Source organism: Pseudonaja textilis, chromosome 9 (assembly GCF_049901715.1).
Source record: "Pseudonaja textilis isolate UNSWEBS1 chromosome 9, rPseTex1.2, whole genome shotgun sequence".
Classification (NCBI taxonomy): Eukaryota; Metazoa; Chordata; class Lepidosauria; order Squamata; family Elapidae; genus Pseudonaja; species Pseudonaja textilis.
The window spans coordinates 7,219,052-7,363,230 of NC_141998.1; the positions used below are offsets into that span (position 1 = coordinate 7,219,052).

At 39.7% G+C, this 144,179-nt stretch overlaps 2 protein-coding genes and 2 long non-coding RNA genes across 4 annotated transcripts in view; 2 read left to right on the top strand and 2 right to left on the bottom strand.

Moving 5' to 3' along the window:
• The first annotated feature begins 18,059 nt into the window (after positions 1 to 18,059).
• LOC148125025 (uncharacterized) lies at positions 18,060 to 57,761 on the top strand. Its single transcript, XR_015744655.1, has 4 exons — positions 18,060 to 19,004; positions 19,331 to 19,396; positions 22,294 to 22,414; positions 54,326 to 57,761. It is a non-coding gene; the product is annotated as an uncharacterized LOC148125025 (long non-coding RNA).
• Positions 22,284 to 84,383, bottom strand: LOC148125026 (uncharacterized). The gene is made up of 2 exons (XR_015744656.1): positions 84,258 to 84,383; positions 22,284 to 22,422 (listed from the first exon to the last, which is right to left on the bottom strand). It is a non-coding gene; the product is annotated as an uncharacterized LOC148125026 (long non-coding RNA).
• A 37,444-nt stretch (positions 84,384 to 121,827) lies between these two features.
• NEFM (neurofilament medium chain) lies at positions 121,828 to 131,486 on the top strand. Its single transcript, XM_026714895.2, has 3 exons — positions 121,828 to 122,966; positions 127,031 to 127,155; positions 129,118 to 131,486. The coding sequence occupies exons 1-3, from the start codon at positions 121,893 to 121,895 to the stop codon at positions 130,877 to 130,879; spliced, it is 2,961 nt and encodes a 986-aa protein (XP_026570680.1). The 5' UTR covers positions 121,828 to 121,892; the 3' UTR covers positions 130,880 to 131,486.
• An 8,712-nt stretch (positions 131,487 to 140,198) lies between these two features.
• NEFL (neurofilament light chain) overlaps positions 140,199 to 144,179 on the bottom strand; it is a 6,970-nt gene continuing 2,989 nt past the window's right edge. The window contains exons 2-4 of the mRNA XM_026714967.2: positions 143,281 to 143,405; positions 141,806 to 142,119; positions 140,199 to 140,771 (exon numbers count right to left, since the gene is read on the bottom strand). Of these exons, the coding sequence (XP_026570752.1) occupies positions 140,608 to 140,771; positions 141,806 to 142,119; positions 143,281 to 143,405 (603 nt within the window). The 3' untranslated portion in view covers positions 140,199 to 140,607. The remainder of the gene's footprint in view (positions 140,772 to 141,805; positions 142,120 to 143,280; positions 143,406 to 144,179) is intronic.

A 144,179-nucleotide genomic window follows, 5' to 3' on the forward strand; every position in this document is an offset into this window, starting at 1 on the left:
GATAGAGCTCATGATTGACTCGGTCTTCCATCCTTCTGCAGTTGGTAAAAGAGGACCCAGATTGTCAGGGGCAATATGCTGACACTGTAACTGCTCAGACAGTGCTGTAAAGTTCTACGGGGCAGTATGCAAATCTAAGTGTTAATGCTATTGCTATCTCCTTTTTCATTTTCAGGCATATAAGGCTGCATCTGTACCTAGTGAAACCCCTTCCTTCCTTCCCTTCCCTTCCCTTCCCTTCCCTTCCCTTTCCTTTCTTTTCTTTTCTTTTCTTTTCTTTTCTTTCTCTCTCTCTCTAGAGGTGGACCTCTCACCTCACAATCAGGAGGCTGTGAGTTCGATCCTAGGTAGAGGATATTTGGAATAGATTCTCCTGCTCAAGCAGGGGGTTAGAGTAGATGACCTCCAAGGTCCTTTCCAATTCTGTTATTGTAAAAACAGAAGTTCCTGTGCTATCAATCCTAATGATAGAGGAAAAAATTGGATAGGTAAGACATACCATGACATTGTTGTCCTGGAAATAAAAGGAGCTTTGGAATAAACTATTCTGATTTCCTCATATAATTTTCAGACACCTGGAGCCAAGATTAAGAATGATGGCAAGTAAGCAATTTCACATTTAAGCTCCAGGCTGGACATCAAAGCCCAGAAACTTTCATCTTCATTAGCCACGATCAAATGTGACATGTCTTTTATCAACCTACATCCTCTAATATTCACTTTATAAAAAAAGAAAGTCCATCATGCCAAACCACATAATGGGATTGGCAAGGAAAGAAAGTTAATTTATTTGATCAAAGAGACAATGGGGAGGTGAGAGGTAGGAGATGTTGCTTTCTTTCCTGCCTCTTGTTGTTAGCATCTTTTCAAGAAAGATATGTTGTATGACATACAAGCTCGGAGGTGACAATGAGCGTGAAACAGTGCTAGGAAAATGAAACTAACAAGACATATCTCTAATGAAAGTTACACTTCTAGAAGCCAAGCTAATAAAATTAACACCTTAGATCAGGGCTGTCAAACTCGCAGCCTCTGGATCAGATGCATCATGTGCTGGCCATGCCCCCACCCAGTTTAGCCAAAGGGAAAATTGTGCCTATACATCACATGACATCGCCATGACAATGGGAGTTTGACACCCCTGCCTTAGATCCTCCTAAAGACATGGATCTTTGCAGTCCTTGGTGCTCACTAGTTTTGGTTATTTGCTTGCAGATGTTTCATTCCCTGACTGGGAAACATCACTGCAAGCAAACAACCAAGCTCAGAAAACACCAATACAGATACAGATATTCTGTCCTATGGGAAATATAGATTGATTGGCAGCTTCTCAATATCTCAAACTAATAAACTGAAATTGCACCCAGAAGCAGAGAATAAGACTTGGCCCATAAATGGCAGTCCCCTGCACATAATTTGGGCTTTGATATCTCCATTAGGAAGGGAGATATCAAATCCCACATAAGGATGGGACATCCTTTCCTATGGACTGGAAAGTCATGGCTGTGTCATATTGGGCTAAGCTAAAGCAATAAGCTGAGTTCTGGCAACAGGATAGCTGTGCAGTTTTCCTTAAAAAGTTATGTTTTTTTTAAACAAATTCCTACATCAAAACTCACATTTTCATAATATTTATGATGCCATTTTCTAGTGGGAAAATATGCCTTTGTATAATAAACTAAGATGCAAAAAACTGTAAACTACACTAAGATTTCCAAAGAAAGGCAACCTTTATTAGGCTACCTCAAAAACCCGATTGAAACAGAATAACCTGATTTCTCTAGAGCCACGATGGCGAACCTATGGCATGCATACTGGAAGTGGCATGCAGGGCAATCTCTCCGGGCATGCCAGCTATTGCCCATTGCTCTTCCTGGTCTTTGCGTGTACGGGAGTGCTGGAAACTGGAAGAGCAGCTCCCCGGCGTGCATGTGCACAGGCATGCACATTAGAAAGACCAGGTGGCTGGTATGCATGCATGCACTGGGCATGCTCTTCTAGTTTCTGGTGCATGTTTGGCATTTGGTGTCTTTTTGGTGTGCACGTGTTCCCATTTTGGTACTTGGTGCCCAGAAACTTAACTATCACTGCTCTAGAGTGTTTTGAAGCTGACACCTGATCAATCTCTCCACCGCTTTCCTAAAGAGAAGTATGGAAAAAGGAGTCAGACAAGAAGAGATGCCTCCAATCTAATAAAAGAGGCCAGAATTTAGTTTGTTATTCACCTGTTTCCAACAGTGAACAAATCAAACTCCCCCTCTCAAGGTCATTCAGCTTGTAATCATCCATGTCAAAATTGCTTTGCATGGATTCATAGAATGCTCTATTCCTTAATCTTAAACATCCATCCATGACTTTCCATATGGGCAGACAAGGGTATCGGACAAGGGTGCATTTTGGCATCTTCATGATTTAATTTGCTCATTAATCTCTTTTAGCCAAATTGAAATGTCCATCCATTCATCCCCCATAATTATAGTAGATATGTTTGAATCCTCCTCCATGTCATTGTGAGAAGATGTAATATTTCCCACACAGGAAGAGATCAGTTTGAGGAAAGCACTTAATACAATATTCTTACTGAGTACTTCCATGAAGAAAGGCTTGAAAACATTTTTTTAAACTAAGTTTTACCAAACATTCTCAGACTCAGCATCTGATAGTACAAACTTGGTCCTTGAAATATTTAGCTATTGCTCTACATGCCCCTGGCAAACACAAACACATATTCTGCATAACCCAGCTGTGTTATGCTCAAGACTCAAAACCATGTTTCAGCTCTCTAGACTTTCTATTCCACAAAAAAGACTTAATATATATTCATTATGTTACTCTTTATGTGGGAGGGCTTGGCCAAGGTTCACACAAAACTTCTTTTTTGGAGCCCAATTGGACCCATATAGGTCACTTTCTGTGAGGAAGTCTTCAGTTCCAATTTCTGAAGACTGATTTCCAGGCTCCCCAATGCATACCCAGCATAGTCTTACACTATTAAGTTGGTCCTTCCAAAGCAGAAACTTCTGCCTAGTTTTGCATTCTTTCTTATTGGCGCAAACTGTTATTATTTCCAGTTGGGCTGACTCTTTAGCTCTTCTTGGACTCAGACAAGAAACTAAAATCTTCAGGTCTCTGCTTGGCAGCGACTCTTTGAATGGCCTATGAACTTGTGCTTACCACCCTAAATAGGACGCTCTGGATTTGGAGCTCATTTGCTCCTACCTAAAATGTCTTTCTGAACAGTTTCTCATCCAATCCTACCAGCAAGATATCTTAATCAAATACCCGTAACTATATTTTGGAAGGTTTTTTCTTTGGTTATCACTGAAGGAAGATGCTAGGGCTTTCATAATTAGTTGTTAATATGAATAGAACAAGCTTTCTTGGGGAACTCAATATATGGAAATAGAGTCAGCAAAATGTCCGAACTTTTTTTACATCACTGTGTCCTAGAAAAGTTAAGTGCAAATATTAATCAGTGAATACTGACTGGGGAGCAAAATACATAGAAAGCTCTGGAACCAACTCATGTCTAAATATGATTAGGTTTTATTTGTACACATTTATCCAGAGGAAAACAATTTTGTATACCACCCTGAGACATGTATGTGCCTCTCCATAACTTTCACTCAAAACAGGAAAGTGAGGGACTGATGAGATTTAGAGTGGCCATTTATACTCATATCCTTTCTTCATTTTTATGTCTGATGTAACCTGGCTAAAGAATTGATATGAAGATCCACCTGAATTTGTATGAATTTAGGGGTATATATCTATTATTAAAAAGGGAATAAAGTTTTTTTAAAATCTGGGTGAATGAAGGCAAATATACATATCCCAGGATAATGTTGCAGGATCCAATCTGAGTCAGTCACCAGGACTAAAGGTTTATTCTTCCAAGCTTTCAGGCTCATACTGGAGCCCATCATCAGGGAACCTCTCTCTCTCCAGAATATGTGCACTGGACGGTTCTACACATTGTATTTATATGGTTCCTAGTTGGGTGTGTAGCTTTTGCGTAGTTGTTAATTAGGGTGGAGCCTAATAATGTTGCTGAATTACAGTTCCAGAGATCTTAGCCAAAAGGATAATGATAAATAATGTTGGAAGCTGCAATTTGGCAATATCTGGAGTGACACACATCCTTGAAGTAGAGTTAATTCTATAGTAGATGACCAGATTGAGCCTGAGGGAGGGGTCAAACATTTCATAAGTCACAAGTCTTTGTGCATCTGCAAGAGATATAAGTCCAGCCATCTTGAATGCCTCCCAAGCATTTATCTCGACTGCCAGTTGGTCAGATTCTTGTAGAGAGCTTAAGCTTGCATTAAATCTTTACACCCATTTGAACTGCCTGAATCTCTTGATTTCCTTTGCACTTAACAAATTCCCTGAAATTGCTAAAGATCCCTGATAATTTATTGAGAATTGTTTGAAAATATCTGGAGCTCTATCGTGCATAGATAAGTTGTAGCCTAAAAACACAATGGACTGACTTTTACAGAAATTAAAATCTGAAGTAACTGGAGTCTGATGGAAGACTATTTAAATTTTGGCAGCAGAAGGATTTCCATCAAGTAGAACTGTAAGAAGGTGGGATAATTTATGTGCTTGTTTGCTCCTGTAGGGAAGTTATTCATACATAGTGTGAAACTGGGCTGTTCTACCTTGAGACATGGATACTGCCAAGGCCAGATCTAGTGCCAAAGTCTGGACAAGCTGTCTGTACTGTGTTTGCAACATCAAACTAATGCTAATTTATTGGAACTACCAGCCATCACTGTTAGCAAGCTATTCTCTGAGGTACCAGAGTCTATAAATTGTTTCAGTTATCTTCTTTAGGATTGGAAGGGGCTCTCTCTCCTATTGAAAGTCAGTTCAGTTAAATTTAGTTTAGTTTAGTTTATTACAAGCATGATTCAGATCAAAATCAGTTCAGAATTAAAACATACAATTCCCATTAGTTGGCCATGAGAATAAACAGTAATATACTGAACTATAAAAGCTATGTATGGCTGACTAATTAAAAATGAAAGGATAAAACTAAAAGAAGTAAGCAGATTTTTTGCCCAAAATTTAAAAACTGTATTTAATTACATTTATTGAGACAGAGTCAGATTGCTCAGACAGCATTTTTTTTCTTCTTCTGTTCAATCGTGTTCAATTTTCAGAGTGCATAGACAATTCCCTAAAGTTTTCTGCACAAGATTTTTTTTTCAGGAATTGGGTTTGCCATTGCCTCTTTCCTAGGGCTGAGAAACAGTGGCTGGACCAAGTGTCAATGGAGATTCTCGATCATCCAGGTCATGATTGTCCCAAAGATGCTTTTTCCAAATGGCAATTGGATGTTCTTGCATTCTTTTCTTTGAAAATGTTTCTCTTCTTATCCAAGAATCTTTTTCAGTTCAGAAAGTCCAGTTGCCTTTTGGAAAGGCACCTTTGGAATGACTGTATCAAGGTCATACAGCTGGCTTTGTGCCCAAGATAGGACTAGAACTCACAATCACCTAGTTTCTAGCCTGATATTTTAACTACCACACCAAAATGGCTCTCCAACATCAATAAGTACAGTAAATAAAATGAACCTGACCAAGCAGGATGCTTGTTTCCAGCATGAAACAGCATGATGGGAACAATACAATTCAATACACACCAACATCTCAATTCCTCCTGGCCACAAAGGCAATGAATGCCAGGGCTTTCATTTGGCAAAAATGCCATGTAACCTACCATCACTGTATCTCTCAATAATGGAGGAAAGAAACATACCCTTTGGGAATTATTTCCCCATTTCTTACTCCTCAGACATTTATTTGCCCCTTATTCTTCCTTGCTAAAATGTGAGTAACGTTTTTGCCTCCTTTTTATTAAAATTCAATGCAGCTGTCAGTAGGAACACTAGCCCTGTCAAGGAACACTGTCTACACTGTCCTTCAGGACAATTCTTGGCCAACCTATAAAAGAGATACATTACAAATGCTCACAATGCCCTTAGACAGCACAGGTTTGTTTTCCACTGTAGGATGAAAAATGTCGATAAAGTAGGATGTTGTCATGGGAAATGAGAGATATTGAAGTTTCTCTCTTTGATCTGGGTCACTTACTCTCTAGAGCAGAACAAAAATACTTCCTTTAGACCCTTCTAGGATTGTCTGAAGCTGATTTGACAAAATCCTTTTTCCTAAGGACTCAAGTGAAGGACTGGATTTCACTAATAAGATTCACTGCCAAAGTCATTCGTTTGAGGAACACATGAAACCGAAATAGAACACTTGAGCCCATTGATATGTTTATTTCATTTCTAGACAGCTGCCCTTCAGGTTGGAAAATATAGCTTCTCCTTTTTTTTTTTCCTGCTTTATGCTTTTCCCCCAAAGTGTCCTCAGGTTATTTTGAGAATCAGTGACTGACCTATGGCAAAATTGGTTGGAAGGCATGGATGATTTTGGGACCATTGCCTTTCTTCTAGAGGTAATTTTTTGAAAAGAAGAAGAAAAATCTCATTTGTCACAGTTATGTAAATTTTCTTAAATTCTTGTTGAAAGTAAGCCAAACAGTTCTAATTATAGGATGAAAAATAAATCATATCCATGTTCAACTCAATGTATCCTACTTCCAAGTAAGCATATACATAAGGGTAAATACTTCATCATGAACAAGACTTTCAAAAATTAAGTTTTTCTGAACTAAACTATGGCTTTAGTACAAAACCAAGAGAAAGCAAAAGAGTCAGAAAAAAAATAAGAAAATGAATATGTTGCTCCTATAGGATATCCATTGCTTCTCTACAATTTCCCCCGCTCATCCTTAGAACAATTATGTACTAATCCTTTAATATATTTGCTGGGGAAAATGTTTGATTAAATAATATGGGAGTTGCTGCTGGGAAAATATGCAGAACTAGTACACTAAAATTCACTAAAAAAAAACCTCACAGCATTAAAAATTAAGGGATTCAGCTGCTGGATAACTTGCAGTCACGCAGAGCAATTTTAGCAGCACTTTTGGTACAAGAAATGTCATCACAACAGTCAACATTTTCTGTTAGAAATTGTAATTGCTTTGTCAACTCTAAGTCCTATGACAAGTAACCAACTGACACGACAAAATGGCAACATCTCCCGGAACAGCAACCTCAGGAAGAGAAAAAGAAATGGCTACTTCTCTTCTAATTTCTTCATTCATTCCTGATTATTTGCAAGGAAGATAGATAATTGGTCAGGGCTTCTTCCTGAACAGTCCTGCATTTCTATAATACTTAATTCTTGCAACAAGATTCAGAAAAGATAGTATATATAATAGCAGTATTATTTCTGCACAAGTGCAGCCAAACATTTGCACAATCTCTAATCTCTTCCCAGAGGAAACTCCAGTCTAGTACTTAAGGTAGATTGTGTAAAATACTAGTAAATTGCATAGATAATTGTGGATAAATCCAAGCAATCAGTCCATGTAAACTAACAATCTGCTAACAAACAGGACAGTATCCAAACTTTTAAAAAATACTGTAAAAACAGCTGAAAAACAAGTGTTGCAGTGAATTAAACCAAACATTCTGAAATAAAATTGCAATCACACAAGCACTTACCAAAGATGAATTATTGCTTGATGCACTTTTGATGAGAAGGTCAGATACTCATGCCATGGTGGCACAGTGGTTAGAATGCAGTACTGCAGGCTACTTCTGCTGCTTGTTGGCTGCCAGCAGTTCAGCAGTTTGAGTCTCACCAACTCAAGGTTCACTCACCCTTCCATCCTTCCAAGATCAGTAAAATGTGGACCCAGATTTTTGGGGGCAATATGCTGACTCTGTAAACCGATTAAAGAGGGCTGTAACGCACTGTAAAGCAGTATATAAGTCTAAATGCTATTGCTACCCTCACAATGAATAATTTCACAGAGTCAGTGCAAATAGAAATTCTGATCCCAATTGTGATTGTAAGTGGAGGAATACGTACATTTACACAGATCTTTAGGCCACCTGAGTTTTCATTAGGCTAGCTCTATTAGGCAGCTTTCATTAATTTTGGAATATATGTGCCTTAAGAAGGATACAAATTTTGTAGTTTTTTAATAGGAAAATATAGTCAAGATAATGGATGTCAACATTTTGAAGGCTTATTATTCCCTTTACAAGTAGTGACTCAAGGTACACTGGTACTTTCTAGAACTCCAACCAGCAGGGTGAGAATCTATAGTAGCTGGAAATTCTTGTCCAACACATTAGATGGGAGAAGATTAGTCTACTAATGCTCATTGTACAATCCTATGTATGTTTACTCAAAAATCTACCTTACTGATTTCAAGAGGGTCCATTCCAAATTATACAAGTACTGGATGAAAAGTCCGGGGTTCTTCTGAACAGTACTTTTGTTTTTTTTTCTTTCTGAGGACCATCCAAATCTTATGAAAGAATTTTACATTTTGCTTTTTTGTCAGATCATTTTCAACCCTATTCCCAGCATGCAAAAAAGTTTTGCTTTGTACCACTACTAAGTCCAAATTGCAATGTCACTCACTCTAATATTGACTAGGGATGCATGAAAAATTGGCCATGTTCCTGTCACTGGCCACGAAATCGCAGAAGTAAGCTAGGCTGTACATTGGCAGCTTTTAAAAAATCCTCTTCTTCTAAGCTTACTTTGTATAAGGGGGATTCTGCTCCTCATTTTAAACTGTCAATGAGCATATAGGCAAAGGAAATGACCTATTTTTTCATACACCTAATATACTTGTTAACCACAGCTTAATGGTAGGGGAGCGGGTGTTTGATGATTCCTATGATTTTAAAAAGAATTCAGGGTAAATAATTTTGTTAAATTGTTTAATGGTGATGTTATTAAACCTGGAATGATGTTATTGATTCTAACAAAGATGCATAATGCAAAGCTTTAAAGTAGAGGTGGTATTCAGCAGGTTCTGACCAGTTCTGGAGAACCGGTAGCAGAAATGTTGAGTACTTCAGAGAACCAGAAAATACCACCTCTGACTGGAGATTTTACAGTATCCTTCTCCTGCCACGCCCACCACCCCATGTCCACAGCACTGGTAGTGAAAAAATTTGAATCTCACCACTGCTTTGTAGATGTTTTGAAAATAAATAGAACTCCAGTGTTGCTCACCACTGGCTGTACTGGCTGAGGTTGCATAGAATGGTAGTCAGCAACCATCTGGAAAGGCCCAATTATACTCACAGATTTTCATTATGGTAAAGAATTGGCAGTGGTTTGTCTTGCCAAAGCAATGGAGTCCATTTAAATGTGTCCCCACCTCCCCACCCCCAATTACAAGAGAATGGATTCCTCCCAATCAGGAACCTTTGGGCCTGCCACAAAATTCAAGAGATTTTGTCCCAGGTTCAGTCTCTGCCAAATAGGGCAAGAACATTCATTGCCTTAATCTCTGGCAACATGCATAGAATCAGTGCATAGAATATTGGGTGAAAAAGTTTGATGCCATGTTGGCCATTTTTCTCTGTTTCTAAATTCATTAGAATTTCAAGACTTCTGTTAGTTATAGCTAATTTAAGTTCCATTAGTTGCCATATATTCAGCATGACTAAGTTGGATCCAACCCAATAGCAGTTTAGAATTTGGCAGATAAAAGCTTCTTTGAACAATGTTGTAACTGTCATTGAAAACACCTGATTGATGCGCAGTCCACCAGGTGTTTAAATTGGATTTGGTAATTTAGCCACTTTAAGAGTTCTACCTAAGGACCTGAAATAAATGGATATTATTGTTCAACCCCAAGTTAAACAGCAACACCAGCCTATTCTTATAATTATATACACAACAATGTGAAATCACAGCTAGCAGCTCTTTTACCTAGTGTTGTTGACTACTTTGGATATTTTATTCAAAGGGAATTTTTGTTTTAAGTGATATTTATTGGCATATCTAAGTAGATAAGATTTGCTAGAAAGTGGTATTTTAAAATGATATTGTTATATCCTAACAAATGACAAGTTCATATCACTTACATGAGGCTCTGCTTTTACTACCAACATAGGTGCAGCAGCTAGTAAATGCAACCTCTAGAAAGAATATTAAACTAGAAATAGGTGATTGGAATACCAAAGTTTTTTTTTTAAGAGTAGAGTTTGAAATGGTAGGATTATTTTGTTAAGATATTTAAATTTAGTAGTTAGAGCAGTGGGGTTGTGTGGTGAGCCAGAACACACAGATGTGTGTTTGGTTAGCACCATAGTGCTGGCTTCTGCATGAGGTAATCTGCACTGTGATTGGTTGCTGGGGAGGGGGAGGAGGAGTTTCCATTTTTCCCGCCTTTTTCTTCTGTGTGCCTTGTGAGCTCCGTAATTTACCTCATGATGTTCCGGCTATGTTGATTTACCTGATGATGCCCCTGTTTGCCTAACTATCTAGTTTGCTGCATATATAGTTGTGAAATACATTTATTTATATAAAACTACAAGTTTCTGTCATCATCTCTATTTGGACACCGGCTTTGCAATTCCCTTTTGATTGTGCAAATGCAACACAGCCAGGATTAGGTTAAAAGACCTTCTCCTCATACAATGTAAATGAAGATTTGGACCTGTGCAGTCCTCGACTTATAGCCATTCATTTAGTGACCATTCGAAGTTACACAGCCACTGAAAAAAGTGACTTAAGACCGTTTTTTTAATATTTACAACTGTTGCAGCATCTTTATAGTCACCTGATCAAAATTCAATTGGTTGGCAACTGATTCATAGTTATGACAATTATAGTGTCCCAGGGTTGTGTGATCCCCTTTTACAACTTTCTGACAAGCAAAATCAATGGGGAAGCCAGATTCACTTCTCAGCCATGTTACTAAATTTACAAGGGGACTGATTCATTTACCAACTGTAGCAAGGAAGGTCATAAAATTGGGCTAAATTCACTTAACAAGTGCCTCATTTAGCAACAGAAATTTGGGTCTCAACTTCAGTCGTAGGTCGAGGACTGTATATTAGACAACATCCATTTTCAATAACAGAAATGGAAGATGGATAAATGTCTCCTAATCAAATGGTAAAAGGGAAAGCAAAAAAAAAAAATTCCAAAAATATCATTGGAGAAAAATTCTGAGTGCTTCCAAAACCAACTATTACAGTAACCAGGGTCAGAGTGAAGATGAAAACCTTGAACGATTTATGCTTCCTGAATCCACATTTTTGATTTCCAAGCAAGAAAGGAGAAAGAAAATATCTTTACATTAACAGAGGAAAACCACTGCAACAATATAAAATACATTTTTAAAGGCGTGGTTGTGACTATTCAAAAATAATAATGGAAGGGACATTATAGAGTCAAATAAGTTTGAAGGAAGATGGAAACACTGTACTGAGACACTTTAGAAATGGAATTATAGCGTGATAGAAACCTGCTTAGGAAATTACATTAAAATGAAAGGTGAGAGGTAATCAGTTATCAAATATAAAAACACCAGACACAAATGAAGGCTTGAAGAGGCAATTAAAGTGTTAACAGTTCTTTGTCAGGAATTATGACCCAAGCTACTGTTTGTGGAAAAAATATTGAAGAAAGGGGCTAGATGAAAAAAATATCTGCAAATTATCAAGCTAATTCCTTAGTCAAGCAAAATTTTGCTTAGACTCTACAAAGAAACATAGAGGCATACATTAGCAGAGGAATGCCAAATTAAATCACAGTTTGCAGAAAAGACAACAGAAGAGGAAATCTGATGCATAATGAATAGAACAAGAGAATAAAAGGAGAATTTGGCTATACCAACATTTTTGGCTGCATCATGTCAACTTGTTAAAATAGTAAGGCAAATATTCTGCTAAGGATCTTTTATGGAAGAACAAGGAAGAATTGAGTTTAGGGAAGAAGGGTGTTTATGAATAGGACCTGGAGCAAGAGAAGGATTTTACTGAATTACTAACTAGGGCATACAAAACCTTTGCTAGACTAATACTTGAAAACAGCTCAGCTGTCTGGAATCCACACTGTATATCAGACATTAATACAATTGAGCATGTCCAGAAATATTTCACAAGAAGAGTACTACACTCCTCGGTTCGCAAAACCACCAGGCTTGAGATTCTAGGCTTAAACAACCTTGAACTACACTGGCTAAGATTGGACTTAAGCATAGTACATAAAATCATATGTTACAATGTCTTAAAAGTTAATGAATATTTCAGCTTTAACCATAACACAAGAACACACAACAGATATAAACTAAATGTAAACCACTTCAAACTTGATTGCAGAAAGTATGATTTCAGCAACAGAGTGGTTAATGCCTGGAACACACTACCTGACTCTGTTGTTACATCCCCAAACCCCCACTCCTATTGACCTCACCCCATTCCTAAGAGGTATGTAAGGGGCGTGCATAAGCGCACTGTTATGTCCTGAGGACTCTAGGAGTTCTCACTCAGGTCCATTCACTTTGCGGGGGCGTTCTCCCCTTTACCCATTGGTTGGTTCTCCCCAGCAGCCAGCTATAAAAGCAGGCTGCGGGGCCCAACCAGTTGCTGATCGCTGCGAGCCAGTTCCAGGCGTGGCAAGCACGGTCAGCCCTTTATTGTTATAATAAAGTATTGTTGCACTCATGCTCTGGTTCAGCCTCTCTTTTCCCAAACTTAACACTGGCGACGAGGATGGGATGGCTACCAGAAGCACCATGCAACCGCTGAGTCACTAACCCGCCGATCCGCAGCCAGAGAGAGCGATCGGCGGCGATAAAGAGCAACGCTGATCCGCAGCCAGAGAGAGCGGTCAGCAAGCAAAAAGAGCAAACAAAAGAGCAAACGCTGGTCCGCTGACAGAGAAAGCGGCCAGCAAGCAATCGGCGAACACTGATCCGCAGCCAGAGAGAGCGGTCAGAGCGAAAAGTTAGAAGCGTCTGTAGCCGCTTGTTAGCCCAGCTACAGGAAAGTGAAGCGCTGCGAGCCGCAGCCGCTCATTGTTTAGGGCGCGAAATTCAAACGGCTGTCATTTGAATTTCAAACCTAAAAGGCACAGCACGGTGTCGTAGTCAAGTCACTGATGCCCACACAGGCGCGAATTTAAACGCCACCAACGGCTGACGGCCAAACGTGGCTAACCCAGAGAGAGAGAGAGGATTGCGAAAAGCCTCTCCAGAGCTGAAATCACTTGCCTGCCACAGGCACTAGAACATTTTTCTGCTGCCCCAGAGATTTTGTCCACAGGTTGTTCCACCGGTCCATCACCATGAACTCCAATCCAGTCTTCCCAGCGTTCAAACTGGATGAGGAGAAGTGGGAATCATACAAGAACCGTTTTAACCATTATATCGATGCAATTGGGCTTGCTGATGCTGGTGAACATCGGAAAAATCGTATTTCCTGATCTACTGTGGAGCCATCGTCTTTGATACTGCCACAGCCCTCGTGGGCTCCACGTGAGTTGAAAAACGTTCCTTGGTCAGAGCTACTTGAAATCCTCACTAACCACTATTCTCCCAGGCCCTCACAGATTGCCAGGAGATTCACCTTCCGTATGAGGAAGCAAGCGGACAAGGAAACCATTAATCAGTATATGGCCGCTCTCAGAACAGCAGCATTGCATTGTGGGTTTGGAACCTACCTGGAGGACATGCTCCTCGATCAACTAGTCTGCGGGGTCAAGGACCTACACCTTCAAAGGCGCCTCCTCGCGAAAAAAGACCTCAATCTCGCACAAGCAGTCGAGGAGGCCTTAGCAGCAGAATTGGCAGCGCACTCAGCCACCGAAATCCATGGCCCGACTGCCAAGCTGACATCAATTCCAGTCCACTCCGAGGAGGTGGTAGCAGAGGAATCCTGAGTGATGAAAAGATGTCCACCGCCTCCAACGACAGACGGCCGCAGGTAGGAGCCAAACAAGAAAACATCGGTCCACCCAAGCACATCACCCTGTGCCTAACCTGTGGTGGATCTCATCTGAGGGCCACCTGCAAGTTTAAAGGAGCCACCTGCAATAACTGCCATAAAGGGGCACATCGCGAGAGTCTGCCAAGCCCCTCAAAGCTCAACACAAAGGCACCCCCCGTCTCACACTCGGGGCCGCAGAGGCTAGTATTGAACTGTCGCACACATCACCGTGCCAAGCACACTTGCCACACTGTTAGTAAAATCTCTCTCCGTTTACTTAGAAGGTAAACCGTGCCGCATGGAGGTTGACACTGGGTCAGCGCTCTCAATTATCTCGTGGAACACCCTCAAGAGGCTCCAGCCCAGCCTATCAACTAGCCAGCTCCAGAAGTGCCAGTTTAGCCTGAAGGACTACCAGGGGAGGACCATTCCTGTAATCGGCAGAGGCAAGTTCCTTGTCAGTTTTAAAGCTTTTAAGGTCACCTACCTCTAGTGGTAGTTAACGGCAATCTCCCTACCTTATTGGGGCTCGATTGGTTTCCCCATCTCAGCCTAGGGCTAACAGGAGTCCATGCTGTCTCAACCTCAGACACTGACTCCTTATTCGCTGATTACTCAGATGTATTCAGCGATGAGCTGGGGTGTTATAACGGTACCCCAATATCGTTCTCAGTCGACCCCAGGCAGTCCCAATCAGGCTAAAACCGCGTAGGGTCCCATTCGCTATTCGGCCAAAACTAGATGCTGAATTGGATAAACTATTAAAACAAGGGGTCATTGAGCCAACAGATTTCGCCAAATGGGAGACGCCCATTATCACACCCCTCAAAAAGACGGTAGCCTGAGAATTTGCTCGGACTACAAGACCACAATCAATAAGTTTCTACAAGTTAGCGCTTACCCAGTGCCCGTCATTCAGCATTTATTACACACTTTTGAACCTGGCAGCATTTTTGCCAAATTGGACATGTCTCAAGCGTATCAACAGTTCCCTGTTGACAACCAAACAGCGGAACTCCAGACCATTGTCACTCACAGGGGTGCTTTCAGATGCAAGCGTCTCCAATTTGGCGTAAGTGTTGCCCCAGGTATTTTTCAATCCCTCATGGAGCGGATTTTACAGGGCCTCCCTGGAGTAGTACCCTACTTCGACGACATCTTGGTCTCGGCCAGGGACAGACCCCAACTCTTCCAGAGAGTTTGAGCAGTGTTAGAGAGGTTCAGACAGCATGGCCTCAAATTGAAAAAGAAAAATGCACCATTGCCACTAGACAGGTGGACTTTCTGGGTTATAAAATTGACGCCTCAGGCATTCACCCCCTGGAGTCCAAGGTTAAGGCAATTCACGAGGCACCCACTCCAACCTCCAAAACTGAACTACAGGCCTTCTTGGGGCTATTGAACTTTTACGCGTCTTTCTTGCCCCATAAAGCATCAGTAGCTGAACCCCTACACAGATTACTGGATAAAAAGTCACCTTGGCACTGGGGGCACAAAGAAGACCATGCTTTTCACGCCGTGAAATCACTACTCACGTCAGAGGCGGTACTTATTCAATTCGACCCCAACCTTCCTTTAGTACTGGCAGCAGACGCATCCCCCTTTGGAATCGGGGCAGTATTAAGCCACAGGCTTCCCAATGGCGCTGAGGCTCCCATTGCCTTTTTCTCCAGAACGCTCTCCGCAACAGAGCGTAATTACAGCCAGATCGATAAGGAAGCTCTAGCAGCTGTTGCAGCAGTGAAAAAATTCACGAATTTCTTTTTGGCCATTTTTTCGAGCTGGTCACAGACCACAAGCCCCTCCTGGGCCTGCTAGCTGGGGACAAACAGACCCCTCAAGTCCTTTCTCCTAGGATGACGAGATGGACCCTCTTCCTAGCAGCCTACTCCTACAGACTCATACACCGGCCAGGTAAAACATTGTCCCACGCTGACGCTCTCAGCCGCTGTCCCTTGCCGGCCCGGCTGAAGACCCCGCTCCTGTCCACGCTATTTTCGAGGTAACACAATTGGACCTCCCCATCACTGCCCTTGACATTGCTGCTAAAACCAAGGCAGACCAAACGCCGCCCAGGTGCTCGACTGGGTGAGGAGGGGTGGCCGGGTGGCAATGTTGAAAACAAATTCTCACCTTTCAAGACCCGCATGCAGGAACTGTCCAGTTTGCAGGGCTGTCTACTGTGGGGCACTCGAGTGGTCATCCCGACCTTACTACGTGCCCGAGTCCTGGAGGCGTTGCACGAGGGACACCCTGGCATCGTGAGAATGAAGGCATTAGCACGCAGCTACGTATGGTGGCCAGGCCTTGACGAGGACGTTGTCAGATGGGTAAGTTCCTGCAACATTTGCCAGGAATCCCGTCCTGCTCCTCCTATTGCCACCCCTACTAAATGGGAGAGCGCCAGCGCTCCGTGGTCCAGAATTCACATCGACCTGGCCGGCCCCTTGCACGGGAAGATGTTCCTAGTGGTCGTGGACGCCTATTCTAAATGGATTGACGTTGCACAGCTATCCACGACCACCACACAAGCAATCACCAACGTATTAACATGCCTGTTTGTTACACACTGGCTACCCGACTCCATTGTCTCCGACAATGGCCCACAGTTCGCATCAACCGAGTTCAGCTGTTTCGCTGCCAACCTGGGTATCCACCACATTTTCACAGCCCCATTTCATCCTGCCAGTAACGGATTGGCTGAAAGGGCCGTCAGGACCACTAAAGAAGCCCTGGCTAGGTTCAGTAAGGATGACTGGCACCACAAACTCTTGCGTTTCCTGATGAGCCAGCATTCAACTCCATGTTCAGTCACCAACAAGTCCCCAGCTGAGCTCCTGATGGGCAGGCGTCTGAGGACTGTATTGGACAGACTTCACCCACAATACTGCCCTGACTCTCCCCTCGCTTCCACATCGGGGTTAGACATTTTATCTTACAGGAGCCAGTATTTGCGAGGAACTTCGCTGGTGACCCCCTGTGGATCCCGGGTGAGATCGTGGCCATCACCGGACCAAGGTCGTATCGGGTCAGACTGGAGGACGGCCGGGTCTGGAGAAGGCACCTGGACCAGCTGCGTAGGTGCCTCAGCACCCACACTAGCAGGGACCCAGAATCACAAAGCGACGGGAGGTCTCAGCATCAACCCCACATCCACATCCTTCCCGGCGACCAGTACACACCAACAGTCAGTCCAGAAAACCTGAGCACGGACAGCGGCGCCCAGATGGTGGACCAGCCCGATCCAGTCTACGGGAGCACGTCCCCAGTGACCAACCCTACGAGTCCCGGGCCTGCCCGAACCGAGGGGCACGTCGGTGACACTCACCCGGCTCTGCCTTCCCAGACAGACTCTGAGCGGACAGTCAGCGTTCCAGAGCTGCGCCATTCCGGCGCCAACATAAACCTCCTGCCTACCTCAAAGACTATGCGTGTTCGCATCTGGGGGAAGGGGTGTTATGTCCTGAGGACTCTAGGAGTTCTCACTCAGGTCCATTCACTTTGCGGGCGTTCTCCCCTTTACCCATTGGTTGGTTCTCCCAGCAGCCAGCTATAAAAGCAGGCTGCGGGGTCCAACCAGTTGCTGATCGCTGCGAGCCAGTTCCAGGCGTGGCAAGCACGGTCAGCCCTTTATTGTTATAATAAAGTATTGTTGCACTCATGCTCTGGTTCAGCCTCTCTTTTCCCAAATTTAACACGCACAATCATGCCTACCATCCAATGGTGGGTTTCAAAGTGGTTTACCACTGGTTCAGTGGGTGTGGCTTGGTGGGCACGCTTTGTGCCTGCGCACATACTTTGCATGCATGCACAGGCCGAATGTGTGCTTTGTGCATGCACAGAGGCTTTCCTGCTCACCTGCACTCCTGCACTCTCCTGTGTCTTCAATGTGGGGCAATCTGCTGTGCCGCACAAAATGGCTGTGCTTCAAAACCAGGAAATAAAGGCTCCCAGTATGGCAGTCCATGTGGGTGGATGGGCCCAACAGCAGATCATCAAAGAGAACCAGTTTGGTCTCAGACGATCTTTGGAGCTACCGGCTCGGCAGAACTGGACTGAACTGGTAGCATCCCACCTCTGCTACTGTCCCTGTCCTGTTGTTCCCAATTATTGATACCTATTTCCTGTATTTATACTTATGTTTACTCTTACCTCTATTATCTTATAAGCTATTGACAAATCAAATGAAATAAAATAAAATAAAATAAAATAAAAAGAAACCTATTGCCCTCATATTTATTTAACCAGTATGTTTTTTTTTCCCCATCTATCTAATCTAGAATGACAATTTGGATAAAAAGACAACCGAACCAAAAATAATGCTGCAGGTTATACCACTTTGCAAGATGAAAGTAAAGAAGATGGCCTCAAAGTGAAATAGAAATGTGGTAATGTTAATTTGAAGCAGCCTGCTTAGTAAATTCTCATTAAGGTAATGGGAAGGAACAGAAGGTGGCAGATAGCTTTGTTTTCTTGTTTTCAAGAATAAAGTAATGAACAGCATGCTAGAAAATAAAGATAATGTTAATCCTTCAGAGAAAGCTGATAGCAGATTTACATAAGCCTATACAGGACATTTATGCAACAACAAACTATAGCAGTGATTTTTTGTGTATGGCTATGAAAGCTTGACATAAGCATGAGAGAATATCTCTTCAAAATATGAAATTGGAGATGTTTGCTGAGAGTTATTGCAAGAAGCACTGATCAGTGAATTTTGAAAAAATGTATGATTGCTTTTTTTTTTTTTTTTTGCATAAGGGGTTGAAGCAAAAAGTTCATGCATTTGGGGCAAGCAACATGAGCAGAAAACATATGAGAAAAATTGTTGATCCTGGGAAAGGTTGGTATAAGTTGAAAAAGAGAAAACATCGAAAAATAACAGAATGTTATTGGTTGGATGGTCTTCTATTCCAAATCCCTGCTCAAGCAGCAAATGGTTGTCCGATCTCCTCTTCGAAACCTCCAGTGTTCGAGCGCCCACAACTTCTGGAGCAGGTTGTTCCACTGATTAATTGTTCTAACTGTCAGAAATTTCTCCTTTGTTCTAGGTTGGTTCTGTCCTTTATTGGTTTCCATCTATTGCTTCTTGTTCTGCTTTTAGATGCTATGGAGAATAGGTTGACCCCCTCTTTGTGGCAGCCCCTTAGATAGAAGATGGATGAGATCAGGGGTACTACTGAAATTTTTCCAGTTTTTCTCCTTAAAAATTCAGTTTGTCTTTGCTTCTCAATGTCAGTTCATCTCTTCCTATATTTTTTTTGTCCTGATCCAAGAGATAATTTTGCTACTGTCATGGAAGAATCAGAAAGATTAAGTACCGTCTCATGAAGCAACACCAGTGTTTTCGAAACCATGTACAAGCAGAATTAATTGTGAACATGCTGATAACAGCGTCTCCAAAGACATGTTATTAGAGCTCCTTGATTCACTTACCATCTTTGTGTTTTGAAGGGCATTAACTATTTTACAACATGTTTTATCTTTGCATTAATTTAGAGTGCAGTTCATTATCAACAACTGAACTGATAGGAAATGGATGGAAAAATTGGGAGATATTGTGAGGTAAGCTATTAAAAGTCAAGGTTCCCCTTGCACATACATGCTAGTTGTTTCCAGTTCTTGGGGGGGCAGTGCTTATCTCTGTTACAAAGCGCTGTCTGAAAACATCTCCTCGTAACCGGCATGACTAAATGCCAAAGGCACACGGAACACTGTTACCTTCCCACCAAAGTGATCCCTATTTTTCTACTTGCATTTTTACATGCTTTTGAACTGCTAGGTTGGCAGAAGCTGGAATAAGTAACAGGAGCTCACACTGTTATACAGTGCTAGGGATTCGAACCACCGAACTGCCAACCTTTCAGATCGACAAGCTCAGCATCTTAGCCATTGAGCCACTGTGTCCCTTGTGTTATTACAAGGGACTTAAATAATTTATTAATTAAGCTTAATTAATGAAGCTGTTCTATACTGTCTACTACTTTAGGCCCAGCCTCCAAATTCAAATCCAACTGAGAATGAAGATACTTAGCCTTAATGTAAAATGATTGTAAGAACCCAAGGGAACAAATGTAATCTTAGCATATTTATTATAATTAAGGGCAGATATTGCTTATCTATAGGAGACTTATTTAATGGAACAGGATACATCACTATTAATAAAAAAAATGAGTAGGACAGGTCTATCTCACAAATATTTCAACAAAAACTAAAGGTGTGGCTGTCTTGGTTTGAAAAGAATTTCCAATTGTCCTTTAATAAAGACATGATTTAAACTTTGTAATATGCTTCCGATTATCACCCTAGCTATGCTGGCTGGGGAATTCTGGGAGTTAAAGTCCAGACATCTTAAAAGGGCCAAAGCTGATAAATACTGCTTTAAAGTTACTGTACTTTATAGAGAGCTTTCCAGCACAAACAAAAATGGACATTATTGAAGAATTGAGCCTTTTGATGGGTGAAAACTATATTTCACTCAAAGGTAATAGTGAAACAATAAACCAACTGTTTGGACTATGACTTATATCACCTTCTCCTGCCTAGTGTCCTATAGATGTATTCAAACAGCAACATTCTATGTTGTTAAATAAGTGATTATTTTACAACAATTAATAAGAATGACCTAGATAGGTCTGTGATACTCATTCAGATTAAATGCTAATGCAAAAATGCTGTTTTAGCAGAATATTGCCTTAACTTTATTCTAGCAGTTTTTCAGATGGTATCAAGATCTTCAGATAACACCATTGTTTAAACCTATGAAAGTGTTTACTTTAAATCAGACTTCTAGTTTATGTTTTCCAGTCTACAATATTATTAAATTCTAAAATACTCTCCTGGTTTTAAATTAGCTGGTTTTCTTCCAGAATACAAATTATCCCTCTCATATTTTTTAACCTTGTACACAGCAGCAAAGAGGCATTACTTGTCAATGCTATTTTCCCTCTCAAAGTATTCACATATTCATCCTATCTATGCCAATAGAGATTTTAATGGATTATTAAAATAGTACCCAAAGTCCCAAGATTCATTTTATGCCTATACAAGTCATCATCATATTGAGGTTCTTCCTGCTTTTACCAATTTTCAAGTATTTTGTTAGATCACCTAACCACCTTTTTTCACTCACAAAAAACATAGTTATCATGATTATACAGTATATTTCCAAAAATTAATCTTTTTCCATACTTTTTAATACAGTTGACTGATGCAATTAAAAAGATAGTAATTGCATTGCACAATGTACTTAGACATTTGTAAAATCACATAGGTGTGTGTGTGTGAGAGAGAGAGTGTGTGTTGCATTTGCAAGCTACATGAACTCAGTCTATTTGGTATTTTATGATTCACTGTATTATGTAACCCCAGAAAATGTATTCACTTAATAACTACATAAAGCTTGTTGGATAAACACTCTCTTTGATTGCTAACTATTGGTCATGGAATACTGTTGCATGACATTGAATCACTGGAAAATCTTGTCCAGAAATAGAATTCCACTTAGTGTGCTTCTGTTTTCTATTATTCCCCACAAGACCAGTCCTGCAAGGTACTGTTTGTAGGACCGGGAGAAAGTGACTCTCCCACGGAATGTGTTTTTGAAGCCTAAAAATGCAATTGAACCTGGATCTCCCCATAGCCAGTCCACAGCATCAACAATTACACTGTCCCTGTTTTGTAGACAGGTAGTATCTTAATCACTGAGGGTTATCAACTGCAAACATCTTTCTTTCAAATAATAAATGGAATAGGTTTCTAACCAGACAAGAAGAGAATCGCAGTAGACTTATTTTTAAGCCTGGTTTCAATGAAAAGAAAAATCCATGACTAGAATCTACACTCCATAAAAGTTGCTGCTTTCACTTTCAAAAAAAGGCAACACTTCAGTAGTTTTTATTGTGAAGTGTACTTGTTTGACCTTACAACAAGCTCTGTGATTTTGCATAACTCTAATGCAACCAGCAGGGACTTGGAAAAACACAGAAGTTGCATAACTACTGACATAACTAAAATCTGGACATGGAGATAGTGATCCAGTTTATAAGTATTGAGGTGAAGGCTTCAGGACCACGGAGAGCACTAAGTCAGTTGTTGCTTGGACAGTTTACATTAGATATTAATAATAATCTTTTTAGGCTAAGTAAATGGCATGTTAAAACAGAGACTTTTATTAAAATTAAAGCAATTATAATTATTTCCTTAGTATTTTTTTTTGTCTGTCCCCTTCCTATCTTGCTACTTTGAGGTTAGCTTTGGAAGTTCTAGCAAGGTTTGGAGGCACAGACTTGTGAGTCTGGAGCTTGTGCTCCTTTTAATAGCCACTCCTTTTAATAGCCACTGCCTAGAAACTCTGTTATCTTAATTTCTGTCACAAATATTTGTCCTTTTCATGTGGATTCTGGCTTCTCTAAGCACACTGGAGAATACTCCATAAGGTCTTTTTTTTCCCCCGAGTCAAGGAATCTGAGGTCCACTTCTTAAAGTCAGAAGGCTGTGGCATCTTTGGGGAATGGATAACTGATCTGAATGTGAGATGCTTCAATCTCTCCAGCCTGGACCAAGACATAGACATCTGCTAAAGTGAATCTCTGAAATTTTATGATGACTTATTCAAACTACATACATGTTTAGAAAGCATTCCATTTGGTGCAATGTAAAATTAGTATCTGTGATTTGTCATTTAAGTCAACTTCCTAGTATGGGCAAAAGAAAAGCCAGAATTTATAATTCATCTTAGAGATTTCATTTATATTTAGAATGATAGATATCACTCATTCCTCCTAAGTCAGACATGAGCATCGTTTTAAAAATGTTTTAAAATGTATCCTAAATTTGCAGCTTGTACTAATAGCACATTCCAGATAGAGATGACTATCTCATGAAACTGCAGGTACTTTTGAAGTGACCCTGAAATACTCTTTTTTCACACATTGCAAAATAAGTAAATAAACGTTCCAACTTCATTATTTTGGGGAGAGAAAATTGTGGAGTGAATGCATGATTACTTTTTCTTTAATGAGTCTGCTCTTGATTATAAGGAATGAAAAGTGTCTTGGCTTCACAGATTGTGTGTGTGTGTGTGTGTGTGCGCGCGCGCGCACGCGCACATGCACAAGCATGCCTCTTTGTCAGTCAAAAACACTTTTAGGAAGAGAGAAAGTGCCACGAGGCTTTAAGATACCAAAAGCATCTGTCTCCAGTCTAATCCTTCTGGATATGTTAATTGAAGATTTGGGGAAATTTGCTATCAAGTTAGAGAATGCTGAGCTATGGATGAGATGGGCAACCTCCACCCATCCTCATCTTTCATTTTTTATCAAAGTAATAGTGAGGGATGCTGGAAGTCATGAACCACCAACATCTGCAATATCATAAGTTGTCCTCTGCCAAGGTCAAAGCTAATTAATACATTGAAATTCAGCTGGATTAGGGTCAGAGCAGGCATTATGATAAGAAATTGCAAAATGGATCTGCTTCAATGCACCTGCTGTAGAAATGGAATTATCTTTAAAAAACCAACAGTCCAGATTCTCCATTCTTACCTTTTAAAAAATAAACGTTATTGCAGTCATCATGCAGCACGAGAGAACTGACATTCAGATATTCAAAATATCCAAAATTAAATTGACAATGCCAGGACAGTTAAGAAACTATTTTATTCAAAACAGTATTAAATAAACTATGCTAGAAGGCTTGTTCAGCATACAAATATACAAGAAGAAATTTAAAATAACAAACTGTATAATATAAATGTAGAACAACAAATACTATACAAATGCCTATACATAGAACACATGTATATACATATAAATATATACATATTTATATATCTATATGTATCTATGTAATTACATGCAAACCTCCCCCCCCCCCAAAATCAGTTCAGTTATGAATATAAGAATGATCTGCAACCGTGTTGCATTGTCAGGCTGATTCACTCTTGTAGCACTTTCTGGAATGAACATTTGATATTTTGTAACTACAAAATCATTCCAGAAGTGTCAGAAAGGATAGTACTCTTTGTAACTTTCACTGTGAAAATAAAATAAAAACCAAGTGTAAAACCCAGAATACCTTTACAGAAATAAGGAACCATCTCCCATGTCCAAAAATGGACTGGAATATTATCTCTGGATATGTTGCTGTAAAGATATTTCATGATAAAGTTGATCATTAATCTGTTAGAGAAGAAATAACCTGCAAGGTTAATATAAAACAGGCTGTGTAGAGTTGTAATTGCAGGAATGTCATTATCTTGATGGCAAACCTCAGGTAATGCAGGTTCCAAAGCAAATACAACTCAGGCAAACAAGGTCACTAATGTAAAGGAGGATTAGAGAGAGGAAGTAAACATGTGTTAGACTTTAATTAGAGATAATTAATTGTGTTAATTACTATGCTAAAAAGTAACGAAAGTTGAGCAACAACCAAAGTTAACCAATGTTGGAGGATTACTAAAAATGTGTATAAATGCAACACTAGACTCCAATAAAGTTCATCATGATTCATTTGATCATGATCAAACACCTCAACTGCCTCATCATTACAACAAGTGGTGCCTGAACAGGGACCCTCTTACTTTGTCCCGCAAAGATTTGGTGCACCTTCAACCTTTTGTGGTTTCTTCAACCTTTTGGTTTCTGTAAGTATGGGGTCTTCGCTTTCTGAGGAACAAAGGAAGCATGTAGATGAATTAGGCTATTTGTTGAAGAAAAATAATACTCAGGTACCACAGAAAAATCTCATAAGGCTGGTCCAGGAGATTGCAGCTCAGTGCTTATGGTATCCAAAAGAGGGGTCTTTAAAATTAACTGATTGGGAACGTATAGGGGAAACATTGCATACTGAACCTAGAGCAAAAATAGAAGTTTTGCAGGTGTGGCATTTATGTAGACATGCAATTGAAAAATTTGGTCACAATGAACTTTCTCTTTTAACACCTCCACCTTCATGTTATATTAATGTTATCATTTATCCTCCTTCTTCACCTGAATATATGTCTTCAATTCTTTTAGCTCTTGCAGATACAGGGCAAAAGCCTCCTGACTCTATTGTTCAGTCTTCTTTTCAGAAAATGGTTGAGAACTGTAAAAAAGATGCCTCTGTCTCAGGAACAGAACTTGCAGAATTACTGTCTGATTGTCCAGTACAATATTATCCTGGTCAGGGGCCACAGCTTGGACTGCAAGTAGCAGAATGGGAGGGTCTGCCTTATCAGATCTTAAGAGAGTTAAAAAAGGAAGTTACAGACTATGGGATTAGTGGTAATTTTACAAGAGGACTTGTAGAAGGAATAAAAAATGATTATACAATGATTCCTGAAGATTGGAAGCAAATATTACTGCACTCCTCCAGCAGTCTCTCTCACTCCCCCCCAGCCACAGCTGGTAGTGCTGGGATTGATTTAATCACTCAAGAGGAAATTGAGTTTAAATTTCCCTTGGAAGTTAAAATAGTTCCATCTTAATTTAAATTTAAATTTCAGTCTTTGAAGGGAGCACAATCCCCAGGAGATCTAGTTGTATTAACTGATCTTCAAAGAACATGCCTTCAAAAAATATTGAATAAGTTTAAACATCGATATGTGGACAGGATAACATCCTTAACAATAGGACTTTGTTTAGCTATTCTTCCCACTGCACCCTTACCCACAGGATGTCTTTATTCTAATGCCTCTCCACAAGCAGTCAACATTCATGAATGGATTAATTTGTCAGCTACTCCACCTAGAAATATTTATCCTTATCAAATCAACATTAGAGGATTTGATTATTAAAGGTCGTAAACGAGTCTTACATCTTACAGGACAGGATTTCATTAGCATAGCTTTCACTCGTACAAAAGTTGAACATGAGCATTTGATGATGATTTCAGAATCATATCAGATAGCCTTTTCTCAATATGTGGGAAGCTTGTTGTATTCTTTACCCAAGGATCCTAGAATAGTGGTTACTACTACTTTAAATCTGGCCTTTTCTTCCATTTTTGTGCGAAATCCTATTTCTAAAGCTCTTAAAGTTTTTACTGATGGCTCACCTACAAAGGGTATGGTCATCTGACAGATTCAACAACAATCGTATTCTAAATTCACTGCCATGCAGACTTCAGCTCAATGTGCTGAGCTGGCTGCTGTGATTTTAGCTTACAATTATTCAATTACTAACCTATTAACTTGATTGTTGATACTCAATAGATGTATTTAGTTATGCAATCTCTTCTTTTTTCTTATTGTGCTCTCTCTTTGGATAAGAATTTGTTATCCTTGTTTTTATCTTTAAAGAATAGTTTGGAAACTCGCTTGTATTTTTTTTATGTAGAACATATTCAGAGTCATACTCCCTTTACTAATGCCTTGACTGAAGGAAATCAGAAAGTAGATGAATCCTTAAAGGATGTTGCGTCTTTGCTTGTTGATCCTGTTGATAGCCATTCTTATTTTCATCAAAATGCCAAATTGTTTGCAAAGCAATTTATAATTTCAGTATCTCAAGCCTGGGATATTGTCTGTGCTTGTCCAGCTTGTCAGCAACTGGCAGTTCCCTTTCCAGTGGGTGTCAATCCACGAGGAACTCAAGCTAATCAAATTTGGCAAATGGATGTAACTCAATTTTCAACCTTTAAGCCATACTGTTATCTTCACATGTCTATTGACACTCATTCACATTTCCTTTGGGTTACTGTTTCAAAACATGAATGTACTTCAGATGTTATTTCTCATTGCCTATCCTCTTTTGCTGTAATAGGTTGGCCTTCTCAGTTGAAAACTGATAATGGCCCAGCTTATATTAGTAAGGAATTTCAAACCTTTTGTCAGAAATGGAATATTACTTTAGTGCATGGAATTCCTTACAACTCTCAGGGTCAAGCTATAGTTGAGCGAGCTCATTGTACTTTTAAGGCATTGCTTCAAAAACAATTACAAACTGAGTCTGGCCCTTACCATCTGCGAAAGATTCAAAATCCCATTGCTGTAGCATTATATACTTGGAATTATTTAACCTTTTTAGATTCTCTTGCAGACTCACCTGTTAATTTACATTTTTGAACTACTGAATCTTTAGCAAGGCCTTTGATAAAGTATCTCCAAGCTTCAGATCCAACCTGGAAAGGCCCTACACTGCTGATCACCTGGGGTTGTGGTTATGCTGCCATGGAAGATCCTTCTACTGGACAAGCAGTGTGGGTTCCAGTGCGCTGTGTTCGTCCATATCATGGCATGGCATCAGGACCTTCACAACCTGATTCTGGATTTCAATCTTCATCTGAACACAGAAGTCCAGCTTCCAAGGTTGAAGTGCCCGCAACCCATCACTTGGGGACAGGTTAAATCTACTACATATCAAGCTCAACAACAACTGCAACAGGCCTCATTACCTCAGACTCCTGAAAATCTTGTTGCTGCTGTTTTTGCTATTATTACTGCTAATTCTGTTACAATTTTACTTTGTATTTTCTTGTTTATGATTAATGATGTTTCTACTCAAAATGACACTTCTGTGGTTCATCTTAACCCTAATTTGTGGGTTCGTCAAGCCCAATATATGTTTATGACCCATGGCACAAATATTACTTTATACTATGAGCTCCCAATGGCATTTGGTCAAATTTCTTTTACCCCTAACTTGATCATGTCTTCTACATTTATTGTCTCACAACTACAATCTATTTCACACTCCTGGCTATTTTCTAAACCCCCTATGCAATTCAATTCTGTTCGTTGGCATTACTTGAAAGTTAGTCAATTTACAAGGGGTCTGTGTTTCTGTTGTTACGCTAAACACACTTGGCTTCATAATTGGTCTGATTATGATACTGCTCAGCACATATTAAAAAAACTAGGGAATTATAGTTATTGTTCTAATTAGTATTGGTTGTCAGATACCTTTAATTCTTCTTTGCATGGACTTAATATAGCTCCTGATATGTATCATGACAATTTTCCTATTTTTAATGCCTCTGATCACTCTAATACAGGATCGATATGCACTGGTTGTCAGCTTAAGGATCCTGATATGTGATTCTTTTTTGATAAATATGCTACTAATGTTCATCCTCAGAAATTTTCATTCTTTGAATAAAACTATTGAGGATGAGCTTGCCAATTTGCAATCATACATTCAAAATAATATCCATGCTCAGTACTCACCTTTTGAGTGGCTAACCAATTGGCTCCCTGATTGGTCTTGGCTCAGACAGTTTTTCTTTTATGCTATAATTATTATTATTGTACTAATTATAACCTGTTGTTTTGTTCAATGTATTCCAAATTTGTTTGCATTGTTTCTTTGTACTTCCCCTCTCTTACTCCTCTACAATTGTGATACATTCATAAATCTTTGAATCCTCCATTTAAAATAAAAAATGAGGATATGTAGAGTTGTAATTGCAGGAATGTCATTATCTTGATGGCAAACCTCAGGTAATGAAGGTTCCAAAGCAAATACAACTCAGGCAAACAAGGTCACTAATGTAAAGGAGGATTAGAGAGAGGAAGTAAACATGTGTTAGACTTTAACTAGAGATAATTAATTGTGTTAATTACTTTGCTAAACAGTAACTAAAGTTGAGCAACAACCAAAGTTAACCAATGTTGGAGAATTACTAAAAATGTGTATAAATGCAAGACTAGACTCCAATAAAGTTCATCATGATTCATTTGATCATGATCAAACACCTCAACTGCCTCGTCATTGCAACAAGGCTGGTTTAACAGCTGTCTACACATTCTTTTTTTGACTGCAGCCTGATGACCCTTCATTTTTCACCTATCTTCTCTCCTGGCAATTGGGAATACACTGGGCAGAATGAATACAAAAGCAAATGGAAACTGTTACCCAAGGGGTCATTGTAGTTCAGTTATGGTGATCACTACAGAAGTCCAAAGGAGTTTGTCTTAGAGCTATCCCAGGACATTTTTAGAACATTTGCATTGGCTCTTCCAAAGGTGAGGTAAGAGTCTGAAAGAATAATTATTTGCAAGCACCTGTCATCTCCATTTCCCATTATTAATTGCTCTTTTGAATACCAGCCAGGTGTGCATGCCAAGACTGCTTGTCTGCAGCTTTGTGTAAACTATTCTGCAGTGGAGCCCATTTCATCAGCATTTTTTAAGGAATTCAAGCAAATGGTTTGCTAAGCTGCTCAAATTGTGGTCACAGCAACTGGGGCTTTCAGGAAAGAGATCCATTCCCTTGCTTAAAACACACATGCACCAAGAGTCCCACTTTGGCCCTCAAGGTTAGAGAATCAAACATTTAATTTTTTAAAAATGAAACCTTTCTTAAAAGATATTCAATCTATGTAACTGGCTAAGACACTGTGTTGTGATGGAAAATAGAGCAAATTAAAGAAAGAACGCTTGAACCCAGAAAATTTGTCTTCCAATGGATGTAGTTCTACCCCACATTGACAGTGGCTGCTAAATTAACCCACAATGAGAACGCATTGAGCCATTGCCTAAATAAGAGTTTTTCAAACACTTTAAGATATAGTAGGTGGACTTCAGCTCCTAACCAGCATGTTGAGATGGGCAGCCATACCAGTTTAATTAATTAATTTATACTATTATCAGGCTCCCAAGATGGTTAAATTAGCATCTTTGATTTGAGAAAAAACAGTATGTATATTTATGGATAACTGCAAACCCTTATGAACTTTTGGCATGAAACAAAAATATGTGCACTCAGGTTTTGTGGTTTTGATAATTAGAAAAAAAGTATTAGAATGAAATTGTTTTGTAATCATAGTGTAAGAATTAATACCATAATCATATTTGTATATTTGCTGATGAACAAATCAGAAAATTCTTTGGGATCTTTTTTTGCAGTGCTTTTTTTACACTCTTCCCTTTTGCTTCCCTTCTTTCATCACTTGTTTTACTCTTTATTAATTTTAGTTTTTATGTTTTTTTCTTTATAACTTTAATAAAATTTATACAACCCTCCTCTATCCCCCCCCCCCAAAAGTAGTTGGCCACTTTTACAGGCACCATAGACTTTTTTTCACTTGCTATCCAGTTCCAGCTTCCTTTAGCTGCAATGCAGGCAGACGTGCTTGCAAATTTGAGGCCACTCCTCTGTTGAGCAGCAAGGAAGTACAGTATACAGATGTTTTAAAAAAAGAAAAGGAAGGCCTTTGGAAGTTACTGTGAAAACTTTAAAGGAAGCAGAAGATTAAGAGTTGGGGATTCTCTGCAGGGTCCCTCCCTTGTTATATTTTTTCATAGATGCAGGTGTAAATCTACAGAAATTTAGGCTTCATTTACAAAGCAGTTTTGTTTCTGCCAAAGGCATTCTGGCAGTCAATCCTCAAACATCATAAATGGAAAGCTGCTTCTTCGTATCCAAACAAGGAGATTTACAATGACAATTGCAATAGCAGCTCATGCATTAGTCTAGAGCAGGGTTTGCTTTGTCAGGTATTGTAGAATTAAATATAATGGATTGTATTTGCATAACCCTAAACCATAACCATGGTCTAAAGGCCACTCCATCGGAGGTCATGGGAAAACGTCAGGCTAAAACCACATAAACATTATGAAGTAGTATCAAGAGCAAACATAGTGTTGTATATAAAAATGTGCGAGAAACTAGTTCATCCAAAACACCATTTAGACAACTTAGGTTTGGCTCCATTAGTGATTTAACCATGTCTATTATATCTATTTGGTTAGCTTATTGTTCAACATATTATTAACACCCAGAAACATATTAGTTCAGTAAATGTAGTCATTACAGATGATCCATGTAAAAAAGTCATGTTTTGTCTGCTGATACTAAAGGTTGCTATAGCCTTGTCAGTCAGAGAGACTTATCATTACAAGTGATTTAAGTTTTGATTTCAGGTCATGAGAGATTCAGTCTTGTGAGCTGCCTGAAAAGAGCCATTCAATGGACAACACAATTGATGTGGCATTTTATCAATTAATATGATCCCACCATAAGAGGACCATACAAAGATGGGAAATAGCTTCTCCTTGTATTTTCAGACAGTTCCATCTACAGTATAAGGTTTATTTTATTGATTAATTAATTAATTTTAATGTTTATGTCTTTCATCTCTCCTATAAAGTGACAATGGGCAGCCATAGTGGGAACTGAACATAAGTGGCTATAAAAAGAAGGATTTGAACTCATAGAATCCTAGGGCTGGAAGGGATCTTGGAGGTTTTCTAATCGAAACTCTATCAATATTTCCCCATGTCCCTCTACAGAGTGTTTGTCCAACTTGACAAATTTATGATCTGTGAACTTCAATTCCCAGAGATTCCCCAGCCAGAAATTCTGGGAGTTGAAATCCATACATCTTAAAGTTGCCAAGTTGGAAAGACACTAGTCTATACATTGGGGTTCCAATCTTGAAAGGCTGCAGGAAGGGCATTCATAGAAGGCAAAGTGCAAATTTACATTTCTGCACATATTTGTTTTTTGATAAAATACATCAAGGGTACTGAAAATGTAGACATTAGTTCAGCTCTTTCTTTAATAAAAGGCAGCAGTTGGTCTTTTGGTTTAAAAGTGCAATATGGAAGGAAGGGGGCTTTTGACGATCATTTTTCAAAGTGCTACTGGGCTGTGTAGAACCCATTATTGCTTGCCGATCCCTTTGTCAGGTTTCCAAGTAATGAAATCCATGTTAAAAGAAAAATAACAAAGTTCATCTTAAAAAATATTTCTTTTATTTAGGAAAACATCAAATTGGGAAAGTCCATGGTAATTCCAGATCTGACCCAACCCGGAATTACCCCACAATATTAGAAGTTAGAAACAACCCCAAAAGTCACATTCTCCAATAGAAGTAATACGTTGCTTGATGTCATAAATCTCCACCTCCAGGCCCCCAAACCCAGAAAGCTCATTTTCCACGGGAAAGAAGATCACCTAGCCATAATACTCTCTTTATCTCCACTCCTCCGACCCTAGGAATGTGTCAAGCCTGCAACTTTTCCCCCCATGACTACCATAGGGAAAATAAGAAAAAGAATATATACTAAGACAAACTAAAATGGCTTCACTTTCGGGCTTGACACCCTTTTTTAGTGAGATTGCTCCCTTCCATTGCAAATTGCACATCTTACAAATATGTTCTGGATACTGTGATGAATTCTTAAACCTTCTTGCCTTACTGTCTGCCCCAATCTATGTTTTTAAAACAGACCAGATACCCATATACGCAACGCAATTGTTATGTCCCTGGAACTTGCCAAAGTCCCCACCCAGGTCCGTTCATGCTGCGGGGGCATTTGCTGTCCCTCATTGGCTGGCCTCCCTCGCCAGCCGGCTATAAAAGCCAGCTGCAGGGTCCGGCCAGTTGCTGATCGCTGGGAGCCTGCTCCAGGCAGAGCTAACACGTTCAGTCCTTTATTGCTACAATAAAGTCTAGTTGCATCCATGCCCTGGTCTAGCCTCTCATTGCTCAACTACAACACTGGCGACGAGGATGGGATGGCTACCAGAGGCAATTTGCAACAGCTGAAATCACTAAAACCGCTGAACCGCAGCCGCACCGCCGGAGAGCTCGGTCAGCAAGAGCGAAAGTAATAGCGTCTGTAGCCGCTTGTTAGCAAGCTACAGAGGAAAGTGAAGCGCTGCGAGCCGCAGCCGCTCAGCACAAAAAGAGCGCGAAATTCAAATGGCTGTCGTTTGAATTTCTTGCCGGAATACAGTGCGGTGCTGTTATTCCGAGCTACTGACACTTACGCTGGCGCGAAATTCAAAGCGCTATCAGAGGCGGCAAGCCATCACCACCTACGCTCTCCAGGAGCGCGAATTTCAAAACGCTGCCAACAGCCGTTGCAGCTTAGCCCAATTGTAGCCCAGAGAGAGAGCAGAGAGGTCTGTGGAGCCTCTCCAGAGCTGTAGTCACTAGCCTGACAAGAGCACAAGGGCCATTTGTTGTCCCAGAGAGATTTCTCAACAGCATATCACGCAGGAGTCCTCATCATGAAATCCAACCCAGCCTTCCCACCGTTCAAGCCGGAAGAAGAAAAATGGGAGTCATACAAGAATCGTTTAACCACTACATCGACGCTATCGGTCTAGCTGATGCTGGGGAGCACAGAAAAAGTCATTCTTCCTCAGTTATTGCGGAGCCATCGTTTTTGATACCGCCACAGCACTCGTCGCTCCACGTGAGTTAAAGAATGTTCCCTGGCCAGAATTGCTAGAGATTCTCACCAACCATTACTCCCCAGACCCTCGCAAATCGCGAGGCGTTTCACCTTCTGGATGAGGAAGCAAGCGGAAAAGGAAACCGCAATCAATATATGGCCGCCTTGAGGACTGCAGCCCTCCACTGCGGGTTCGGGAACTATCTTGATGACATGCTCCTCGATCAGCTCGTCTGCGGGGTCAAAGACCTTCACCTCCAGAGGCGACTACTCGCCAGGAAGGACCTCAACCTATCCCAGGCCGTCGAGGAAGCCTTGGCTGCAGAGCTGGCAACCCAGTCCGCCACTGAAATCCAAGGCCCCGTTCCCAAACAAAGCTGCGCCACCATTCATTCAGAAGAGGTAGTCAACGAGGACGACCCTAACGATCAAACAGACATCCACCGCCTCACCCATGCCAAACAACCACAGGCAGGAGCCAGGCTAGAAACCAACAGCGCACCCAAACACATCATCCTGTGCCTATCCTGTGGCGGACCTCACTCGAGAGCTACGTGCAAATTCAAGGGTGCCATCTGTAACCATTGCCACAAAAAAGGCCACATCACTAGAGTCTGCCAGGCCGCGCACAACTCAGCACAAAAGGTTCCTTCTTTTTCCCATTCTGGGTCCCAAAGGCAAGTACTAAATTGTCACACTTGCTACTCTATTAGTAAAATAACACTCTCCATTTTGTTAGAAGGTAAGCCTTGTCGTATGGAGGTTGACACGGGGGTCAGCGCTCTCAATCATCTCTTGGAGCACCCTCAAGAGAATCCAGCCCAGGCTCTCCAGAAACCAGCTCCAGAAGTGCCAGATCTCCTTGAGGGATTATCAGGGAAAAGACATTCCAGTACTCGGCAAAGGCAAGTTCCTTGTTAATTTTAAAGCTTTCAAAGGCCACCTGCCTCTAGTGGTAGTTAACGGCAACCTCCCCAGTCTTCTGGGGCTTGATTGGTTCCCCTACCTCGGCCTAGGGTTAACAGGAGTCCATGCTGTCTCAGCTTCTGACACTGACTCCTTATTCAATGACTACTCAGACGTATTCAGCAATGAGTTAGGGTGTTATAATGGTACCCCCCATATCATTTGCAGTTGACCCCCAAGCGGTTCCAGTCCGGCTGAAACCGCGCAGAGTCCCATTCGCCATTCGGCCTAAACTAGACGCAGAACTTGATAAATTGTTAAAGCAAGGGGTCATTGAACTGACAGACTTCGCCAAATGGGAGACGCCAATTGTCACACCCCTTAAAAAGGATGGCAGCCTGAGAATTTGTTCAGATTACAAAACAACAATCAACCGCTTTCTACAAGTTAGCGCGTACCCAGTACCGGTCATTCAACATTTATTACATACCTTTGAGCCTGGCAACATTTTTGCCAAATTGGACATGTCACAAGCGTATCAACAGTTCCCTGTTGACAACCAAACAGCCGAACTGAAGACCATTGTGACCCACAGGGTGCATTCCGGTGCAAAGCGTCTCCAGTTTGGCGTAAGTGTTGCCCGGGCATCTTCCAATCCCTCATGGAGCGTATACTACAAGGCCTCCCTGGCGTAGTACCCTACTTCGACGACATATTGGTCTCGGCCAGGGACAGACCCCAACTCTTCCAGAGAGTCAGAGCAGTGTTAGACAGGTTCAGACAGCATGGCCTCAAATTAAAAAAGGAAAAATGTGCCATTGCCACTAGACAGGTGGACTTTCTGGGCTATAAAATTGACGCCTCAGGCATTCACCCCCTAGAGTCCAAGGTCAAGGCAATTCATGAGGCACCCACGCCAACCACTAAAGCCGAGCTCCAAGCCTTTTTGGGATTATTGAACTTTTATGCATCATTTCTGCCTCACAAGGCATCAGTAGCAGAGCCCTTACACAGGCTCTTAGATAAAAAAAGCACCTTGGCACTGGGGACACAAGGAAGACACCGCTTTTCGCGCAGTCAAATCACTGCTCACATCAGACGCGGTCCTTATTCAATTTGACCCACACCTCCCACTGGTACTAGCCGCGGATGCATCCCCTTTTGGGATTGGCGCCGTATTAAGCCATAGACTACCCAACGGCTCCGAGGCACCAATTGCCTTCTTTTCCAGAACGCTCTCAGCAACAGAGCGTAACTATAGTCAGATCGACAAGGAGGCTTTAGCCGCTGTGGCCGCGGTTAAGAAATTTCATGAATTCCTGTTTGGCCACAACTTTGAGCTAATCACGGACCACAAGCCTCTCCTGGGTCTTCTTTCCGGAGACAAGCAGACTCCCCAAGTGTTGTCTCCCAGAATGACAGGTGGACCTTGTTCCTGGCGGCTTATTCATACAAGCTCATCCACCGCCCAGGAAAAACGCTAAGCCACGCAGAGCGCCTCAGCCGCTGCCCCTGCCAGCTCCAGCAGAAGACCCAGCCCGGTCCATGCCATCTTCGATGTCACCGAGCTCGACCTTCCTGTCACTGCCCTCGACATCGCCACCAAATCCAGGACGGACAAAACCATCGCCCAGGTACTGGACTGGGTGAGGAGGGGGTGGCCGGGTTCTAACCTCTCAGCCGAATTCACACCTTTTAAGACCCGCCAACAGGAGCTGTCTAGCATACAGGGCTGCCTGTTGTGGGGCACCCGGGTTGTTATTCCGGCCTCACTTCGCACACCAGTCTTAGAGCACTACACGAGGGCCACCTGGGCATCGTCCGGATGAAGGCGTTGGCACGGAGCTACGTCTGGTGGCCTGGTTTGGACGACGACATCGTCAAGTGGGTAAGCTCATGCCAGCCCTGCCAGGAATCCAGACCATCCCCTCTAGTCACCACCCCCACAAAGTGGGAGAGCGCCAACGCGCCTTGGTCAAGGCTACACATTGACTTAGCGGGTCCAATACACGGCAAAACCTTCCTGGTGGTCGTCGATTCATACTCTAAATGGATCGATGTGGCCCAACTATCCACGACCACCATGCTTGCAGTTACCAAGGCTCTAACTCGCCTATTCGTAACACACGGGCTACCAGATACCATAGTTTCGGATAACGGCCCCCAGTTTGCCTCAACAGAATTTAGCTGTTTTGCCACAAATCTTGGCATCCGTCATATCTTCACGGCTCCCTTCCATCCTGCCAGCAACGGACTGGCGGAGAGAGCCGTTAGATCCACAAAAGAAGCGTTAGCCAGATTCAGCAAAGAAGATTGGCATCACAGACTCTCCCGTTTCTTGCTAAGCCAACACTCGACCCCTTGCATGGTCACCAACAAATCCCCTGCTGAACTGCTGATGGGTAGACGCCTAAGAACTGTGTTGGATAGGCTCCACCCTCATTATTGCCCTGACACCCCTCTCGCTTCAATGATGGGGGTCAGAGATTTTGTCTTGCAGGAACATGTATTTGCAAGGAACTATGCCGGAGACCCACTGTGGATTCCAGGAGTGATAGTAGCCATCACCGGCCCCCGGTCGTACCGAGTACAGCTGGAAGACGGCCGCATCTGGAGAAGACACCTGGACCAGCTAAGGAAGCGACAGGGTACCTTCGCCAATGTCGGATCGTGGGCTCAGGTCGACCCCCAGGTGCCACACCAAGCTCCCACCGAAGACCACGCCAGAGTCGCTCCACCACCACCGCCCGGACCAGGAGAGCAGGCAGTAGACCGGGAATGCCCAACGGGTCCGCCACCAGAACCAGTAGACGGGGCCACAACATCACCAAACACAAGCACAACGCCGGTGCCTGTGCAACCCTCAGGGCGAGGCTGCACCCCATCACCAACCCCACCGGTTGCCTTGAACTCTGAGACACTTGGTAACTCACTGGAGTTACGGCGCTCGGGGCACCAGCACAGACCGCCCGCTTATTTAAGTGACTATGCGTGTTCGCATCTGGGGGGAAGGGGTGTTATGTCCCTGGAACTTGCCAAAGTCCCCACCCAGGTCCGTTCATGCTGCGGGGGCGTTTGCTGTCCCTCATTGGCTGGCCTCCCTCGCCAGCCGGCTATAAAAGCCAGCTGCAGGGTCCGGCCAGTTGCTGATCACTGGGAGCCTGCTCCAGGCAGAGCTAACATGTTCAGTCCTTTATTGCTACAATAAAGTCTAGTTGCATCCATGCCCTGGTCTAGCCTCTCATTGCTCAACTACAACAGCAATGTTCTTTATTGCTGAGTTGAGGGAGATGCTTTTAGCTCTACAGTCAAAAGGAGGAAATGGATAAGGATGTAAGGAAATCTTCTGAAGGCTGCACAGTACTCAAACCATGGTTTTGGAAGGTTCTGTCATATTTGCTTTTATTTGTTTCACCAGATGTTAATTCTCACAACAAAAGTTGCATTTGTCAGGTCCATGTATCTGCCATTCTTCAATGGAAGAAGAAGGGAGGGGGAAGTAGGTACAAGTAATCCTTTTTTATGTAACCTGAATATATTAAATCTTATATTGAATCTGTATAACTTGCACATGATATACAGCTAGAAGACTGGAGCCAGATGTCTAGAAACTTGTCACCTCTTGGAGAGATAGCAAGAGGAGAAGGGACCATAAAAATTCCAGCTCTGGGAAACTCATCTAAGATAAGTTCCCAGAGAAGGGGAGGGGGGAAATTAACATGTTAGTTCTTTGTTTGACTAAATCCACATATAAACAAGGGGAGAGGTTCTAACTCCCTTTATCTATTACTGTATGCATGGAAGCCTCTTAGATTCTGCTTTGACTAGTGCTGGGATCACTTCCTTTCAATAAAGAATTCCTTTTGAAATACCTAGCTTTCAGAAGTTCATTCTTTTCGATTGAAGGGGAAAAGTCCAGTGCTTTCAGCATCCCTCTGTATCATGGACATCTAGAGCTACTATACCCTTCCATGGTGGCATGTCTAAAAAAGGTCTCTAGGTTAAAATTCTGTAGAGATTCTCAGTCCTCCAGGTCATGGATGTCCCAAAGGTGCTTTTTCAGGATGCAACTGGACTGTCTTGTTTTTTTCTTTTGAAGACATTTCACTTCTCATCCAAGAAGCATAGTGGGGAATGGAAGGATTTATATTCCTTGCAGAGACCTGGTCATTTGCATCCTTTTAGAGGGTCGTTGAAGCACTTGGAGGTTTATCTGTGTCCTCAGGGTCACCTGAGTAATGCTCCTGGTTCTTGGATGAGAAGTGAAATGTCTTCAAAGGAAAAAACAAGAAAGTCCAGTTGCCTCCTGAAAAAGCACCTTCGGTTCTCTAGGTTAATTTTTTTTTTTTTTGCAAGATGCAATTTGGGTTGGTCACTGAGACCAGAGGTTTAGTCTTCCGAGCTTTCAGACTTGTGCTGGAGCCAAGCCTCAGGGAACTCCTCTCTATCAGAATGTGCTTGCGCTGGAGTCCATCTCCAGAGAACATCTGGTATATTCTGGTAAAGAGGCGTTCCCTGGAGATGGACTCCAGCATGAGTCCAAAAGCTCATGTTATGTCCTGAGGACTCAAGGAGTTCTCACTCAGGTCCACTCACTTTGTGTGGGCGTTATTCCCCCATTCCCATTGGTTGGTTCTCCCCAGCAGCCAGCTATAAAAGCAGGCTGCGGGGTCCAACTGGCTGCTGATTGCTGCGAGCCAGTTCCAGGCTTGGCAAGCACGGTCAGCCCTTTATTTGTAAAATAAAGTACTGTTGCACTCATGCTCTGGTTCAGCCTCTCATTGCTCAAACTTAACACTGGCGACGAGGATGGGATGGCTACCAGAAGCACCTTGCAACCGCTGAGTCACTAGCCACCGATCTACAGCCCAGAGAGAGCGATCGGCTGGCGACAAGGAAACGCTGATCCGCAGCCAGAGAGAGCGGTCAGCTAGCGAAACGAGCGATCAAAAAGAGCAAACGCAGATCCGCAGCCAGAGAAAGCGGTCTGAGTCAAATAGTTAGAAGCGTCTGTAGCCGCTTGTTAGCCCTTCACGGGAAAGTGAAGCACTGCGAGCCGCAGCCGCTCTGCATTTGGCGCGAAATTCAAACGGGTGTCATTTGAATTTCGAGCCAGTAGGAATCACAGCACAGCGCTGTAGAGAGTCACTAACGCCCACTTTTTTGGCGCGAATCAAGACACCTCCAACGGCTAGCAGCCAACGTGGTAACCCAGAGAGAGAGAAAGAGAGGGTAGCAAAAAACCTCTCCAGAGCTGATATCACTAGTAACTCACGAGCGTTCGTAGTCCCAGAGAGATTTTTTTCCGCAGGTAGCCCAGCCGTTCCAGCACCATGAGTTCCAATCCAGTATTCCCGGCGTTTAAACCAGACGAAGAGAAGTGGGAATCGTATAAGAACCGTTTCAATCATTACATCGATGCGGTCGGCCTGTCGGATGCGGGAGAGCATCGGAAAAATCCTATTTCCTAATCTACTGCGGAGCCACCGCTTACGATACCGCTGCAGCACTCGTGGCGCCGAGAGAATTGAAAAACGTTCTGTGGTCCGAGTTGCTTGAGATCCTCACAAACCACTATGCTCCCAGGCCTTCACAAATCACCAGGAGGTTCACGTTCCGAATGAGGAAGCAATCAAGTAAGGAGACCATTAACCAATATATGGCCGCCCTCAGAACAGCAGCCCTGCACTGCGGGTTTGGAACATACCTGGAGGACATGCTCCTCGATCAATTAGTTTGTGGGGTCAAGGATCTCAACCTACAGAGGCGACTGCTAGCTAAAAAGACCTCAACCTCGCAAGAGCGGTAGAGGAGGCCCTAGCAGCCGAGCTAGCAACGAACTCAGCCACCGAAATTCAGGGCCCAAGCGCCAAGCTAGCAGCGTTCCCAGTCCATTCCGAAGAGGTGGAAGCGGAGGAAGGCCACAACGATGAGAACGATGTCCATCGCCTCACCAATGACAGACGGTCGCAGGTAGGGGCCAAACAAGAATACACCGGTCCACCCAAGCACATCACCCTGTGCCTAGCCTGTGGGGGATCACATCAAAGGGCCACCTGCAAGTTTAAAGGAGCTGTTTGCAACAACTGCCATAAGAGGGGCACATTGCGAGAGTCTGCCAAGCCCCCAAAGCGTTGCACAAAGACCCCGTCCTCGCACTCGGGACCACAGAGGCAAGTATTAAACTGTCGCACGCACCGCCTTGCCAGGCGTACTTGCCACTCTGTTAGTAAAATTTCTCTCTCCGTTTCCCTAGAAGGTAAACCGTGCCACATGGAGGTTGACACAGGGTCAGCGCTCTCAATAATCTCGTGGAACACCCTCAAGAGACTCCACCCCAGCCTATCTACTACCCGGCTTCAGAGATGCCAGTTCGGTCTGAAGGACTACCAGGGAAGGCCATTCCCGTGATCGGCAGAGGCAAGTTCTTTGTCAGTTTTAGAGCTTTTAAAGGCCACCTACCTCTAGTGGTAGTTAACGGCAATCTACCCACCTTATTGGGGCTCGATTGGTTTCCCCACCTCGGCCTAGGGTTAACAGGAGTCCATGCTGTCTCAACCTCAGACACTGACTCCTTATTCGCTGACTACACAGATGTGTTCAGCGAGGAGCTGGGGTGTTATAATGGAACCCCATCTCGTTCACCGTTGACCCCAGGCAGTCCCAATCAGATTAAAACCACGTAGAGTTCCATTTGCTATTCGACCAAAACTAGACGCTGAATTGGATAAACTACTAAAACAAGGGGTCATTGAGCCAACAGATTTCGCCAAGTGGGAGACGCCCATTGTCACACCCCTCAAAAAGATGGTAGCCTGAGAATTTGCTCGGACTACAAGACAACAATCAATAAATATTTACAAGTTAGCGCCTACCCGTGCCCGTCATTCAGCACTTATTGCACACATTCGAACCGGGCAGTATTTTTGCTAAATTGGACATGTCTCAAGCATATCAACAGTTCCCTGTTGATAACCAAACAGCGGAACTTCAGACCATCGTCACTCACAGAGGTGCCTTCCGATGCAAGCGTCTCCAATTTGGCATAAGTGTTGCCCGGGTATTTTTCAATCCCTCATGGAGCGGATTTTACAGGGCCTCCTGGTGTAGTACCCTACTTGACGACATCTTGGTCTCGGCCAGGGACAGACCCCAACTCTTCCAGAGAGTGCGAGCAGTGTTAGAGAGGTCCAGACAGCATGGCCTCAAGTTAAAAAAAGAAAAATGCGCCATTGCCACTAGACAGGTGGACTTTCTGGGTTATAAAATTGACGCCTCTGGCATTCACCCCCTGGAGTCCAAGGTCAGGGCGATCCACAAGCTCCCACACCGACCTCCAAAACGGAGCTACAAGCTTTCTTGGGGCTCCTAAACTTTTATGCATCCTTTTTGCCCCATAAAGCCTCAGTAGCCGAACCCCTACACAGATTACTAGACAAAAAGTCACCGTGGCACTGGGGGCACAAAAGAAGACCAGGCGTTTAACGCCGTCAAATCACTACTTACGTCAGAGGCAGTGCTCATCCAATTCGACCCCAACCTTCCTTTAGTACTGGCAGCAGACGCATCCCCTTTGGAATTAGGGGCGTCCTTAGTCACCGACTCGCCAATGGCGCCGAGGCCCCCATCGCCTTTTTCTCCAGGGCGCTCTCGGCCACGGAGCGAAATTACAGCCAAATAGACAAGGAAGCCCTAGCAGCTGTTGCAGCCGTGAAAAAGTTTCACGAATTCCTTTTGGCCACTTCTTCGAACTGGTCACCGACCATAAGCCCCTCCTGGGCCTACTGGCGGCGACAAACAGACACCTCAAGTCCTCTCCCTCGGATGACAAGGTGGACACTTTTCCTAGCGACCTACTCATACAAACTTATCCACCGCCCGGGCAAAACTCTATCCCACGCTGACGCGCTCAGTCGCTGCCCCTTACCCGCTCCGGCTGAAGACCCAGCTCCTGTCAATGCCATTTTTGAAATCACCCAGTTGGACCTGCCCATCACCGCCCTTGACATCGCCGCCAAAACCAAGGCAGACCAAACGCTCGCCCAGGTGCTCGACTGGGTGAGGAGGGGTGGCCGGGAGGCAATGTTGATAACAAATTCGCACCCTTTAAGACTCGCATGCAGGAGCTGTCCAGTTTGCAGGGTTGTCTACTGTGGGGCACTCGAGTGGTCATTCCGACCTCGCTGTGCACTCGAGTCCTGGAAGCGTTGCACGAGGGACACCCCGGCATTGTGAGAATGAAGGCGTTGGCACGCAGCTACGTGTGGTGGCCGGGTCTAGATGAGGACATTGTCAATTGGGTAAGTTCCTGCAGCATTTGCCAGGAATCCCGTCCTGCTCCCCCATCGCCACCCCTACCAGATGGGAGAGCACCAGCGCCCTTGGTCTAGAATCCATATCGATCTGGCCGGCCCCGTGCATGGAAAGATGTTCCTAGTGGTCGTGGACGCTTATTCCAAATGGATAGACGTGGCGCAGCTATCCACGACCACCACACTAGCAATCACCAACGTGTTAACGCGCCTGTTCGTTACACATGGACTACCCGACTCCTTGGTCTCCGATAATGGCCCACAGTTCGCATCAGTAGAATTCAGCCGTTTTGCAGCCAACCTAGGCATTCGCCACATTTTCACAGCCCCATTTCACCCTGCGAGTAATGGGTTGGCTGAAAGGGCCGTCAGGACCACCAAAGAGGCCCTCGCTAGGTTTGGCAGAGATGACTGGCACCACAAACTCTCACGGTTCCTGATGAGCCAGCACTCAACCTCCTGTGCAGTCACCAATAAGTCCCCAGCGGAACTTCTGATGGGCCGGCGCCTGAGGACTGTATTAGATAGACTGCACCCACAATACTGCCCTGACTCTCCCTCGCTTCCACTTCGGGGTTAGACATTTTATGTTACAGGAGCCGATATTCGCAAGGAATTTCGCTGGGGACCCACTTTGGATTCCGGGCGAGGTCATCGCCGTCACCGGGCCGAGATCGTATAGAGTCAGGCTGGAGGATGGTCGCGTCTGGAGGAGACACATAGACCAACTCAGAAGGCGCCTCAGCAACCTCGCAAACAAGAATCCAGAGTCTCCAGTCGAGGGGAACCGTATCATCCGCCACCCAGCCACACCGCACCCAGTGACCAGTCTGCGCCAGCGGTCGTTCCGGTCAGCCCAAACTCGGACAACAGCACCCAGAGAGTTGACCAACCGGATCCAACCCACGAGAGCTTGACCCCAGAAACCAACCCGGTGGTTTCCGAGGATGCCCAGTCCAGAGAGAGTGTTGGCGACACTATGCCAGCTCAACCGTCACAGACTGATACCGAACAGTCAGACAATGTTCCCGAGTTGCGCCGCTCCGGGCGCCAACACAAACCCCCATCTACCTCAAGGACTATGCGTGTTCGCATCTGGGGGAAGGGGTGTTATGTCCTGAGGACTCAAGGAGTTCTCACTCAGGTCCACTCACTTTGTGTGGGCGTTATTCCCCCATTCCCATTGGTTGGTTCTCCCCAGCAGCCAGCTATAAAAGCAGGCTGCGGGGTCCAACTGGCTGCTGATTGCTGCGAGCCAGTTCCAGGCTTGGCAAGCACGGTCAGCCCTTTATTTGTAAAATAAAGTACTGTTGCACTCATGCTCTGGTTCAGCCTCTCATTGCTCAAACTTAACAGCTCAGAAGACTAAACCTCTGGTCCTGGTGACAGACCCAGATTGGATCCTGCAACATTATCCTGGGACATGTATATTTGCCTTCATTCATAAACTTTTTTGGTTGCTTTTGTTTTTTACTTATTCATTTATGCAGAGATGGGACATTCCATTATATGAATTTCTGTCCCTGGAATTGGAAATGGTCCAACCCAGGGACAGGCTTAAATCCATAGGAACTTGGAGCATGGAACATCCTTCCAGAAAACTGCATTCTGTAGTTCTAATTGCATCGAGAAAAGGAAAATGGGATTCTCTTCTCTATAGGAAGTGGCTCTGCAAGATATCTGCAGCATGTTTTTATGTGGGCATGTGCTGCAGACTGATGTCAGATCTGCTCATTCCTGACTAAGAATCCCAGAAGACTTTTTAAAACAATACGGCAGATACTGCAGAAAGCAGGGTGGGGCTTTAGATATTTTGGAGAAAAAATCAGACTGAAAGACTGAGGTATTTAAAGAGGCAAACATTCTTTTTAAAATCTCCTCTTCCCCATCATCAGTGAAAGACCTCAATATTTTCAAAGAGATATTTTTTTAAACAACAGCCTATTATGAAGAAGAAACAAAACAGTTTCATTAGAGCAAGAGCATTTCACCTTTTTTCCCTTATTTGCTTGGTAGATCCAAACAAAAATCCTACTTAAAAAGAAAGAGTTCCAAGAGATTATATTGCCAGCAATGTAAATATCTTATTCACATGATCAATGCAATGATAAAATTAACCAGAAGGGCTCATGAATCTCTCCTAAATTATAATCATGTTTTCAAATCCTCAGGGCTTTTTTTTCCTAATTAGGTTTAATATCCAAGCTAGAGTAAAGCTTATGATTTCTTGGAATATGTCCACACTACGGAAATTCACCTTCCAATCTCCCTCATTTAGTATACCTGTAATATTTTGCATCTTCTGAAGGCATACAAGGAAGTTGAAACTGGGTGTTGCAACAGAAATATAGTGGAGTAATGTCAGGGATGAAAGACCAGGGCCACACGTGAAGGCAGGGGTAGGATTCTACCGGTTTGGGCGAACCTGTAGTTCCACTGATCATTTGGCCCTGTGCACCCACCCCTGCCCTTTTCCTGTGCTTTATTTCCTTGTTTTTGAGCACAGCTGATTCACGTGGAAAGTGGTTTGCTGCACATCAGCTGTTTTACTCACGGGGCTGCAGCAGAAGGTAAGTATTATAGCTAAAAATGGTCTTTTTTAATGCTGTTGTTACACCGGTTGAATTGCACCACTACATGAAGGTCCAATTAAACTGGTTTACTGCTAAACAGCTTATACACAAGTATCTTCTTACCTAATGGTTAGCAGTGCTTGGAATTAATTGGGTCCTTAGAATTTGGAGGGTGGGGAGTTCTGAGCTTAGTATACTTATGGCTATGTAAGTATTCCTCATCCCTTTTTTAACCCTGCCTGAAGATTCTGCCATTCCTTCTCCTAGGCATGATCTGGAATTGCTCTTAGAGCTGCAAGCAGCCAGTAGGCTATGGATTGCCCACCCTGTTTTGTTTTGTTTTGTTTTTAATTATAGCAACTGAGAAGAGAGAAAGGAGTGGTTTATCAGCTGAAAGACTATTTTGGAGGGCAGCAAGTCAGTGATAGGCAAAGTTATGTTCTCAGCATTTATGTATGATGCAACCTCTCCAGTTTCATTCCAAATGGTCATTTCAGCCATTTTTGCCAATTCCTTTTGGAAAACATCCAGGAAGTTAAAGCCCAATGGCTTAGCCTAGCTTGTACCAAAATGATTCATCTGATATATTGGAACAGCTTAAATTGCCTACATTCAGAAGAAAAGGTGTTATGATGATCCATTGTTGGCCTGGCAGACACTAAAATAATTAGTCCTGATTTGAATACTATTTAAAAGGTCAGCATGGCTTGGAATCCCCCTGGAAGCAAAACTACAGAGAGAAAAGGAAGATCTTTAGAAGGAAGGGAAGAAAGAGTTAAAAATCCTGAAGGAGGAGAGATGTCCAAATGCTCTATCACCATAACATTGATTCTCAAAGGCTCAGTGACTCAGCACTATAAAATGTGCCATTTCATTTAATCTCTACTTGTTCTGATACAGATTCAGAATATGTATTCTTTACTTTTGAGTTCAGGGCCCAAAGGGTTCCACTGCAGGCATTACATCATATCTGGATTTCAGAGCAAATTATTCACTGGCTGCATAAGCCACAGCAAAAAGCTGGTAGAAGACAGAAAGTGTCACCTAGAATGATGTCCACAATTAGATCCTGCTTTCATTTTGCTTTTGCCAGCATCTATTGTATCTTGGGATATTTTTGCATGACATCTACGAAAAAGAAAGCCCATTTTGCAGGTCAAGTGTCAATACCCAAGGATAATCCATAGTAAAGAAAAAAGGGGGGAAAAGTGCAAATGAAGATTCTGCAAGAAAAAGAGCTGACTTTTGCAATCTATGAATTTTATGTAAAACAAACAAGAATCCACATCTGAATCCAAAAATGAAAATCTCTAATAGGAAAATTGCACCCCAGTTAATAAAGGGGAATTATGAATATAAAAATGCAGAGGCATTGAAAGAAGCAATAAAATAGAGGCATGGGAGTATATCAGTCAAACTTGCCAAAGAAGATCCTAAACTATATTTGATCACAAACTGAACATGGTTTGTGAGTCCAGTGTGATTAAAAAATAACACAATTGGCTTGTATCCAAGAAGAATTGCATCCAAGCTCATTGGGATATGTTGTGTCCAGTCCTTGGTCTAGGTTTCAGGAAGACAAAAATGGTTAACAATAAAACAAAAAGTCTTATGAGAAATTGTTGAAGGAATTGGATAAAGCCTGAAGAGAAGACAGAAATGGTGGTATGAAGTTACAGTTTATTTAATGTGCTTTGGTGCTGATAATGAGATGGGTGGTATCTAAATTTGATAAATGTTTGTCACACAAAAGTCTGCAAAGACTGGCTCCCATAGATTTCAATTCCATTTGGGTAGATTTCAGCAACACATTTGGGGAACTTCATGTTAAGAAGATCTCAGAATTTCAGTCCTGTTAGAATTCTTAGTTTATGAGATAATTCAATGTAGGCTTTGGAAGTAAGTGGAAAGAAAGATGTTTTGAGGAATGGTTATTACTGGGTGATTTACCTCAGGACACAACGTGACTGGCCATGATCCAGGATCATTGCACATATTGTTTGTTGTTATTCAAAGCACTATTTCTTCATTCATCCCATAGGATGACAGTTAAATTCAAAACAGTTAAACAAAGAGGACAACAGAGTCCAAGTGATGTTATTCATCACCAAAAGCCATAACCAACTGGGCCAGGCAACAAGGAATACAAAATAATAATAATCACATAAAAAATAAAAAAAAAATAAAAATAAATGAAGAAGCAATCTTTTTCTGTGACCAGCTAATTTTTCCCAATCCAAATAAAATCCAACTTAAAAATCTCTTCATCACTCAGAATCATTTCTAGTCTGTTCCCAATTCAACATTTCTTACTCTACTACTATAGTTCAAACAACCTTACAAAGTGTGGCATATCCTTGTTTAGGGTTCTAAATAAGGATTTAAGAAGTATGAATTTCCATTCAGTTTTAGAAAATTTGGTTTTTCAAAAGAACTCATCCTTGTGCCATCCATCTCCTTGGTCCTAAGTTTGAGGGGGGTGGGGGTTGTAGTTCTTAAAATTTTAATTGTTTTTTATTTATCTTTTTATGTTTTGTAAGTCTCCCAGAGTCACCTTATTGGGAAATAGGCACCATATAAGGCAAATAAATAAATAAATAAATAAATAAATAAATAAATAAATAGCCAACTTGCTTCAAAAATTAGTCTTGAGCTACTTAGACTCTTAACACTGCAAAACTTTGCAGGGTATCATATTCAGAAAGTTTTATCCAAAATTCATATTCAAAATTCAATCTTCTTTTCAGGGCTATAATTAAAACATTACATCATGTTAAAGCAAGGATGCCACCAAATTCAGTCAGTCCATCAATTTCTTTAAAGTCCCTTCATCTCCCAAGACTCTAGTTGAAATGTTTCCCTCCTTTTGTTTCGCACTTATTCTTCTTCCCACTTTTCTTTTTTGCCAATCATTTTGTGAATAATAAAACAAAACAAAGATGAAAATGAAATTCCCAACACAAAACAATTGGGAATAAACTGGCTGGTCTCCACATTAGCTTCAATCTGCCCAATCTGTAATTAAGGGTCTCTTTACAAAATTTTGTACAAAGCTCTTAGTGAAATATTTGAATGATTTAAAATTAGTCTCAATAGTCTCATCATTATCTTACGTTATTGTTTTATGTTCACAGGTCTATACGGAAATGTTCCTGTTTGATTTTTTTCCCCTAACAAACCCCTACTCATCCACTAATAGAAACCAACACAAGGAAAATCCATTGTACAGTGATTTATTTTGATTTTGACAAATGAAGCTTTCCCCTACTTTCAAAATCACTCCTGTAATTTTGAACAGAAGACTAAAGATGTACAAGTCATGATTTTGTGATCCTTGGGCACCTATAACATATGCCGTAAAATATACCTAACTTTCAGAAATGAAAAATTGCAATCCTGCCTACATACATGATTTTCAACTAATTAACTAATTAGTTCATTTATTTAATTTTATGTATATCCCACCACAATCCCAAAAGACTTATGGTGGTTCACTGGATTTACAATAATAGCCAAACATAGTGGTTAGTTGAAAATTATAAACATATAAAATTGAATAAAACATGATCAGCAGCCATTGATTTATAAAATTCCATCCAAGATAGCACCATGCCCCAAATGCCATCTGGAGGAATCCATTTTCAGCTACTTCCAAAAATCTATTAAAGTAAAAATTAGCCTAATTCCACTGGGAGGCCATTCCAAAATTTCAGCATCTTGACGCCTCAGCCTCTCTGAAGTGAGGAACCACAGGATGCAAGATGAAATGATCAGCATGAGAATGTAGTCATCCTGAAGCTCCCTTGATCCCATAACATAAAAGTGCCTTGGAGATCAAGAGCAGCAGTTTCAATTTCCCCCAAAAACCTAATGCTAACTAGAGCACTAGTGCAATGCTCTTCCCTCAGCAACTTCCACCTAACACTGGAAGTCACTGCACATTGGACCATCTGAAGTTTTTGAGTGATCTTTACAAGCAGCTCCATTTAGAATAGTCTCAGATGGAAGTAAAAGGGGCATAAGCCACAATATCACTCTGAGGTAGACCCCACATGATGTGCCAGCTGAACTTGAGCAAGATCCCATTTACCATACTCTCCACCTGCGGTTCCTGCAAGAACTGTGAATTCAGTGGGATCTCCAAGTCACCTCTTCTCCAGCCCTGATCTCAAAGCTTTTTGTGAGAGCTGAAACCCCTGCTAAGTGGATTGCTGCCCTGGTTCAACCAAATTTTGATAATATACACCAAGTGTGCCTATTTGTCCATCCCCAAATCATGAATGGATATGGTTTTGTTACAGACAGATCTGGCCAGGTTTATCTGCCCAAGGGTAATTGCAGTCACTGATACAATTTAACTTTGCTTCCTGTGACTCTGTACCAGACAACAGATACCAGAGAAACAGCTGGCAGAGCAGAACTTCCGTTTATAGGTTTGTGGTATGGTGGAGCTCCAGAATGCCAGTTTAAAAGAGCTGCCTCTTCTCCTTCTGTGGGCAAAAGCCCTACCAGAGCTTTTAAGACTAATATTCATGGATGTCCATGGTCCTGCCATTTACCAGGAACATATTGAGCAGACTCTCTCACAATCTATCAGGTTTCCAAGATACGATTCAGTCCATTTTACATTATTATCACCCTCCTGATCGTGGCTGTCCCTCTCTTAAAAATTGAAAGTGTGGTTCCTGCCTGCTGAACATCTCATGCTTTCAGCTTATATCAGCAAACATTCATAAATCTTTACTTTTAGCTGTTTGGTGAAGGGTGGACAGATATGTACATATTGGAGACCTTGTGTTCAAGCTCTGTTTAAAAATCAATAGAACTCAAAGAGGTGGAAAATTATCAATAGACAGCTACAAGCCTATGAAAAAGAAATGAGAGTGCTTGGAAGCTCTTGGGAAGAAAGGTCAACTACCAATATATGGTAAATTATACACAAGTCAATATAGTAAGGAAACATGCTTGTTATTGATTATGCTGCATTATTTCCATGTGATATAATATAAACAGATAGACCCGACTGCAGTTCCTGGAATGCCCATGGGAACATCACAAATCTCCTTTTCTTTTCTACTCATAACCACACTATGCTACACAATAGGCCTGTAGCCAAGCTACATTTCATTTATTTCAGCAAGAGATGGGAAGTCCCGGAGTCATAGGCATTATTTCAGTGGCCTCAAACATTATTTCCAATTATGAGGAATGCTGGGAGATTGAGGGCAGCATTATTAGGAGAGACAATACCCCCACCTCTAGTTCAGGAAGTAAGGAACTGAAGAAAAATAAAACATGTCAAACATCTAAGAGCCCATTGGAAAATTACTCTCCTAGGAATTTTCTTTTCATTAACACTTCCTGGAATGACTACCCAATTATGCAATATTTGATATAAATAGATGAAGACAGACAGGCATGTAGATATAGATGATATAGAGTAACAGAGTAGATGTATCTCTAGACATTTTTGAGGAAAGGACAGATTAGTCAGACCATCCTATTATTATTTCCTCTGAGAATAAACTCTTCATGTATTTATACTTTTAGATTATAGTTCTCTTAAATATTGTGATAGACTTTTTGAATTTGATGTCCCATTTAAAAAGTCTTCCCAGTTTAGCAATGGCTGCAGAATCCTTCTGAGTCCAAATCACTTTTATCTAACCAAAAAGCCTATCCACCAATATGGAAGAATTAATCATCTCAATTTCAAATTTCAAATGACTTTCAAAAAACTTCAAATGTCTTTCAAGCAAGTCATTTCTATAGCTCCTGGCTAGTCGACCCACAAGATATGGACATTTTTTTCAAAGGTTTCCAAGTCTTGTGGATCCAAAAGCTTTTAGCATTTCAGTGCTATGGTGTGCATCTCTGTTTAGGTAGACAGTCTCTCAAAGTCTAAAATTAATAGCCCTTATTGGCAGAATCACTCAGGAAGCTGCTGCATTTCTAACAAGACAAGTCTGATTTATCTCATCTGCAGTAATTAAGGCTGCTTTTTCTTACTCCTTCTGCCATTGCAGGAGAGATTTAAAAGTAGCACAATGGCACTACCATTAAAAAGAGGTGGGAAAAACATTGCTAGCTAAGGCATTTGATATTGCATTTCTATATTCATGCAGCCCCGGACTATCAATGAGCTTTCAGCAACCATAACCAGACAGGTAGACTTACCAAATCTGTAGCTTGAGGCTGAAGCTGGTTTGCATGTTTGAAGAACATGCTAGAGCAGGTAACACCCAATACTGCATTTGCCCTATTTATCTTGCAAAGCAGCACCTGGTCTCCTGGGATATCCAGAGTCAAATCTATCCCCAGTACACTCTTTTTTTTTTCTTTCCAGGTTATTAAGCTTTTAAGTTTGGCTGAAGGGATCTATTTTACTCTGCTGTAAAATAAAGAAAAAAGGAAAGGAAAAGGATCTCCAATAATAAGAAGATTGCTGATTGTTCTTATATAGTTTTAGCTTTATTCCCCAGATAGAAGAAATACTTTCACTGGTGAAGTTTCGTATTTTAACTGAAACTTTCCTGATTCACCCACTAGGAAGTCAAGGTGCAAAACTCAAGTTCTAGAAGTGGACTTCAAAAACCTGGCTCCTTGATCCTAGAACAGCATTTTAAGAACTTTATTAGCTCAGGTGAGAAGTGAATTTTCCTCCCCCAGGCTTTGCAAGGTCCCAGAACAGAGGATCAAACAATCCCATAATAGTAGATAGGATCCTAGTAAGAACAAAATTTGAATTTAGATTTAGCTGTAACCAGATGGAAATAAAATTAGTATTATCTTCCAGGCCTCCTAAATTGAATTTATTTGCTTTACTGTTTTTCCTTATGGCATCCTTGAACCTCGTGGCGCAGTTGTTAGAGTGCTATACTGCAGGCCACTTCAGCTGACTATCAGCTGCCTGCAATTTGGCAGTTTGAATCTCACCAGGCTCAAGGTTGACTCAGCCTTCCATCCTTCCGAGGTGGGTAAAATGAGGACCCAGATTGTTGGGGGCAAAAGGCTGACTCTGTAAAACCACTAAGAGAGAGCTGTAAAGCACTGTAAAATGATATGTAAGTCTTATTGGTATAAGAAGAATAGATATTTGTATGAATATTTAACTGATCCTCCTAGTGACCCAGTAAGGTGGTAATTTACTAGGTTTTGTTTCCAAGCATACACACATACATAGATATTGTTAAGATATTTAATTTAATAGCTGGAGCAGTGAAGGATTGGACAATGAGTAACAACACACAACTAATTGGTTGAAGAGACCTAGCCAGTTCATGAGACAATCTGAGCTGTGATTGTTTGCTGTGGGTGAAAAGGGGGTGTTTCCATTTTTGCTTGTTTTTTTCTTCTGTGTGCCCTGTGAGCTCGTAATTTACCTCATGATGTTCCTGCTATGTTGATTTACTTGATGATGCACCAATTCACCTGACTATCTAATTTGCTACATATATAGTTGTAGAATACATTTATTTATATAAAACTACAATTTTTGTCAGCATTTCTGACTCCATTCGGATACCGACTGTGCAATTCCCTGACACATTTATTTCCTGCCTTATTACTTTTACAAATAATTCACCAGCCATCAAACACTACTTGCTTCTGATTCAAACTGTTGAATATGGACTCCAAAGCTTTTTTTTTGGCCAAATTCTAGTTTTTGTTTAATTGTTTGGGAAATAATTAATTACCCAAGGAGTATCCATATTTATCCTTTTTATTTATTTATTTTCACATTTTTCTAAAATGAGATACTAGTGATAGCAATCTTGATGAAAGCACTCTAAATTTTGTTTCTTTTCTAATTATTTCCATAAATTGGTTGGTAACTGCTTTTCTGGTACAAGAAATGTTTCCATCAATGTTTTATAGAACTGGGGGTGAGTTTCTTTTCAATCTTTAGCAAAGGGTGCTTCAAATGGAAGTTTAAGAACTATATATTCCCTACATATATAAAATCCTTCCCATGGGAAAATGTTTTTGTTTGAATTTAAAAAGAAACCTAATAAAATAAGACTTTTAAAAGGAACAAAAGATTACAGTTAAAGGAATAAGATTAAAATTACACATAAACTCATCTTGCAAATACAGAAGGAAGCAAAATATTTTAACATTGGACTTACTGAAGAACATTTGTGAACAATAGACCCAGAAGTGCCTGCCCCTATATATAGATTATGTTCAAAAACGTTATAAAAGACAAACAAGTCACATTCTTATTTTTTTTCCTTTCATATGTTTGCTTCTATTTTTTTTTATTTTCTGTATGTTCTATTATTCTTTTTATTCTTTTGTATTGTATTAGTTTTATCTTTTTAAATTGAAATTATTTATTGTCTTTGAATCTTAACTCCTGACAACTTCCTAGACATGTCCCTGAAGTATTCTTGGCAAGATTTCATAAGTGATTTGCCATTGCCTCCCTCCTAGGGTGGATAGCGAGTGACTAGCCCAAGATCACCCAGCTGGCTTTTTGCCTAAACCAGAACTAGAACTCATAGTCTTCCAGTTTCCAGCCTGGCGCCTTAACCATTATACTAAACTGACTCTCAAAAATTATTAGGATAGAAATAATGAAGAAATATATATATATCTCCATTCTTTTTCAATTAAAACATTTTTGCCAGTGCATTCAGTGGACTGAAATAGAGTTAAAGCAAACATGTAATCAGTTTAAATCATGTCTCCCCTACCCAAATCCTCTTTCAGCCACATGAATGTGAGATTGGAACATTTTAGATCTTTGGAATCCATGATGAATCTGATTCAGTCAAAATCATTTCCATATTGATGGGAGAATTTACAAGTTCCTAATGAAGGATACATGGTGTCTTTTAGATGTCTGAGAACTCCAACTGCACCATCAATTTTCAGTTTGTTCTCTTCATCCGAAAGATGGGTGAAATGGCTTTCCAAACCTACACTATTTTAAGAACGCCATTTTATGTCCATTTTAATCAGCCCTTAGGGCCTCTTAAATAATTTGGCATGTAACCATATTTGAGTATATTAATTACTTGGGGCTAGTAGCTCAGCAGGAAAAAGTTTGGATAGATCAAATCAATAATTAATTTAACACTATTTTAGACACTTTGTGTAGTCCCTAGTCACTTCTGCAGTTGCTTTAATATATGATAGGTTGCAATTATGCTTAGTGGTTTTATGTCTGGAGAAAATCAGAGGAGGAATCAAGTATCTTTGCATCTAATTCTGACTAAACGAACACTTAAATATAGAGATTTTTCCCCCTGTAATTGCATTGTAAGAGTTTTTAAAAAGGATAGATTTAAGATATAATAACTTCTACTCTGGCACTGTCAATGTTTATTTCAGGAACTTTTCTTATTTTTCTAATCATGTATGGCCCATGACCGCAATAGCCAAAAGAGAGCAGAATGCCCTTAATATCCAAACCAAACTTGCGTGCAAGCTTTCCATTCTCATACTTGCTTGGATTTGTTCCAGCAGTGAATGCTGGAGGACATCAATTATACATGCTTCTTCTATTATAAATGGAGGTAGAGAAGACAGAAATTGTGAATTCCTTTTCTCTCTTTATCTTAGTTTTCTCTTTCCTTTCTTTAAGGAGGCTTCAGTACCATCCATGGGAATCTCACCAATAAAAGGAATTGGAACCACCTGCTCTCTTGAAGCTTCTTGTCTCTCAACAGACATGTTCTGTAGCTGTAGAAGTTTAACTGAACGATTGCAAAACTGGCGGGAAATGCACAATACACCAGATAGCAAAGTCCCATTCAGAACAGAAACTGGATTTACTCAGATCACATGAAGATCCAACCATTTCTGAGAATTCTGTAATGGGTAAAGAATGGGGCCACTCTTTCTGTGTACTGTGGTACATATGGGTTATTTAACAGAAAGCACAGTTGCCTGCTGGGAACAAACCAGATAATTTGATTAGCTTAGTCCTGCATGATTAACAGGTAGGGAACCTCATATATGATTATCTTAGTTTCAGGGTATGAATATATTTGTAGGTACTCTTGATTAATATCTCCCCATCCAGAGCATTGAGGACAAAATATCTAAGTGTGTGGGTGTAAGTTGCCTGCTGTGTGATATGACAAATACTGTGAAAGGCAGGTCATGAGCTCTTTATAGCAGAGATGTGAGGTGTTGATTCTGTCCCTTTCATATGAAGATCCACAATTCCCTGGTTGATCCCATTCTAAGCTTTAATCTGGGTCTATTAGATGGGGAAAACCCACACAAACTATGTCAGATGTACTTTGAGTCAAGAGCAGGGGATTCTAGCAATACAAGTGAAGATACCGTCTTATCCCTTTATATTTATGGCAACACTTTAACCAGCAAAGCCTTAAACAGTCCCTAATAGTAACATATGTAATCCTTAATTGAACAGGTACATTTGCAGTTGAATGTAGAACCTACACCATAGATCTCAAGAATTTTCACCAAGCTATTTCTAAGGAAGGGTCATGCTCATACATGCAACACTGTGTGTTGTAAAATACAGGGAAAACTATTTGTCTGAAACGGCATAGGGTTTCCAGCTTGAGCAGATCTCCAAGGTTATTTCCAACTCTGTTATTCTGCTCAAAGCTTAGTGCTAACTGATACACAAGCTGAAAAGGAAATTATATCTCTGCTGATGAAATAATATCACGTATGGTAGGATCAATGTTTGCTTAGTTCTGAGGGCTGCTTTTAGGATAAAACTCTGCTGGAGACTTAACGCACCTATTTTCTTCTGTTTCCCCTTGAAACCAGCACTGCCATCCTTAGGAGCTGCAAGAGCTGTTCGTGGACCACAGTTGTCCACTTTGCTCCAGAAGGATGGCTGAGAGAAGCAAACCGCATAGTAATTGTATTCATCTTACAATCAGTGTAGCCTCTCACAAACACTAAGCTGTCAGATGAAAAGGAGCTGTTCCTTTAAGTCACTGTTTAAATAAAATATCCTGTTCTTTTCAGCCAGCCCTGCGGTATGTCCAAGAACAAAGCCACAGGAACCCTAATGGAAGGAGAAAGATTGCAAGATATGGAACTTGTTGGCCTATTCTACGTTTTTGTTCTTAATAAAATACCTTTGAGTATGCAAGTTGAAAGAAATTGATCCATCAGAATGGAGCTAATTTTATTATAGAGATGACATCTGAAAGCTGTTTGCCAGAAGGATGGCTGTTTAATTTAAAGAGATTCATTTGTCCAGGAAAAGGTCATCCTTTTGATGCTATAATGGAGTTTCCAATACAGATAGTCCTCGACTTGCGATCACAATTGAATCCAAAATGCATGTTGCTAAGCAAGATGTTTGTTACATGTGTTTTGCTCCATTTTAGAACTTTTCTTGCCACAGTGGTTAAGTGAATCACTGTGGTTGTTAAATTGGTAGCTAGGTTGTTAAGTGACTCTGGTTTTCTCCCTTGACTTTACTTGTCAGAAGGTCACAAAAGAGATCACATGACCCCAGGATCAGTGGTGGGATTCAAAAAAGTTTACTACCGGTTCTGTGGGCGTGGCTTGGTGGACATGGATTGGTGGGCGTGGCAGGGGAAGGATACTGCAAAATCCCCATTCCCTCCCAACCCCACTAACCTGCTTTCCAGCTCCCTTCTCCTGTGCAGGGCAACCAAAGAAGACCCAGCCGATCAGCTGGGACTCAATGGGTGGCAGAGAATAGATGGGGGTGGGACCAGTCAGAGGTGGTATTGCCGGTTCTCCGAACAACTCAAAATTTCCACTACCGGTTCTCCAGAACTGGTCAGAACCTGCTGAATACCACCTCTGGCCAGGATACTTCCACTGTCATAAATATGAGTCAGTTGCTCAGCATTTTAAGATTGATCATATGACCATGGACATGCTGCAACATTCGTAAATGTGAAAAACAGTCATAAATCACTTTTTTCAGTGCCATTGTAACTTTGAACGATTAATAAATGCACTGTTATAAGTCAAAGACTACCTGTGTTATAAATTATTTTTTTAAAAAAAAATATCTCTCCATATTTCCTTTTTAAATGTTAGGCCATTTTCCTCTTTATGGAAAAAAGTTGTTTCTGGAATACCTGTAGTGACTTCAAATTTGTGCTCTTCCAAAATGGCGTTCCCCAATTTGCAACAGTAAGTAGGGGAAAGCAGTTACCATACATTTGGAGACTTGAAGGAATAATTATTGACTGATAATTTAGACTTAGAGACCACCCATCTCACTCGCAGAGCAACTCCATGATATTTAGTGATGGTTTTCCCTTTTTCCCTTATTCTTCCTCAAAATGAGGCATGCGTAACAATATGAAAGAGTAGAAAGGGAACTTGGAGAGCTTTTAGTCCAACCACCTGTTCAGCCAGGAAATGCTGTACTATTTCAGACAAATGGTTGTTCAATTTCTTTTTAAAAACATCCAGTACTGAAGCATCTGCAACTTCTAAAGGCAAGCCATTCCACTGATTAATTGTTCTAACTGTCAAGAAATTTCTCCTTAGTTCTAGGTTTTGGAGCTGATAAGGTTGTTGAGTGTCTAGGAAGGATTCCTGCATATATCACAATCCCCTTTTACAGATTCTTTGTGTCACTGCCATTTGTCAGCCACTTTGGTTGAAGAGGAATGGGAGGGGGAGCAAAAATTGTTATTAGCAAAAGAGGCACATCCCGGCTCATCATTTATTTAAGGGCAAATTTTTATCCTGCCAGATTGGCAGAAGAAAATATAATGAATGGCTCTCTATTGCTCCCTGGAAAAAAGTAAGCTATTATGCAATGCAAATTGACAATTGTGCAAATTTTGCAAACCTACAGTCTTTAGTAAAAATCTAAGATTCAACCATTCTGGAGACTTAGCAACAAGAATTATTTCAATGGAATGATTAGGCAATCTTTTGGCAGTAGCAGTTTCAAAGAAAATAACATTTAAGCCACTAACAGTGTCCTGACTCAGGCAAAGAAGTCAGGCTTACTACTCCGGTAAATCCTATGAAAGCGTAATTGCAGCTAACTAGTTCCTGAATTTTATGGAACTTTCAAGCTATTAATAAAATTGAATCCTCTTAGATGCATTACCTTAGGAAAAAAGACTGAAATATAACAAGGGTTCATTTTATTGGAGGGAGGAGGAGGAGGAGGAGGAGGAGGAGGAGGAGGAAGAGGAGGAGGAGGAGGAGGAGGATAGTAATTGTCAAGAACCATACACTTGATGTATGACCACAATTGGGAACAGAATTTCCATTGAAAAGGCAGTTATATGAATCACACACAATTTCATGATCTTTTTCCATGGATGTTGATGAATCACTGCAATTAAATGAATCACATTAAGTGAATCCAGTTTTCCCCACTGACTTTACTTGTTGGGAGCCAGCAAGGAAAAATTCCAAATGGCAATTATGTTACCCCAGAACTGCAACCATTATAAACACATGCGGGTTGCCGAACATCCAAATTTTTATCACATGACCATTAGGATGCTGCAATAGTCATAAGTGCAAGGACTGGTCATAGATCACTTTTTTCAGTATCATTGTAACTTCAAGCACTCACTAAACAAATTGTTGTAAGTCAAGGACTACCTGTATTATGCGCATACAGAACAGTTAAATGCATTGGTTGAAAAGCTTTTGAATGTTGCAGGATACAATCCCTGAATCCTGAGAAGCATTCAATAATATTCAAGAAATATTCTCTCTTCAGAGAGAGATGAGACAACGTAGAAATAGGAATGGGGCAAAGTAACTTCTCTTGATCCCTCAACCCTCAAATAAAATGTTTGCCTGGTATGAGTTTTGGAACCAAGACAATGATAACAACAAGTTTCCTAAGAACAGTTCAAAAAGATTGTACTTCACATTGCATACAAAAATGTAAAGAAGAACAACTCTTTAATTTCTTTAACCAACTCTTTAATAGCTTGGGGTTTAATTAACAGTGTTGAAAAGCTTTGTTTCAAATATTTAACTGAAGGCAAAAATACACTCATTAAAATCTAACGGCTAAATTGATTTAGTGCACCCTTTCACTAAATAGGCACCCATGGACCCATTGCCCATACACACAAACAAACCACATATAGCACCTGTATACACTTTATCAAGTCTAGTTGCCTGAAATAAAATCAACTCCATTTGACTCCAATCATCTCAATATATCAAACCTTTTTAAGTTTCACTTCTGATAAGTCACCCAACTTTCTCTGGCATTTGTCTATAATTTGATTCCCTTTCAATGATTTGTTCAAATATGGAACAACTGCTTTGTACCAGAAGAATTTATAAATCCCTCCAGTTAGCATATCTTGCTCAATCTCAGGTCTTTGGATGAAAAAGGCCTTTTTCCCTTCTTTCTTGCCCTATGATTTTCTTTCTCTCAGTTCATCATCATTTTAGACCAGTGTTTCCATCATTTTAGATCAGTGTTTCCTTACCTGGTATACCCAAAATGTGCTGAGATCACTGATACCAGCCTTTTCCACTCCCCATACATTTGGAGGATACTCGGTTGAGCAAGAAGGATCTCTGCAATTTAGTTTGTACTCTCTTGGCACAATTACAATGTCTCTTTGTATCAGGAATATGGGATGAACTAGGAGCTGGGAGCCAGAAGCCAGGAAGCTAATGGCAAGGAATTTGATGAAGAACTATAAAAGATAGATGAAACCCCAAGGAAAGCATCTGAGCTGAAGACAAGGCAGGAGCCAGATCCTGGAAGCAACCAGATCAGAAGCTAAGAGCAAAGAATACTCCAAGGAATATACTAGAATGCATCAGAAAGAGCAAGATTCTGCTGCTTAAGAAAGAAGTTGACCCAATTTAGAGCTGTTTGTGACTCTCACTCATCTGGAAGGAACACGTGGTTAGCATGGACAGCTAGAGTTATTCCCAAATGCAGAAATTGCTCGATTCCTAGCTTGTCTGCATTGCTCGGAACAGAGAGAATATGTGCATATATCGTAACTGTCAATTTTCAGCTCGACCATTCCTGGCACAACAAAAAAGAGCTTCATAACATTGATGGACTATGGCAAGCAGCAGCAGCAGCATATTGAAGCATAAGAGATACATAGAGATAGGCAAACATGTCCATCAGGGACTCCCAGAGGAATGGAAAAACTTCATAATTAGTGGTAATCAATGGTTATAGATGGCAACAGGACTAGAATGTCATCTTTTGTCCTTGATTGATTTACAGAAAACTGCCAGAGGAAGAGCAAGCAGCTCTTTCCAGGGTTCTGATATCTATTATTTATTTGTTTGTTTATTTATTTATTTATTTGATTTGTCAATCACTTACAAAATGATAGGTATAAGAATAAACATGAGTTTATTCATGTTTACAGGAAATAGGTCAGGGGTGGAATTCTACTGGTTTGGACTGGTTCTATAGAACCGCTTGTTATGATTCTGCACAGTTTTGAGAACTGGCAAATTGTGCCCCTGGCTGGCCCCGCCCCTTTCCATCCGCCCCTCCCCACCTAGTCAGTTCTTATCGTGCATGGGCAACATCGCACGCATGCCTGACATTGCTGACTGCATTCTCCCCTGCCCGGTATTTCTTTTTTTTTCCCCTTCCCGACGATCAGCTGTTCTGACATCAGCTGTGCCAGGATCCCCCTTGTTGTCTTACTGCTTTGCCCAGGAGGCTTCCCTGAGGCCCAGGAGGCAAAAAGGGACATGGGGGGAGAGCGAGGGGGTTGCTGTGCCCCATACTCCTTTTTTTTTTTTTTTGCTTCAGGGAAGCCTTCTGGGAGCAAAAACGCCCCCCAGGATGCTTCCCTGAGGCCCCAAAAGGCCCAAAAATGGAGTGTGGGGAGGTGCTGTATGGCCCCTCTAGGCTCCTTTTCTTGCCTTTCTGGGCCCCAGGGAAGCCTTCTGGGAGCAAAAACACCTCCCTCAGGAGGCTTCCTTGAGGCCCAGGAGGCAAAAAAACTGGGGGGGGGGCTGCAAAAAAAGAAAGCCACGCCCACCCAGCCATATCCACAGAACCAGTTGTTAAAAAATTTGAATCTCACCTCTGAAATAGGTACAGATAAATGGGAACAATAGGACAGGGATGGTAAGCACGATTGTGCACTTATGCACGCCCCTTACAGACCTCTTAGGAATGGGGTGAGGTCAATAGTGGATAGTTTAAGGGTAAAGAAGTGGGGTTTCGAGGATGTAACAGTCAAGTCAGGTAGTGCATGCCAGAAATTGACCACTCTGTTGCTGAAGTCGTACTTTCTGCAATCAAGTTTGGAGCGGTTTACATTGAGTTTGTATTTGTTGTGTGCTCTTGTATTGTTGCGGTTGAAGCTGAAGTAGCCATTGACTGAGAGGACATTGTAGCAGATAATTTTGTGTAATACACTTAAGTCCAACCATAGGCAGAGTAGTTCTAGATTGTCCAAGCCCAAAATTTCTAGCCTGGTGATATAGGGTATTCTGCTGCAAGCAGAGGCGTGTATCAATATCCAAGTCCTTGGTGCTCTCTGAGCTTGATTGTTTTCTTGCAGATATTTCATTATCAAACTAAATAATAATGGGAAGGTAACAGCATTCCATGCATCTTTGGCATATAGCCATGCTGGCCACATGACCACAGAAATTGTCTCTGGACAATGCTGGCTCCCTCAGCCAAGAAACGGAAAAGAGCCCCACACTGTAGATCTGTGATGGCAAACCTATGGGACACACCGTAGATCTGTGATGGTGAACCAAGTGGCACACAGAGCCATCTCTCTGTGCATGCCATCGCCCATTGCTCTTCCAGGTTCCAGCATGCATGCTGGTCTTTGCATGTGCGGGAGCACTGAAAACCAGAAGAGCAGCTCTCCAGCACATATACTCATGCTGGCCAGCTGGTCTCTGCATGCGCATGTGTGTTAGAAACTGGAAGACTAGGTGGCTGGCATGCATTTGCAGGATGGGAGCTGCTTGGGGCATGTGTTTTGGCACTTGGTGTACATGTGCTCCTGTATCGGCTCTCGGTGCCAAAAAGGTTAACCACCACTGCCCTAGAGTCACACATGACTAATAGGAAAATCTTTACCTTTTAACAGTGCATTGATGGTAATGAAATGTCATGTCTTTGGTGGAGTCTGACTCTGAGGAAGAGGAGGAACAGCCAACAGGGAGTGGGAGTGTGGCTCCAGAGGTGGTGGAGGTGGCTGGGGAAGGGCAGAGGCCGGCTGAGCATTCAGAGGAGGATCCAGGCTCATCCCCTATCCATCCTAGGTCACGCAGGGAGGAGAGGATCAGGGAAAAGTGAGGTCTACTCAAGAGGAGATTACCATGATCCTCCTCGTGGCTCGCAGGTGGGAGCTATGTATATAAGTTTGCAACTGTGCAGTTAGAATTGCTGAAGTCAATTAGTGTTCACCTTGAAAGAGGTGGCGTTCTTCCCATGGACTTTTCTCGGTTATTTTCCTGGAGTTTTCCTGGAATTTATAATTAGTTATCTCGGCTTTCTTCAGAACTCTCATCAATGCGGTTTGTTTTGATTTTTTGTTTGCCTCATTATTTACTTTTGCAACTTTAAACTGTGCCTAATAAAACAGTGAAGTTAAGTTGAAGGCTTTATAGGATTTTAATATATGTTTTGGGTTTGGGGTTATTTTGAGAGACTACGGGTCATCACATGAAACATCTGCAAGAAAACAACCAAGCTCAGGGGGCATCAAGGACCCCTCAGTTTAACCCTTGGCTACAAATATTCTTTTAGCAATCTGAGCATCGCATTTAGCCTGTAGGTCTTAGATAACTTACTCTGTCTTGTATGTGCTGGGCAGGAGATACACAGAATTTGTATCAAAGGTCTGGTATTTTTGGTGGCATCCAAAGTTTCCTTTCCATGCTTCATTGTCCTTTTGATGCTGCCTTTAAGGGGAAATGAAATCCCATACATGATAAGGTCAATTTCTAGACCCAGGTATTAAGGGCTGCACTTTATCATTCTAAGAATAAACAAATTTACAGCCATAATTAGAATGACAACACCTATTTGCAATGCAAAAGTTACTGGAGAGTTGCAGCCCTAGCAAAGTTTGCTTTTCTTAATCATTTATGCAGGTTTGCAGCTGATTAATGGTGATGGTGCTTTTTTTTTTAATTTATTCAACCAGCAAACACAAAGCTCTGGGGACATTCTATGGTGCTAGCCTTATAAACATCTAACAATGAATGGATTCCTCTCTAAATTTTGTTTTCTATATTTGGAGACTACTTTTTTTTTTCTTGACTAGAAATGGAGAACTTGACCAGAGATTTAAAAGACAGCAAATTTGCTGATGTCAGCATGAAATGGCCCAGTTTACATTGATCTTTCTTTGGTTAAAAAAAAATCTATATACCCACAGATTTATGAGAGATGTTTCTGAAACTGACGTTTCTGAAATCTACATTAAAAAAATGCAAACTTATACATTAAAAAGCACTTACTTTAGGGAAAATGGACATAACAATTATGAAATCTGTATTAATGTGTTATTTAAGAGATTTACATTAAAACTGTATATATTAAGGGAAGTTATTTTCAGTAAGCCACTGAAGCTTGCAAATGAGAATGGGTGTGCATTCTTTTTTCATAGATCTTCAAGAAATCTATTAAAAATGTCAACAGGTAAGGACTTTGCTGTGCATTTACAGAAAATAAACCCACAAGATTTAGGTTTATTCACATAAACTAAATCAATCTATTCCTGTGCAAGCATTTGTGACTGGACAGATAATTCATTAGCTGGATGTAATAGTGATGGTTTATGTGACAAGCACATCTAACATTGAATAGATGGATAGCTGCTAAGTGATGCTTGGTCCAGTGTGAGTGGAAAGCATTGCAGTCACTAGCAACTTCTATGTTTTCTTTCTATTTTACACCAACTCTCATTTAAACCTTAGGCCAATAATAAGGAACTTATTCTGTTTATTTTATTTAACCATGTGGAAAAGCTGTATTGAATGATTGCTTCATCCTTGTCAACTTCATCTTCACCCTCTTTAAAAAGAAACAATAGGTGGAAATCGATCAAGGAGAGATTCAACCTAGAACCTTGTCTGACAGTGAGAACAATCAACCAGTGTAGAACAGCTTGCATTCAGAGGTTGTGGGCTCCCTATCATTGGAAACTTTTAAGAAGAGACTGGGCAGAGGTTTGTCAGAAATGGTATAAGGTGTCCAACTTGAGCAGGAGGTTGGACTAGATGACCTTCAAGATCCCTTCCAACTCTGTTATTCTGTTATTTATTTTCCTGGAAAATTCTTCTTCTTTAACAGGTTGCATATATGTGTATATGAGAGCCACTTTGGTGTAGTGGTTAAGGAATCAAGTGGTTAAGGTTAAGGAATCAAGTTAGAATCCAGGAGACCATGAGTTCTAGTTCTGCTTTAGTCATGAAGGCTCATGGATGATTTTGGCCAATCACTTTCTTTCAATCCTGGAAAGGTGGTAATGACAAACCACTTCTAATATCTTACCAATAAAACTGCAGGGATTTGTTCAAATAGTCACCCAGAATTGACACTGACTCAAAGGTGCACATACACACAAGCACAACCCCCCCTCCCACACACACATAATATAAATGGAAGGAAAAACATTTCAGGTTAAAACAAAAAAAACAGAAACAGAAAAAGCTGATTTATCCATCGTTGGTCATAAGCCTAAATGGCTTAGCAAGAGCAAACCTCTTTTGTAACTAGAAATTACCAAAGTTTAGTCTATGGAATTTCAGGCAGAATATGAAGATTATTGTGTCAAAACTGTAGTTATGAACAGCCAATCAGTGCCAATGTTTTTACTATGACAGTTTTTCCTATGTTTCTTGTACCAGGTTGCAACGTGCAAAATATTTTTTGCTTGATTCCAGGCTGACATTTAACTCTTGGCTCACCATTTCACTTCCTGAGCAGACCTGTGGTGGCCTTATGTTCAAGGCAGCAGGTGTCTAACCCTTTTAATGCAAATTGATTGCATTTTCTTTTTGTATGCTGAGCCACTTCAGTGCTGAGCATTGAATATGCCTTTTCCATGGGAGCAGCCTTGGGAGAGCTGTAAAAATATAATCTATAATATATTTTGTTCAACTGCCAAAACTGTGTGACGCTAAAGAGCAAACGTCAGCATTTTGTGGAATATTTTATAAAATAGCTCTGCTTGATTATTCCTGAAATGGATTGATCTGAAATACAGTATTACTCTACTTTACCTCAAGAATAATTCTAAATCAGTTTGGAATTTTGGCCTGTGGGTTATCTCATTTTTTTTCATTCTAAGTCTTATTACTTTTTAGTACTCATAAAGCAACAATGGAGATAATTGTTCCTCCTCACATTTATATAGATATGGCCACCCCGATGAGTCCCAATTCCCATATGTGTATAACTATATGTTTCTATAATCCTTTTATGATAATTTAATCAATAGCACTTTACTAAATGTTTTGTGGTCACATCTCCTAAAAATGAAATAGCTCTCCTAAGAATATTTTTAGGGTAAATAAATCAAACATTCTCCTAAGAATATTTTAAAAGAATCATATCCATTTTCAAGATAGTAATAATTAGGCTCTCCTTTACCTGCTCCAAACCAAATTGATGGAGATCATACAAGATCCCAAGGAAGATTCCAGAAAGTTCCTTGCTCACGTTTGTCTCTGGATTTTAGAATGTTGTATTATCTAATCCTGTCAGGTGCTGAGGAAATCAAGAAATTAGGGCAATTTAAGTGAATATATAATATAGATTTATTGCAAAGTTAAACTCACTACAAGAATTTGAACTACTAACAGACAAAGCAAATTGGTGGTAGATAAGAGTCCATGGAATTCAAGGTCAGCTGGACTTTGATCTCTTCTGGGCATGAAAGGACTTTAGACTGATGATGTACTTGTCTCACCCACTGGGCTTAGCTTGGTCATCTCCTCTATCTTAACATTAAACTTGATGCATCCTGTGTAACTAGATCATCATTATTTTGCTTATATTTTTATAGATGTGCATGTGTGTTTATGTGCAATACTACTATTTTGAAGAGCTACTTCCCCTAAAACAAGTCTATGCAATGTTATGTTTGGTTATATCAAGATATGTGGGTATGCCGTTTAATAGAGCCCAGGTGCATATAGAAAAACAAAGAGTGGGCCGGATCCTTTTCTTCATTATCATCTTTGTTTGATGGTATAATATGAGCACATCTGTAAAACACTATACCCCAGAAAAAGATGTTGTAATAATATATTCAATTTTTAAGCAGCATACTGTAGTGGGTTTTTTTTAATATTTTTATTGGATTTTTCTTATTACATATCTCAATCACACATTAAACAATACTGTGACATTTTTATACAACTACATTTCATGTCCAATACAATCTATACATTCTAAATGTATACAATCTATGCATTTTATACAACTACATTTCATGTCCAATACAATCTATACATCTATACATGTTTCTATACTTTCTATGTCTATTGTATACATTTCCTTTTCTTGTTTCTATTATCTATCCAATCATACCATTTCTCCCATATTGCATAATATTCAGAATCTTCTTTACCTTTTAGTTCTATAGTCAATTTATCCATTTCCACGCACTCAAAAAAATTTTTTTTAATCACTAGACCTTTGGGTGGTATACAATCTTTCTTACTGTAGTCTTTTATTAATGAATGAAAGTAGTGCAGTGGTTAAAAAAAGACCAAGAAGATCTAGAGAGCCAGTTTTGAATTGTGATTAAGGCACCAGACTAAAAATTGAGAGACTGTGAGTTCCATTCCTGTCTTAGGAACAAAGCCAACTGGGTGGCCGTGAGCCAGTCGTTCTCTTTCAACCCTGAGGAGGAGAGAAAGCAAATCAATTCCAAAATCTTACCAACTACAGGGACCTATCCAGGCAACTCAGACTAACTTGGAGGAGAAGGAGAAGGAGAACTTTGGGGACCTTGGTGCTCCCTGAGCTTAGTTATTTTCTTGCAGACATTTCATGACCAGACTAGGGAACAGCATCAGGACTGGGAAGGAGTGGAGAATGTGTAGATGAGAAGGAAAAGGACTAATTGGAAAGACTAGAAGGAAAAGGAGAAATTAGAAAGAGAAGGAGAAGGCAGAGAAGGAGATGATCATCTAAATTCCAGGCCACTTTTACTGGAAGGCTTATGACTTACTTCTGCAGCAGTTATTCAGCAAGACTGTGCCTACAACTTGTGGTTTTACTGTCAGCTCTTCCATTAACTCTGCTTGTCAGAAATGCTGACTGTGAAACATGCAGATGGTGATGTCATAACTGATGGGATGTTTTGACGGTTGTAATTGTGAAGACTAGTTGTGAAGTTATCTTTTCAGCACTGTTGTGACTTTGAACGGTGACTAAACAGCAGTTGATAAGTGAGAACTACCTATAATGGGAACTTTTTCTTTGCGGTGTTCAATGCAGTGTCACACCACAGTTGCATTTAGGGATTCATCCTTTCTGAAATATATAAGAAGCAAAAATAAAGTTTATAATATTCCCTTCATATTCTATTTGAGCTAGATATTGGAATATATCTTTCAAATAAAAATAATGTCCTTATATTTGATTGGGTCACTTGACAGTGAGTTCGGCAGCATATAAATTTAATAAATAAACTTTTAGTTTCTATTATTTCCCTTTTATATCCCTGAATATACCCAGGGCATCAGAATCAATGCTTTAAATAAAATAAAATTAAAATGTTGGAAAAGTAAGAAAAATAAGCTATTGGTCCAACAACTGACAAATTGTTGGTCCAATAATTAATAGAAATTGTAGACTATTTCTCACTTTGGGCATCTGGTCACCCCAGTAAGTCAGATAGGATAGGCATGTTCCAGGTCCTTTTCCTCATGAACTATAATATGGTAGAATTTTAGGGATGTACTTTCTCTGTAGCGAGCCCAGCTATTTGCAATAATCTCCCATTTGAAGATCTGGCTCTTACCTCAAGCATTGGGCTTCAATGAGATTGAGTCATATGTCTGGTCTGGCACCTATTTGTCTATTTTTGTTTTTATTGATTGTTAGGAACTGCCTACAATCACTGTGTGAGCTAGTCAGTGGCCCCCAATTTTAAATAAAAATAAAATATACAAATTGGTATCTTTTGAAAGGACCTTGTGGATACTTTATAGCATTAAACAACTGCAAGATTATTCTCCTTCTGCTTTTTAATCAACCATTTTTTATCATGACAGCTACATTTTTTTTAAAGTTAAAAAAAACATTATCCTTTCTCTTTTGTAATTCCCAATACTTGGAAAATTAGTTTCCAGTGCAATTAATGATTGCACAGATTAAATCTTCCCCTTTATTATCATTTTAGCCTACTATCATTCTGTACTGTTTACTCAGGCTGATAAAACCAGAAAATTGCTCATTGCCCTTACTGATCATTTTGCATTTGCTTTCTCAGCAGGAATATCTTATTGGCCTTCATTAAATTCAGTGCTAGGACATTGGCATTATAATCCATGAAATTTAGACATTTGCTAGACTGTTCTTAGTCTTATTTCTCCACCCTTAATTCTTCTATAATCGGAATATGGCCAGGTCATTTTGCTGTCAGAATTTAAGGACAGAAGGAACTGGATTGGAATGTGTATTTTCAGCATTATCGAGAATTCAACTCAATATATAGCTGGGAACAGAGGTGGTGTTCACTAGGTTCTGACCAGTTCTGGAGAACTGGTAGTGGAGATTTTGAGGAGTTTGGAGAACTGGTGGTAACCTTCCCCTAGGAGTGGGGAGGGAATGGAGATTTTACAGTATCCTTCCCCTGCCATGCCCATCAAGCCATGCCCAAAGAAACGGTAGTAAAAAAATTTGAATCCCACCACTGGCTGGGAAGTATGGAAATCATTAAATAGCAATAGTACTTAGACTTATGCCATTTCATGGTGCTTTATAGGTCTCTCTAAGTGGTTTTCAGCATCTTGCCCCCCTAAACAATCTGGATCCTCATTTTACTGACTTTGGGAGGATAAAACACTGAGTCAACCATGAGACTGGTGAGATTCGAACTGTTAAATTGCAGACAGCTGGTGGTCAGCAGAAGTAGCCTGAAGTACCGCATTCTAATCACTGCGCCACCACAGCTCTTGCTATGATATGATATGATATGATATGATATGATATGATATGATATGATATGATATATGATATGAACAACTTAGAAGATTGCTGCAGTGGTGGTAGAATGACCCAAGTTCTACTGGTATAGATTTGCTCTAACATGATACATTTGCATCAGACTTGATGAGCAAAGTTAAAACAATCAAGCAAATAACATCTCCCATAACAATGCAAACAAGTTACCTTTGCTTATCTGCTAGCACAATATATACATATAGGGGAGAGAAATTAATGAATATAATTTTAAATAAACTTTTCTTTTCCCCTGACACATATATTCTAATATTCCCCTGAAGTATTTTTAGTGTAGTTATTACACAGTTAGGAAAGGACTGGAAAGAATCAATTTCAAATCTCTATTCAGCAATTAAACCCACTGGACTATTTGTACAAGCATAACCTATTTTATAAGATTATTATGATTACCAAATGAGTTGGGCAAAAAAAATGGCATAGCAACAAATAAGCTGGATCAAATGAACTGAATGCATATTTGTTTTCCTTCGAGTCAGATAGAGAATGCTCTGAACAGCAGTGAATTCTATTTATAGTCAGATGCTTAGTGTTTTGCTGTTGTTCCTGTTCTCACCTTGTTCTTTAAGTCCAATCTTTTATTTCACTTCAATTTTAACTTTTAGTATCTAGGTCCAGGGCTGCTGCAGAAATGTCTGACTCAGGGTTGACTAATCACCACTAATTAATTCCATTGTAAAAAAACAAGTGAACGTGTTTCCTTCTGCCTGTGTAAGGAACTGGAGCTGATGTCTCTATTTTCAAAATATTTCTTCATTCCAGGAAGTGAACTGAACCAGAGGTAGTACTCAGCAGGTTCTGACCAGTTCTGGAGAATCTGTAGTGGACATTTTGAGTAGTCTGGAAAACTGGCAAATACTGCCTCTGACTGGCCACGCCCCCATCTATTTTTTGCCTCCCAAGTCCCTGCTGTTTGGCTGGGTCTTCTTTTTTTTTTTTTAGGTTTTAAATAAAGTTTATTTAAGTTTCATATATTCAAAACATTTAAAAAGAAACAAACAAACATATAAACAAATATATATATATATACATATATACATTTTGCAGCAGGTATTGAGCATTGGTTACATTTTTCTTTTCTTTTTTCTTTTACCCCATAACATTGACGTGATCTACCTTGTTACAATACCTTCCTCGTTCTTTTAATGTTTTAATTTCACAAAATGCTTCATGATTAAACGCACGACCTTCATAGTTTCATAACTTATTCAGTTGTCAAATGTTGCTTTTTCTTTAACCATTCGTACCAACAGTTCCAGACTTTGTAGTATTCACTATCTTTTTTAGTAATTTGGCTGGGTCTTCTTTTATTGCCCTGCACGGGAGAATGTAGATTTTGCAATATCTTTCCTCTGGAGTGGGGTAGGAATGGAGATTTTACAGTATCCTTCCCCTGCCATGCCCACCAGGCCACACCCACAAAACTGGTAGTAAAAAAAATTGAATCCCACCACATTAGTTTTAGGCAAACCATCTGACCCAAATTTAATATATGTGGTTGCAAAGATGAGTAGAAAGTAATATAAATTAAGATGTTGGTTATTATTGTTGTTGTTTTTGTTGTATGGTATTGTTACATTAGTCAGGAGACCACAATGCTATTGCAGAGTAGTAGTTTGGCTGCCAAGTTACCAGCTCTGTTGTAGGAAATGTTTGTGTGTTCCCAAGGTGCACCACAAGAGGGTGAGCTGGTTTCACACCAGAAAGAAAAACAAGCAGCTCTTCCTGAAGCGTCATCCTATGCCCCCTCACAAATGGACCCTGAAGCCAGGAAGGTTCAGAGGTTCAGGAATCTGACTGCCTTATGGAGCACCAGCTCATCTCCACACTGAAGTGATACCTATTTATCTACTCACACAGACTGTTAGATAAACACAAGCTGAGGTGAATGACTGAAGCTCACCCTGCCATACAGTAGTAGGGCTCAAACCGCTGAAGCAGAGACCATCTCCAGCTTCATTAAGCCCCTGAGCCACCACACTTCTAAGATGTTGGTTTAGAGTTTGGTTTACTTGTGGAATCAAATTGTATTCTGAGTTGCATAAACTGAGAGGAAAGCAATCATCCTCCAGATTGTGCATCTTTCCCCAAAGTTTGCAATTCACGCTTCAAAAATAAAATACAAAAATATACATCTTAAGGAATTAGCATGAGAAAGCAACTTCCATTTTCATGTACTGTTTGGATTGATATCCCATATAAGTCATTAGCATATGTTTACAAAACAGAACATCCTCTCAGAATTAGGATCATAAAAATGAAAATATAATGGGCTTCTGGTTTTGCAAGGCTTCGGCAGTGGCAGGAATTTGCGACTCTCCGCGATTCCTTCAGCGCTCGCTGCTGAGGTGCCTCTGATCCAGAAGGATATGGAGGATATGGTTGCCCCGTAGAGGCAACCGAAGAGAGAGGGGATCCGGATTGGGGATTGGGAGTATCGCAAACCCCCTCCTCAGCCAGCAAAACCCCTTTTTCCAAAGGCGGTGGAGCGGCAGTCAGCAATGGCCGCCACAAAGAAGCCTGCAGCCGGGTAAGATTCATGCAGGAGGAAGTAGGAGAAAGCAAAAGTTTTGGCTGAACCGGGACAACAAGAAACTTCTAAACACCCTGGAAACTAAATCGTTTGAAGGATACATTGTCTCCCAAAGAAGATTGTAAAAGCGGCGGAAGAAAACTGGAAAGGGAAAGTTATTTTCTTTCACTCTCTCTTCCCACAGAAATAGCAGATGGAAATCTGGAAAACCTACTTGGGCATAGAAGGTAATCTAACTTGAAATTTAAACCCAAGGGGATAAAGGATTTCTGGACACTGGAATTAAAAATCTAAAATTCTTTGTATTTGCTATAAGTGGAAGGGAAGAGGTAAAGACTTATTTTAAGATTGTACTGAAGGAGACTGCTTTGAGTTTATAAGATCAGAGATAAAAGATATTACGACTTCTAGAAGACTACTTTGGAACTGTGTATTTGAATTCTACCCTAGGAAGAGAAAATATAGAAAGAAGAAAGTGCTAAATGAAACTGTTTGCTCTGATTTGGTTTGCTTTGTGACTTTGGGATTTTTGTGAACTATTTCTTGAAAGATTAAAAACATTTGGGTTGTTTTTAAAAAAAATGGCATTATCTTTTGTAGAATTGCAAATGGAATTTCAAAAATTGAAAGAAGAGGAACAAGAAGGCAAGGGCTCTTCTGGATCTATTTTCCACTTTTTAGAAATGGCGATTTCTACCTATCAAGAAATACAACAATGACAGGAAGGCTGGGATAAAGAAGAAGAAGCCATCTTTAATGGACAAATACTCTTAGTGGAGGAAGAAAAGCGAAAGGGGGGCAAGGAAATGGTGAACTCAGGATTTAAAAAAGCAACCAAGAAAAGGAAAAATAAGATGAAAAATCGATATGATGTCAGAAAGCAACAGAAAAGAGAAATACATCAGAGAGGGAAGACTAAGAGAGTGAAATTTGAGAGATGGGGGGGGGTCAAAAAGCTAGAATTGATAAGAAAGGAATGGGAAAAGGAAAGAGAAGTCATAAAGGTTTTAAACAAGATGTTAAAAAACAGGTTTTTTCAGAGATAAGGGGTAAGATATAATTTTATAAAAATGATTCTGCAAAAGTACATAAGATTGTGTTGTAGATATTAGTATTTGAAACTGAGTTAGAAAACTAAAATATTACATGAGTTAATAATGCATTAAAAGGAAGCTATGAAAATGTTTAAGATTTAATAATAGACTTTAATTTTCTATGAAACATTGTTCCTATTATATTACAAACTCAACATTCCTTTTTTGGTTTTATTACTACTTATTAAATTTAATATTATTTGCTTGTTTTATTATTTTGAAATGTAGTACTTAGAATGTACGAAGCAGAATCAGTATGGAAAATATGTATTATTTTAAGTGTTAAATTTAGGGGAAAGATTAAAAGTTGTCATACTTCAACCAGTGTTTACAGGAGAAATATTGTATTAGAAAGAAGGGATAAATAGATGATTGAAAGAGAATGGACAAAAGATGCAAGTATAATTATTCAAATTGAGATGAAATAAATAAAATAGAATTAAAAGAGTGAATAGGAGAGAGAAAATATATAGAAAATATAGAATGTTAAATAAGATATGAAATAGTATGTTAAGTGAGCACAAATTTGATTTATGTCTGTACAAAAAGATCTAACCCGGGGTAAGCCGCTTTCCAAAAAGAAGTTTTATGTATTTATGTTTTGTGTAATGTTTGTCTATGTTTGAAAGGATGTTGGAAGAGAACTAATGAAACTATATACAATGAATATATATAATTTAAGGCAAAAGAAATACAATTAAATAGAAGGAAAGGGAGCAATAAAGAGAAGTTGGGAAAAGATATGAAGTTGAACAGACAAGATAAATATACATATTAAATTGTGTTTGTAAATGTGATAATTTGGAATTATCTTGTTTTTAAATAAGATGTTTTATTTGTTTCTTAGAAAAGATATTTTATGTTACTACATCCTATGTTTTGTTTGTGTATTGTTTTTAAAAAATTAATAAAATTTGTTCAAAAAAATATGAAAATATAATGAATGCAGTTCTTCTATTGGATTTGCCATTTTGAATGGCAGAATAGAAACGGTCACAGGTTTCATCTCTGGTATCTGCAGCAAAAGTTCCCACTTGACCCCACACAAAACACTGACAAGAAGAAAAGTGAATGCTATGCTAGATGCAGCTTGCTTACGTTCCTAAAGAATTCACGCAGGCCAAATGGAAGATGATTTGTAGATTCCTTGACAAGTGATCAATTGACAGTTCACCATGTTTATAAGGTTTTGCACAAGTTAAGCTCCCTGTTTGACCTTTGAAAGGTTGTTTTCTAATATTCTATTCCATTCCATTCCATTCCATTGATGTGGTCTGCTTGGTATCTTCTTGGTGTTATAAAATCACTTCTTCTTTTCCTTAACTGGCTTCTGGCCTTCTAGAAATTAACCATTTGCTTGGTATCCAGCACTCAGCTTCTTCATTCGATAAAATCAGCATTTTCAACAGGCTAGGTGCAAATGCAAACTGCCTCACTTACAGCTTAAATCACTCAGAAAAATCATCCTGCCTCAAACTAACTCAAACAATCTGAGTTCTTATTTCCACCAAGGAAATGTCTCAGCCTCCTTTATCTTTATTATCAGCACTCAGATGGTTCAATATTTCAACTTTATGCTTGTACTTTCTTTTCCCGCAGAGTCAATTTCCCCTATGCCTGCCTTTAAATGCTGACAAGTTATTGTGGTTTTTTTTCCTGAAGCAGGAATGAAAATATCAGTCAATTATTAAATTCTTTTAAAAAATGAGAACAAAGGATTCCTTGACAGGGGGTAAATATTATAGTAATGCAGCAAGCCTTCTGCATGCTGATAAATTATATGGTTGTCAGTGCTCTGATCTCATTTCTGTTCTGCAATGAAATGAGGGATAGACACAAAGAAGAGTTGTAGCTTAATGGCAAAGATAACAAAGATGAAAAGGAGATAAAAGGGAATGGAATGGAGTGGAGTGGAATGGAATGGAATGGAATGGAATAGAATAGAATAGAATAGAATAGAATAGAATAGAATAGAATAGAATAGAATAGAATGGCATCTTTATTAATTTAGTCATTTGACCATATCAAAAATATAAAACTAATACAAATATACTGTCAGGCACAAAAGTTCAGGGCCATCAATCAATCAATTTGTAGCTCAGAAAGTTTTATTGCTAATACCTATACACCAGAATATGATCAATGAACAGCATTAAATTGGTGCTCGATAAGGGCCAATGGAATTCAAAGGAGCTAGACTTGGATCTCTTGTGGCAATGCAAGAACTCTCTACTGCTAATGCATTTAACTTCACCCCCAACTCTGCTTGCTCTTCCTCTACATATACAAGTAGATTTTTTTTAAAAAAATGTTTGTAATAAATTGTCACCCCTAAACCCCCATCTGTCCTCTTCTAAATGACCTTTCTTCTAAAGAGTGCAGTCTTTTTAATGATATGCAGGTTCATTTCCGTTATTATTTTTTTAGTTTTTAAATAAGAATCTCAGGAAGCAGCTTTTTCTGCAGAGTACAGTTTGCATTCAAAAAGGGTGTGTCCAATCTTTTAAACAGTTGTGCTCCACAAATGCACAATCTTTCTTCAAATGGATCTCCCATGAAATCTACAGCATCCTACTAGGGAGGCTATTTGGTTGAAATATGCTCTAGAAAAAGCTCTTGTGATATGTTGAGGCATATAAGTTGTTTCTAACTAGGAGAAAGTAAATACTTGAATTTGATCACTTTTGAACTTTAGTTTTGTTAAGTTTGGGAAAAGAGAGGCTGAACCAGAGCATGAGTGCAACAAATACTTTATTATAACAATAAAGGGCTGACCGTGCTTGCCACGCCTGGAAACTGGCTCGCAGCAATCAGCAACTGGTTGGACCCCGCAGCCTGCTTTTATAGCTGGCTGCTGGGGAGAACCAACCAATGAGTGAAGGGAAGAACGCCCACGCAAAGTGAGTGGACCTGAGTGAGAACTCCTAGAGTTCTCAGGACATAACAAGTTTGAACTTTAGTTCAAAAGTAGTACAAGATTATTTTCTTTTTCAATTAATGCAACACCAGTTTGTTTTCTAGCTTTCCAGAAATATTCTTACCTTGCGTCTACAGTATCTTCAGTTTGAGTATGCTTTCTAATTTTATTTCTTTTTTTATCTAGTCAAGAAGAGTTTTCTACTCCCCCGCCCCCAAATCTTAAAAGAATTCTAAAACAAATTCTCTTTCATTTACTTGAACAAGACCTAATAAAGGGGGGAAAAAGCAGACTTTCTCTACAATATATGGCAGTTTTTTAAATTGTCAAATTTAAATTTCCATTTGAACTGTACCAGCTGATGTCATTGTAATGTTGTTCTTTATTTAAATTCTGCATTATGGGTTATGACTTGCAATCAAAATAATAAGCATATTAATCATACTTCATAATAATAATTTTGTTTAATCAAAGGTTTCCCATCTACTCATCATTACCCCACTGAAGTTGGAAGTCCACGAGTTTTCTTTTCATGTGTTTGGCCAAGATTGGGTATAGAAGTTTTTCTTCAAACCCTACTCTAGAAATAGGATTTGCCGAGTTTTGCAGATGTTACATGCAAATTGTATAATAACTCCATTAATTCTGACTAGCAAAGTCTCCCCCCTTTTTATAGCCAGTTTGGTATAGTGATTAAAGGCAGCAGGCTAGGAACAAGGAGGGTAAGTTCCCATCCTTCCTTTGGCACAAAGCTAGCTAGATGACCTTAAGCCAGTCCTGCTGTCTCAGCCTTAGAAAGAAGAAGGCAAGGACAAATCACTTTGGAAATCTTGCCAAGAAAGCTGCAGGAACTTGTCCAGGTTCTTGCGATGTGTCAATACTGACTTGAAGGGACACACACACACACACACAGGAGGGGTGCAGACAAACAGACAGACACAGAGACACAGATACTTGATCCTGGCTTTTTTTTCTGCAGCTGAGAAGATCCTGAGTTGAATCCAGATTTCCCAGATCCATTAAGACAACAGAAGCTTAAAGTTAGGCACAACAAATATATCACATTGATTTTATCTATTAAAAAACATCTTAGCCTGGATCCAATGTATTTATTAACTTTAAATGACTTTATAAATAAAGGAGACCCTCTTGCAAGGAAATAAAATGTAAAAATATACGACAGTGGTTAAGATCTGCTTTCCCTAGTATAGATCAATTTTATCGTCTCCAGAGAGCTTGACCAAGGCTACTTGGCTTAAATTATTCTTTTACACACCCATTAACTTTTCTTCAGTGTGTAATGACCTCAGACTACTTATAGATGTCAGGAATAAAATAACATGGATTTATTCTTCTCAAGGATTTTGTTCAGTCTGCTTTTTCTTAAAAGAAAAACAAATTGAATTTATATTCTCTGCATTAATACCTAGACAGTAGACACAATAGCTCTTTCACACTTACTTTTATGATGTAATTGTCATTTAAGAAAAATATATACCAAATATATACCATTTTTCAAATAAAATGCATATTGGAGCAAGGAAAACTGAGAAAAACATATTAAAACACCAGTATTTATGCTTTAAAATAATATAATTTGCAGTATAATATGAAAGCATATTATAGCATATTAAGTATAATCATGAAAGCATGGCTGGGGAACTGTTAGTTTGACATGATTCAGAAATAGATTAATCTCAATATGGGACTATACGGCTATAACTAAATTACTATAATGTATGCCAAAGGGATTTTTTTCTGCAAAAAAAAAAAAAATACAGACAGATTGTGTATTGTATCTCAGCAACCTATTCAGGTTTAGATGGGTCTCCAATTAAACTGCTAATTTCATGGAAAAAACACTGCCATCTGCTACCTGTCAATAAATAATTTAATTGGAATAAAAGCCTCACATCTGTTAACTCTGAAGCATAATTTCACTGTAGTTGCTACTGAAATAGAACCAATATAATTGATTAATGTAGCATTTCTTGTAAATAGATTTGATATATTTAATTGTATATTCAAAAGATTTACTGAAATTATTTCAGACATCAGATGAAGAAGAGGAATGCTGAAAGATTTTGGTTTAGTTAACGCTTCAAAAATGTTGAGGCACACAAAATGGAAACAGCAGAGTCCCTGAGTTCAGTATGATGCTAAATTTAATCCTGTTGCAGTTCTATTAAAGTGGTTGCAAAAATTTGTAGTTCCGCTGGTAAATTTGAAAAAATAGCCAGTTCCTGGCTGTTAAATTCTCTTCTGGGCTGTTTTCTAACAACTGAGGAGGGGGGAGAAATGGGGATTGTATGTATGTGTCTAATACTCATGTTTCGATGTGCATTTTCACTCATCCATATATTTACTGCAAGTGTGATTTTTCCCAGCATCTTGTGCAGATTCTACCTATTACTTCATGTCCGGTCCTCAGGTTAACCCCGTTTTTTTCTGTAACAACCCTGCAAATACTGCAAGACCGTTATTATGCCCCCCCTCCCAATCTTTCTCTTCAATAGGCTAGACATACTTAGTTCCCTCAATTGTTCATCATACAATTTAGCCTTCAGACCCGTTATCATCTTGATTGTCCTTATCTGCACACTTTTTAGAATTTCAGTATCCTTTTTTATATCATGGTGATCAGAGCTGTACCTTTACAATAAAACAATTTGCATTTACAATACAATTTACAACACAACAATTCCTTCTTGTATTGTCTAAAAACATACCAAGCTAATTCACATATTATGCTAAGTCATCATATGAGAAGCAATGGAATAAATCTGCTGTTTAATCCAAGCCATTATTATTGGTCAGATCAGGATTAAACATATTATATGTTTATATTATATTACGGTTTAACTAAATAAGCAAAGCCAGACACAGATTACTAGCTTCACAATAGTTCTTCAGTGACTTCTATTCTTATGCATTGCAAAATGTTATTTTTAGATATTAGATGGATGATGTATGTAATTAGATCTCCTGTATTTTTTTTCCTGAGCGATCACAAAGAACTATTGGGTACTAAGTAAGATTTCCCTAATGGAGCAAGTAATGGCTTTGTGGAAAGAATGTATGTCTTTTAAGAAAGATTAATGTGTTCTTCCAATTTAATAATTCCTTAGGCATACATTGAGGTATACAGTTGGACTACATGAGTTCAATATTTTGTTCCTATTAAAGCTTAACTAAAGAAGAAAACCTCCAAGACGTTTTTAAATCTTGTTATAAAAAAAGAAGCAAAATAAATTTAGTCTTTAAGAGAGAGGGGGGAGGAGGAAGTGGATCCATTTGATAGACAACATTTTTTTTTTCTAAATGTTGCAACTATCTATTATTTCATCATGAGAGCTCTCATGTTTCTGTCACCAATAGACATGATACTGCAATTTTTTTTAAAAAAATGGAATACTAAGCATACACGTACACACACACACAGAGAGAGAGAGAGAGAGAGAGTGCTGAATACTGGTAGAAAGCATCTAGAAATCACTCTTGCCTCCTTAAATTGGGGCATAAATTTCAGATACCTCTGTTATAACAGAGGACAGTTTTTCCTTATGGAGATGCTATATAATTTTAAATTCCATCAGGTGGGGGAGGGGTAACAACAGTAGGCATAAAAATACAATGAAAATGTCTTTGCTCAAATATTCTTGCTCAGTCACTTCTCAGCCACCAATTCTTTAGAAGTTAACTATCTCTCTCTCTAGGAATGGAGATTATTTTCTCATTCTCTCATACCAGATAGACCTGAAAAAACTTTTCTTGTCACATCTAAGACTGTCCTTCTCTCTCCTTATTCTCTTTTATTTGTGGGGACTGCATGCAAATAAATGAATTCATAAATATAAAACAGACTTTATTTTATTTTCAAAGACATATGGGAATGTATTTTTGTGGTCCTTCACAAGCTATAGACAGACATTTTATTTTCACATCACTTTTTTTTTCTTGGTTTACTCCCAATATTTCTTTGGTGAAACTTAAAAAAAAAAAGACAGGGAACGAGCTGAGAGAGTGATGTATGGTGGAAATCTTTTTTTTTTTAAGTAATGTTTTTATTTTATTTTTAATACAAACCATACATCTTCCATTAAACAGTGTATTGTCTAGGTACAAATATTTTGTGCAATAATAATTAAAATGTACAGCCTTATTCATTACATTAGTATTAATTTTATACTCTTAACTTAATACTGATTTACATAATATATCATAATCCTCATCTTAATGTATTTATTTGTATTAATATTTTCAATATTTCACTAATCTTTTTGTTTCTAACTTTCATATTTATTTTCTAGCCATTGATAATATAGTTCCCATATCATATAATATTCTGTTTCTTCCTTCTCTTTAATTGCAAGTGTTAACCTATTCATTTCTGCACATTCTAATATTTTCCTGATGACGCTTTCATTAGTAGGAATCACTTCACTTTTGCAGTTTTGTGCAAATACAATTCTAGGTACAGTTAATACATGAATAGTTAAATATGCATTCTCTTTACTATAAGTTTCAGGTAAAATCCCCAACAAAATTTTTCAGGTTTTAAATCAATATGTTGTTGTTTTCCAGCCACGTATGTATTTTTGTCCAATATTTTTTGCTTCTACACATGTCCACCACATGTGATATTATGATTCAGGTACCTGGTGGCATTTCCAACATTTAGCTGATTTATCTTTAAACATCCTTGCCAACCTTGCCAGCACAAAATGCCATCTATAAAACATCTTATACAAGTTTTTTTATATGCAGCTGACATTGTTAATTGATAGTTTCTATCCCAGTATAATGGAAATCTTGAACATAACACAGTCAACAATAATGTTGGCTTGCAAGATCATTGCTTAATTAGAGAGGAAAGAGAAAGATCCTAGTTTATATAGAATAGTGTGCTTTGGTTGCACCTGGAGCATATTGGGCAACCTGTGTTCTGTTGGCTGACAATGGTGCCTTTGACATAGATCCAGCTAAGGCTGTAAATCTAGACTGCACATTCTCTATTTTACTGCAAAAAGACTCTTCTACATCAAACATCCATTGGTCAAAGCCATGAAGAGTGGTAGAAGTCAATATCTATGGGATCATCTGGTGATAACCATGACATATGGAAGGTTGCAATTCGAAAGGTAAGAGGAGTAAGTGATAAAGAGCATGAATTCATGCTACATTTTACGATAATTTTCTGATCCTGTGCTCTCAAAATTAAGAAAATGTTTAGATCTTTTAACTTCACAAGCTAGATTTGCAATCACAAACCTACATGCAAGGATATTTTTTCCAAAGGAGACATCCAACTTTTTGGCTGGTGGGACCAGAGGTGGTATTCAGCAGGTTCTGACCAGTTCTGGAAAACCAGTAGCAGAAATTTTGAGTAGTTCGGAGAATCAGCAAATACCATCTCTGATTAGAAATTTTACAGTATCCTTCCCCTGCCCTGCCCACCAAGCCACGCCCACAGAACCGGTATTAAAAAAATTTAAATCCCATCATTAGACATATTTGAATGTTTGAAACCATGTTGGCATTCTTACAAAATAGCAACTTTGGGCTTGCTGGTCCATATTCAAAAATGGCCACGTGGGCTTGGCTGCTCATAAACATCTGTTTGCCAAAAAGTAAACTAGTGAGGCTTATTTAAAATACTACTTCACTAATTCTGACATCAAGGGACCATTTCACACACTCAACCAAATAAAAAGAAAACCTTAACACTCAGCACATTATATTTCAATATGCACAAAAGATACCATTTATAACAGCTTGCTTGCATGAGGCCTGCATGTGCTGACTTTTACAATCTTCCTTGATTGAAGTGCTATAGAATTTTCCACTATTTAGTCCTAGACCAGCCACCATGAACTCATTTAGAACTGTGAGCTGCTAAAATTCCATAAAATGTTGATATAATAAAAATAAGACATCTTTATATATTCATTGTGTTCTAAAAATCTACATATTTCATTACCAAGTTTTATTGTCTAACCATTGATAGAATAGATTCCAAATCTTATAAAATTGTTTATCTTCTTGTTCTCTGATTTCAAATGTCAATCTACTCATTTCAGCACATTCCAATATTTTCTTAATAACTTCCTCCTGCATTGATATTTTCTCATTTTTCCAGTTTTTAGCAAATACAATCCTAGCTGCTATTAATACATTTACAATAATATTTCAATTCCTCACTGTATATTTCAGGTAAAATTTCCAATAAAAATATCTCTGGTTTCAAGTCTATGTGTTTTTTTGTCATTTTTCAGACGATGTGTGGATTTTAGTCCAATATCTTTTAGCATCCACGCATGTCCACTACATATGGTAATATGAGCCAGGTATCTAATGATATTTCCAACATTTTTCAGATTTGTTCTTGAACATTCTTGCTATTCTTGTTGGGGGGAAATGCCACCTGTAAAACATCTTATATAAATTTTCTTTATATGCTGTTGACATTGTCATTTTATAATTTTGAGACCACAATTTTTGCCATTTCTCTAGCTCAATCCCATATCTGAAATTCTTCCCCCAAGCAATCATTGTTTCTTTGACTTGTTCTTCTTCTAGTTTAATTTCTAATAAATACAATGTTTTAATCACCTTTTCATTAGTACCTGTCAAAATCTTATCTAAATCAGTCAATTTATCATAGAAACCTTCTGTTTTAGAATCTTTATCATACCTAGAATCTATTTGCACATATGAAAACCAATTCATCTTTATATCTTGTTCCTCTTGTTTTTGCATAGATTTAAGTTCACTCTTTTCATTCAATATTTCACCATATCTAACTGTTTGTTCCTTTTTGTGTATTATAGGATACGAAAATGCTTCAATAGTCGACAGCCAGACTGGAATTTTCAAATAACATTGTCTTTTAATCTTCTCCCAATTTAACCACTCCCATATATAATGTCTTCTAAAATACCCCTGTGTTTTAGTTCCTTTATACCATAAAAAAGCATGCCACCCCAACAACAGATCATGTCCTTCTAATGTCAACAATCTAGCATTTCTTAATGTTACCCATTCCTTAACCCACATCAAATTTGTAGCTTGGTAGTACAACTCCCAATTGGGCAAACCAAATCCTCCTTTTATTCTAGCATCTTGCAAAAGTTTTAGTTTCATTCTCGCTTTCTTACCTTGCCATATATATTTCAACACAATTTTATTTAAATCTTCAAAATAATCTTTTCCAAGCCTAATTGGAATTGTTTGGAACAAATATAAAATTCTGGGTAATATATTCATCTTGATTGTTGATATTCTCCCTATTAATGACAGTTGTAAATTTTCCCATTTCGCCAAATCTAGTGCTATCTGCTACTTGAGTTTAATATAGTTATTCTCTTTTAGTGTGCTAAATGTTTCCCCAAGTACTTGATCTTATTTGTGACCTGGATTTTCAAAACATCCTCCAATTCTTCCTTTTGTCTTGATAACATATTCTTTGTCAAAATCTTTGTTTTGTCTTTATTTATTTTCAAACCAGCCACCTTCCCATATACCTCTATCTTTTCTATCAATTTTAATGCTGTTTCTAGTGGGTCTTCTAAAATGAAAACCAGATCATCTGTGAATGCTTGAAATTTAAATTATTATATCAACAAAATGATTATAGGATAGATTTGAGAAGATAATATGAACTGTTATAAAACAAATTAAGTAAAATATGGATTATCTTGTAAAACATGAATAAATAATAGTATAGTCAAATGATTAACAATGATATTAATGTATTTGGGAATATTTGATTGACAATACGAGTACATATACAATGTAATTGTAAGTGAAGACTATGAAATGAAAGCACAAAACAATTTGTAAACCAACCAACACACTGTATGTACATATAGGGAAGATGGTTTGATGTTTTTATGTTGTGTTTGTCTATGTTTGTCTTTAAAACAATAAAAAAAAATAAAATTCCATAAAATGTTTTACACTTAGACCATTATATGAATCTATGCAACCATTCACTTATTTTCTGCTTTGCACTTCATATTTATATTTAACCCAGATTATTAAAGAAATACCCAGTTATAATTTTTTGATATCTCTACAGATTGGCATGAATGGGGCAGACTGACCGAGTTTTAACAAAATATGCCCTGGCAATGGCCTTTTTTTTAATCCTGAAAAACAATAACACCATGTTCTTACAACAGTGCAAGGCTTTTATTAAAGACCAGATTTCTCTTAACTATCCTAATGTTTCATATGATTAAACAAAAACATGCTGAAGTAAGGTTGAGCAAAGTTTCCCTTCAGAGATCTATGTCATAATGATGAGTTGTTTTATTTATTTACTTACTTATTTATTTATTTATTTATTTATTTATTTATTTATTTATTTATTTATTTTGCATAGCGCTCAGGTCACTGCAATGAACAGAAATCAAATGCATTTTATTAAAATATATTCATCCAAATAGACAAGTAAATCCGTGGAAGATGGGCTCTTAACCCTGAATGTTGCCGATAGAAACCCTGAACGTTGCTAGGGAGCTAGGTTGGAGAAAAGTATTATTATTATTATTTATTTAATTTGCATCCTGCCCTTATTATTTTTACCAATAACTGGGTATTGTAAACGTATTCAACACACCTTCCTCCTCCTTCTTTCCCAACAACAACAATCCTGGGGGAGGGGGAGGGGTTGGGCTGAAAGAAAATCACTGGCCCAAAGTTACCCAGCTGGCTTTCATGGCTAAGGTAGCACTTGAACTCATGGTCTTCTGCTTTCTAGCCTGGTGCCTTAACCATGAGACCAAATTGGTTACATTTACTTTTTATCTAGTTCTTTCATTTGTGGATCTCAACTAAAGCTGATTATCAACTAAAGCTGCAATTACTGGAGAGGAGAGTGCCATTGTATGCTGTCACATGATAATGTTGTCATCGCCCTCCAATCACCTGAAATCCCTTGAGACATTTTGGAGATCTCATGTGGAGAGATTGGTAGAGTAAGAGTTCTTATGAGTTTACCCAAGTCTTGCATGAGTTTAGGTCAGTTTTTAGTACTGTTAGCAATCATGCTAAATTGCTGCATCTTACAAGCTTTAATATTGTGGGATCCTGGCTTTTTAAAAAATGTTCTTCAATATTATTTGAAATGTAATATACTTAGGAAGAGTTGCTAAAGCCATTTGGGGTATCTGGTTGTTCTGGTATCTACAAATGCTATGCTGCTAAAATCTTGAAGCAAAGCAAAAAAAAACAACCGTGCTTCATGGATGTGAAAGTGACAGCAGATTTCCATATTGGTCTGATGTCAACATTCAGAACTTGCTTGCTTAAAGTGTCTTTAAAAGCTTTCATAGAAGGAATTCTGGAACGGTTTTAGTGCAGAGAAATGTCAACTTCTGAGCCAGTTGCCAACTAGAGATACAAATGGATGCAGCATTCTTTTTTCCTGGCATCAGCTCTCTCTGAAAGATGCTAAAACAGGTTGCACTTAAACCACTGATGCATTGCAGATAAAATGTAGATTAGCCCTTCTTGGCAAGCAGTTTGTCAAGATGCAGTGCAGTATTTTCAACAATTGGGAATATTAAGTTATTCCTAGTTTGATATTAATAATAATACCCCAGACTTAGCAATTGTTGGTAAGAAAAAAAATCTTCCTAGATAGTGGACATTGCAGTGCCTGAAGACATCAGAACACAAGAGAAAGAACTGGGGCAAATCACAAAATACAAAGTATTCTGTACATAGTAGAATAACTATAGTAAAGTAAAGCAACAAGTAATAGGTGCCTTGGGTGTTATCAGCAACTTGAACAACATCGGCATTGATAAAATCACCATCAGGAAATTTCAAAAAGCACTTTTAATATCACACACATCAACATCTGCCTAACCCAGATTTTTGGGAAAGACTCACTAGACAGACAAAATGCCAAATCTAGTCTAAACATCTGGCTGACTGTGTGATCAACCATAATAATAAATAGTTGATGTCCACTCCATCCCTGTGAAATTTGCCTTTTATATACAGTAAATTTGCTTCCCAGAAATCATCCACGCCCATTCATAGTATTACATCCCTCCAGAAGAAATTCCCCCCACCCCAAAAAAACATTGTCTACTCCACATCCATCCTAATGACATCATCAGACGAACTTCTGCAGCTCTCCAAGTAGTTACAAGGTTGAGCAGTAACCTCCCATGTCCACCTCTATCCTGGGCTATTATGCAGTATGGTTGGTAATGGCTTTCTGAATTACTTTTGGTTTAGTCAACAAAAAAAATTTACAATATTGACTTTGCACAATGTATGAACATGATATATAAGTTTAAAATAAGAGCCATCCGGTGCAGTGTTTAGAATGCAGAATTGCAGACCGACTCTGCTCACTGCCAGGAGTTCAATCCGGACTGGTTTAAAGTTGACTCAGCCTTCCATTCTTCTGAGGTTGGTAAAATGAGGATGTATACCAGCGGTGGGATTTATTTTTTTTTACTACCGATTCTGTGGGTGAGGCTCGGTGGGGGTGGCAGGGGAAGGATACTGTAAAATCTCTAGTCAGAGGTGATATTTGCCGGATCTCTGAACTACTCAAAATTTCTGCTACTGGTTCTCCAGAACTGGTCAGAACCTGCTGAATACCCCCTCTGATCTATACACTCGTAACTGATATAGTTCAAGCGATTTAGAAATGTGATCTGTCAATCTTCATGGCTTTTATCCAATTCAAGATCAACTCATGAGACAACGTGCTTTAAGAGGTTATTCTGAAATTCATTATGTTAACATCTCCAGATCTTCCACACATTAATTGAATAGATCTTGCAAACATCCATCAAAAGCTTTTGAGTGAACTTAGCAAATAAATGGATGGGTGTTTTTGCTGTAGAAACAACAGTGAAAATACTTAGGAGATTAAAGCTTTTTTCATATGAGGGAAAACTACAATCTTTGGGGAAGGGTGGAACATGAAATATACTTGTATAATTCTATAATGAGTGGAATATTTTTTATCTTCCTTTCTTAATCTACATTTAAATACATTGGAAACAGATCCAGTCAAGGAAGAAGCAGTCTATCACTTAATGATTATATTGGATTTGCTGGATTTAGAAGTGACAGTAGTCATCAATATATCTTGAAAAGAACAAAATAGAGTAAGATGACAGGTGGTCTATCAGTCAAACTTTGGCTAGTGGGGTATCTCTCATCTTCTAGTTCTGTGGGACCGTTGGTACTCTCTGAGCTTGGGTCTTTTCTTGCAGACATTTCATGAACCAACTAGGTAACATCATCAGTACTAGTAGGGAGTGGGGTTTGTTCTCCTTTTGGATTCTAGCTTTCCCTGTCAGTTTTGGAGTGAGTTGTCTTCGTGGTTTCTTGATTGGGCTATTATTTACTATTAGCTGATTTGGCAATTCTTTGCTTCTTGATTAATGTTAGTCTGATGCTAATCCTGATGTAAATCTCTGCCCAGCTGGATGTTGATTGTTGGTGATAGGGCATTCAGGCCTTGTTGTTTCCTTTTGGACTTTTTGATTGTCTCTTTTGAATGGTATATAGATGCAGTTTATGTGGGCAGAGAGTTGGATCAGAAGACCTCCAAAGTCCCTTCCAGCCCTATGATTCTATGCAGGGGTGGACTCCAAATATTTTAACAACCAGTTATCTGCCCAGTTGCTGGGTAGGTGTGGCCATGGTGGGTGTGGCCTAGTCACCCTCCTGCACCACCATGGTGGGGGGGACATTCTGGGAGGGCAAAAATGGCCTCCCCAGGCTTCAGAGGCTTTCCTCAAACCTCTGGGAGGGTGAAAATGGCCTCCCTGGGCTCCGGAGGCCCTCCAGAGGCCAGAAACTTGCCCATTTCTGGCCTTCTGAAACTTCTGTAAGGCCCATTTTCTGCCCTCCCTGAACCTCCATGCGGGCCCTGCATTTACCTGGCATCCAAAATGGGCCAGTGGAGACTCCTGGGAGGGGAGGGGTGAGGAGGGGTGGGAGAGGCCAGCCGGGGTGGATTTGCATGTTCGCCAAACTGGGCAGAACCTTAGCTAGAGGATTGCCTGAATCCGCGTGAACCCTTAATTCTGTGCCTATGTACCTTTTGATAGCTGATTTGTCTGAGTGCCAGGCTTCTATTAATTTTCTAGCATTTGGGGGCTTGGCTTCGTCTTGGAAACTTATAGTTTCCCAGTTGAAACTATGGTGAAGGCTACCCATGTGTTGTGACATTAAGGATGTTTCATCATATCTTCTGCCTGCTAGTTGGCATTCATGGATGCAATCTACTAGTCTTCTGCCTGTTTGTCCTACATAGTGGCTGTTGCAGGCCTTACACTCTATTTTGTAGATGACTCCTGCTTTTTATTTTGGGACTGCTGGGTCTTTTGATTTAATTAGGATGTTTTGGAGGGCTTGACTTGGTCTTCTGGTTCCAAACATGAATTGTCATGGAGAAGTACTATCAAAATGAACCACCAGCATTCTGGATAATTCTCTGTGAGGGAAGAACTGTCTGTGATAAATTAAGAGATGCCTCAATGAATTTCTGCTAAAATATTAAATATTTCTCAACTGCTGTAGAATTTTTAAACCATTCTGAAAGAGTTCTTTTCCATTTGTAGCCTGAAGCTGGATTGAGTGATATTTGTTAGTGAGACCAGAAATAAATGTGATTTGTCATGAGAGAAAAAATGGAACATACATATCTATTAAACAATTCTGAATTAAACAGCAATAAAAAAAAGAAATTTTATTTTCATGGATCATAGATGGATTCCCCTTCATCATGCAACTCTGAATGAGTAACAGTCACTACATCAATTAAAAATATAGCTATGCATGATGTCCAAAACATATATATTTAGCTTCATGATGCATTTCTAAATTCTTTTTTACATCATATTATCAGGTGGAGGAAATAAAAATGTTAAAATGTCTCCCATAACTGTATTCTACATACCATAAAACATGCTCAAGATTTTTTTCTGGATAAATATTATATGTCTAATCTTCTTAAAGCCAAGCATAACTTACTTAATTTCCCACCTGAGAGTAATTCTAAAGAATTGAACTTGGAGGAACAGTTGGCTTCCTTGAAAATGTTCAAGGTTTAGGGCTGCTAAGGTTATTTCTGCAGCTTTCCTGTTCTCATTTGTTCATTTTACAAGCAAAGGTTTCATTCACCTGGGAGCAGATTATTCATTCAGAAAAGGTCCAGCAATAGAATGCAGCAGTGTTCACTGCTTTATGCTGCAAAAAAAAAAAATTGCTTTAGTTAAATTTTATTTTCAACATTGGACAGCTTTCAATGTGGGCTTATTGCGATTTACCAAAGTAATTTTTTGAGGACAATGCAGGGATTCTTATAACACATTAAAATAAACTCAGCTAAAATTGATGATTTGGGCTTGCTTATTGAAAGAGTTCTCCATATATCTTTAATTTCAAAGTCCTATACCACAATTGAAAGAGAATGATCATCAATAAGTCATTATTTGAATCAATTGAAGGCAGTTGAAATTAGACATGACCACCATTTACACACTGTGCTATCTTTGATGTGCCTAATCATGTTTTGTTGAATAAGCTACAATTGTTGGATTCTTATATTGCCCTCGTTCACTAATATAACCACCATCATAATTAAAAGGAAGCAATTAAAAACAACTTTTCATATAGGTTACAAAATCCAGCAAGCAAAAACAAATAATCACCCTATGTAAGCTCATCCAGAATTTTCTTATACCTGTGGAAGAGTCAGTCTTTGGTGCCTTACAAAAGGCTGGCATAGCTGGGGCCATCTGATTCCTGATTCACACAGATCAATTTCATTAACAGGGTCTCACATCTGGTTTTCGGTGCATAGCACTCAAGCCACAAAATTTTCCCTGATGATAATGGCCACCCTCTATTCTACCTTTGCCATCGACTCTGCTTTTAGAATTCCAAATAACAGGGGCCACAACAGATTCTCATTGCAAACCAAATGAGGTTCAGCTCATCCATCGTATTAAGACATACTACAATTAATCTGAATGTATGTTACTGGGTTGTGGGTTTTAAGTTAACTGTGGATTTTAAGTCATGGTGAAACAAGATATAGTTCACCATATGTAGCCTCCACGAAGACGGGGGAAGAAAGAGAGGGAGGAGATAAGGTAGAAGAAGGGAGATCATCAAATGTCAACATCTCACAAACCTCAAGCCTTCTCAGTTATTTTTCTAATTGCTTGTTTCATTTAAAAAAGGTATAATAGGGCTACCTACCACTTCAAATTTATGTTGAATCATCTTGGCCCATTTATAGGCTGTTCCTTTCTTTATAATGTTCTTTGCATAATGGACTTTATTCAAATCAGCCCACAATTAATGTCAACTTATCAAAATAATCACTTGTGGAGGTGGGAAAAGCATTTCACCATGCTTATCAAAGAAACCAAATTAGACTTCAGTAAAAACATGGGATTCCTTCGTTATGAAGGACTACAGGAGTTCATGTGGAGCATCAAATAAGAACGAATAGCTCCTGAGATGAATTACAGGTTACTGAAATATAGTTTGGTGTAATGGTTAAGGTGTTGGCCTAAAAACCAGGAGATTGTGAGTTCTAGTCCAGACTCCAGCCTTAGACACAAAAGCTACTTGGCTGACTTTGAGGCAGTCATTCTCTCTCAACCCCATTCACTTCACAGAGTTCTTGTGGTTTGGAAAATAGGAAGAGGAAGGTGTGTTGGATATGTTCACTGCATTGAGTTACTTATAAATTAATAAAGGTGAAAGAAAACTCAAATAAATAAGTAGGTAAATAAATAACCACAACTGGCTCACTCCTTGCAGTACACTAAGACATAAATTCTCATTTACTAGCCACTGTGTCTACTGTCCTGAAACATATGACATTAAAATATGCTGGTTTGCCAAGGTATATGGCTTTTGTCCAGTTCAGGAGATGTGTTTATTTGGGGGGGGGTTGTCCCACTAGATTGATGTTTCATAGCCATAGGTGATGGCTTTACTTCTAATTGTTTGTGGTGCCATGGTGTATATGTTGGATTAGGAATGAACTATCCACCCTCTGCTAAGTGACTTTGGATTGGTCTCTCTCTCTTTTGGCCCAGCTTATCTCATAATGTGGTTGTTATGGATCAAATGTAGAAGAAGAGGAACAGCTATGCATGAATGTTGTGCTGAGATTTTGAATGAAATGCATGATCTAATAAAGAAAGAAATATCCCCAGTGAGAACAATTAATCAGTGGAATGGCTTACTTCTGGAAGATGTACATGCTCTATCACTGGAGGTTTTCAAGAAGGTATTGGACAGTCATTTATCCAGAATGCTATAGGGTCTCCTGCTTGCACAGGAGATTGAAATAGAAGACCTCCAAGGTGCCTATTATTCTATGTTGTAGTGACTTAACACATTTTAGAGCATCGCGCCTTATGGCCATATCAGCACAATGGTACTTGAATGATTCTAGGTTATTTTAAAAGCTTCTCTAAGTCTCTAAGAGTATTAGGGAAATAACCTTTGTCGGTTCTGTTCCCTTGTTGTGGGATTCCATACCATACAAGGCATATACAAAAAAAGGTCAAAGAACATGAGGCAGCTCTAAAAGAAGATGGAGAGACAGCATCAAAGACACATTACAACAGCATCAAATAACAATGATTGAGACTGCCAGAAGAGCTAGAGCCAGAACTTTGTATGTCCCATACCACCCAAAGAGGAAGAGGAAGAGGAAGAGGAAGAGGAGGAAGAAGAAGAAGAAGAAGAAGAAGAAGAAGAAGAAGAAGAAGAAGAAGAAGAAGAAGAAGAAGAAGAAGAAGAGGAGGAGGAGGAGGAGGAGGAGGAGGAGGAGGAGGAGGAGGAGGAGGAGGAGGAGGAGGAGGAGGAGGAGGAGGAGGAGGAAGAAGAAGAAGAAGAAGAAGAAGAAGAAGAAGAAGAAGAAGAAGAAGAAGAAGAAGAAGAAGAAGAAGAAGAAGAAGAAGAAGAAGAAGAAGAAGAAGATTCCTTTAGTCCAACTTACAAACAGAAGAAGAGTAGGGGGAAATGATATCAAGAAACTCAGGACAAAAATGTAAGCACCAGGACTATGAATTGTACCACTCACTTTAATGGGAGAAGAAAAAGATAATTAGATTTCAGCATAAGAGCAAAAGGTTTTGTGCAATTTAGAACACAGAGTGGTCCTGATTTAATAATGTGTGTCAAGTAAGTTGCAGGATCCTGACCTTTCCTGGCATTGCTTGGATCAAAATGCTTTTTTCCTCACTTCAGCATGTCATTAGGCAGGCTTTTCAGGAAACAGGGTTTATTTTTAGCCCCTGCAAAGTCTTTTTTTTTTTTTAAAGAAAGGGGAGGGCAGAAAGAGAGAAAGAAGGAGAATCAGTTTTAGCAATGTTAGTATTTGAAAATAAATGAAAAATGATATGTCCTCTGTGCTGAACCAAAGGAATATAAGAGCTGAAAATCAGCTAAAGTTTTTCAAACCTAAAATTAGGACCTGGATTTCTAAATCAGAGTTGCTCAGTTGAGGTCCAAGCCATAAGCAACTCATCCAAAGGCAAGCCTTGGGTACAGCCTCATGATTCTGAAGTTTTCAAAAAAAAATGTCCAGTTATAATATTTAAGGGATCAGGGTGAGAAATCATTAACCATTTGAGAAACGATTGTATGAATTCTAATTGACTTAATTTAATTTGGAATCAAATTAAAACAAATGGAATGTATGACCTGTCTCTATCTGTCTTTTTTAAAATCTGGATCTTACCATACTACTCAAGGTCAAAGGAAGGTGGTCAGCCTAAATGCAGACCCATTTTAGATGATAAAAGATTGAAGGAGTGATCGAAGGAGCTTGTCTAGACATGTTGTCTATATAAGAGAGATGAGATGACACTTTGCATTCTATACTCTGCTGTGTACTTTTTCAGTCCTTTGCTTGGTATGTCACCTTCAGCATCTGTTCTTAATATCTCCGAACTAAGATTGTACATTTCAGACCATCCATGTCAGAGAGAGACTATTGGGGGAGGAGTGGTCAAGCAGGAGATCAGCCTGGAATCAATACATAGACACAAGAGGACAACCAACTAAATATGAGCCAAAAAAGCCAATGCAATCCTAAGTTGCATTAATGGAGGGATACAATCAAGATCAAGTGAAGTACTAATACCAGTCTATTAAGCCTTAGCAAGACCACACCTCGAGTACTGGGTCCAGTTTTAGCCCCCACACTATAAAAAAAGATGTTGAGACTCTATAAAGAATGCAGAGAAGAGCAACCAAGATGATTAGGGGATTGGAGGCTAAAACATACAATGAATGGTTGTAGGAACTGGACAACAAGAAGAGATTCAACCTGGGAATAAGGAGAAACTGTGAGAGCAATCAACCAATGGAACAGAAGTTGCCTTCAGAAGTTGTGAGAGCTTCATCACTGGAAACTTTCAAGAAGATACTGGACTGCCATCTGTCAGAAATGGTGTAGGATCTCCTGTTTGGGTGGGGGTTGGACTAGATGACCTACAAGATCCCTTCCAACTCTGTTAAACTGTTAAAGGTCCAATCCCCCTCTTGAATACTGTTGAACCTTCTCTAGTCTTTCCCAGGCCCAAAATGCCAGTCTGGGAAGATTCTTGTATAATAGGCAATAGAATAATAATGTAGCTAGTTTAAAACATCCTCAAGTATAGGTCTGGTTGGCTCTGACAATCCCCTTCCAATAATGTTAAGTTCCTTTGTACGTTATGCATATATTTTGTGTGCAAAATATTACATAGATAACCTATATAATTGCATTTGTGATAATTTGCTGCTGCAGGATTTTTTTTCTTGTAATATTTTGCTGCAAGGTTTTCATTTAAAAGTAAAATAAAATGTTCTGGGAGGAAATGTCGCTGCTTAAAGCAAAAATCTGTAGCCAAGAATACAAAAGAGCCTTGAACATCTGCAAGTTACCCATAATATAGCTGTTTCCAGGTCCAGCCAGCCAGAATGATCAGCACTTGAGCAATGGATTTCTCTGCCACTCTGCCTACCCTCATTTCATTTTGTGAACATTGCCAGCAAATCTTATTTGGCAGGATGGAAATGAAAGGTGTACAGGCAAGGCATCAACTACTCCCACTGGGAAAGAACTTTGCATTGTCATAAATGGCTCAAGAGAAGTCTACAGCAGTCCTCAGGAAATGTAATTTCTTAGGCTCCTTACACCTAGCATACTATATAGTAATGTATGGCCCTCCTCCTCCTCCTCCTCCTTCTTCCTAGTGTTTTCCCACAAGTGAATACATTAGAGAGTGTATCATTCAGTGTCACTCTGCACAGTCAGCTGTGTCTCCAGGGCGCAGGCCCATGGCTTGCATATCTTTGTTGATGGTGCCTTGCCATCTCTGTTTTAGGTGCCCATGTGGTCACCAGCCATTGACTTCTAGTTGGTAGGCAGTGTCGACAACAGTGGAAGGTGCTGCTCTCAGGACATATCCATACCAGCAGAGTCGGCCTTCTCTCATCTTCTCTAGAATTGATGCCAGGCCAAAATGTTGTCGAATGGCGTCCTTTGTGATGTGGTCAAGAAAAGAGATGCCTGGTACAGAGCATTCACGTTTCCATGGCATGGAGATAGTTTCTAGTCCCTGTTGTTGCTGCCCAGCATTCAGGGCCATACACTGCAATAGGGCAGATGGTTGTCTTGTAAATCTTAGATTTAAGATGGGTAAACACATGACACCCTGAGGAAAGGAAAGGGGAAAGAGGACACCCCCTGTTTTCCTCTCATTGTTTGTCACTGCTGAATTAACTCTGACTAAGAGGTAAACCAGAAAGGCACTTTAGTGCAATGTAGCAGTGATATTCTACCAGTTCTGCCCGGTTCTGCCGAGCTGGTAGCAGCGATGAGCAGCAGAGACCAAACTGCTTCTCTCCAGCTCTCTGCTATTGGGCCCACCCGCTCACCTGGGCTCCCATACTCACCTTTATGCCCTGAATTTGAAGCGCAGCTACTTTGCGCGACGCAGAAGAGTGCCGCGCGGCAGCTGCTGAAGTGACCGGGATCGTGCAGGCTTGCAGGAGGTGAGTTAGAATGGCTCTGCACCTGCACAAATGCATCAGCACCAGCTCACACACACGAAGTGTGTGCATGTGTGCAAAGCGTGCCCACCAAACCACACCCACCAACCTGGTGGTAATACTATCTGAATCCCACTAGTGGTGCAATGGTTCAACTGCCAGAGCAGATATGAAGAGAGCAGGTGGCCTAGTTCTCCCTTAAATATTGTATTTCCCAGGGACAAAGTGCCAGTATAAGAAACTGGCAGTTAAGTATGGAAGCCCATCAGAGAACTTCAGGCTAAATGAGACTATCTCAACCCAACCCTCCTCTTAGAGTTGTTGTCATGGGTATGAGTTGCTGTTCATCATAGTGGGAAGAAAAAACAGATATGCTAACTTGAGTTGTACAAATAAAAATGGGAATATAAGTCAAATAAATAAGTAAACAGGAGCAAAGAAAGCATTCTACTAGAGAGAAATTCCCTGAAGAGGGGCTCCGGTACAAGTCTGGAAGCTCAGAAGACTAAACCTCTGGTCCCAGTGACCAACCCAGATTGGATCCTGCAACATTATCCTGTGATTCAAGCCTTCATTCAAGCAAGGAAAAGCTTTAGTAGAACTTCAATGGCCAAGGGAGAGAAAGGCTGTGCCTCAGAGATTTCTATGGTTGAGCCCTCTTAAACTTGGCTCTGAACTGTAAATTGAAATGAACAGAAGGGAGAAAATTATTTTTTAAAAAAAGATGGGGACTAATCTGCATATCATGAATCGGGTTGAATTAAAATTAAATATATAGTTTTGGTGACATCCATTGTTGTGTTGTTGGTAGACCATGTAGACCATGGTAGACCTCAGCCTGGAAAAAGCAATGGATTTCTGCTATATAATTTCACTTGGGTCCATCAATTGATTATTGTTATTATTTTGCTCCCATTGCCATTCTCCAAATAGAACTTCTCCAAACCAGTTGCAAGCTCAGAAATCTTCATTTCTAAAAAAGAGAGAACTTAAAAGAACCTGCTTACAAAAAGGTTTCCGAGAATTGCACAACCTTATTAAGGAACAACTCTTCTGAAATGACACTTCCAACATTGATCTTTATTTCATTTCATGCCCTCTGAAAAAGTATCTGTTTTCACCTCAGAGGCAAATCTCAGAAAAAGTGAGACAGATTCTTTATTTGTGGTGGGGAGCGTGTTTCTATCCTTGAGCACCTAATGTATTTTTAAAGAAGGAGACACAAAACGGCTGGAAGGAGGCAGGCTGTTAAAATTTCATGGATGTGCAAAAGAAACAAGGAAAAAAAACCCCAAATCAGCAAATCTGAGGATCCTCACATATTGTTTCCCTGTTTGACTCGGTGCTTCTGGAACCTGCAATAGGAGGGAATAACTAAGATAAAGAGATTGGCGTGGAGACTCCGGCAACAGAAATTGATATTGACCTTTCTGCTAACAGCGCAATCAACTTTCTTTTGTAAGCAAACCAAGAACATCATCAGAAAGCATTATGGGTTACCGGAGCTGAAATAAGACAGAATGCCAAATATATCTGCTTCAAATGCAGCTTGTCTAGACCTAAGCTGCTTGCCATGCTTTCACGTGCAATTTGATAAGGAAATCATGAAAGCTACTCGCATTCAGAATTACAGAATAACAGAATAGAATCGGGACTCCAAATCCAATCCTCTGCTCAAGTAGGAGATCCCAAACCATTCTGGTTTATCCAATCTCTTCTTAAAAACCTCCAGATACTGAGAAGCCACAACTTCAGAGGCAAATCATTCCACTTATTAATTGTTCTCACAGTCAGGAAGTTTCTCCTTAATTTTAGACTTAATTTTAGACTCTCTGATAAGCTTCCATCCAATACTTCTTGTCCTGCCCTCAGGTGCTTTGGAGAATAAGTTGATCCCCTCTTCTCTGTGAAAGCCCTTCCAATATTGGAAAACTGCTCCACATCACTCCTAGTCATTCTCTTCCTTAGACTAGATATGTCCAGTATAACTGCAACCATTCATTGTATGCTTTAATCTCCAATTGCCCAATCATATTTGTTGCTCTTCTCTGCACTCCTTCTAGAATCTCAACAACAGTCTTTTTTGTATTGTGATGACAAGAACTAGATGCAGTATGTCAAGTGTGGTCTTAGCAGTGCAGCATAAAACGTTAACACTTCATATGAAGTACAAGTTTACATACAAATTCTATACTTTGGGTGGACCCTCTATGGTGCTGACTGCCTACACCAATTTTCCATGGAGAATTGGTGATATCCACTCTCTCCATTGCCTCACCTTATTTCCCGAAAGTGTCAAAAGGTTATTATTTAAAAATATGGGAATCTGACACTCTTCAAAGCAGCCTGCTATATCTTTGCCTCCAAGAATGGGACTGGGCCCTCTAGACCCCACAGGGAGGCTTAACAATAAAAGTGGCATGTGGTTTCAGCCTTGTCCTTTGCTTGATGGTTTATTGAATTACAGCCCTCCAAATTTCCATTCCTGCTAGCTGGAAGTTTGGCTTCTCTAAAAAATGAAATGCAAAACCTAGGAATAATTTTCTAGTTTTGGGCTCACTGCTTCTAAAACAGTCTGATGTTGCCTAAAGACATGCCTCAGAGAAATCAGCTTACACTGAACCTCTTACATTTTTAATTCTGTAACATTTACTGGTGAAAAGAACAACATAAACATTGAAATTGTCTCTACGGCAACATCAGACCAACACAGAAGGCAAAAGCCTAGCTCATAAATCCTTAGGAAAGGAATTAGCTTTTTTTTCTCTAGCTGAAAATTTTCTCTTTGTGAGGTTCACAGATCCATCAGCAAGGAACTGTGATGAGGTCTGCCAAGTTACTGAGAACAAATAATGAAATGATTTGCACATCCCTCTCCAACCCAATCAATCAATTAAAGCTCATGTGGAAAGTGAATTATTTTCTTATTTAACCAAACTAGTTTTTAATGGCAAGCAATAACATTTTGTCTGTTTTAAGAACCTCTTCAGTGACACATTGAAAAGAAAAGGAAATCGGTGTAGTTATTAGCTCTTCTTTAGTATATTAGAAATTTATTTTCAAGCACTTTGTCCTTTTTCTCAATTATATAAATAGTAATGTAGTCTTTCTGTTATGTAAACAATTGGGAGTGGGGGGGGAGGAGGAAGAGGAGGAGGAGGAAGAGGAAGAGGAAGAGGAGAAGCCTTCATTGTAGGTAAAGTCTCCAAAAGGCATACTGTGCTAAATTTTCCCTTTAAAATTGCCTTTAGCTCAAACATTTTATTCTGAGGTGAGAGTATTGCATGAAAGGGAATAATCAAATAACTGGAATGTAGTCCCATTGTGCCATTGAATAATAACAGTGGCGCAGTGGTTAGAGTGCTGTACTGCAGGCAACTTCTGCTGGCTGCTTGCAATTTGGCAGTTCGAATCACACCAAGCTCAAGGTTGACTCAGCTTTCCATTCTTCTGAGGTAGATAAATGAGGACCCAGATTGTAAAAACTGCTTAGAGAGGATTGTAAAGCACTGTAAAGTGGTATACCGTATAAGTGTAAGTGCTATTGCTATTTTGATGCCTGAACCCTGGGCTTTCCAGAGGTATTTGCTTAATCATGATGGAAAGCAGGGTTCTGGATATTGAACTCAATGGAAACTGCTTGTCTAATTACTGCTGTCAGGCACAAAGATTGATTAGTTAGGTTGAAACAAATAACATTTATTTAAGCTGACGTACATGAATCTGATCAACTAAAGTTTAACACTCAGTTGGCACCAGATAAGGGTCAATGGAATACAGGAGGAGTTGGACTTGGAGCACTTGTGGAAATGCAATGACTCTAAGCTGATGATGTGTTTAATTCCACCCTCCAACTCCACCTGATATTCTCCTACAACAATGTGGTAATTATTTCCAAATTCTTCCTAGCTGACTTCTTATTGTTTCCTACCTATATCCAACATCTTACAAGATTAACAAGCAACATTTGTTAATCTTGTAAGTAACAGTAAACTCTGAAATGAAAATAACACCTTTGGTAAAATATTCATCTTAATTACAGAGTCTGATTTACTAAAGTTGTTTTTATTTCAGAGTTTACCGGTGCTTGCAACATTGGTCAATCATGAGAAGAAAGCCAGGATCAGATCTGATTAATATTGAGTTGTAAGATCTACAGAAAAGTGTAGGGTTTTAAGACAGACAGAGAAATAAATATCCCAGAATACAGGTACAAGTAAATCAGTTCTGTACGATTGCCGAGAAAATTTATGGACATTTGCATAAAATCTCCAGATGAGATTTTATTTAATTGCTACAAAGTTATATCAATTACTTTTTTTTCTTTTTTTATGTTGCACTTTGCATAATAGTATAGTCAATTATCCATGCACATATTACCACTGCTTATTTCCACAGTTAGGCATTTGATTGCATGTATATGTTATATACCTCCAATAAAAGCAGAATTTAACAAGGATGGATGCTCAGGGCCTCGGGCCCTGAATTGATGCAAGGACAATGAATACAAACTTGCTATAGCAGATCAAAGGAATTAACAAAATGACTGGATTCCCCAAGCAGTTTCCAGCTTCCTGGAATTCTGAAATTACAACAATTAGCTTAGTTTTTTTAAGTCTCAGGTGTTGTATCACAGGTAGGTTTTCAGAAAGAAACACTCTCAAATGGATTGAAGAAACAGATCTTTATATGAGCAGCCTTTTTTTAAATTTCTTTCTCAGAAATTCACACTCTCTCCTCTTCTCCAGCTCTTGATGGAGAGGAAATCAACCTTCCATCTGTTGGAGCTGCAGTGATCTATACCCAATCAATACTCAGGCTCCCTTAGCATTAAAGCATGCCCCCTCCCCTTCCTTCCCCTCTCATCATTTTGGAGAGAATGGCTAGCCCTTGTCAAGGAGAGCCACTCTGGCTAATTGGACTCGTGCTCTAAATGCATCTGAGGCCCAGCGAAGTCAGATTTAATGGAAGGGCAAAGGCTAATGCATGACTAGATGAGATTCACTCCATCTTTGAAAAGTGGATCGGGGGCTGGGTGGGTGGGGAGATGCTTTCTCCCCCTCCCTTTTTTTAAAAAAATCCCTTAATGAGGAGGAAATTGCCTCCAGAAAGCAAATGACGTTGCATGAAATGCAAGACACTTCTGCTTTCAAGGTTCTCACTTGATGTCTCTCAACACCTGTCTTTGTCCTTTCAGCATCGTCCTTGATGAGGCTCCCAGAGAGATGTTCTGATGCTGACTCAGCTTCCCAGCACCCTGACTTTGCCCTGTTCTGCTCTATATCCTATTCCAGCAGACGAAAACTAAGCTAGTCTGCCAAGGGAACTGGCTCACTAATTGAGACGCTCTGTGATAATAAAAAGAGGAAGGAGTCAAACCAAAGTAAGAAGGATGACCTTCTCTAACTTATATGGACTGGTGTACCAGAGGGAAGATATGGAATGGATAAATAAATGACTGTCTTTACCTACATCAAGAGTGAAGAAGGAAACTCCCAATTCCTGATTTATTAATGCAGGAAGAAAGGAAAAGAGTAATGTGCCTATTCAGCAAGAAAAAAAAATAGAAAAGGCCAAAGTACTTAAAATGGAAAGTGCTTAGAAACTATCTATCTCCATGCTAATGAAAAGAAAATGAAATTTTCGGCACTAGCCAATTCAGATTCTTCCAGCGGTAAAGGACACCATTGGCAAATTGATAAATTTTGCATAGTTGCATGTGGCCTTTGATATTTTCAGCATACTTTATATTATAATCAGTGCTGTTGAGCATGATTGATTCTAAGTTGGCTGATCTTGGAGAGAAATTGGATATTGAAGACTCACTGAGAGAATCTCAGGACTGTATCTTACTCAGGCATTTTTCTGCTTCAGCAGATTTTCACCTTCTCATCCTTTCAAATTCTCTGAATACACGACTGCTGTCTGCTATTCAGGAAAAGATGACAAATTGCGAATTCTTGGGTTCATTTTTTATGAATGGGGATAGTACTGAAATTAAACTATAGATGTCCTGCTGCTTGGTGCTGCTAATGTTTAATTTTTGGTTCCCCTTTGAAAGGACCTTGAGAATCCTACACAATAGTCAAAAAGTAACAATAGTGGTAATAATATATTATTTTCATAATGGCCATAAAGCTAATTCATATGCCTGGCAAAGCGGTTAGATGAGGAGACCCTAACTCCTGATAGCTTCACATTGCAATGAATAAGAACATACATTCAACTTTGCAGCTACCACAATTGTTGGCCAAGCAAGGACAAAAATAGCCAGAGAAATTACTGAAGCCTGGAAAATGGACCACTTCCTAGTCAGTAGGAGTACTGATTTACCACCAGCTTACTAGGTACTTAGTTGTTGAGGGAGCAGTGGCACAAGGAAACAACAATTAATGACAACCATCAACATCCCAATTAACAACTAAAAAGCCACACACAATCAGGCACCAAATAAATACAACATGTAAAACTGCCCAGTGCACATATTATCACTTCCCTGAGAAGTTTCCTGAGGATGGGCTCCTGTGAAAGCCCCAAAGCTTGGAAGAATAAACCTATAGTCCTGATTTCTGACTCAGGTTGGATCCTGCAACATTATCCTGGAACATGTATATTTACCTTCATTTGGATGAAGATGATGATTCCATGTTTGTGTCTTGGATCATCCTACAATCTATATTGATTGAGCTTCAGGCAAGAATCGTAAATAAGGCAGCCAAATTGGCTTTCGTTTTTTGGCACAAAAAAACCCTTCTCTAGACTCTTACAATTTATACAAGGCTGAGACAGCATCTTTGTGGCCTATTGGCCTTTGTTGACTCTTATTGTCATCCATTAATCTGCTTTTCAGTTCAGCTTTAGGTGCTGAGTGAAAAAGATACTTCTGGGTTTTTTTTCCCCTTTATATCCAGAAAGAATAATGGAAGACCTATTTGTCAAGAGGCAAGTGGGACAAACAAATGGCAACAAGTAAATGATAACATCATCACATAAATGACTTTGGATGCAAAGACATACATTAATTCAGAAGGTTTTAAATACCAAAGTACAATTAGACCAGAACATTTTCTCGTGTGATTAATAGACAGGCAACTAGAAAAGAGTCATGGAATGTTGTTTTATACATGATAACTACAACAAGGTCATTATGTGCTAAAAAGTAAAATGACTTGACACTACCTACAATGGAGGAATGAGGTGAAGAGGATGGTGATTCAGAGATGGCTAAATTGATTTCCTTGATTAGAGAAAAGACAACGTGTACATTTATGGCTGACTGGAAACCCCTTGTAGACTTTTTGGATGAAAAAGTAGACTTACAATTTGTGGTTTTGATAATTAGAGAAAAAATAGGTATAGAAAAAGGTGAACTTTTTTGTAATTATAGAGTAAGAAATAACTTTGTAATCATATTTGTTTTTAATCCTTTCTGCAGTTTTCCTTCCTTCCTTCCTTCCTTCCTTCCTTCCTTCCTTCCTTCCTTCCTTCCTTCCTTCCTTCCTTCCTTCCTTCCTTTTGTTTATTCTATAAGTTTCTTCTGTAGTCTGTGTTCATTTTTACATGCTCTTTAAAACTAAATATAGAGTGTAACATATAACATTTTATTTATTTTTTTTTATTTTTTTATTTGTCAATTGTTTACGAGATAAGTAAAAGTGTATACATAATTATGAATACATGAAATGAGTACATATAAGAAAAATAAAAGAAACAATAGGACAGGGACGGTAGGCACGTTGGTGCGCTTTATGCACACCCCCTACAGACCTCTTAGGAAAGGGGTGAGGTCAATAGTAGACAGTCTAAGGTTAAAGTTTTTGGGGTTTGGGAAGAAACTACAGAGTCGGGTAGAGTATTCCAGACATTGACCACTCTGTTGCTAAAGTCGTATTTCCTGCAGTCAAGCTTGGTGCGGTTAACCTTGAGTTTGTATCTGTTGTGTGTTCTTGTGTTGTTATGGTTGAAGCTGAAGTATTCATTGACAGGTAGGACATTGCAATGTATGATTTTATATACCATGCTTAAATCAGACCGAAGACGGCGTAATTCAAGGTTTTCTAGTTCTAGAATTTCAAGTCTGGTGGCATAAGGTATTCTACAATGAGTAGAGGAGTGGAGAACTCTTCTTGTGAAATATTTCTGGACTTTCTCAATTGTGCTAATATCAGATACGTAATGTGGGTTCCAGACTGATGAGCTGTATTCGAGTATTGGTCTAGCAAATGTTTTGTATGCTCTAGTTAGTAGTGTGATATTACCAGAGAAAAAGCTACGTAAGATTAGGTTAACAACTCTTAATGCCTTTATGGCTATGTAGTTGCAGTGGGCCCTAGCACTTAGATCATTAGAGGTGAGTATTCCAAGGTCCTTTACAGAGCTTGGATCATCAACAAGATCTTGACTATTCAGCTTGTATTTTATTTTCGGATTTTTTTTGCCAATATGTAAGACAGAGCATTTATTTGTTGAGATTTGAAGTTGCCATTTGTTTGACCATTCTGATACACAGTCAAGATCTTCTTGAAGGGTAGCAGTATTGTCTGTGTCTTCTTGAAGGGTAGCAGTATTGTCTCTTTAAAACTAAATATAGAGTGTAACATATAACATTTTCACACAGATGACATCGTTTATGTACTTGCATCAAACTAATGGTTCAAGGGCATGTTTGTGTCATTGGCACAATGACATCATAAGGGTAGGTGTTATGATGATGTCATTGATTTGTTATGAATCTTTAGCTGCTCTGTGAAGGGTACTGTGATCATAGCTCATAGCTTCAACTCTAAATTCAAAAGTTGTGGTGGTCTCAGGTGGCTTCTCTTGACAGGGTTATAAAGAGTGCCCTCATGGCCTGAAGGTTTGATCTTGGACATTCTCCTTGGTTTTAAGCATGTGCTATGTTACTGATCTACATATCTTTACTACGTGTATCTTTCAAGTGGTCTAATGTGGTTCTTTTCTTTGATCAGATCATTTCTAGAAGAATTAAAATCAAGTGCGAATTTCTTAAGGATCTGCAGTCTTCTCTCACACACAAAAAGCTTACAAATCTGGTTTTGGAAAGCTAATTTATTTTTAGAGCAGAACAAGTCAAAAAATGCTTTTCTTCATTTTTAGTCCACAGACAGTACCAAGAAAAGTTGTAGGTTACTATAACATATACATCTGCCTGCTCTTTGAGATAGAAGCTGGAAGGAAGCAGAAGGAGGTACTATACAATCAAGTTAGCCAACAACTGTAGTGAGAAGAGATTTCTCCATTCGAGAAAATGAGCAGAACAGCATTTAATATCCAGGTGGGAAGGAATGATAAATAGCCACCTACAAAGATTGCCTTCAGATAGATTTGAAGACATCATAGGAATAATGAAAGTAAAATCCATCAGATCAGATGGATGTCAGATTGACAAACATAATCCAATTTGTGGGATTTAAATACAGTCCGGATTCCCAGGAGGGAGGGGCTGCATTCCAGAGGACCAGGAGACATAGAAGTTTAGATGATTTAGTTGGGCAGAAGAGAATCAACATAGCTCTTCTGAACGACTCTGAGAGTATATCTTCAACGTAGTTGCTTTAGTTTGCCAAGATTTCTTAATAAGGAAACTGCTTAGAGGTTACTCTGCATGTCTGCCTTGGTTTTGGGGGCCTAGAATAAACTGCAATTGAGTAGTTTCTGGCTCTGTGAAAAATAGCCATGAAACTATTGTCTTTGCATGTTGCATAAACAAAAGCTATAAACAAAAACAATAAGCTTTATTTGCTTGAGCATAATTATGTGAATTCAGTAATTGCATTTATTAACCTTAGATTTAGGGTTTAACATTAACCCAGTCATGATGAATAGAGCCCTTCAGCAGTTCGCTCTTTGTTTAAGCCTTTCCTTGAATAATTTTGAAGAGAAATTGAGTGGGCTGAAAAAGACAAGGCCAGCTTTTGCCTTATTAAAGAACAAGTTTAAAGCTGGAACAGGAAAAGTCATGTCAGCAGGTTATTCAAATGTCTTTTTAAGTATTTATGGCTGCAGTGGCAACAGCAATAGCAAATTTATTGAGCAAAAATGAAGAAAGAGTGCAAATTTACATTCCTAGATTTGCTCTTCTTTCCAAAGCTGTCGTTGCGTAAAAGAAACCCAGTAATAAAAACTTGTGTCAATGTTATGGGATTTTTTTTTAGAATTAACTTCATTAAAATTCTGAAACAAGAAAGATAAAAATTAACAAATTAATGTTTTGGAATAAAAAGAAAGACAAAAGTGAAGAAACAGGAAAGAAAATATAAATAAGTAACTTCTTTTCTTTTACAGAAGTTATAAATTAAACTCTGGTTCTATGGTTACAGCATGGCTTCCATTTTTTTCTGTAGTCTATTACAGTAGTGGTATTCAAAAAATTTTACTGCTGGTTCTGTGGGCATGGTGTGGCTTGGTAGGTGTGGTGTGGCTTGATGGGCATGGCTTGATGGGCGTGGCAGGGAAAGGATACTGTAAAATCTCCATTTCCACTCCACTCCAGGAGAAGAATACTGTAAAATCCCCATTCCCTCCCCACCCCACTAACCTGCTTTCCAGCTCCATTCTCCTGTGCAGGGCAACCAAAGAAGACCCAGTCGATCAGCTGGGACTCAATGGGGGGCAGAGAATAGATGGGGGTGGGGCCAGTCAGTGGAGGTATTGACCGGTTCTTTGAACTACTCAAAATTTCTGCTACCAGTTCTCCAGAACTGGTCAAACTGGCTGAATACCATCTCTGGTCTATTTTTGTCTAATCATCAAAGCCATAGATCATGTGTGGTGCAGTGGCCTAGAGGCGGAGCTCTCACCTCACAATCAGGAGGCTGTGGGTTCGATCCTAGGTAGAGGCAGATATTTCTTTCTCTGGACATGATGAGAATATATCTGCTGAATATAACACCACATTGGTGACAGGAAGGGCATCCAGCCAGTAAACATTCAGCTCCATTCAGTTGCCCAGACTCCACCCACACAAGAGTTTATAGGGTCATTAAAAGATGATGATGATGATGATGATGATCAAAGCTATATATCATAAGTTCACTTTGTTTCTGTTTCATGCAAAACGTCTATAAGGGGTCTCCAGACAGCACTAAACTTATTTTAATGTCTTTTCTGTGATCAAGTTCGCCACTTCAATAAATTCCATTGTCTCCATCATCCATTCCTTTATAGGGTAATGTCAAGTGTTTCCCCCTTTGTGCGCATAATGATCTCACTGCGATTATTATGTATAAGTTCCATGATTTCCCCACCCCACCCCAACTGTTGATCAATCAATCCCAGTGGAAGAGCCTCTGGTTTCAATTGTATACTCATTTTTTTCTGGATTGGTGTATATGGTTAAAAACTGTCTCGGCTTTTCCGCGTGTCCATCCAGCAGGATAATATGTCCCCTCTTTTTCTTCACCTTTTCAACATAAACACAAAGTACCTTTATACATCATAGACAAATTTTCCAGTGACATATTCCAATGACATAACATTTTATGAAAATTCTGTTAAAGATAACAGGCAGTGTAGACTTCCCCAGGGTTATTTATGACCTGGGATTCCATCCTTACTCTGCATGTTAGATAACAGATTATCAGAGCTGGAAGGGACCTTGTAGGTCATCTAATCCAACCCACTGCCCAAGCAGGAGACCCAACACCATTTCTGACAAATGGCAGTCCAATCTCTTCTTGAAAGTCTCAAGTGATGAAGCTCCCACAACTTCCGAGGGCAACTTCTGCTCCATTGGTTGATTGTTCTCACTGTCAGAAAGTTTCTTCTTATTTCCAGGTTGAATCTCTCCTTGTTCAGTTTCCATCCATTATTCCTTGTCTGGCCTTTCGGTGCTTTAGAAAAGAGCTTGACCCCTTCCTCTCTGTGGCAGCCCTTCAAATATTGGAAGACTGCTCTCATGTCTCCCCTGGTCCTTCTATTCACTAGACTAGCCAGGCCCAGTTCCTGCAAACATTCATCATATGTTTTAGTCTCCAGTCCTCTAATCATCCTAGTTGCTCTTCTCTGTACTTTTTCTAGAGTCTCAACATCTTTTTTTATAGTATGGTGACCAAAACTAGATGCAATATTCTAGGTGTGGTCTTACTAAGGCTTTATAGAGTGGTATTAGTACCTCCCTTGATCTTGATTGTATCCCTCTGTTAATGCAACACTTGGCAAGTCTGCATTTACAGCTGTATGCAGCATCTCATGGTCAAATGTCCACATTTTATGATGTCCATCTACCCATGATTCAAATTTCTCATGATTCTAGCCCCATGTACTCCTATGTTTCCAACAGGTGACTCCAACAAATTATTCACTTCCCACATACAAAGAAACTTGCCCTGTGCCTCACAATTCATATTTAAGTTTTTTTTTTCCTTGGGATGTCAATAGACCATCTTATTTTCTGTAGAGTATTCTAAGTATTAATACTGCAGGGGTGGCTCCAAATTTAGCATTCATGAAGGTTGATGTAAACCTCAAATGCTAAATGTACTGTCAGCTGAGTTTGCTTTTCATCTCTAGAGATCATTTCCAGAACTCAACCAAAGAAAACAATGATACATTGCCAAGGTGAAGGTAGCATCAATAAATATCAGTCATAAGACGCCTGCTTTTACATTCTTTTGAGGATAATTATTCACTGTGGATACCTTTCCTTTGTCCATATATGAATTTACCTGCTATGCAAATGACTATCTGAACCTATTAATGGTATCTCACAAGGTCTGTTTGACTTACTTCATCTTATAGCTTTTGATGAGACAGCAGGTCACTTTAAATAAGTTGCTCATGCCACGTTAGTTTAGAAAGGGTGTAAGGTGACCTTGTTCAGCATGGCACTGCAATAATATTCATGGAGTTTAGCAACAGTAATAGCAATAGCACTAAGACTTACATACCGCTTCACAGTGCTTTATACCCCTTTTTAAGCAGTTTACAGAGTCAGCCTATTGCCCCCAATAATCTGAGTCCTCATTTTACTCACCTTGGGAGGATGGAAGGCCGAGTCAACCTTGACCTGGTCAGGATTGAACTGCACACTATGGGCAGAATCAACCTGCAATACCTAACCACTATGCTAGCATGGCTCTTCAGACAGCAGAAGGCCAGTGATATCTTTTTTAAAAAACATTGAAACTTAGCAGCTTTTCAAAGATACAACCCAGATTTTCTGGTTTCATTATAATGCAAAATACGCATATTTTGCATGCAAATGTCCAAAATATAACCAAAATATATCTTCATAGAGCCTTTGACAACATTTTCAATGAAAAATGGCCTTTCGTTTACTAGCCTTGCTAAGATTTCGCCCCTTGTGAACTAAATCTTATGAATTACCAGCCAGCCTTGTTGTTTGCTTTCAAAAGCAAACAAGTATTTTCTCTCTCTATTGCAGTCTTGAATTACAAACCCAAGAGGCATTCAGGCAGCGTTGGAGTAGCAGAAAGGCAAAATAGCAGAACACACTATTTGCATTTTCTCCCTGTTCTTCCTTCCTTCCTTCCTATTCCCATCTCCTTCCTTCCTTCCTTCATTTCTTCTTCCCTCCCTCCATCCCTCCATGTAGGAGAAGAAAATGAAAATGCAAAACAGTAAAATTTAGACAATGCTGATTTCATGGTTTACAGTTGGGCTCCAGCTGCACATGGTTGCTGGTCTATGACTGTAATAAGTCTTAGCTCTCGGGTGGAAATATGGCCTTCATTAGAAAGTTGTTCAGCAGTCTGGTGCCAGGAACAAAGATTCATTTCTATAGTATCACTGCCCACTAATGGACAGTCAGATTCATTCATTTTCCACAAATCAATTAGACGCTTCCTCTGGATTCTGGAAGAGCAATTAACCTAGATATAAATGAAATCTGAAGGAGGATATATTTCCTAGTCTGGGTATATCTTTAAGAATTATGGCTTTTTTTTTTAACAGAGATCGGTATTCCATTTTTATCTCTCCAGCCTCTTGCCTTCTCCCGAAATTCTGTTCTCTCTTGTAATAGGAGCTCTGTTACCTTCAACTAGGAGAACTGCACCTTCAATAGGTCACCTCTGCCAATCGCCACTTAATTTGTCTTTGTAAGCCTAGGGAAACTGTGTGCAAAGTATTAGTAGATGGGGGCTATAACGAAATGGATTAGGACAGTGAAGACCACAGTGGTTTGATGGGCAATATCATGCATAGAGGATAGCTAGGGTTTTGTTTTGCTTTTTCTAACTTATTTAGCATAGAATCAGGACCATATGCAGTTCAGAAAGATTTATTATTCAAGCCTGTAGGAAGAATCTAGTCAATTAAGTTCAGTACTAAATTGGCATCAGATAAGGGTCAGTAGAATTCAAAAGGATTCAAGTTGGACCATTTGTGACAATGTAAGGACTCTAAATTGATCGTGTGCTTAACTTCACCCAACCAGCTCTGGCTGGTCTTCTCCTACATTGATATTTATGGTACCAATTTCTGGTGCTCCGTGTTTGAATAAGTGAAAACTAAGATCTAACCGTTTAGGAAAGGGGATCTTAAACACCACATACAAAAAGGATTTGGGGCTATAGCTTGCCTTCTCCTTCTCTTGTAGCAGGAGGAGGAGGAGGAGAGAATGGATTGGCAGGTTAAGTAGGAAAAACTTCTACATAAGTAAATGATTAGGTGAATGGGAGAAAGGAGAGATTTCTGTTTTGGATGTGAATCCAGAATTAGGAAAGCTTGTAAAAGAGTTATCCTACTTCTATACTGTTTAACTTATTCAAATAATAAAATGCCTATCATTTTCTATTAATGCTGTTTAAATATCATTGGATCGAAACAATAGAATGTATTAAGATTTATAACCACATAATAAAAAGGAGGGGCAAGAAAAAAAATGTATAACTTTGTTCAGCCAAGGGCTGTGCTTGGCAGCACTGCAGTCAAAGTACATTTGAGATAAAATAATTACTTATATTAATTATATTGATTCCCTACTGGTTGGATTCACATAAGAGGGCAAACCATAAAAGCAGCTGAAACATCAAACTATATTATAGTTTAATCCTATAATTCACCTATATGCAAAGAGAACAATAAGGTTTCAAAACTCCCAAACCCAGTCCTATTGTAGTCTCAGGTGTTACAATGTGCAGCTTACCCTTCTGCGCTTATATAAACTTATATAATGTATGTAAGAACTAGCTGGGTGTAATGATTGAGGCATCAGGCTAGAAGCCAGGAGACTCTGAGATCTTAGGCATTAAGCTAGCTAGGTGATCTTGGGCCAGTCACTCTCTGTTGGCCTTAGGAAACAGGCAGTGGCAAGCCACTTAGAAAAATAACTGTAGGGGCACATTCAGTCAGGAGTCAATTTTGGCTTGAAGGCACTAAATTTATATATCTTTATATACACTCTCTCCCTTTTTTTATTACATTAAGATTCAGTGGCACCACACCAAGAGAGTCATTAACATTTTGGAAGGTTACACAATGCACCTTTGAATTAACAGCTAAAGCATTTAAGACGTCTTTAAAAACCTTCAAAAATGTCTCTGCAAGAGGATAGAGATAAATAATAGATAGATGACAGATAGATAATAGACAGACAGACAGACAGACAGACAGACAGATAGATAGATAATAAATAGATAAGAAGGAGGGAGGAGGTGGGAGAGAGAGTGAAAGAGAGAGTAAGAGAGAGAAAAAGGAGGGAGAAAGATAGAGAGGGAGGGTGGGAGAGAGGAGAGAGAGAGAAGAGAGAGAGATGATAAATAGGCACATAGTGAGTTGCATCCATCTAAAAATGAATGGGCAGTTTTCTGTCTTTCAAATGATCCTGGCAAAATCTCACTGCCAATATTAACAAAGCCAATTTTTCTTGCTGACTGATGTTGGTGAATTAATGACTATCTTGGCATTTCATGCAGCACCTGCCAAGGTCATCATCAGCCTTAATGCAAGGCCTCTTATGTGGCTTCAGGATCCCTTGCCACTCTTGAGATTATGGATAAGAAGAAATGTGAGAAGGCTACCTGATTTATCGTTTCAGGTAAAATGCCCAGCTTTCTGACACATACCATATGCAAAGGGGTTCCAAACCTGTGTTAGACGATAAAATTAAATAGGCAGTCTGGGTTTTTGTAGCTGGCTAGCTCAGACAAAAATGGAGGTGAGGTAATTTGTGACTCAGCATGTTGTAAGAAGTAGGATTTCATGTTAAGCCACAATGAGGTTTAACATGGCACACATCTTATGACTGTGCCACAATTGTGTTTGGTCAAGTCAGTCCTACCATGTTGCATGAATACAACTGAAGAATTAAATGCCCTTGAGTTGACCTTGATTCTTGAAGGCTTGATGGATATATCCATATCCTTGTCTTGTTTTAATTAAAAGGAGGTGAATTCTTGTTGCCTTCTTACTGTCTATTTCTGGACTTTCCTATTTTAATTTACAGTCTGGCAATTTCTGATCCAAGTACAAGGCAGTCCTTCTGCTTATGCACTTTTGATCAGCCAAGGTCAGGTGGCCACTTACTGAAGCTCTGCCAAAAGAAATGCCTCGCCTCCTTGACAATGTCTTTTTCATTCCCAATATTAAATAAGCCTTCATCCATCGTGCTAAGTGGTTTAAGTATGAGAAAGGGGAAAGAGAACATTAGACTTAATGTTATTGTTTCAGCTGGATCCCATTGCTCCATCACTATGGAACTGAAGACGATGAATGGACCAGTGGTGGGATTCGAAATGTTTTACTACGGGTTCTGTGGCTTGGTGGGCGTGGCTTGGTGGTTGTGGCAGAGGAAGGATACTGCAAAATCTCCATTACCTTCCCACTCCTGGAGGAAGGTTACCGCAAAATCCCATTCCCTCCCCACCCCACTAACCTGCTTTCCAGCTCTGTTCTCCTGTGCTGGGCAACAAAAGAAGACCCAGTTGATCAGCTGAGACTCGGGAGGCAGAGAATAGATGGGGGCGGGTCAGAGGTTGTATTTGCCAGTTCTCCGAACTATTCAAAATTTCTACTACTGGTTCTCCAGAACTGGTCAGAACCTGCTGAAGACCACCTGTGGAGTGGACCTCCACCATCTCCAAAAGGAAAGAAGGCATTGTGAACAAACCTTGGTGACTGTTTGCCCAGTGTGTTGCCTGATCCCAGAAAATGAGTTACTTCAGTAATTTGGTTAAGTGTATTGCCTGGATGTTTTAAATGAAACTATCTGGTACAAACTACACCAAGGTCAGGGACATCAGAACACCATCACTCAACTGCCCCAAATGATGTCAAGTCCACTCATGTGAATTACATTTGCATGAAGACATCATGATGCACATGACCTCCCTGTGGATGTAGCTTGGACAGGGAGTCTTCAAACTTGACAGCTTTAAGACTTGTGGACTTCAACTCCCAGAATTCCTCCTCCAGTCATGTTAGCTCAGGAATGCTGGGAGTTGAAGTCCACAAGTCTTAAACTTGCCAAGTTTGAAGGCCCTTGCTGCAGGCTGACCCTGAGGGTGGAATTAAATGCGCCATCAGTTTAGAATATTGCACAACAAGAAGAGACCCAAGTTCAGCCTCCTGTGAATTCTGTTGACTCTTTTCTATTTTACTTTGGCTTGGCCATTAGAAGACCAGATTCTTGTGTATAGGCGGCTGAATAAACTCTTAACGCTTTGAATTCAACTTCTGTTCCTGATTTATTGCACCTGACAGCAGTGCTGTTTTCCAATGAAAACTCCATATATGTACTTGCATGCAACATTTCAACTCAAGTATGAAAAGATAAACTTGTGTTTGGGAGTCATAATATCATCCTTTTGGCATCAGGATGGCTAGTAATGGACAGATCAGTTGCAGGAGTCTTTACTTTTAACTCTGAAATAATTTTATGACAGTGATATGGTGGGCGGCGCTGTTCCTCCTTCATACTTATTTACTTTCTTTAGCAAGCAAATATACTCCTGATCTTTTTGAAAAATGGGAGAAAATACCATTTGGTCGTCCGTTCAGATTCCATTGAAATGTGGGAGGGTAAGGCATATGTGGATTGATGGAGAGATAACTGTGTAGTGAATTAGAAGTTGCCCAAATGGCTACTTCACATAGGGAGCCATTAGCAGAATCCCCATCAAAATTTTGCTTACTGTGTGTCGTCGTCCCCGGGAATACAAACAGTTGTATCAATCTGAGTTTTTTAAAAAGTGAGAAAAACACCTGAGGCACTTTTCTGTGAATCTGCAGTCAAAGATGACTCTATTCTTCTTCTTCTTCTTCTTCTTCTTCTTCTTCTTCTTCTTCTTCTTCTTCTTCTTCTTCTTCTTCTTCTTCTTCTTCTTCTTCTTCTTCTTCTTCTTCTTCTTCCTCCTCCTCCTCCTCCTCCTCCTCCTCCTCCTCCTCCTCCTCCTCCTCCTCCTCCTCCTCCTCCTCCTCCTCCTCCTCCTCCTCCTCCTCCTCCTCCTCTCCTCCTCCTCTTCTCTTCTTCTTCTTCTTCTTCTTCTTCTTCTTCTTCTTCTTCTTCTTCTTCTTCTTCTTCTTCTTCTTCTTCTTCTTCTTCTTCTTCTTCTTCTTCTTCTTCTCCTTCTCCTTCTCCTTCTCCTTCTCCTTCTTCTTCATAGTAGGACTAGCTTGGAGCATGGGAAAGAAGCAGAAAGTTGTCCTGAACCAAGCAATGATTTTGTAAACTTATTTCTCTCTCCTTTGACTCTCCCTCCCGCCCTCTCTTTCTCCCTCTCTTTTCCTCCAATTCCCTCTCTTCCCATCCCTCCCTCTCTCCCTCTCCCCTAACTTATCTCCCTCTCTTTCCTTCCCTCCCCCATTAAATTTTGGGGGTTTGGGAGCTTGGAGCATGAGAAAGAAGCAAAAAACTGTCCTGAACCAAGCAATGAAATTATAAATGTACCTCTCTCTCCCTCCCTTCCTCTCTTTCTCCCTCTCTCTTTTTCCTCCATTTCCCTCTCTTCCCCTCCCTCCCCCCTCCACTCTCTCTCCTACCCTATTTCCCTCTCTTTCCTTCCCTTCCCCCCTACTAATTTTTTTGGGGAAGGGGGTTGTTAAACACTAGGTGTTTTTGCACACCTTCACCACCAGAGGACACTTTAGACACATCTTTGCCAGGACAAGAATTCTTTCAGTTCAGCTACTTCAGATTTTGGTACCAGCCAGTAGTTTAATTTGCCCTGACATAAGTCGATTTTAGATCATTTCAAATGCATGCTGTCCCGAGATCTGATTATTCCCTTTTTTCATTTTGCAAATGGACAAATACCTGCAAATGCAAAACAAGCACAACCAGGGAAAAAAAAAAAGCAAACCTAGAAAGCTCCTTAAAACTAAATTTCTGCACCAAAGGAAAGCATCATAATCGATTTGATTAGGTGAATCCAATCTTGGCACTGCTCCAAGGGTTATATTAATAACCCTAATATATTTCTGAGGCATTATAAGGACATTGTGCATTTTAGAACAATACAAGAGGTCAAACTTACCGCAACCCATTGTTGTAAAGATAAAAAGGAAAACCACGTTTCGGGGAATAGCTGGTTTCAAATATAATAGATTAGAGATAATGAAGCATATAAATTGGGAGATATTTTCTACTGCCCAATGTCTGAACTGAATTTTAATTTCCTCCTCCTCTACTTTACTCAAAGTAGCAACCAACTTCAGAAGTCTTACAAGATCTTGGCTGCAAGAATCCCAATGCCCACAAGTTGACAGCAAATTGTGTAGTGTTCTTTCATTATAGCTTCACCATTATCAGTAGTCTAGATGTGATGATCTTAAGCTTCAGATAACCCATTCAATCTTCATGCTATTGGCCTACAGCAACTTACCACAAGCTTCTGGTTTATACAATGTCAGATTGCTTGTCCATCTGTTTCAACACTACCTCCACCAACAGTTAAAGAATTTCAGTGCAAGCCCTTCACTCTTTGAAAATTGAGATATGGGGACTGAACCTGGGTCTTTCAACCTACAGAGCAATTTTTGTTGCTTGACTAAGTCCCCCTTTCCCTGCCAGCTTTTCCAACCTGGGGCTCACCAAACACATTGGATTATGTCTATCACTATTCCAAGTGAGCAAATATGATTGACAGGGTACCAACAGATAATAGGAGCTCTGCTGTAACAGATTAAGGAGTCCTATGTTGGAGAAAGTTTTTCTAAACTATAGTTCTGCTTCCCTGCAGCATCAACTTGTACAATGTTTGCCCAGCATATATTTTTCATTTTTTTTCTTTTTTCTTTTTTTGTTAAATATAAAGTATATTTCAATTTTTCTTCAGGAGATCAAGGTAGATATTTGTTGAGTTTCCATCACTGGGGATACCTGCAGCAGAATCTTTCCAGTCTCTTCAGCATCTTCACAGTTACATCAGTGCACAAAACCACCTGCTTAAATAAATAGTAGAAATAAAATATATATATTCTGGTCCAAAATCAGTCAACGTAGTAACAACTGCATAAGATCATCCACAAATCAAAGAATATAATGTTGATGCGAAGACCGTGCAGACATCAATGGAAGAATTCAATTCAACGTGGGCTTTGATGGAATCATCTGATTGAAGCAAGCTCATGAAATGAGTAGGAACCTTTTGAAGACCAAAATGAATTGCATGGCTTGAAAAGATTTGATTTGATTTATTTTCTGCTGCTTGTGGCATTCTTATGATAGGCTAATTGGGGGCAGGGGAGCATAGAATTTGGATCACTTAGCATTTTATGTACCCTGAGGTTTCAGAATCAGTTTTGGTTCTATTCGATTAATTTAAACTTGGTGAAATAAACCTTTCCATTGTCTAAAAAGGTTTGGGGTTCAACATTCACCTCCCCTATATTAAAACCTCTAAAATTAGGGTAGATCTGCAAAGGTGCTTTTTTCAAGAGGCAACTGGACTTTCTGGAAGGACTTTCTCTAGAAAGTCCAGTTGCCTCTTGAAAAAAAGCACCTTTGGGACAACCAAGACCTGGGTGACTGAGAATCTCCATAGATAGATCTGCAAGTTTAATTATTTTGTCTGTCTCTTTAAACAAAAATGGATATCAAATTTAGGATCTTAGTATTGGTGACTATAGATTTCCAGAAGAAGAAATGGCAGAAGGTATCTCCACAAAACATGGAACAGACAATCATGGAGGAACAAAGCGCTTGCAAGTAGACCAGCTATTTGATGATTCTTCTCTGGACAAGAAGAGAGTTTGAGATCACCCACAAGTGCTCCAGGCAGTTGTTCCTTATGAGGAGACCACAAGACAGCAGTCTCCAGTGGGTTTGTATCGAGCTCTGGGATACAAGAGAATCGCCATCTTGCTGAAAGGACATTGAATGTGCATACTTCCTTTTCTAATTACGTTCAGAGATTGCTTATTAACTGCATTTCCACTATTAAAAACCTCTGTATCGACAAATTGGACAACACTGGTTGAGTTTCCTTCAGTTCTTAATGAAAGTTCATTTTAACTACAAAAACTTTATTAAATTTTGGGAGGAATAAACTGTGAAAACTTTGATTTTAAAAAATTAAAAATGGACTAAGGGTCCAGATAAACATAATAAAATAAGACTTTAAAATTGGATGTGAAAGGTAAGTAAAGATTACAAGGAAAAGAACACATAATTTCAAGCTACGATTACATAGTGAAGCAAAATATTCTAATACTGAATATAATGAAGGATATTTTTGAATAATGGATTCAGAAGTTAATTTTAAAAGTGTCAACAGTGACAGCTGTCTCAATGGAGAGACTGTATAAAAGATGTTTTGGAAAAGGAGCAAGTTTTATCTGACAAGATCAAGATTGAGTTGAAAGTGAATTTACAAAGGAACGACATGGAAAAAGATGTTACATTGAATGTACCAAAGAAATTGACTGATGATTTAATGATTAAAAAGAATGTCTATAGAGATTCTCAGTCATCCAGGTCATGATTGCCTCAAAGGTGCTTTTTCAACAGGCAACTGGACTATGTTTTTTTATGTTGTTGTTGTTGAAGAAGGTGTTTCTCTTCTCATCCAAGAAGCTTTATCAGTTCTGAATGGATGGTTGGTTAGCCAGTTGCCTTTTGAAAGAGCAACTTTGAGAATTAAAAGGGATATACAAACAATAAACCAAGACAGTAACCTAGATAATTTTCTTATATTGAATTTACAAAAGGAATTTGTTAAAGTTATGAAGAATCTTGTGAGAAGGAACCAAGCGCAAATGTTCTGCAACTTTATTTGATTGGACTAAAGACTAACCTTTAATGGTATTTTGTTGACATCAAGACTGAAATGATTATTTTATAGATTAGTTTATAGGTTAAGAGATGTATTATAAGAAGAGATTTGTTGTGTTTAAGAAAAGGTGACAAAGGCAGGATGCAAATAAATAAATAGTTGCTATAATTATTTATACTCATGTTGAATGTGAGAAGTCACTTTATGTTTCTTTTGTTTTCTTTATTATGTTCTTACTTTTCTTTCTCTCTTTCTGTTTTTCCTTCCTTTTCTTCATCTTTTATTTTATCTTTATATTCTTATACCTTTTTAAATTTGTATTAATGTGTACTGTTGTAATTATAACCTTCAATCTTTATTTACTATTTATTTAGCTCCACTTTTTCCAACTTGGCGGTCCTCAGGTCTGTTACAGTTCACTGTCTACAGAACCAGTCAGACAAGTTAAGAAAACAGCCACAATCATGATCTAGAACCACCTCTTTTTTATATAATTATGTGCTTCTTCCTTGGTGGGGTCTATAGAATGTACTGCAATGGCTGATGCAATATTATTATACTAGACAGCATAAGAGTGGAGAAATTTATTTTCAAATATTAAAGTAGCATGTGACTATATATGTATATCACAATTTGACTACACAAAAGAGCTTTTGATTTTCAAAATAATGGCTCTACAACCATGGGCATTGGTTCCTTGATTCTTATATGATCAAATAATTGAGGTGCATCCTGAGCATAGAAATACATAACCTTGCCAATATTCTAAATTGACCAGGGAAAGATAAATGTTACAATCCCTTCTATAGCAAGTCTTGGGGTAGCATGAAGGCGTTGAAGAAACAACTCAACTGCATGAATATCAGAAAACAATTATGTAGAAGTTAGAGTTGACGAATTCAAAGGATGAGGGGAATTTTGAAATGTCACATTTTGGGGGGTGGACTTACCCAAGTTCCCAAAGAAATCTATGTATGATCCTTAATGCTCTTGTGCACAAAATTCTACACTTTGGGATTTTTGAGGATACACCCAACTAAAAATAGTTTATTTTTAAGAAAATGTGCACAAAGGAAGCATATTTCAGAAGAACTTTTCCTCACCATCATGTAATGAAAAAATGACCATATTATCCAGACAATCATTGGAATTCTAATACATCCAGAAGTTGGGGAAAGTTGTTGTAAGAAAATGGGAAAATGAAACCAAGATGACTTCTCCTAAATCAATAGATTGAATCCATTTTAACAGCTCAGTCCTATACATCTCAAGTAGATCTTTCTGAGTTAAGTGAGTTTTATTTTCAAGATGTGATTCTGCAGAATTATTCATGGTTAAAATAGCTCCGTAGAAATCAATGGGTCATGATTAACTTTCACCTTATTAAGTTCAGTAGCCTTCCTCTAAACAATATTTTATTAAACACAGTTGAAGTAACAGTCAACTATAAAATATTCTCAATCTTCAAGAGGACGTTTCCTAGAAACTTGCATAGTTTTTTTGTAAATCCCATTATAGTCAATGGAATATCTGCAGCTCAACTGTATGCAAAAGGAGAGTCAAATGAGATGAAACAGAATTGAGAAGAAAGTTAAAAGATATGTGAACACTGAGTACCAATTTATTTACTACCAATTTATTTTAATCTACACATCACCTTCATTGAAATGTAAGAACCAGAAATATTTGTCCATTCAGATGCCAGAATTCTTAAGAATTAAATCCTTGGAAATGAATGTCCGATTATTATTTTTTCCACTGAAATAGTTCAATTGCACACATACATTCCCCTATACTAATAAATCATAATTCACTTACTTGGAAGTAGCTTTATTGCTTTCAGTAACATCACTTTGAAGATGGAAGAATAGAAACAGCAGGCAATGATACTTTCAAACAATGTGGTTTTTTTTTTAAAGAGAGATGGAACGCCAGAATATTTGCATTGAAATATTTAGACAAGAAAAGGCTTCAGATATTAATTAAATAAAACCATGTTGGATAGGCATTATTTAATGAATAAGCTAGATAGATGCTGAGGAATACATACCTCATATTAATTAATGAAAAAAGAAAATCTTATGATATTGCTTTCCATAATCTTCGATTAAGGTTCCACTCTCTTTTGCTATACAACGTTGCTTCTTTAGACTAGACTACTATTCAGAATGACAATGCACTGTTCAAAATCATGGGTTTTTTTAATTACCTAAAACAACTTAGACCTAATCATTAACTGCAACATTTTTTAAAAGCTGTATTTATCTACTGGTAAACCAAAAATATTATGCTCTGTGCCATTTTGAACTGATATTATAAGCCCAGGAAGCCTAAAATCCACACTCACTGTGGGGTGGGGGATGGGGGGGGTGTTATTAACATGAACATTACATCTAGTTCTGAAGTAGCAAATAAATATCTGGTATTATTGTTGCCTTAAATGAGGTTTGATAATGAGGGTGATTTTATTAAGAACTTTGCCTGAACAAAAATTCATACCCATACATTTTTATTTAGAACTAAGCGGAACTTAATGCTATAATAAACATACATATAGCACCCGTCCTATCCCAAAGAATATATGCTAACATCAGAGTAAACAGCACCAATTTTAATGGGATGGGATTGTAAGCTGAGGCAGCATTACGTTTGATGCTGTGTGTCGTGCAAAACGGAGACAGAAATAGAAAGAGAGAATGACAAGTTAAAGAGTTAGGTTTTCCCACTTGGTGCTAGAACAAGACATTCTTCTTCCTAGAGCAAAATTCAAATTATCAGAGAGTTCTTTGCTTTACACATTTAGGTTAACACTTTGAGAAATCTTGCTAGCATCCAAATTTTTGTCTTTGATCGCTCTTCTTTCCTCCCTGAGTAACCTTAAGGAGGTGGTTTTCCCCTGCTGTATGGCAGGAGGAACCAATGCATTGCAAAATAAGCTGGAAAAGATGATGAACCTTGAATTAATGTGAAAGGCTGGGTGCTTTTTTAAAATAATTCCTTCTGGTCACACACAGTTGGGAACTTGAACCAGAAGTCTAAACATGCAGATGTATATGAGAAAACCTCCCAGTGTCTTCTGCCCCAGTTTTCCTTTTACAAAGACTGCAGTGCTGCAGTTCTATGGCAACACCATATTTATGAGCCAACGACTGTCTGATGTCTTTACCCAGGGCTTTTAAAGTTGTTTTTTGCTCTTCCAATCTTGGATAGGGTGAGGAATGACACTATAAAGCCAAAAAATCAATCTTTTGTTACTTTGCATCAAGCAAAAGTGGGGCGGGGGACAATTAGCAAATTTCACAATCATATAGAAAATATATTGGCTCTACTAAACCCAGGACAGAAGTTTGGGGGCAGGGAAACTGCATTCTGTTGTAGTTAGTTGGGAGTGGGACTTCTTGTATGCAGCAGAACTTACTTCATTTAAAAAAAAAACCTGAATCATTCCAACATGTGAAATAGTTTCTCCTCTGAGCCTTTTGGATGTTAACAAAATCTTTTAATTTGTTTCAAGATGGCGATAGCCTTCTTTCCCTAGATGTAGCTAATGTTTAGATTGTCACTCCATTTTTTAAAAAACTCTGGAGAATGATCCCATCGAATGCAAAGGAATGGCTCTGGAACAAAATAGTGCTGATTTTTGCCTAACTTACTACCATTTGCAAGTGCTGCAGACAACTTCTGCAGAAAAAAAAACCCACCCTATTTAATTTAGTGGAACTTACTATCAGAGGGAGCATGGATAAAATTCCCAACCCAAATGGGAGAAGATGTTAGTATAAGGCTAATAAATGTGGACAGATGATTGATTCATAGATGGCATTTGTGGAATAGGTGGGGACAGATATAAAAATGATTTAGCATTTTTTAAAGTACTATTGCTCTTGTCAATGTACAACCTGCTGGGCTGAATTACTCCCTTCTTTCTCCTTCTTAAGCCCCTGAGTGGTTTGTGTTATCATAAAGCAGCCACTCCTTTTGAATTCCCCTCCCCCAACGTACAGAATGTTTGACCTTTCAATGTCAGATCCTTGAGAAATAACACCTTTAACTGTCCGGGATTTCTTTTAAAGCTTTTCTTTTTTTTTTAAAGAATCTATTATGGGGTTCAGGGGAAAAAAATTTTTAACTGGGACTCAGAAGGTTTCTGCCTCCTGCTATCTCTGAAGCGCTGCATTGCAGATGGAAAAGTAACTCCAGACATGCAGATACTCGCAGGCACCCGGCAAGACTCTCTCTTTCGCTCAGATCTCCTGTCCAGAGGCCCGAAATCACGCCTTTTCCCACGCACCACAGACACGCAAAGACTCCTTCACTTTCTCTGGTTTTCTACGGGCCGGAGTCCTTTCTTCTCGCGGAGCTGGCCGTGGTGCTGAAACCGCCATGGCTGCCCCAAGCGAGACGCACTACGCCTTACCTGAACTCGTCCGAGCCAGCCCCTTTCCCCCAAAGCTAAGCACAAGGCCTGCTTGCCGGGATGTTCTCCTAGAGAGGAGGTTCAGCTGCAGCGATGCCCCATCCCGCCACCGCCCAATCCATCCCGCCGCCTCCAGAGCGTTGGGAAGAGGGGAAGGCAGCGAACTGGGCCGGCTGCTCAATAGACCTCCGTTGCAGCAGCGGCAGCGTCTACGGGAAAGCGAGAGGGCGGGGGGGGGAGTGGAGAAGGCGAAAGGTAGAGGAAGAGTCAAGAAAAAGCATTAAAAAATTAAATCAAGGAAGATACATGTAGATAATAACACTGATAAAAGCAACGGAGAGAAGGATGAAAGAGGAAGGCTTGGTTATGAATGCCGTCCCGTGCATACTTGGTACCATAAAAGCATAAAGCCACGAAACTTTGGGAAGGAAGGTGACTTCGTACTGCACCGTAGATCAAAGGTTTAAGCGCCATTCAAGGGATACAAAGAGGTGAGAGGAAATACAGGCCAAGTGGGGGGGCGGGGGAGAGGGAAAGAAAAGAGGCTTATATGAAAGGGGCAGAAATTGATATCTGGAATTGGGCTGCAATCCTTGGCCGGGGATAAAACGAGAGGGGAAAGGTGTGGCTCGGCTTCGAAGGGCGGGACACAGAGGCCACTGGCCACGCCTCCCGGGCACGCGCTATACCGGCGAGCCCGCCCCCTTCGGAGACAATGTGCGGCTGCGATATAAAAGGCGCCGCTTTCCAGAGTCGTCCGCTGCCGGGAAACCCGCCCAAGGCGCCTCTTCCAAGTCTTCCAAGATGAGCTACACGCTGGAGCCGCTGAGCAACCCGTCTTACCGGCGGGTGGCCGAGAGCCGGACCACCTTCAGCCGGGCCAGCGTGTCGCCGTCGAGCGGCTTCCGTTCTCAGTCCTGGTCTCGGAGCTCGCCCAGCCCGGCCTCGTCGGCTTATAAGCGCAATGTGGGCCCCGCGCGGACTTCCTACGGCTCGACGGTGCTGAGCTCCACCGAGAGCCTCGAGCTGAGCCAGTCGTCGCTCTTCAACGGCGGCGGCGCCGGCGGGACGGGGGAGCTGAAGTTGGCCCGCTCCAACGAGAAGGAGCAGCTGCAGGGGCTGAACGACCGCTTCGCCGGCTACATCGAGAAGGTGCACTCGCTGGAGCAGCAGAACAAGGAGCTGGAGGCCGAGCTGGCCGCCCTGCGGCAGAAGCAGGTGGGCCGCTCGCAGCTGGGCGTCGCCCTGGAGCAGGAGCTGCGCGAGCTCCGCGTTGCCCTGGAGCAGGTCAACCACGAGAAGGCGGCGCTGCAGCTCGACTCGGAGCACCTGGAGGAGGACATCCAGCGCCTGAAGGAGCGCTTCGAGGACGAGGCGCGCCTCCACGAGGATGCCGACGCCATCACCCGCGCCCTGCGGAAGGACATGGAGGAGGCGTCCCTGGTGAAGGTCGAGCTGGACAAGAAGGTGCAGTCTCTGCTGGACGAGGTGGCCTTCCTGCGCAGCAACCATGAGGAAGAGGTGGCTGATCTGCTGGCCCAGATCCAGGCCTCGCACGTCTCCGTCGAGCGCAAGGACTACCTGAAGACCGACCTCTCGGCCGCCCTGAAGGAGATCCGCTCCCAGCTGGAGTGCCACTCCGATCAGAACATGGTCCAGGCCGAGGAATGGTTCAAGTGCCGCTACGCCAAGCTCACCGAGGCTGCCGAGCAGAACAAGGAAGCCATCCGCTCGGCCAAGGAAGAGATCTCCGAGTACCGGCGGCAGCTCCAGGCCAAGAGCATCGAGCTCGAGTCGGTCCGCGGCACTAAGGAGTCTTTGGAGCGTCAGCTGAACGACATTGAGGAACGCCACAACCAGGATCTCTCCACTTACCAAGTAAGCACGGGGCTCGGATAGGTGATCTCCGAGGAGAGAACTCTTCCTGGATGGGGTTCTTTGGAGCTTGTAGAGCCTGCTGGGGATTGCCACAGGGGGGAGGGGTGAAATGAAGTAGGAGGGGCCTCCTATGCATAGATAAATGAAGGTTCAATCAAAGGGGGTGTGGCCTGGTGGGGTGGGGTAGGGAGTGGAACTGGGAAAGGACAAAGCAGTCGGTCCCTACCTCAACTGGAGGAGAAGAAAGACCCTGTCCTGTCTTAAGTTAAACTATGAAGATATGGGAGAAGTCAACGGTGGGGGTGATGACAGAAAGGGCCGATGCCCCCACCTCTGTGTGAAAGAAATTAACATCCAAGGGGGGGACTTCAGCTTTAACATTATGGCTGTGGGGGTGGAACTAGAGCAGGAAGAGGCCCATTTCCCCACACACACACACAGTCAAGTGGGGATTTTGCCAGCTTTCAGGCATAATGGAACTGGGAGGGGCAGGTAAGCTCCCTCCCTCATTAGCTCAACCATCCCTACTAAACAGGAGAGCCCTTGTCTGAGACTTGGCAGTTTGAGTCAAAGTGGAATCCATAAGTTATAGCTTGGGGGGGGGGGGAAATCCCATTTATAAAATAGGAGTCACCTGACAAAATTTCTCTTTAGGTCTCTTTTGGGAACAGATCACATGTCACAACACTTCTGTGAGATGCCTCTTGCTTCTCCATTCTTCCTGGCTGCCTTCCAATGTCTTTTTTTTTGGGGGGGGGTGGCGTTTCCATCAAAAGGAAGTGTGAGTGTGCCAACCCAGTGGTAGAGAGAGGATACTTTGTGCAACTTCTTGAGGGGTGCCACAAAAAGGGAGTGGGGAAATGGAGCAAGGAAGAAGACATTTTTGTATTATGCAGAACAGGGGTCCCCAAACATGACAATTTTAAGACTTGTGGACTTCAACTGCCAGAATTCTCCAGCCAGCATAGTTTTTCTTGTAACTGGGAATGGGGCGATTGGAACATGAAATGGCACTTCAAAGCTCATGACAAAAGTAAGGTGCACAAGTCTTTATTTTTTATTTTTATTATACATGCTTTTATTTCAGGCTGTCCAAAAATGCACAGAATTGAGAAGAATACACAAGGGATCACCGTCAAATAGGATCTGTGCTGGATCAGAAGTTACTTGGGGGAGAGAGAAGACTTGGAATAAAAAGAAATGCAATTCTTGGGGTTTCCTTTCTCAAAATGCAGCTGCTAAAAAGGGATCAGAGAAGGAAAATTGGTTCTGTACAGAGTTCAATTCAATTTCTAAATATTATTAGCACAGAGGGAAAAATGTATGGAGAGAAGGCTGTGAAACTGCCTTCAAAGTTAAAGTTCCGATTTCTTTCTCCGGGTAACTAATATTGACCAAAAAACCCCACAGGGTCAGTTTTAAAAAGGCAAAATAGAATAGATTCACTATGCCAAAGGAATAAATTGGAACGTTTTAATAATGTTCAGCGAACCCCCTTAATTAGTAATAAGCTTAATCAAACCTGCCTCTCCAACAGCATCCAAAAAATAGACGGGGGGAGAAGAGTGTTCTTTTGAGTTGTCAGCACTGATAATTACTTCATGTTTTATGCTTGAGCATCAAAAATGATTCTGCATCGGAGTTGCAAAGCATTTGGGTTGTAAGCCATGTCCTATAAGAAGGGTTTGTTTTTTTTAAAAAAAAACCTCCATTAATAATTTTAAAGGAAGAGTTTAAATAAGCAACAAATCCAGAATGCTATAAAAGGGGGGGGGGAATAAAAGGATTGGAGGGAACAATCTGCATATAAAACTGGGCTTTAAGTATACCTGCAATAGGAAAACCAACATTTCTAGAGTATTCTAGAGTGATTTGCCTTATTGCTTCCCAAAAATCCATCTGCAGGCTGATGACTCAGCAGGAATCTGAAGAGACAGTTGCCAGATGGCTCCTTACAACCTGAAAGTGACAGTCATTGTGCTGTGCTGTTGGGGTTCTTTTTTGAATGATGAGTTAACATAACATTTGCTTTTAGAAAGCAACTGCCTGCAATGCAGAAGGTGTTCCTGCTCAGCCGATCCCTAAGCAGACTCAGTGAAAAATCCATGCTGCTATTTTATTTCAGATCCAGTTAATTACCTCCAGTGAGGCCGTTTGACAAATCTAAATGACTTTCCCTGAATTAACTTTTAGGAAGAAGATAAAAAGGAAATCCAGAAAAGGAAGTCCATCAGTCTAAATGCAGATCCACCCCAAAGTTCTGCAATGCAGAACTTTCTGGCATCAAAAATCATAAAGTTGTCTGGCTGGCATCAGAAGGAAGCTTTTTTTTTTAAAAAAAAAAATCCTCTTGGGTGACATTAAGCATTACAAAAAGAAATGTAATCCTTTAAATCTAGGGAAAACCTCAGTCAGCAAGCAGATTGGATAGGCTGTGTTTCTGGGGATAGTTTAATATCCAGGTTACCGGTATTTTAGAAATTGATGCAGTGTCATCTCCCTTGCAGCAGCAAAATTGGCCATTGCAGAAGTGCATAATAGAAAGAGTGACGGAATGGCCGATGCAGAGCAAAAGGTTTCATCACTTAATACTGCCAGCTTTCTTTATATGCCAAAAATTCATTTCGTAATGCAAACTTAAAACCAATGTCACATTCATTGGGATTTCCCAAGGAAAATATCTTGCACTGCTGGAATTAGTTGAACATAATGCAGAGATTTCCCAAACTTTTTGCCCTAAATATTTTTCTTTTTCTAGTGAAAATCTTATAGACATGGAAAATCTGTCTCATGCATTAAGTACCGTATTGTTTGCATGAGTTCTGAAGACTTAGTATTAACCTGTATTAAATTCCTTGGGATTTGATTAGGATATAATTACCGTACTATTTCTGCTGCATCATCCACCTTGCCAAAACTGAACTGTAGATAGCAGAGGGAAAGGTTGCTGGTGATTATCCAATCCCTTTGCTCGGTTATCTTTTTTTGTTCTCATTGAAATGCTATTCCAGAGGATCTTTGGATAAAAATCCTTTTCAGAAGGCAGAACCAACGTTGGAAAAAGAGTAACTTCTCACTAGTCAGATCAAAGCTGACTGGTTAAAAAAAAACAAAAGCATCTTGGCTAAGCATTTTAGCTGCAGCACATCAATAATCTTAAGAACTTTGCTGCAGTTTGGTCTAGTAGTTAAGTCACCCAGCTAGAGACCAGCAAACCTTGAGTTCAGTCCCTCCTTAGGCAGAACTAGGTGGCTTTGGGCCAGTTAGTCACTCTCAGCTCTAGGAGGCAAGCAATGGCAAGCCGCTTCCAAAATTTTGCCAGCATAATTTCAGGGACTAAACTAGGCCTGTCAATGCTGACTCAGAGAAGTGTATATACGCACTACAAATAGTTACAGGCATTTTTGTTGTTAGGAAAGAGATAGTCTTTCAAGATCCCTCTCTCTGGTCCAACTGAGATGATCCTGATTCTCAAGATGCCAACATTTGTTTTCACAAAAATGGCATGATTTATAAAAGAAAACTGAGTCCAGGTAACCATCAGAATGTTGGTATTTTTAGATCTGGCCTTTTTTTTTTAGCCTGGAGCCCTCAACAGACCACAGTTCCCATCTGCCTTAGCCAGCTGGGCCAACCTGATGGGAATTGTCATCCAAAGCATTTAGAGAGTGCCAGGTTGGAAAAGATCTTTTAATTTTTAGAAATAGTTCTTAAAATATTTTAATAAAAGGGATACCCTGGTAAGGATCTTCTCTACAAATGGATAATAGCATCCTAGGATTTTCCCCAATCTATTGCTTCTTAACTTTGAGCTTTCAGAATCTCAGCACTGGGTGTTTTTATAATGCTATCGAAAAACTTTAGTTCTTAAGAACAATTTTGGTCAAGATAGTATTTTCAATTCATTATCCTTTAATTCTACTTTCAATCTGGTTGTTTTTGTCTCTGTTTCTAGTCTGTCATCTTCTACACTTTATTCTCTCCTTCAGTCCCACCCCCTGGTATCCAATTGTGCCTGAGATTTTTGCACCCATCCTCAACAACCATCTGTGTCTTGGTTGCAGGACACGATCCAACAGCTTGAAAATGAGCTGAGAGGTACCAAGTGGGAGATGGCACGTCACCTGAGGGAATACCAAGACCTCCTCAATGTCAAGATGGCTCTCGATATTGAAATTGCTGCCTACAGGTATTAGAACGCAATGCAGATGTAACCAGACAGACAGTTCTATTGCAGACACTTTTAGCTGCAGCACAACTCAACTGCAACAGAGGAGGCTCTGTGACTGCTAGCAGGGAGTTTTGCTGGCATTTTAGCACTCTTTGAATTCATATCTGGTAAAGGAATCATGTTTTTTTTGCTTCTTAAAGTAACATTATGTGTAGTAGAAAGCTATCCAATTCCTTTGATGGAATATTGACTGGCTTGAAAGAGATCAACTGTGATTTTCAATGGACTAAGTTTTTGTCCTATAAAGGAAGGAAGTCCTGCTGAAATCAACCAAACTTATATTTGGGTAGCAGCGTTATGCTATGGAACTATCATATTAACAAAATCCTTCCTGAAATCAGTAAGACTAGTAGTATGTTCTGTTTCTTGAAGTTTTTTTCTCTTTCTCTCTCTCTATCTCATTTTGTTGCTTACAAAATGTAGTTGCTGCAGCCTGGAATGGAAGATTTTCTTCTTTTAAACATCTTTAGAAAGCCCCAAAGGAAAATTAAATTGAACTTTCAAAGTTTTTTTTGTTTTCATTTTTAATTTCACATTAGTAGCATAATCATTATGTCATTGCTATTAACCTTTTTTCAGGATTATTTGGGATTTTACCAAATAATCAGATAAATGAGATTGCTAATCTAGGGAACTATTTTGACCACAGGTTTCCAGACAAATAGTGCAATTGGACCTTGTTGTCTACAGTAAAAGTTTATATCTGATTATAAATAAAGGTTTTTTTAAAAAAATTTGTTAGTTGGATGCTGCTGCTGGATACTTTATGCCTGTATTTTTTTTAATCCAAGAAGAGATTTTAATTCTTTGCCAATAAGTCATTATACTAAATATTTAAATTTCCTTGAGTTGAAATTTTCCAACATAGACCTATTTTGAAAGTGCTAGAATGTGCTAATATGCATGTATGCAAAGGAAATTGCTCTTAAGAAAAATCATATGTTTCATCTTAATGATTCATTTTTTTGCTCACTTTAATGGCAAAAGGATTCATTTATTACATGGAGTACTATTTGCAAACAATTGTTAGAAATTCCACTGGTCATTTGGGTTGGCATTCAAAGTTGCTAACTGTTCATGGGGAAAATAGCGACAACTGTAGGTATTATTTGCTTACTACAAAAAGAAACAAAAATGTAAAGGGCATAATTAAGCCATATTTCAAACATATTGTCACTGATAAAAAAATATAGATCAGTGGGCCTAACCTGCATTCCAGCTCTTGCAACAGCTTTTTAAACCAATGCAAGTTTCTTCATAGCAATACCAGGATTCTTAATACTTCTAAAATTAGACTCCTCTTTGCATTCATGAATGATCACTCAGAAATATACATAATCTGGAAAATGGAGATATAAATTATGCAGGTACAAGGGAAGCAACTGAGCTGGTTGTTGTTTCCTCTACATTTCTTAATCGTGAGAGGAGGATGTGAATTGGAAGCTAATGATCAATCGTATCTCTTCCATTCATATCAGCAAAGTGGTTCAGAAAAAGAATATTAAGGAGCATAAGGTGTCACTGCTCTCTTTACTAAAGAGAGAATATTTTAAACCTATTTCAGCTTCTTACAGAGATGTCCATCTGTCTTTGGGTGTATACAGATGGGTATATACAAGGAGCAGTGGTGGTGCAGTGGTCAGAATAAAGTATTGCAGGCTAATTCTACTGACTGCCAAGGCTTCCATTCTCACTGGCTCAGGGTTGACTAAGCCTTCCATCCTTCTGATGTCATTAAAATGAGGACACAGATTATTGGAGGCGATATGCTGACTCTGTAAACCACTTAGAAAGGGCTATAAAGCACTGTGAAGTGATATATAAGTCTAAGTGTTATTACTATATGCACACAGGTGCATGCATACTTTTGCCTTGAGAAGTTGGTGATGCATATTAACAGTTTCCCTCTGATTTCTGTAGGAAACTTCTTGAGGGTGAAGAAACAAGATTCAGTGCCTTTTCTGGCAGCATCACTGGGCCAACATTCACACATAGGCAACCTTCCGTAACAATATCAACTACCAAAATACAGAAATCAAAAGCTGAACCACCAAAATTAAAGGTCACACACAAGTTTGTAGAAGAAATAATTGAGGAGACCAAAGTAGAGAATGAGAAAAGTGAACTGGATGAAGCTCTTGAAGCCATGGCTGAAGAACTGGCTGCAGAAACTATAGCAGGTGAAGAAAAGGAGGAAGAAGTTCTAGAAGAGGAAATTATAGCAGAGGAAAAGGCTGCAGTTGCAGCTGCAGCCCCAGAAGAAGAAGGGGAAGAAGAAGAAGAAGGGGAAGAAGAGGAAGGTGCAAAATCTGATGTGGCGGAAGAAGGATCAGAAAAAGAAGAAGAAAAAAGTGAAAAGGAAGAAGGTGAGGAAGAAGCAGAAGAGGCAGGTGAAGGAGAAGCTGAGGAAGCTGAACCTGAAGTAGCAGAAGAGCCTGAAGAAGATGTGGAAGAAGTCATTGCACCAGAGAAGGTAGAAAAGGCAAAAACATCTCCTCCCAAATCACCCCCCAAATCGCCTGTGATAGAAGAAAGTAAAGAAGAAGAAGGGGGTGATCAAGAGGGTGAGGCAGCAGAGGAGAAGGAAGAACAAACCGAGAAAGCAGAATCCCCAGCAAAAACAGCATCTCCTGAGAAACCAGGCACTCCAGAAAAAGCAGGCAGTCCAGAGAAGGCTGGGACTCCAGAGAAGGCTGCCTCTCCAGAGAAGGCTGGGACTCCAGAGAAGGCAGCCTCTCCAGAAAAGGCAGCTTCTCCAGAGAAGGCTGGGACTCCAGAGAAGGCACCCTCTCCAGAAAAGGCAGCCTCTCCAGAGAAGGCTGGGACTCCAGAGAAGGCTGGGACTCCAGAAAAGGCAGCCTCTCCAGAGAAGGCCGGGACTCCAGAGAAGGCTGGGACTCCAGAGAAGGCAGCCTCTCCAGGGAAGCCAGGGACTCCAGAAAAGGCTGCCTCTCCAGAGAAGGCAGGGACTCCAGAGAAGGCAGCCTCTCCGGAAAAAGCAGGGACTCCAGAGAAGGCAGGGACTCCAGAGAAAGCAGCTTCTCCAGAAAAAGCAGGGACTCCAGAGAAGGCAGCATCTCCACAAAAAACAGGGACCCCAGAGAAGGCAGGGACTCCAGAAAAACCAGGCACTCCAGAGAAGGCAGCCTCTCCAGAAAAAGCAGGGACTCCAGAGAAGGCAGCCTCTCCAGAGAAGGCAGCCTCTCCAGAGAAGGCTGTTTCTCCTGAAAAGCCAAGCTCCCCAGTGAAAGATGTGGAAGAGCTTATCTCCACCACAAAGGCAACCACCGTTGGTACAGGAAAAGAATCAAAAGAAAAAACTTCAAAGGACTCAACTAAGGAGGACATAGCAGTCAATGGGGAAGTTGACGATAAGGGGGAGGAAGTAGGTGACTCGAAGCAAGAAGAAGATAAAGCTATCATCACCAATGGCCTGGATGTGAGCCCCTCTGAGGAGAAGAAGGAGAAGAGTGAAGAGAAAGTTGTAGTGACAAAAAAAGTCGAGAAGATCACCAGTGAAGATGATGGGACCACTACCTACATCACCAAGTCTGTGACCGTCACCCAGAAGATGGAAGAACATGACGATGCCGTGACAGAGAAATTGGTGTCCACCAAGACAGTGGAGAAGGTGACTTCTTCACATGCCATAGTCAAAGAAATCAAGGAAAACGGTGACTAAAATAATCATTTCCCCTTCTCGAAGGAGCTTGGATTGGTGCAAAAGGTTAAGCCATAAGACAGCTGCAAAAAAAAAATGCATGAAAGTGGCGGCTTCTCAGCAGAACGGGTTCTCTCATGGCATCTCCAAAAAGGACTGTTGGTTTTTCTTTTTTCTGATAAATATTTATGATTTCTGTGCCATACCATTCCCGGGGAGTTGGGGAGGGGATGCATGCAAGCCCGATGCACTCCTTCTGCAGAACTTTGGGGTTTGTTTGTTTCTTTGTTTGTTTTTAATCATGCATGAGCTGTTACTCTTCCAGGGGAAGTTGCTGAATTTTCCCAAGCTGCTGTTTGGACGCTTCTGAGAAATGTCTTCAGATGTATTATGCAAAGAATAAACTGAGCCAAATAAACCATAACAAAAGAATGAATTTAAAAAAAAATACCCTGAATTCTCCTAGCCTTAAGCTACTTAACAGTTATGTTTACCTCACTGGTGCAATTAAGATCGGACTTCTGTCCATGAGAGAACCTATGTTGACATGCACAGTATGCAACCTTTTGTTGTTTGATGTTAAGCAGCCACAGCCGTTTGTGCTCAATAAAGGTCATATTGGAAATGAGCTTGGTTTGCTGGAATCTTTGCTCTCTTTCTGAGGTCCAGTTACTTAAGAGCACAGAATTTGAAAAACTAAACTGCAGAAGTACATTTGAAATTACACCCTCCCAATTCCCACACATCTGCAGGAATATTTAGTGCTAAAGTGGCACTTTGCAGGGAAGAAAGCCCAAATTAAAAGTAACACAACCCAGTAGCTCTTGGAATTAAATGTGTTCCCCCATTACATCTAGGTGTTTTTAAGGTTCACAAATTGAAAGGAAATTCCTGCAACAGGAAATGTAGCGTAATTCTCTGTTTGTCCACCTGGCCCAAATATTAGGCATATGTACACGCACAGGGGTGTAGTTGTACATGTGGAATAAAATAAAATAAACTGTATGCATTGAGATCTCACAGGAGAATCAACAAAACAAAGAAATAAATGGGAGTATCTGTGGAGATTCTCAGTCATCCAGGTCATAGTTGTCCCAAACCATGCTTTTTCAAGAGGCAACTGGACTTTCTTATTTTTTTTCTTCTCATCCAAGAAGCTTCATCCAAGAAGTTTTCTTCAAAGAAAAACAAAGTCCAGCTGCCTCTTGAAAAAGTACCTTTGGGACAAATAAATGGGGGATTTGCTCTAAAATATTATATAATTTGACTCTGAGAGATTTCTTTCTTCTGCTGTTAGGTCACAATAGTTGAATTGCAAATGAAATAAGCATTTGAGTCCATAGCCAAAATATTGCTTTAAAAAGGATTCTGAATTTGGTTCTTTTTAAAGCACAGGTGCACACATGTAAACACAGGCACCTTGGAGTGAATAATTGAGCCCACTAGGAAATAGATAAGCTCACAAGGCACCCTTTTAATCCTTTTAATGGTGAGGGTGAATTTGAACAAGTTTGTATAATGTGAACCAGTGTTTTTATTCTAACATTGGGTAACTTGAAGGAAAAGATAATACAATTTCTAATAAAGATAGGATGTTTCACAATGCCACCCAAGGTGTATATATTGCTAAGCTGTTACAAAAAGGATTTAATTTCAATGGAAATTACAATTATAATCCAGCCCTGCAGTTCCCATAATATTGGTGGGATTTGATACATTAATATGGGCTTGTGTTGGGAAAAGTTGTTTTAGAAGATAATAAGCACCCAATTTACTGTCAAATTTTACCTGGTTTCCCTCTTTATAACTTCTTCAACCTTTGGGATATTTGGGGTGGGGAGGGAAAATGTCTCAGGATTGACTAACTGTTCAATGATATCAATAAATTAAACACCAGCTGAAGTATTAATGAGATGCTCAGACTCAAAGAACATAAAAGGATCCAGGAGATAAGAGGTCCTTCTATAGGAGCACACCAAAAACCTAAAGACCTTTCAAGAAGTTTCACTATGGACAAACCATAGCCCATCCTAGGAACTTATCTCAGTTTCTAGACATTCAGCACAAATCCTAAATGGAATTAATAATGCATATTCCTATTCTAAACATCATGATTTAAAAGAAAGGAGCTATATTGAATCTAACTTCTATCTAAAACAGCATCCTGCTTGCATGTTGGCCAACTGAACAATTCTAGGAAGCCCACCAATAGAACCTAAATGCACTTGTTCCACTGTGCTTGTTAACCACTGTCCTTGAGAGCTATGGTGCACTCACTGAACAGGCTTCATTGGTTACCAAATTAATCAATTTTTCTGGCATGGTTGAAATAAGAATTAACCAAACACGATCAGTTCCCACAACATGCTAAGCCACAAGGACAACCTACCAGAATGGTTATTCAACTAAACCTATCATGATGTTCAAATACAACGACTAGAACCACTAGAATAGGTGAAATAAGTTATGGAATGTATATGGAGATTCTCCATCATCCAGACCATGGTTGTCCGAAAGATGCTTTTTCAAGAGGCAACTGAACTTTCTTGTTTTTGTTTGAAGACATTTCACTTCCCATCCAAGAAGGTTCTTCAGCTCTGACTGGATGGTGGGGAATTGAAGGGCTTATATTCCTTGCAGACAGCTAGTCATTTGCATACTTTTAGAAAGTCATTGATGCCACTTGGAGGTTTATCTCTGTCCTCAGGGTCACCTGATTGGTGCAAATGGGTGTGGAACCTTCTTGGATGGGTGTGGAGCTGAAAAGACTATTATAGACTGGAAATATATGATGTCGTATCTCTCCCCCTCTGTTGAGAGGGAGTTGTTCAATTTTGATATAGATGGCCTCTTTCAAACCAGTAGTCCTCTCTGTCTAAAATGTGGACTTTGCTGTCTTCAAAAGAGTGGCCTTTGTCTTTTAAATGCAGGTGGACTGCTGAATCTTGTCCTGATGGGTTTGTTCTCCTTTCAGCAGTTCTGAGAAAGCTCCACATCAATTTGTAGTAGTCAGGTGATCCTGAAGACACAGGCAAACCTCCAAGTGGCCTCAATGACTTTCTAAAAGAATGCAAATGACCAACTGTCTGCAAGGAATATAAATCCTTCCATTCCAACCATTGAGTCAGAGCTGAAGAAACTTCTTGGATGAGAAGCAAAATGTCTTCAAAGAAAAACAATGTTCAGTTGCTTCTTGAAAAAGCACCTTTGGGATAAGTTATGCAATGTACAGGAATTAATATTTTCAGATGTTTTTCTGGTATTGTGGAGTTGTGCCTGTCTTACATGTTTTTCCTCTGCAATCTACATCTGTTATCTGCCTCAAAGTAGCTCAAACTGCATTTATTTTTCAGCAGTTGAGAAAGATTCAGGACTATCAAAAATGAATCTGATTGCCTACTCTGGTATACAAAAATCAGAGGGAAAATGCCAATATTGGATCTACACACACACACACACACACACACACACACACACGCACACACAAAATGCTTGCACATTAATCAATAAAATTAAGCAATCTTTCATACCAATTGACCCGTCCTTAGGAAAAATTGTTCAGAAAATTAATAGTAAGCAAATAATGAATCAATTTTTATTTGTTATTTATTCATTCAATTCGTATGTCTGCCCATCTCAGCAAGTGACTCCAGGTGACAAACAACCTCACAATCTTGTTATATCCCAAAGGTGGCTTTTCCAAAAGGCAACTGGACTTTCTTGTTTTTTTCCTTGAAAACGTTTTGATTCTCATCCAAGAAACTTCTTCAGTTCTCAAGGAAAAAAACAAGAAAGTCAAGTTGCCTTTTGAAAAAGCAGCTTTTTGGACAACTATGACTTGGATGATTGAGAATCTCCATAGACATTTAACCAATCTTATTAGATGTTCATCTTGCCTTTTGTCTAAGACCTAAAATACATCTAGATAATACTTCCTTTCTCAATTTCCCCCACCCCTCATAATGAACAAACCTGGGAAGTGTGCTGAATGGAGAGACAGACTCAAATTTACCAAGTGGGCTTCTCTTTAGAATAGTTGAAGAAGCCACAAGGCAACATGTAGATGAAAATACAAAATCTAGGAAAACTGGAGAACAAAATTTGACAACTTAAGCATCCTTCACAAAGACATATGTCAATAATCTGTCTCCCATAATATTTGCCCAGCTGATTCACTCTGGCATGGCTGGCACACTCCAGGTTCCTTCTATTAAAGGACCTATTAAGAACCTGGAAGCATCCCTTCGGTGTAATTGCACCTGCTCTCTGGAATGAAGTTCCCACCTCAAGACCCCAAAGATCCCTCACTCTACTGGTGTTTTGAAGAGTCTTGTAGACCTTGCTCTTCATCTAGTCCTTTGAGAAAGGTGACTAAAGCTCCATTTCAACTGTGTAGGTTGACTGTCAGCTGGTGCTCCATTCAAAATCCAAGAAAGAAATACTTAGACTCTTTTAATTAGAGAAAAGATATCTTTTATTGGAAATCCAGTGGTAGCAACAAAAGAGTTCTGAATCTGAGAAAATGGTCGCGTAAATCACATATACAAAGTATGGCAATGTTCCCACCCCCAATAGTTCAAATGGTTCTTCCAATTAAAAGTTGTGAATATCATCATGTGGGCATCTCCAGGTGATGATGAGGCTTCTGTCTGTTGACCTTGGCATATTTTGATAAAGGTTTGCAGCTGCACATAGCATAGAAGAGAAAGCAAGGAATAGAAACCTAAGCAAGAATGTATCCCCCCCACCCCCAGTTTATACAATTCAGTTTGTAACACCTCCAGCTCACTTCCCATAATCTTCCCACCTCCTCCCCCGTTACTTATGACAGCCGAAAGATGCAAAGCAAAGGGAGAAAATCTTGAAGGCTGGTATTGACCTCTTTTACTTCCATCCAGTTTTGCCCTTCTCGTCATCTATTCTTCATTTTTGTTAATTACTGCTTTTCTTGTCTTTAAGGTCTTTAACCATTTGTAAACTACCCAGTTGCCAGGAGAGACGGACATATAAATCAAAATGGGATGAAGAAGGGAAAAAATGACCTTAATGTAAATTCCTCCCCACTCCCAGTTGCTAAGTAGCTCTTTGAACAGCCAACAAGGTAGCCCCTTTTTATTGCTGTTGTTAGTTTCCTACTCCTTGGAAGTTGCCTGCATTCCTCCTCTCTTTTGTTGCAATGCGTCAAAAAAAAAAAAAACCTGGTCCAACTCCAGAGTTCATAAACATAATGGATATTCCTAGTGACTAATAGTTGCATCAGGGGAAAAAACAATCCTGGGTTATCCTCTGTTTTAGATGTGTAGCTTTCCTTCAGTTTATAGCAGTGGTCACAACCAGTGGGCTGGGGGGGTTACTGGTGGTCCACAAGAAAATTTTGATGTCCACAAAGAAATGTCCCCCCAAAGCACGCCCCCCCCCCAAGCTATTAATCCAGGTTGCATAGGAACACAAGGCTGCGCCACCCACATGGCCCATGGGAAGACAAGGCTTGCGTCACTTGCATTGCGAACAACATGAGATAGTGAGGGGAGGGGGAAAAAGGCAGGGGGGGAATTTGCCCCACTCGCCCCATGCACCTTGTCTGGCCACAGGGCTGCTTCTTTCTGCTTCTTTCTTCTTCTTCTTTTGGCTGCACATGAGGAAAGCAGCAAAAGTCTTTCTTTCTCTCCCCCAAACTCCACCAGAAATGAGTCTTTGGGACCCTGCAAGGCCTCCTGCTCCAAGAGGCTGCACTGGAAAAGACTCATTTCTGGTGGAGTTTGGGGGAAAGAAAGACTTCTGCTGCTTCTGCTGCTCTCCTTGCATGAAACCAAAAGCCAGTCTCTCTCTCTCTCTCTCTCTCTCTCTCTCTCCCCAAGAACAGAGCTGGAGATGGTATCCTGCAATCCCAAATAAAGAATGATCAATCCGTAGGATAATGGGGTGGGCAATTTTTCTGCAGACTTTTTGGGGGGATTTTCCCAGGGTCTCTGGTCCGCAGGATTTAAAATTATGAGTTTGGTGGTCCCTGAGGTCCAAAAGGTTGGCAACCCCTGGTTTATAGTATTGTTTTCACAAAAGTCACAGGGAGCTTGTAAAAGAAACAGGAAAGGAAAAATTATTGTTATATTTGATACAGAGACTATGGTTTCTCCCATGCACTATTTGCACTGAATTCAAGGGGAACATACTTCTAAATAAAGAATCTGTTCTTTCAAGCAAATGAATGCAAGAACTGGATTTGGGGAAGACATGAACAAATTACAAGAAAAAATTCAGGTTGATCGAAAATTGGTTGGCATTTACAGTATTGACTTTCTAAGCCAATATTTAGTGTTGTTTTTCAGTGATTGGTCAATAGCTTAAGCGGTAAAAGATGAAAAAAAGATTCTGCTAAACATTTGGGTGTCTGTTTCAGCCCTCACTAAACACAACCATTATGGCCAACAACGAGTCATTAAGATCTTGAGTCCAATAAGTTGAGTCCTTAAGTTGTCTGTCCCTGAGTTAAAGAGATCTGGAGGTTCTGTATAATTGATTTGTTTCTAGTATTGCATGTGAACTAAAATTGGAAGCTGTATGTTTGATTTTCTCACAATGTGTAATGTGATTTGATTTCCTATACTTTAGAGTACAGGTATCCAACTTTATGAACCATGCACTTCAACTTCCAGAATTCTGGGCACTAAAGTGCACAGGGTCTTACATTTGCCAAGGGTGCATACCCCTGCTTTAAAGCTTATGAGTGAAAACAATGAAATCACCTTAAAGAAAAGAAGTTAAAGAAACTCAAAACAGGATATGTTTAATGAAAGTGGCGGCTGACCACCACTTTCTTTTTTCTTTTCTTTTTTCCTTCTTCCCTCATTGCTATTTACATACAGGTAATCCTAGATTTGCAACCATTCAAAGTTACAACAGCATGGAAAAAAAGTGATTTATGACTGGTCCTCACAGTTGCAACCATTGCAGCTTCCCCACAGTCACATGATAAAAATTCAGGTATTGGCAACTGGCATGTTGGGTTGCACCATCCAAGGTTCGTGCGGTCATCATATGTGAACTTCCCCAGCTGGCTTCTGACAAGAAAAATCAATGGGGGAAGCCAGATTTGCTGAACAATTTCATGGTTCACTTAACAACTGCACTGATTTACTTAACATGGCCAAAAAAAAGTCATAAAATCAGACACTTCACCTTGCTTAGCAACAGAAATTGTGGTCCACATTGTGATCATAAGTCAAGGATTATCTGTATTTCACGTCTTCTTTTCAAGTCAGGTAAAGGAAAGCAATGTTGTACATATACACAATAGCCGTGACACCAACACAATTCCACAGTGCTTCAGTTGATACTTGTGTCCATCAGCCTCTTCTTCTGCACATGTAAATAAAACTGAAAGAATAAAATCTTGGCTACAAATATGAAAAGAAAATATTAAGGATTTGACATATGTAAACTCTGAACATCGTAGGAAGGCAATAAATAATCTATGTCCCAAAGGCAAGCCTTTTTTTCCCCCCATGGTTAATGCAAGGGTGCCATATAGTGGACTTCAAATCCCATCAGTCCTAACCAGCATAAACAAAGACAAAACCTTCTGGGAACTCTGATCAATAGAATTTGGAAGATGGAAAGTTCTGTCCTGCCCTAGTTTTTTTTTCTTCCTGTCTCCCTGCACCCGTTTCTTAGCAAGTATTATTTCAGGATCCCGGATCATTTTGTATTGGAGTGGATTAGAAATACTGTCAAATTAATAAAAAAATAAATATCTAACTGTTTTTCCTAATTTATCATTTTGCTATTTTTTTGTGCTTTGCAAAGTGTTCTAATATGCCCTTGAGGCATTATCTTCAGAATTTCATTAAGCATCACATCAGTTTGGCTCCGGCACAATCTTTTTTCACTCTGAAAGTGTTGAACACAAGGACTTGCTTACATTTGCATAATTTAAGTCAACCTGGTTTTTTTCAGCAGTTCTGGGAAAATATATAATCCGTGGAGTTCTTGGTACTCTCTGAGCTTGGTTGTTTTTATGCAGACATCTCATTTGGATGTCATTTATGTATTTATTTTTATCCCACCTGTATTATTTTTACAAATAACTCAAGATAACAAACATACCTAATGCTCCTTTCTCCTCCTATTTTCCCCAACAACCCTGTGAGTTGGGTTAGACTGAGAGAAAATAATTAGCCCAAAGTCTCCCAGCCAGTTTTCATGCCTAAGGCTGGACTAGAACTCACAATCTCCTGGTGATTGGCCCAGTCACCCAGTCAACTTTCATGCTTATGGTGGGACTAGAACTCATAATCTCCTTGGGATTGGTCTAGAGTCACCTAGTTGGCTTTCATGCCTAAAGTGGGACTAGAACTCATAATCTCCTTGGGATTGGTCTAGAGTCACCTAGTTGGCTTTCATGCCTAAAGTGGGACTAGAACTCTAAGTTTTCTGGTTTCTAACCATCTTCAGTGCTGGAATGGAATGGGGCTTCCTCTGTTTATGTACTTTAGCTTATAATAGTGTTGTATTCTGATAGTAGTCTTTATACTCTTCAGTCATATTAGCACCGCATGAACCCTTGTACTAGGAGAATCCCGGGAGAACTTTACATCATTGATCTTTTTCCTATTGGGTGGAGAGGCAAAAGTAGCCATGTGCTGGGGTCAGGTTGAGCTGTCAAGGCTGAACATGGAATCCTATAATGACGAGACTTTTTCTTGAAGGCCAGACTAGCTAAGGTTTGAAGATCTTTCCCATCACTGACCTATTTTAGTGTTTGCATAACACAAGAGAAACCTGTGGGGTCCTTTAGAATTCAATCAAACCCCTTTCTGATTGATAGTTCATACATCATGGTCTCATGAACTACATAACCATATTGTGTGAACTCAGCAAATATCTCATCTGAATATACTTCAAGCTGAGTTAACTTCACTTTTGGAGACTATTCCAGTTTTGTTTTCTGAAGATACTAAAGGCTGTATCTGGTGAAATTATTATAGTTGGGTTTTAATATTTATATCTTGTCGTTTCAGCTCAGGTTGGCAAACAAGGGGTCTCCAACCTTGGCCACTTTAAGACTTGTGGACTTCAACTCTGACCCCTGCTTTAATCTATTTATCCTAACAATCCTCTCGAGATAGGTTCTATGAGAGACCTTGACCCAAACTCTTCCCACAAGTTTGGTGGACCAATAGTATCCTGTCTTTCCTTGTTTCTGGTTCATCCCTTATTATGGAAAGCCACCAATGGAACCATGTGGTCCATATCACAATCACTACCTTATTTGATAGGGAATGTATTATAAATATTTCAGGCACCCTTTTGGAATTAGTCAAGAAATACTTAAAACTGAAAGTTGTATATGCAGCTCTGTAACTTTATTGACCAGCTTGATTGAACAGATTTCATTGTTTTTCCCATTCATGGTTTCCAGAACAAGTCTAACCTGAGATGTATTTTTCCCCCACCCCGCTAATAAATTCCATCTCTCTTAATTTATTATTTTCCCCTCAGACATTAAGGTTTGAAATCAGCCCAATTGCACATTGATGTGGGGCTCATAAGAATATACCATGCATGGTTTGGCGGTAAGCCAGCCTGACACTCTGCAAGCATTCGGGTTACTTTGCATCAGAAAAAGGAAAAAGAAAAAGGACGGATAAATAATTAAATTATTTAAACACAATAACATATTTGGAATTTAAATACATGGTGTTGCAATTCTAGCTCGCTATCTGGGAAACCAGCACACAAGTTGATTCAGATCAATCCTTCTTCTGCTGCTTTGGAGTTTCTTCTCCGCTAGATTTTTCTTGTTCATCTTCCTCTTCCTTTTTATCTCCCTCTTCTGCTTCCTCAGCCTCTTCTTCTTCCTCTCCTTCACCTTCTCCACCTTCCTCCTCGCCTTCTTCAGTTTCTTCCTTAGCTTCTAAATAAAAAGAGAAATAAGACAAAATTTGGGATGGAAGATTACAGCATGTGGTCTGGTTCCCATTCTAGAATAACTTGAGAATAATCAGGACCAAACTTGGTTCAAACCCATTGAAAAGATAAGCAATATAATATCTTTTAAATGGTTAATGAAGCTCTTAAAATACAACATGCTCAAGCTAACTTTGTTCATAATTTAAGTTAAAACTGGGCTGTAATACACAGAATTCTTTCTAGCTTCTAAACTGCACATGGAAAGGGATTTGTCCTGGTGAGATCAGTAGGCTACACACCATTCAAAAACCTTTGAATACAAAGTTAGAAATGTTGGCTATCATTTGTTATTTGTACTTGAAAAAGGCAAGGTATCAACCAATAAACTTTGATCTGCAGCAAAATTCTTCAAAAATGACTAATTCAGTGCTTGCTTGCTTTGATCAAAGCAATGGTAGCACATGACAGAAAAATATGTATTCAGCAAAATAAATACGTATTTATCCTCATAGTTTCAATAACTGATAGTAGTGTTATTTGCTCCTTTGATTAATTCTAGTCAAATGAGCAGAGCTATGCATGTCAGTCAATAGCAATCTACACAATAAATCTTGACATGCATTTTGAAGAGAAAAACAAAACTACCAATTAAAATACCCAATTTAAAGATTTCAATCATTTGGCAATCTTGCCCAATTATCTCATCTTCTATTTTAAATCACTGCATGGGAGATTTATGAAATAAAAATGTGAAAGAAAAGAACAAAAAAGATCATGGCTCTAAGAAATTTATCACTGTGGATTCAGAGGTAGATTACAACCTTAAAGATGATGCCAAACCTTGAATTCAAGCTTCATCCATCCCCAAGTTTGGGAAAAGTTTCGATCCCACTATATGTGTAGCTAGAGTTGACATGGTAAAATAAATGAGTCAAACTCCCTAATGCTATGCACCCTTGATTTCAAGTATTTACTTTACACTTGGTGAATGTAACCCAATCAATTTCAGAATATATATTTTTTTCTGCACAAAAGTACCTTCTTCTTCCTCTCCTTCTTCTCCTTCTTCTCCTTCTCCCTCACCTTCCCCCTCTTCCTCTCCTTCTGAAGGGGGAGTTTCTTTGGCCTCTTCCATTTTAGTTGCCTCAATCGTCTCCTCGACATCTATCTGTTCTTCTTGCACATGGCTCGAATAATAGGCAGGGAAGGAACGAGCTGACATTAAGTAGGAGCTGCTTTGTAAACCTCCGTAGGCCGATCTCCCAAAGGTTGCAGCACTCTGCATATAGCCACTGCTTATGTTTCCCACGCTTGTGAAACTGAGCCGAGTCTCTTCACCTTCCAGCAGTTTTCTAGAACATAAAAGGCACACTTCTTCACTGACACCATTATTCCTTCCTTCCTTCATTATTCCTTCATTTTCTATAGCCACCCAACTCAACCAAGTAAATCTAAATGGCTTACAATTCTAAAATTCTAAAGCCATTTAAAAGGCAATACAACAATAAAAACATCCACAGCATAAATAAGCATGAACAGCTGCCATGATGATGAATCAGCTAATAGTTAGAGCCAAGTAACAGGGCCCTTCACTTCTTTGAAATGTATTTACCAATAATCTAAAAGTATATCTTAAGATTCCAGCTCAAAATATAAATAATTTTTCAGCCTCGGATAGTCTTTTATTTCTCTTTCCCAAAGACAAGGAAGAATCTGATTCTGGGAATGAAATGGGACCTTTGCAATACAGTGCAGTGAAGATTAAATATTGTGCTTGTGTCTTTTGAATGGTTAGGCAGCCCCTTCTCCAATTATCCGAGCAAGAAAAAAGTTCAAAAGCATTAAATCTATGCATCAACCCTGTACAAATAGAAATGCTGGTAGTTATAACTTCCTGGTTTAATGCATGGTTAGCCCCAACTCTGATGGGGATGTTAGTCAAACAAGAAATTTCTTGGGAATGTCTGTAATACTATAATCTTAAATTTTGCATTTTCTTTGGTGAAAGTAGGAGACTATTTGCCATATACTACATTTCTATCATACTATATTGCATAATATCTCTCAGCATTCATCTGATAATACGAAACCAAGGCAAACGGCCTCTCACATCTTCCATGCTTATAGTCTGAAACTGCTTTGCAGCAAAAACATTTATATATATATTGTCACTCTTGAGCATTCAAGTATCATTCCATATAGTGCATAGTCCAATTCACTGATATATAGCTTGTCATCACACACTAAGCAGATCAAAAGTTTTCTCTGAATGTGATTTATAAATTATTTTCAAACTATTGGGGAAGAAAAAGACTGGGAAACCAAACCTACACTCCCAGTACATACTGGCTTAACAAGGATAATTAAAGAAGGTCAACTAAAAGTATCTTATGAACTCAAGAAATTGGTTAATTCAGAAGCAAGTTAATGCAGTCAATAGGAAATACTTGTTTTCTCAAAGTGAAATGAAATGTATTTGTGCTTCTCAGCTCATTCCTTTCTTTAGGAGTTACCTATATGCTGCAATTTCAATATCCAGAGCCATTTTCACATTCAGGAGATCCTGGTATTCCTTCAGATACCGAGCCATTTCACTTTTTGTGGTTCTCAGTTCATTTTCTAATTTATTAACTGTATCCTGTTGGGGGGAAAAGCAATGGTTAAATATATAATCTCACTTAGCTCTGCAAAGCTCAAATATTTTTACTGATTTTTGCCATGTTTAACTCCACTTCAGTGGAAGGGTTTATCTGGAATATCCAAACCTCACTTTCCTATATTCTGATTTCATTCCTAGATTGCATATATTTTAACTCTCTAAGAGCTCTGACTCTTAGACCAAAATATACTTCTCAAAAGTCATAGTTTTTGGTTCATTATATTTAGTAAAACATGGTAAATAATTTAGATGGTAGGCAAGCCAGGACAACTGTTAACATATGCCCAAATTAAGAGTAAGTTTCCCAAATTCAATGAGATGTTAATATTTCTTAACTTAAGCACCAATTAATGTAATGGTTCTATTTTAAGCCAGAATCCAATCTATAGCTATAAATCATCATTTTCTTTAACAAGGCTGTTAAAATTCCTGTGTTAAGAATTGAACTAACCTTCAATTCAAACTCATAAATTATTTAAGATGACAGGCAGGGCTAATGCCAGACATGTCCATTTAGAAGTGCCATTTATCAAATTGATTGGAATTTCTCGCATCAGTATCTATAATACTGAAGGTTTATAATAAATGTATCTATAACCAGACCATCTCAAGGCAAGGTATTTCTGCTTAATAATTATATCCAGACAATATACTTTGAAAATAAGATATAGGCCTAATGGTAATATTTAGAAAATATGCTGATTTTGATTAATGTTAATTAATGTTAATGTTTTGATTAATGTTAATTTTGGT

Bases quoted from the DNA above. Each gene is read 5' to 3' on its own strand.
- NEFM (XM_026714895.2), top strand. From the start codon at position 121,893: ATGAGCTACACGCTGGAGCCGCTGAGCAACCCGTCTTACCGGCGGGTG. The intron at 122,967-127,030 runs GTAAGCACGGGG...TCTTGGTTGCAG, and splicing joins AGGATCTCTCCACTTACCAA to GACACGATCCAACAGCTTGA. The intron at 127,156-129,117 runs GTATTAGAACGC...TGATTTCTGTAG, and splicing joins ATTGAAATTGCTGCCTACAG to GAAACTTCTTGAGGGTGAAG.